General features: G+C 36.5%; 3 protein-coding genes and 3 long non-coding RNA genes across 7 annotated transcripts; 4 read left to right on the top strand and 2 right to left on the bottom strand.

Moving 5' to 3' along the window:
• Nucleotides 1-5,662: 5,662 nt before the first annotated feature.
• On the bottom strand, nucleotides 5,663-9,639 carry LOC127834509 (uncharacterized). Its single transcript, XR_008027969.1, has 4 exons — nucleotides 9,560-9,639; nucleotides 8,083-8,185; nucleotides 6,923-7,006; nucleotides 5,663-5,856 (listed from the first exon to the last, which is right to left on the bottom strand). It is a non-coding gene; the product is annotated as an uncharacterized LOC127834509 (long non-coding RNA).
• A 16,586-nt stretch (nucleotides 9,640-26,225) lies between these two features.
• LOC127834496 (protocadherin gamma-A3-like) lies at nucleotides 26,226-48,194 on the top strand. 2 transcript variants are annotated; one of them, XM_052360362.1, is made up of 11 exons: nucleotides 26,226-26,371; nucleotides 27,254-27,313; nucleotides 27,967-28,112; nucleotides 35,839-35,889; nucleotides 36,680-36,760; nucleotides 38,224-38,334; nucleotides 39,617-39,736; nucleotides 40,842-40,994; nucleotides 41,444-41,531; nucleotides 42,099-42,214; nucleotides 47,094-48,194. In XM_052360362.1, exons 1-11 carry the CDS (start codon nucleotides 26,290-26,292, stop codon nucleotides 48,057-48,059), a joined length of 1,974 nt encoding a protein of 657 aa, XP_052216322.1. In that variant the 5' UTR covers nucleotides 26,226-26,289; the 3' UTR covers nucleotides 48,060-48,194. The 2 variants fall into 2 exon arrangements, with proteins under 2 accessions (XP_052216322.1, XP_052216323.1); XM_052360363.1 differs by lacking the exons at nucleotides 26,226-26,371; nucleotides 27,254-27,313; nucleotides 27,967-28,112 and adding an exon at nucleotides 33,207-33,568.
• A 2,880-nt stretch (nucleotides 48,195-51,074) lies between these two features.
• LOC127834510 (uncharacterized) lies at nucleotides 51,075-56,660 on the top strand. The gene is made up of 5 exons (XR_008027970.1): nucleotides 51,075-51,145; nucleotides 52,541-53,130; nucleotides 54,037-54,124; nucleotides 54,330-54,522; nucleotides 55,389-56,660. It is a non-coding gene; the product is annotated as an uncharacterized LOC127834510 (long non-coding RNA).
• A 6,906-nt stretch (nucleotides 56,661-63,566) lies between these two features.
• LOC127834513 (uncharacterized) lies at nucleotides 63,567-65,210 on the top strand. Its single transcript, XR_008027973.1, has 3 exons — nucleotides 63,567-63,655; nucleotides 64,366-64,431; nucleotides 65,061-65,210. It is a non-coding gene; the product is annotated as an uncharacterized LOC127834513 (long non-coding RNA).
• A 1,419-nt stretch (nucleotides 65,211-66,629) lies between these two features.
• Nucleotides 66,630-115,368, top strand: LOC127834494 (uncharacterized). Its single transcript, XM_052360361.1, has 42 exons — nucleotides 66,630-66,712; nucleotides 67,068-67,250; nucleotides 68,244-68,359; nucleotides 69,376-69,538; nucleotides 72,195-72,331; nucleotides 73,233-73,413; nucleotides 74,004-74,128; nucleotides 75,168-75,299; nucleotides 76,494-76,676; nucleotides 78,302-78,485; nucleotides 79,014-79,156; nucleotides 80,011-80,182; nucleotides 80,708-80,838; nucleotides 81,745-81,928; nucleotides 82,781-82,929; nucleotides 84,124-84,295; nucleotides 84,823-84,950; nucleotides 86,812-86,995; nucleotides 87,515-87,663; nucleotides 88,291-88,462; nucleotides 89,144-89,271; nucleotides 89,675-89,858; nucleotides 90,685-90,833; nucleotides 91,675-91,852; nucleotides 92,237-92,376; nucleotides 93,946-94,048; nucleotides 95,070-95,153; nucleotides 96,388-96,521; nucleotides 97,091-97,244; nucleotides 97,606-97,733; nucleotides 98,282-98,444; nucleotides 98,957-99,133; nucleotides 100,780-100,935; nucleotides 101,625-101,750; nucleotides 105,049-105,234; nucleotides 106,034-106,227; nucleotides 109,042-109,287; nucleotides 110,697-110,862; nucleotides 111,539-111,640; nucleotides 112,865-113,090; nucleotides 114,278-114,493; nucleotides 115,042-115,368. Exons 1-42 carry the CDS (start codon nucleotides 66,661-66,663, stop codon nucleotides 115,091-115,093), a joined length of 6,432 nt encoding a protein of 2,143 aa, XP_052216321.1. The 5' UTR covers nucleotides 66,630-66,660; the 3' UTR covers nucleotides 115,094-115,368.
• Nucleotides 115,369-135,565: 20,197 nt separating this feature from the next.
• LOC127834499 (uncharacterized) lies at nucleotides 135,566-143,254 on the bottom strand. The gene is made up of 3 exons (XM_052360371.1): nucleotides 143,190-143,254; nucleotides 141,839-141,913; nucleotides 135,566-139,952 (listed from the first exon to the last, which is right to left on the bottom strand). Exons 2-3 carry the CDS (start codon nucleotides 141,908-141,910, stop codon nucleotides 138,633-138,635), a joined length of 1,392 nt encoding a protein of 463 aa, XP_052216331.1. The 5' UTR covers nucleotides 141,911-141,913; nucleotides 143,190-143,254; the 3' UTR covers nucleotides 135,566-138,632.
• Nucleotides 143,255-144,179: the final 925 nt, after the last annotated feature.

The following is a 144,179-nucleotide window of genomic DNA, read 5'->3' on the forward strand; positions in this document are numbered from 1 at the left end:
ATCAAGGTGGAAAGGCAAACAATGACAGAAAGAAATGTTTTAATGCGAAACCGGTCAGAGCGATTCGCAGCTATAAGACGAATCTCGACATTAAATGGTACATTTCACATGCATTGACAAAATTAAATACCATGACATAAACAGCGAACACAATTACCAATATTGTCGTCGATTTGATTTGTTTCCTTTCGTCAGTTGTGGGTGTTCGTGTTTCGGTTTTATTTTTCCATCTGCTTTTTTTTCAAAGGCAGAGAAACATTGACAAAACTAGAATATATCCGGTAACTGTGTCTAAAACGGATACGTTAACATTTACGTCGCCAATGTTTGTGGTTTCGGTTTTGTTATCCTCGCTAAATTAATTTATCCAACACTTACCCAGTTGTCTCAATGTACTGACCTGTTACTTCCACAATGACGGTGTACGGAGTCGGATTCTTGTTATACTTGTCTGTTGCCACAACCGAGAGTTGGAACGAGTTGATAGGGTACGAATGAAGATCCGCGTTCGTTACTATGTCTCCATCTAGAATTGCGCAATAAATTATGCTTGTACACAAGCTATCATTAATTAATTGAAGATTTATGCGGCAAATACCATCTGTTTTTAAGATATGAAAATGAAGATAGTTGTACGCAATATAATGAATATTACTACAATACATTTTTAAATTTTACCGAACCACAAAAAAGTAAAGAAAACAATTTAAGCAAACTTCAGTAGGCGGAGACTATAGAGTACCGCCGTTGTAATTGAAAATTCGTGTATACTTCAATAAATTACCTTTTTATGGACACTTTACATCGTAGATTTTTGATTTGGGAAAACAAAGATTAAATTGCGTCGCTGTGTTGAACGCATTTTTTTTTCAAATTCAAAAATTACAGAATTTATGTGCTAACGAAATAGTCATTTTTTATGACGAAATTGTGTGCTGACGAAAATTAATTGGTCAAACCACGAAATCATTAAAAAAAAAAAAAATTAAAATACTTTTACAGTGAATGGCTTTTTGTGATACATTATTCAGTGCATTTATGTTAACTCGTATTCCCCAAAAGCTTATTTTTGAATCGAACCACTTATTATGGTTATTAAATCTAAAGCACACTCTTAGATCAAACATGGGGCGTTTCCATAACAGGGCGGAAACCATATACACTTCATTACCGCGTAAATGATTCACTCCGCTTGAAATGTCTACTGAACAACCTACTCGGAGACATGATGAATGGACACGTGGCATTCGGGATACAGGACAGCATACTGTAGATGAAGTTATCGTTTTCCACGTCACTTCCGGTAGCGGTAAACACGGTGTCGGTAGCGCTGAAATCTTTTGCGACGAGGCTAAGTTTTGTAATAGGCGACCCTATGACGACAGGTAAAATCGTTTGAAGACAGCACTCAATAAAACAGTTTGAAGGTTCTTAAAGCAACTCAATGGCATCGTGATCCAAAATAAGTTTGATTCTATAAAACTAGTCCTCCGCACAGGCTAATCAAGGACGACACTTTCCGCTGTATTTGTATTTTCGTTTAAAGAACTTCAATTCCGGTGCCAGCGCAAAGTGTCGTCTCTTATAAAGCTGTGCGGACTGCACAGGCTTTTCCGGGAAAACACTTAACGCACATGCATTGAGACACGTTCTCCTAGAGCGAGGATCATTAAATACAATGTCTGTTAAACTATGTAAAACAGGAAATCTCATGGTAAAAATAAAAAATAGGGGAAATCTTATGTGTTTGATATGGAAAATTTCAGAAAGAATTTGTTATAAGAAATTCTAACATCTTTTGCTTGCACAAATATAAAATGTTAGTCATATAGGCAGATGGGATAATCACGTGACAAACATGATGGCGACGTTCATGCCGAGACATGTAGTTTACGATGTCGTATACTACGGAATCCGTTGAACAGTACAAATATTGTGCGTCGCCGTAACTGACGCGCAAAATATTGCTTATCGCTTCGTGTGTCTAGTGTTGCCCTGTGAACACGGCACACGAAGCGATGCACGATATTTTTCGCGACAGTCGCTTCGACGCACGATATTTTTCGCGACAGTCTCGGCAACGCACCATATTTTTCGCGACAGTCGCGGCGACGCACGATATTTTTCGCGACCGTCGCGGCGACGCACGATATATTTAACACGATATATTGCCTTTTGGACTACCTACACAAACGCGATATATCGTGTTAAATATATCGTGCGTCACCGAGACTGTCGCGCAAAATATCGTGTATCACTTCGTGTGGTTAGTGTCGCCTTTGATGAAAGAAGGGCGAGATTATAGATGGCTCTATCCGGATTCCGCACTATACCATTTATTACGTTTGTTAATTGTTAAAATGTCACTCACTTTCCAGCCATATCGGCAAGAAATGGATAAGCGTGTATAACGTATTAATATTCGCGCTATACATCGACTTTTCGCTGCGAAATGTCTTAGCGGGTCACACAATTACAGCTCCTGCTCTCTTGCTGATATGGTAGGAAAGTGAGCGGCATTTTAACAATTAATACAAGTATTAAAGGGTATAAAACGGCGAAAAATACCTGTCTCGGCATGGACGTCACCATCTTTTTTGTCACGTGATTACCATATCTTATAAGGCACACAAAGCTGTTAAAACGATTTTAATTAAAACAAACCGTAATACGTTATAGCGGGAGACTTAAGGAATTATATTAAATCAATGAATTTCATAAACACGTTTTTATTTTAACAAACACGTTTTTATTTATCTTTAACATAAATCATGTTTCGGCCATAGCTTTCATCAGTAGTATGATTCGAAGCATAAACACAAGAAGTGACGTCAACGTAATACAGTAAAGTAACGTCGTTTGGCAAACAAAAAGACATAATGCGCAATACAAAGATGGATCAAAGTTGATGCAATACTATATAAGTAATACTATAATTTATTTTAAAAGTATCTAAATAACGCTAAAGAATTCTCGCAAGGCGTCCTTAATCAAGCATATGTTGTTCGGCTTACTGCTAAGAATGTCGATCGTCGGCGCTTTGTTATCGTTAATATGGACGGTGAAAATCTTTTCCGCCCCTTTGACCCCCGCGGCGTCGCTGCACTGAATATGCAGGTTGTAGAAGGGGTTCGTGTCGTAGCTAAGCGACCGCCCCGCCACCGCCTCGCTGACGTAGTAGATCACCCATACTGAAAGAAATCGTGCAGTCGTAATGACGTCATAAATATGGGACATTCTCAAGAAAACATGTTTATTTATTGTATATTTTTACTGGCATGTCTTCAAAAGAATGTATGTTTTGTATTATCTGCAAACGCATGTTTGTTTTTGTATACGCAAGTTACTGATGCTTACATCAAATAAACTGTCCTATTCTGTTCTATAAAAATACTTCAATTTTGTCTTTTGGCGATTTTAATATTATACATACTGAAAATAGTGGATATGGCGTCATAAAAAGTTGTTTTAATAAGTAGAACTTGAATGACGTCACTAGATGCAAGAATATGATAATTACTGAAAGGTAATACTTATAACGTAAACTGACGACATAAATATACTGTTTATACTGAAATTATGTTCATCAATGTTTCTAAAGATAGAAGAAAAATGTAGGCCTATCCTGTATGTATAGATCGACGTGGCGTAATGGATATTGTGTCCGCCTAGCGACTGGGAGGTCATGGGTTCGAATACCACTGCGGAGTTACGCAGAAAACAAACTCAATAGCGTTTAAATAAGCCTGAGGTGGTTTATGCAGAAGAGCCAAAATAAATAGGTATATACTGTTTTATACCTTTTGTGGCGGGCTCGTATTTGACGTTAAACTCGTTATACGTCGATGACGTCTGAACGCAGTCAGCCGCGTCCTCGGTTAACGTCAACGTCGTGAGTTGCTGTTCCGCAGTCTGCCACTCGTCCAGAGTTGACGCCGTCGGCAAACTCGTTATCTTTGGACCCTTACATGATACAGAATACATTGGGTTTCGTTTTGGAAATTGACTTAACCCATTTATGCCTTGAGTCTTTTAAAAAGGCATTGGCAAACAGCGTAGACCCAGTTGAAACGCCGCATGATGCGGCGTCTCATCTGGGTCTGCGCTGTTTGCTGAAAGGAATTTATGTAAGAAATATTGTAAATATAGAAATAAATATACTCGACATCCCTTTTTTTGGAAATAAATTGATCCAATTTAGTAGGATGGGAGAGTCCACTAGGCATAAATGGGTTAATGTATTTGCTTGAATTGTCGTTCGTGCACAGGCACAGTCTAATCTGGGACGACACTTAATGCGCATGCATTTAAACCAATTTTATCAGAAAGACGCTCTCGTGAGGATGTATAAATCAACGTTAATCGCGACGTAAATATCAACTTTACTCACGACGTAAATATCAACGTTATTCAAGCGTAAATATCAACGCTACTCACGACGTAAATATCAAGATTTACTCAACACGTAAATATCAACGTTACTCAATACGTTAATATCAACGTTACTCACGACGTTTTGGACTTTGACGACGTAAGTATCCGTGGTTTAAAGAAGGCCGTCAGTGCACGTGACGTCAAGAATATACGTCGCCTTTGTCTCAAAGTCCAGAGCTCTAGCCGTCTTCACGATTTGGTTGCCTGAAAGACGTCTGTGCGTGAGCTTATATAGTCTCATTATGCGAAAACTGGACTTAATGCACGTGCTTAAGCGTCATCTCAGATCAGCCTATGCAGTTCCCACAGGCTACACAGGGACGACACTTTCCACCTGAACTGGATTTTTGCTAAAGAGGCTTCCTTTAAAAAAAAACAAATAAATACCATAAAAGCGCAATTCGTGAAATAATGATTTTTTGGGATACAAATGAGGAAATTGCGTCGGTCATTTTCCGATTTGTATGTGTTAAGTTCGTAAATGGGTCGACCCATGAAATCAAGGAAAATTAATACCCCACAAATAAAAATGATTTTACACTAATACGAGAGCTTATGTACTAACCAGTGACGGCGAATGGTCCCCCGTCAGCGCTCGTCATTGAGCAGGTGGCGTCAGACTTATCGAAAGTGACGAAATCCAACGTCTTTAACGTCAACGTTCCGCTAACGTCCTCAGCGACGTCACTGGAGCCCCCTGGGTTAGTGATCACCGGTGCCTACGGAAATATATCAACACGGGACTTAATGCATGTGCGCACAGGCTAATCAGGTACGACACTTTCCGCTTTTATGGAAGTTTCCGTTTGAAAGAAGTCTCCCATGAACACAAATTAAGCCCAAGCGTAAAGCGTTGTCCCAGATAAGCCTGTGCAGTCCGAACAGGCTAATCAGTGACGAAACTTTCTTCATAAGCTGGATTTTTTGTTCAAAGGAGACCTCTTTTAAACAAAACACTTTTAATGCGGAAAGTGATGTCCATAATTAGTTCGTGCGGACGAACATGCATTAAACCCCGTTTTTCTAGAGTGAGGTTCAAATAATTATTTGAGAGCGGCCGGGTTCAATTCATTGATTATAATGTATAAAATAGCATTTATTGACAAACATTATTACTTCTTTGAAATATAGTAATAACTAAGTTAAAACAATTACCAACGAAAAAATATTTAACATCTGACCTTACGTACAACTTACACCTAGCATATGACACATTGTAAAAGGCTTTAACATTTAACATTTACATTCCTTTGTGTCTGGAGCGATGGATAAGAGGCCCTTGACGTACCGTATTGATTATGTTCAAAATCAGCGTCTCTTTGACGGTGGACACGGAGTCGCCGCACGTGATCTCGACGTTCACGGCTCTGTAACTTCCTTCGAAATCGAATCCGCCTGGATTGTGGGCGTACACCAGGTACTCTGCATGAAGATGTAAATCTTGCTAAATTGGTCGTTGTCGGCTGAGGTCCTACCTAAAAGTACCCCGGGTACTCTTAAGTACTCTCGTAAGTTATTAAATATGCACAAACTATACTAAATAAACATACACACACACACACCTTTTTAATGTATCGGCTCTTTCCCGTATGATGAAACTTACGCTGGCAATCAAATCTAATTGACTTTAACATTGTTAAAGAAACTAGTTTTTACTTATCATCTGTAAAAAGCATAAAGTAGAAAAGAATATGAGTTGCATTCGGTGGATAGTGATTTTAATTCACACGTGATCACAGAAAAAAATTGTAATGATCAGTCGCCCGAGGGGTAACTTCCCAAATTTTAGGGTAGGGGTGTCCAACTGTGACTGCGAAATGTGACCCATTTTTACACCAGAACTCTGATAATGTAGACCCATTTTTACACCGGAACTCTGATAAAGTAGTCTCATTTTTACACCGGAACTGTGATAAAGTAGACCCATTTTTACACCGGAACTCTGATAAAGTAGACCCATTTCGATACAAGATTTTGAAAAAGCAGACCCATTTGTATACGATGCCATTGAGAAAGTGGACCAATTTTAATACAAGATTTTTGATAAACTGAGCCCATTTTAATACTAGAATTTGATAAAGTGGACACATTTCATACTAGAATCTTTATCTTAACATATTAATACAGAATACTTATTGAATTTGCCTTTATATGTTTATTAGTTTTCATATAATTTTGATACCTATTAACATACAAGAATGAAATTTATCAAACGCATTTTGATCCCGATATTTTCAAATATATATGCATTTATATACAAGCAAATTTATGATTTCAATACCCATATATATGCTTAGATGCTCAAAACAATACCCATATCTATAATTTTAGAACAATACACCCAATATTTTCGGCACACCCCTATATACCCCTAAATAGGAGGTTACCCCCCCCCCCTTCCAATCACTCATGGATTTAACTTGATATTCCACCAAATCCAACTAATACCATATATGTAATTAATGGCGTAAATAGTGACGTCACGTACGCGTATTTGGTGGTGTCACAGTACTTTGCTCTAAGGGTAGAATTCCCGCGGCAAGCGCAGTATCGCTCAAGTAACATGGTGAAACTTGAAATAAACAGAAAGAAGCTCTTTCAACATAGGTATACTCTTAAGTACCACAAGAACAAATCTGCCTTTGTGGCGTATTGATTTGTTGACAAAGTGTGAGTTTCTATTGACCAATGATCTTTTACACATATGCAACATTGTGTTACAACTTATTTTGACGAACATAATCCGAGAAAAATGAAATTGCAAATAAAAATAGCACACTTAGAACATTGATCGTATAAGGTTTGTTAACAAGGCATTGAGCAATTGTTCGAAATTGTCTTCTAAAACTTGTGAGCGATCGAGCGCCATATACATACAGAATAAAATAGTGGTATTTAATTTGCTATAGAATAAGAGGTGAGCGCAAGGTGCAAAATAACAAAAGTCATTATAAGTAAGTATTTGCTGATCAGCTACCAAATGCATTCAGCTTATTGGATGGTATCATTTTGTATTATTGTCCGTTTCAAGACAAATAAACAGTATGTGTCGTAAAGTATGTCGGGTTTACTACAATTTAAAGAATAGAAATCAACTCCTCTTTTTAAAAAATAAATGCTGGACAAAATGGACCACGCGGGCGCCTAATAATTATTTTACAAAATACGTTGTTCAATTTGATCAAATTTGTGTGGCCTTAAGATTGAATACAGATAAGTATATTCAGGGCGAAGTGGAAACCCTAAAATGCAAGCTGTGGCGTTGTGTAAACAATGACGTCATTATAATATATTATCGATATAAACCACAAGCTTTGTCGTCCTGTACATAATGACGTCATTATATGGATATAAACCACAAGATGTGGCGTTGTGTAAACAATGACGTCATTTTTTAGATATAAACTACAAGCTGTGACGTCGTGTAAACAATGACGTCATTATATAGCTACAAACCACATGCTGTGGCGTCGGGTAAACAATGACGTCATTATATAGATATTGATAGTTCTTTTTCCGGGCAAATCTTAAGATTCTTAAAAAAATCCGAGTTTATAACATATTACATATTTCGACAATGAATGGATCCATATTTCCACACCAGGCAAATGGTTTGTGAAATTAAACAGCCTACAAAGTAACTCATACCGCCTAGGTCCGATACTGTGAGAGTATATAGCAATGTTTTAGACGTCACTGACTCGGCTATTGACGGTAAAGTAACCGCAGGGAGGTTAACAAACACCGGAGGCTGAAAGAGAAATACACACTAATTATTTAAGGAAATGGGCCGGTTTGATTAGAAAACGGGGTGTTAATGGACCTTTTCAAGTTTTGATAAATTGACAAAATAAAAAAAAATGTTTCAGATTCGCAAAGTTTCGTTGTAGTTATGATATTTGTCAGGCAACAGTAAAACTGAACATTTACCATGCTCTAAAATTTCTATAATACGCATCTTTTGACGATTTAAAAACCTGAAAATTATAAAGCGTTCCAATGCGAAACGTTTGAATAATTTGGAGAGTTCTGTTGTTGTCGTTATATTCAGTGACACTACGAGGATTGGTCATAAATAATAAAATCATGCATTGTATTAGCACGGATGGCCGAGTGGTCTACGCGTTTGACATTTACTCCAGAGGTAAGTGGTTCGAGCCCAGCTGAGGGTTCTATTTTCTTTAATTTAATTCTTGTTTTTACTGGAGCTTTTTAGATCCAATGTTTACATTTATCAATATAAAGCATTTAATGATACCCGTTAATATCTGCTAAAATGTGTGAAAAGGCCCCTGTAAGGCATATGCGTGAAGTGTCGTCCCAGGGACGAGACCTTCTGCTTAAACTGTTTTTATGATAAGGAGAGGCTTCCTTTAAACATAACTAAAAACATTCGAACGGAAAGAGTCGTTCCTGACTCGCCTGTGCGAACTCTACAGGCAAACCTGGGACGATATTTTACGCAAATGCATTAAGACCCGTTTTCTCAGAAAAAGGCTCAGTTGGTTTTAAACGAACGAAATCATTAATTTCGAGATGTCCCGATGTGTTCCGATTTGTCCCGATGTATTCCGATGTGTTCCGATGTCTTTGTGTCCCAGTTTTTTTACAGTTTTTTCAAGCAATACATGCGCCGCTTTCAGAGACAGCCACTTAAAAAAAAATGTATAATACCTTATAATGCTCTTGTTATAAACAATGATAAACGTGCAAGAACTCAAAATAAAACCATATGTAACTACAATATAAAAAAAAGCATGTTTCATATGTAAAACAAGGTTTGTAGTACCATCTTAGGAACCTTACGAGTTATTTCCGTTTGTGTAACCTTTTGTCTAAACTATGTTAAAACTGAAAGAATTAAAAATCAAACTTATGTGTCCTTGAAATACCATCTAAGGTACTTGAGGTGTTTTATTCAGTATGTGTGGACAGACAGAACGACAGATCAATGTGGATCGACAGACCAAAGCCAAAATATAACCAAAATTGCGCGATAATTCCTGTTGTACTTTTTGAGATATAATATGAATTTTAAGCTTTGTCTCATATTAAGTTACCGTGAAAATACCTTAGGCCAATGGTGGGAGATTGGCAGGGCGTAGTTTCCTCTTTATTAGTATACCAAATATAATCCGTGTGTCGCCGGTTGATGAAAAGTGTGCAGCCAGTCCGGGAGTCGAACCCGGGACACCTCAATTGCAGGGCGAGTGCTCTCCTGACTGAGCTAAACAGGCCTCCACACATATTTCCACCAATCCCGCTTAAGTTCGGTACCGTGACATATGACAGACCTACATGCCAGACTGTTCTTCGTCTTGGACTACTTACGCTGTTTTCCAGCTCCACTGCGTAGTGATATCTCGTGCTAAAGACGTTACCGTCGTCGCAAATAATCGTGACGTTATGAACGGGCGTGACGTCATAGTTCAGGGACGCTGGCGGGCGTCCCTTGTACCAAATCTGGAACGCTAACAAGCGTGTGTTAACAAATATAGTATCATATTTTCATGCCCGCTTTATCGAAATAACATCCCCATTGAATGTTGAAAAAGCAAACACGCGCAGGATAGTGACACCATTTCGATTAATTTCTTTAGCAGTATTCAAAAGAAGATGGCTGGAAAAAAACATGAAAAAATGCGAATCCTTCGCATTACAAACGGGAAAAGCGAAAGTGCTTGAAAAAAATAATTATGTGAATTTTGACCTTTGACGTTTATTTTCAAATTTGACGTCAAGCATGTGTCATGTATGATTTATCATCAACCTTAAACACGTGAAATCGTCCGTTGAAGAAAATGCGTTTAATTCAGAAGAAAATGTGTTTTGGACTTGCATACCTGGTACAGTTCCGGCTCTGATCTCAAAATGCGTCGCTTCCGGTGTGGCAGGGTCCACTTTACAGGATATGGCGTCATCAGAATCTTTAAGGCTGAATGAGTTGAGTAGCAAGTCATTTAACCAAAGTTTGAATGAGTAAGTCATTTTGAAGGGACTGTCCAACAGATTTTGGCATGTTTTAAAGCTTGTCATTAACTGCTTAAAATGCTTTATATTTATAAATTTGAACTACACATCACCAGTAAAAAAAAAGAATACAAATTTTAAAAAGAAGAAAAAACGTTAACCTCCACAGTGCTCGAACCACTGACACCTTTCGTAGTTCCCCAAAATATCGATTCGCGTCGAACGACGCTTTTGACTGTTGGACAGTCCCTTTAAGGTCAACCACGATTCCGGTTTTCTACAGAACTACCTCATCAACGATGTTGACGTTGAACGTCCCAGTGATGACGTTGACGGGATTTCCGTCAGTACACCGTATCGTTAGCGCCAACGGCACCGCCTGGTCGTTGAAGTCGATGGCAGATTCCGTCACAGTGCTAGAGATCCAGACTTCAAATTCTAGGAATTAAACACCAAAAAATCATTTGCTTGAAATGCTTAACGCGCATACCGAGAGAAATTCCTCGAAAAAGAGACATAAAAACAATAAATACAGTTATCACACTTTTCACACAAACTTGAAAAAGAAATTAAAAAATGCTTATTAAATGCAAAAATTTCATTTGATTGTTCCAACTAAAACATCATTTTAAATCCAAATAATGATAGCAACAGGTGGTATTCACATTTAGTGATAGTATGTAAGCAACATAGACGTAATACAATAATTCTGACTTCCATTTAAAGTCGTCCCTGATTAACCTGTGCGGACTCTATATGCCAATCTGGGACGAAAATTAATGCACACGCGTTATTGTTCCTGCAATCAAAAAATAGTAATTCTCCATATTTTGTTTTCGATTTTAGATCGTAATGAACTCACGTCTCTAAAAAAAGCACACTTCTGTGACCGTTCTTACAACTCAACTGGACTTTCAAACACGATACTTTCGTAAATGTAAAATGGCTAACCGAAATCATGAGTCTTTGTGACAAATCTAGATAATACACCTAAATAAACTGATCACTAATGTTTCTTTTGTCTGCAGGTAACAGGGGCGTAGTGGATATGGTTCCAACCTAGCGACCGGGAGGTCATGGGTTCGATATCCACTGTGATAGCGATCTTGAGATCTCATCAAAAAATACACTATGTACTATTTCTACCCAAGAGAAGGACTCGATAGCGTACAATAAGCCATAGGTTTGCAATGCAATTAAGCCAATATAAATAGGTTTAAACTAAGCTAAACTGTGTACTTATGTTTCTAATGATTATTCACCTGGCTGAGAAACATTCACCGGTGACGTCACATTTCTGATCTCATACACGGTGGTGGATGGCGACGTCACAGAACACGCCGTATCCGGGTCTGTAGTCGTAAACTTCCCGAAATACGTCTTTTTGACAGTGACGTCAGAGACGTTAGGGGAACTTCCGGGAATCCCGGACAAACGTCGGCGGCTGCCAAAACAGAAGGACAATGAAAAAAATCAGTTTAACAGCCAGGCGTCATTTTTGGTTTTCGTTTGTTAAGTATAACCGCGCTTACGTAAATTTCTATTATTGATTGCACTTTTACCGTGATGACTGTTGGTTTACATTGGGTTTCTGCATAACAACATGAGCGGGAACATTTATAGTTAAGGGAACATTTGCCGGGATGATTTTTAGCATAGGTGCGTTTACGCACCTATGCTTATGGTATATACCACATTTCGAAAATCCACATCCATCGGTTGCCCTTTATGAAGCCTTACCTGATCAAAAATCAGACGAAATATCTATTTAATTTAGTATATGGTCATTCTTACAATATTTTTTTGGAAACGTTTTTCTAACGTTTTCTTCCAAGAATATTGCTGACACCGTTTTTAGTGAATTTTTCTAAGACCGTTTTATGTCAAAAAATCTTCTTATAACCTAAAACAAATTTCGTTCGTAAAACAATTCTATCTGCACTATAAATCTCAATCTCCTACGCAGTGGCCTCCCTTATACTAGAAGTTACTGACCGGGCAAAGCAAGGAAAGTAACTGCTGTGAGGAGTTTCTATAAAAATCTGCATTCAGAAATCTGCATTCAGAACTCAATATGTTGTGGACGTCTGCATCTAACGCTTACCACAAGTTTTACGACAAATTCTTGACGCAGACGAATAGGGTAGCGTCTATTTTCATTTGTGAAAAGAATAGAGAAAAGAATCGATACAGATCTGTCCGTGCTTAAATTTTGAAAGGCTTTGGTAATTATTTTTCATAAGCGTTTCAAACACTGATGTAAATGGAATGATTATCTATTTAAATAGTCGGTAATTGTTTGAAATTATTGATTTGAGAAATTCGCGAATGGCGATATCGAACTACATTATACCACGTCACGCCATTCTTCCCTGTATCTTGCACCTATGCTTTTAACGCCATCGGCGCTCTCGTTAGCATAGGTGCGTTTATGCACCTATGCTTATGGTATATACCACATTTCGAAAATCCACATCGATCGGTTACCCATTATGAAGCCTTACCTGATCAAAAATCAGACGAAATATCTATTTAATTTAGTATATGGTCATTCTTACAAAAAAAATTTGGAAACGTTTTTCTAACGTTTTCTTCCAAGAATATTGCTGACACCGTTTTTAGTGAATTTTTCTAAGACAGTTTTATGTCAAAAAATCTTCTTATAACCTAAAACAAATTTCGTTCGTAAAACAATTCTATCTGCACTATAAATCTCAATCTCCTACGCAGTGGCCTCCCTTATACTAGAAGTTACTAACCGGGCGAAGCAAGGGAAGTAACTGCTTTGAGGAGTTTCTATAAAAATCTGCATTCAGAAATCTGTATTCAGAACTCAATCTGTTGTGCACGTCTGCATCTAACGCTTACCACAAGTTTTACGACAAATTCTTGACGCAGACGAATAGGGTAGCGTCTATTTTCATTTGTGAAAAGATACAGATCTGTCCGTGCTTAAATTTTGAAAGGCTTGGGTAATTATTTTTCATAAGCGTTTCAAACACTGATGTAAATGGAAAGATTATCTGTTTAAATAGTCGGTAATTGTTTGAAATTATTGATTTGAGAAATTCACGGATGGCGATATCGAACTACATTATACCACGTGACGCCATTCTTCCCTGTATCTTGCACCTATGCTTTTAACGCCATCGGCGCTCTCGTTAGCATAGGTGCGTTTACGCACCTATGCTTATGGTATATACCACATTTCGAAAATCCACATCGATCGGTTACCCATTATGAAGCCTTACCTGATCAAAAATCAGACGAAATATCTATTTAATTTAGTATATGGTCATTCTTACAAAAAAAATTTGGAAACGTTTTTCTAACGTTTTCTTCCAAGAATATTGCTGACACCGTTTTTAGTGAATTTTTCTAAGACCGTTTTATGTCAAAAAATCTTCTTATAACCTAAAACAAATTTCGTTCGTAAAACAATTCTATCTGCACTATAAATCTCAATCTCCTACGCAGTGGCCTCCCTTATACTAGAAGTTACTAACCGGGCGAAGCAAGGGAAGTAACTGCTTTGAGGAGTTTCTATAAAAATCTGCCTTCAGAAATCTGTATTCAGAACTCAATCTGTTGTGCACGTCTGCATCTAACGCTTACCACAAGTTTTACGACAAATTCTTGACGCAGACGAATAGGGTAGCGTCTATTTTCATTTGTGAAAAGATACAGATCTGTCCGTGCTTAAATTTTGAAAGGCTTGGGTAATTATTTTTCATAAGCGTTTCAAACACTGATGTAAATGGAAAGATTATCTGTTTAAATAGTCGGTAATTGTTTGAAATTATTGATTTGAGAAATTCACGGATGGCGATATCGAACTACATTATACCACGTGACGCCATTCTTCCCTGTATCTTGCACCTTTGCTTTTAACGCCATCGGCGCTCTCGTTTTGTTTATTTGGTTCCAGTATAACTACGTTAACTTGAACATCTATTATTGAAGGCGCATTGGCCGGGATGACTGTTTGGTTTCCTTTGGTTTCGCTGTGACCACATTAACTTGAACATTTGCTTAATGCGTATATGCCGGGATGTTTATCGGTTTTCGGTTAAACCGGTTAATTTGCGAACGTTATACAACCTACCGTATCGATCACTGGTTGTGTGAACTTCGCAGTGACGTTATTGAAGCCATCTGAGCAGTCGACGTTGATGACGTAAGGTCCGTTCGCTGCTCTTAGCGTTACCCCCGCCTTTACGTTAATTGTAAACCCTGAAATCGTGCAAGCGCTGTTTTATATCGATATGAACTTCACTCTGGGATAACGGGGCTTAATGCATGTGCATAAAGTGTTGTCCTAGATAAGCCTGTGCAGTCAAAACAAGCTAATAAGGGACGATACTTTCCGCTTTTTTCTGAATTATTGTATATTGGAAGTCTCTTATTAGTAAAGAAAGGTTTAGGCAAAAAGGGCCTTCCCTGACTAATAGCCAGGCTAATCTAGCACGACACTTTTCGAACATGCATCCCTTTTTAACCAAACTGATGACTAACTAGTAACGAAAGTATTTTTTTTGAAAGTAAAATTTTCCCCGCTGGGTCTGACAGTATTTTTATGTCATGATGGCCTATGGGAATTAGCATTGTTAATAAAAATGAGATATGATAATAGAAAATAACTTCTCCATGTGAACTGGCTTAGCCAATGAAAACTGAGTATTATATACGAGGTAATATAAAACTCACACTGCAGAGACCTTTAAAGGTATTTATCCGTGACTCAATTAAGCCATGTTCTGGGAATACTAGGCAAAATGCATCTTCGTAAAATGTCGTCCCATATTGTCCTGTGCAGTTCACACATCCTAATCAGGGACGACACTTTCCGCTTAAGCTGAATTTTCGTGTAGAATCCACTTCATTTAAATGAAAACAATCTATAAACAATCAATAAAAGCGAAAATTGTCGTCCCTGATTAGAGTGGGTCCGCTCAGGGACGACATTGAACGCACATGCATTAAACCCAGTTTACCCAGAACGAGGTTCTAATTGTTATAGATTTTCCCAGTTTATTACTTGGTGCAACGCCGGCGCCCACTTCAAAAAGGGTGTTTTCCGGCGATCTTGCAGAGCACATAACGGCGTCGTCGCTATCGATGACGCTGAACGTGTGAAGGGTCTCGGTGGCGTGTTTGAGACCGTCGAAAATGTTAGTTCCGGTCGCAGGCAGTGCGGTGAATACCGGTGGCTGAAGTCAAATAAAATAATCATTACACATAATATAACGTCATCACTATCGAAGATTTTCTGTTACTAGTTACCATTCGGCACGGGTATTCGCTGAATTTTTAGCTAGACAAAATAACACGTCAAGTCAATAATTTTTATAAATAATCAAATACCACATGCCCAAAATATACAACATACATTTTAATAGAGTATAAATATATAAATATACACTAATTGTTCATTGCTGTAAAATTTCCTTAAAAGAATGTAATCAGTAATTATTAAAGTTCTTATTTTATTCGACAATTACAATAATAATAATAATTACCCGGTCTTCTCAGAGATAGGCTCGTATCTTTTATATAAATCGTTTTTTAACTCCCAAACCAACAAAATTAAAGGGCTGACCCCGACCACAGAAAAATACATGTTTCTTCCAATAGCAAATATAATTATAAAAGATTATAGAATCGGAATTAGTTATGCAGTGCCATTGTTTATATGAACATATATAACGATTTGCAGCAGTTCTTGAGAGTGTATTTTAAAACATCAGGGCTGGTCGTTTTTCAAAGAGTATTCAATATTATACAGAAGGTATAATGCTCCTCAAGCCATTCATGAGGGTTTCCATATCCTATAATAACATGAACAAAACTTACCGAGTCGACGATGTTGACGTTGAACGTCCCCGTGATGTCATTGACAACGTTTCCGTCTGTGCACTTGATTGTTAGCGGCAGCAGAACAGTCTGGTCATTGAAGTCGATAGACGCCTTGGTAATGGCGTTACTGATCCACACTTCGAACTCTGTAATACAATGGAACTAGATTTCAGCCCTCACGAATTAATATTTCAAAGTGGAAAATCTCGTCTCTGATGAGCGTACGCGGACTGCACAGGCTATTCTGAGACGACTCTGCACGTACTTGCATTAAGCCCCGTTTTCCAAGAACGAAGCTCGTATGAGTTACGTTTACTAAGACGTGTTAAATACTTACATATAAAAATAAGTTCAATACTTACAGCAACAGTTCAAATATTTATATGAACCGCACTCTGTGAAAATGGGGGTTTAGGCACGTGCGTAGAGTGTCGTCCCAGATTATCCTGCGCGGTCCTGTACAGGCTCATCAGGGACGAAACTTTTCGCCTTAGCAAAACAATTTGCCAAGAAGAGACTTTCTTGAAACGAAAAAATATCATAAAAGCGAAAAATGTCCTTCCTGATACATACTGTACAGGCGAATATGGGATGACACTTTACGCACATGCATTTAACCCCTTTTTCACAGAGCGCGGCTCATTTATTTTTGACTAAATTGTTACCCGGTTTCTGGGAATCGGTCGGTGACGCAATTTTTCTGATCTCATAGACTGTTGTCACAGGTGACGTCACAGAACACGTCGTATCCGGGTCCGTAGATGTGAACTTCCCCAATGACGTCGCAATCACTGTGTCGTCTGAGACGTCACGGGAATTTCCGGGAATTCCAGTCACAAATGTCGGTGGCTACACGGCATAAAAGAAATGAAGGATTTTTGTTGGATTTAGTGGAATATCGATTTTAATTCACGAGTGATCGAGCAGAAAATTCTATGATCACGAGTGAATTTATATCGATATTGCAGAGAAGCCTTCAAGTGTTCTTTTTATTTTATGCTTCCAAATGACTATTTTGGTATTGAAACTGGAGAATTACGCTAAAATAATGACGTCATGACACAAAAACAACAACGTAATTTCACATTAAAATTATCGATAATTTTCACTGTTAATTTTCACTGTTTTTAACAGAGCACTATCGATTTTAATTACCTGATTTTTCTCTATAAATCACTGGAAAGCATACAAAAAAGGCCCATAACGCAACACTCGAGTCTCGCTCGCTCGTTTAAATTAAGGCTCTTCTCAGCGAAAATCAAGTTTTGGGCGGAAATGTCGTCCCCGATTAGCCCGTGAGGACGGCACAGGCTTATCTGTGGCGACACTTTACGCACATGTATGAAATCACATTTTCCGAGAGCGCGTCTCAAATGTATCATTTCACAAATGTGTAATATTGTTTTTATCTCCCTTAAGCTTTTGAAAAAACTATCATCATAATTTACTTAGAGAAAAAATGTAAATATCTCTGAAGCGTTCTTATCTTAATGATCTTATCGATCGAATCAATGCGATAGCAGAGGGGTAATCACGTGATAGTCAAGATGGCGACGTCATTGCCGAGATAGGTATTTTTCGCCGTATTATAACCTTTATTGCTTGTAATTTTTTATTGTCGCTCACTTTCCAGCCATATAAGTAACAAAGTGTCTGGCGTTTATTTCGTATTTATATTCGCTTTATATCTCGACTGTAGTCGCAGCGAAATTTTGTAGCGGAATGAAAAATTACAGCTCCACTAAGAAAATCTTTGGGGAGTAAAGTCGAGATATATTAAGCGAGTTTTAATACCAAATAAACAATTTTTTGTATTGATTTGACTGGAAACTGAGCGTCATTTAAAAATAAACAAACGTATTAAAGGATATAAGAACCCAAAAAGTAATTGTGTCGGCATGGACGTTACCATCTTGGCTATCACGTGAATATCCTCGCTGGATAGTTTGGCTTAAAATAAATCATAGTTTCATTTTATTGAGACCTGCAAACAACTAGGTCCTGTTCTGTGCCCTTTACTTTTTCTGGGTTTTATTAACGGCACTCTTTTTTTCTTCATCTTAAGCCATTAATCTAAATGATCCGGCGTCTCATACTTCACATATATTACGTTATATTAAAACATATGTAGCAAAATGACTTGGGCATTGTAAAAAATAGGGTTTGGCTTTTAAAACACCTTGTCTATTCGTACCAATAAAAATTAATTCATTGAATGGTCAAATGCGGTTAAATTTAGACAATATCAAACCCTTCGTATTGTTACCTTTTTCTTTAACAAGAAGATGATTTTAATAAACTTCTAATCACCGGCGAATAGCAACTCGCTCTGAAGTCGTGTGTGGAACGAAAGATGTAAGCATTTTATAACTACTACAAGTCGCGACCCCAGCCTTTTCATCTAAAATTTAGCTCCACTCCTGACAGTGTTGCGCATAGAAAGATGGTACATTGTTATAACATGTATAAGAAATATTATATTTTATTTATGCTTAGCAATGTTAGATATTTATATTATATGTTTAAAGATTTAACGGAGAAAAAAAATCTTTTTTTAATTTTTCCAAGGGGGATAACTCCACTCACGTTCATCCGATTTTCAATTATTTTCAGTTTTGTAATTGTCATGGCATTCCATCATTATCTATACATAACATCGATGGATACTCTATGATGTTTTCGATACCACAACACCGTTACGTACCTTATCAAGTACGGGCTGTGTGAACGTTGAATTGGCGACGGTTACGGCATCTGTGCAATCAACGTTCACGACGTACGGACGAACAGCTGCAACTAACGTCACTCTGCTTTCACGCGGATATTGAACGCTGAAAAGGAAAGTCATTGGAATCGTTTTTTCTATTTTCATTATAGACGGATTTTTGTGAAATATTTAACATATAATAGACAGTTATGATAAATTTAGCGACTTGAACGATTCTGTGTTGGAAAGAGTTTGGCTTATATTTCAGTCGTAAGAAATGAAAACATTTTTTTGCATACTGACGAGGAACATCAAGTAACTTTACATCACTGAAAAAATAAATATAGAAAAACACAACGGCGGCTTTGATCGACGTTTCTGTTAATTAGCAATAACTGTTAAATCATTAAAAATTGTGGGACATGAAATTTCTTTGATTTTGTCGGTTAACCGACCCACGAATATAAGATTCTAGAGTCCAACTTTTTTTTCAAATTCACAAATTCGCTCACTTTTTTGTCCACAAAATTCACTATTATGTCCATTCTTGTTTAATAACTATCGAAATTTTTATGCCGACGAATAAAAATCATTTTACAGTATTCATAAAAATGTGTTAAAAGAAGTTTTAAGTGATAAACCACGCACCTGGGCTAGTTGCGGCTTCCACTTCAAAAAAGGTGGCTTCCGGCGCTTGTATGGAGCACGTGACAAGGTCGTCGCTGTCGGTCACACTGAACCGATGGAGTGTCGCCGCGGCCGCCTGCAAACCGTCGTTGATGGAACTTCCGGTAGAAGGTAGTAAAGTAATAACCGGGGGCTGTAGTAAAACAATCAAGTGTAATTTAATGGGCAAATACGTATATGCATAATTAAAGCATCCGCGTCAATTGTCGTCACATATTAGTCCGTGCAGTCCGCACTGACATATCAGAGATGATTACATTAATTCTCTTCTTAACAAAAATTATGTTTAGGCGGTAAGTGGAGTCCCTTTTTAGCCTGTGCGCACTGCACAGTCTAATCTGGGAAAAGACTTCACAAACAAGCATTAAGTCCAGTTTCCTAGAACGATGCATATAATAAATAGAAGGGAAAGTGGACATCCTTGTGAAATTCCTTTTTTTCGGCGTAAGCTGTATTAAGCCAGCTTTTCACCTCTCCTGACCTTTGTAAGTGTCCAATAAAATTCAAATAAAGTTTCCCGCGGCTAGGTACGAATGAATACACTTCATTTATTCCATTGGCTGATTTGAGTATACCACCAGAACATTGGAAACATATCCGCGTCTTTGTAACACTGTTTTACTGCATGAAACAATTTTATTTCTAATGAAAAGGCTAAATAGATAGAACAGTTTTACACTCAATTCTCGACATCAATACAGTTTGTGCGTGCACCTTTTATTTTCAGAGAATTACCAGCGCAACGCGTTTATACTTAAAGGCTATGTTCTCATATTTAGTACTTACTTCCTTATTCTTGTCAACATGTTAACATGTAAAAGTATAAAGAGCAGTGGAAGCGAGGCCTCACTTTGATACATTGCATTTCAACCCGCGAGGTATCGGGTCAATTCGCGGCCAGTGTATGAATGTCAGAGTTTATATACAGGTCATCACCGGAGTTCGCGGCCAGTAAAATAATAGTTATATAATAAATACGCTATCCGTGAACTAGGTGACCTGGACTTTTCTTTAGACCAGAAATATGTAGATTCTTAATGTGTTTTCAACAATACAATGATAAATATTATTTTTGATTAATTTAACAATAATTATTCCACCATATTGACCAATGTATTAAGCATGAGCGCTATGATTATCGATACTGTTTATAATCGAATCAAATAGCAATGCCCGACAAACCACTAAAACAGGTTTGTTCGAAGAACGCGCCTATAAATACGGATACTTCTCGTGTGGCCGGTTGACTCGTATGTTTTAATTTCACTTCCATTCTTCTTTTGGTTTTCTGTTTTGTATCTATAGGTTTATGATCAGCAAATTAGTAATAAAGGCAGAGGACAGAGTAAACCCCGTCCATTTCCGTGATTGAGCCCACGTGGCCGCTTCTAGTCGTAAACGGACATCACGAGATTCCCCAGGACCCCGAACACTAGACTGTCAAATTTTCGGAAAGTTCAGGTGGATATCCACACCTACGTCTACACCTGCTGAGTGTACATTGAACTATCAACGCCGTATATCTTTTTTAAAGATATTTCTTGTTTACGTTAAAATAGTTAGATATCTCATTGTTATTAATGTTAATATTTTGTTCCTGTTGTATATGTTGAGGGTTAAATGCGAAACTGCTTTATTTGCTGCACATTTCTATGTCATAGCCCTGTCACACCGGACTGGCGTCCTTACGGCGACCTAAGACTGTGTTTCTGGAAATTACTGATTGTCGTAGTAAGGACGCCAATTACTTTTTCTGTAAAAATGCTGTTTTTCGCCTTCCCGTCACACCAGGTTTATGGTGTTCTGCGCGTCCTCACGGCGTCCTTAATACGTCCTTTAAGACGCACTGGGGTCGCATTAGGAATGCCATAGTCGAAGTAGGGTCGCAAAAGACGCCGCAAGGACGCAATGAAGTCGCAGTTTGGACGACATAGTCGTTCTGAGGACGCAATAGACGTACAAAGGACGTACTAAAGTCGCAATAAGGTCGCCGTACGGTCGTTTTGCAGTCAATTATCATTTTCTGTAGGTTTTAGCGGCGACCACACGACGTCCATGGCGACCTTACAGCGACCCTACCACGTCCCTACTACGACTATTGCGTCGTTAACAGAACGCCGTAAAAACGCCGGACTTCGGCGACCACTTTGAACATGTTCAAAGTGGTCGCCGTGGGCTCGCGTCCCGAGCATTTTTTGACACCTCACTAAGTCCTCTTGCGTCCTTACTGCGTTCCTCCGGCGTCTATGGCGTCCTCACTGCGACTTGGGTCGCCGTAAGGACGCCGGTCCGGTGTGACGGGGGTATAAGATAGCATAGTTTTGCATTCAACCCTCAATATGTGAAGTGCAGACTATTCCAAGTAACAGATGAAGTCCAGATTTACTGAATACTTTTTGTGATTTACAAGGAAATATCTGTGATTTAAAAACGATAACTATTTTTTAAACAGTGAATATACAGTGATTTAGCGATAATTTTCAATATTGTAGTATTAAATTTATCAATTTATGTTTATAAATGGTTTAAAGATTCATTGAACACAGACTAATCTGAAAATTACTGGCCCATAATCTTCTATTTTTACAAAACAGAAATCCGTAAATTAATGTGTGCACGAAAAAATCATTTTTTGAAAAAAACATGAGTTTTCATGCCGACATAGATAAATGATTTTACAAATTCTATTACTCTGGATGGTCTGTTATGGCTGGTCTGTTATGGCTGGTTAGTGATATGGCTCAACGCGTCTCTTCAGTGATATTACATTATTTATGCACAGTGCTGTTTTCGTTTTGATTTGGATTTATTAGTTATTAAGTTAATTATTGAGATTGATTTCATTTCTGATTGATTGCTGTTATAAGAATGCCTGTGTATAGTTGAGAAATTAGCCTTGCTCAAGAAAAATGGAGCTTAATGGGATAAGTGTCATCCCAGATAAGCCTATCCAGTTCACACAGGCTTATCAGGAAAGACACTTTAAGCCTTTATGGCATTTTTTGTTTAATTTAAGTCTCCTTAAAGAAAAATCCATTTTAGGCGGAAAGTGTTGTCATTGATTAGCCTGTGTTAATATCACAGGCTTATCTAGGTCACACTTTACGCACATGCATTAAGCCCTGTTTTCCAATAAAGCAGTTCATATGTATTTTGAGTGTTGATTTATTGCAAATTGTGGAATGATGAACCTTGACCCGATCAGAAAACAAAGTTTTGGGTTTTATTGTATAACATGCTTACAGCAACATATATAAAACAACAAATTTATGATGCACCTTACATAAATTGCTGTATTTTCTTTATTTATTAGAACTTCAAATTTAATTTTCATTTACACTTTTCTATTAAACCTCACAACAAGGCTAGAACTTTTGGCATGGTTGGCCACCCTATTCTTTCAGGTCTGTTTGTTCAGACTACATATCAGTTTTCCTAGAAAATCTATAAACCCTCCTAGAAAATCTATGAACCCAACTAGAAAATCTATGAACCCCACTAGAAAATATATGAACTCAACTAGAAAATATATGAACCCACCTAGAAAATATATGCCCCAACTAGAAAATCTAGGACCCCAAGTAGAAACTTTTTGAATCCACCTAGGAAACCAACGAACCAAACTAAAAAATCTATGAAACCAACTAGAAACATATGAACCAACTAGAAAATCTATGAACCAAACTAGAAAATCTATAATTCCCAACTTGAAAATCTTTGAATCCACCCAGAAAATTTATGAACCCAACTAGAAAATCTATGAACCCAACTAGAAAATATATGAACCCACCTAGAAAATCTATGAACCAAACTAGAAAATCTACCAACCAAATAGAAAAAATGTGAACCCACCTAGAAAATCTATTAACCAAACAAAAAATGCTACAAACCCAACTAGAAAATCTATGAACCAAAATAGAAAATCTATGAACCCAAATAGAAAGTCTATGAACCAAAATGGAAAATCTTTGAATCCACCACTTGTTCTATGCAATTTGTTTAAGAATCACCTCATTACTTCAGCTTATCCTGTTACTTGTTTAAACGATGTACGCCTACTATGTCCACTTGGACTTTTGGCCTTCTATATGTCTTGTTTAATTAACTGTATTTGCCTTTGACATATTGACCAGATTTTAAAAATATTCACATTCGTTTCAAATATTCACATTCTTTGTAAGAATAGTTATATAAATATAAGTGTGTTTAGAAATTCAAAATTCATTTTAAATGTACATGTACATGAAAAGTGTGGTTTACACTATGTTATATTTGTTTGTGTATGCATGTTATTCTATATGGTGTATTGATGAATAAACAAATGTTTATGTTTGTTGTTGTAGTCGCTGGTAATAAATATGGTGTCCGCCTAGCGACCAGGAGGTCACAGGTTTGATCCCGACTGTGTGAGCGCTCTTAAGATCTCCCCCATAGACACCAAATACTGGTTCTAGTACCAGGAAACAGACTCGAGAGCGTTTCAAAAAAAGCCTCAGGCTTTCTATGCAATCGAGTTTAAATATATTGGTTTTAACTAATTTAGCATTAAAATACTCAACCAAAGGCCTGCTCAATACAAATACATGGCGTTGAAGACTTTCATCTGCCATTTATGACAATAATTTGTTAGTTAATCCCGGACAATATCTGATCAAAACGAGATAATCGGTTTTTGCTGAACCAAGACCAATTCAACACCGGATAACAAATGCTTAGACAATTTTAAGATTGATGTAAACAATCAAATAAAAACAACAAAATGACTCACGACAAATTATTTAATGTGACAAAGTGTTCGTTTTCCCAGACAAATACCACTACAGTCAGTTAAATAATAAATACATGTATATAAGTTGTGTGCATGGAATATATTTATTGTTGATGTTTCCATCCTTATTTGTTTCAGTACATTTACTTCAAGTCATTCTGAACCTTTTTTGATTTTTAAGATTTTTCTTATTTTGAAAATGGTCTCTAAGGTGTGAGTCTTCTGTGTTTGTTTCGTTTTGGTAACCACACACATATCGAGAACCCAATGTGTTCAATACCTACTACATTTTCAGTAAAAACTTATTATAACAACGGAATAATCGTTTAAACATGCAGGTTTGGGTACACTGATGTCTTATGCAGGCACCAATGAGTGAATTGATATTACATATATTGAATTATTGTGAAAATAAACTATAATGATATCGACTTTTAAAATACGTTCTTATATGATTACAACGCTTTTTGCCAACCAGTGGGCGGAGTCTAAACTTTGTGGGTGAGCGTGATATCACTCGTCAATATGATCAGGTTTCTTGAAACCTACCAAGCCAAGGAACTCTAAGATGTATGCACAGTTGAAAATATCGTATGGTTATTTAACACATGGATGTTTTAAGATATTTTATTAAACGTTTCCCAAGCGTTCAACTGAAGAATTAGAATAACAACCGGATCTCTCGTTCATTTGTCTCATTTTGTCTGCACGGCGAAGTTGTTATAAAATATAAAGAAGTGAAACTCCAGCTGCTGTAGCAGTATTGCATTCTTATTATACACAATTGCATGTTCCTTTATTAAAGGCAAGTGATCACTTGCCAAAACAGTACGGCACAATACGAAACAACGTACACGAAACAAAATACACACATAGTAGAATAAAGTTGGGGTCACCGCCATGGAACGGTCAATGCAAAGCACTGGGGTTTAAACCGGTTTTAGAGCGTTCAATCTCACACTTGGCCTAGCAATATTCAGGATACATATAAGTGTACATAAAATTTAACATCATAGCATTGCAATTCAAATTAAACAATAGTAAAGGGAATGTTAGTCAAATAACCTTACAAAAACCGTAAGTCAACGTTGCGCAAAATATAAGTTGTCTCCCTTTGATCTCGATTTTTTATAAAATTAAGGAAATGATGTTTTCATATCCAATTATTATTAACACAAAAAGAGACGATTTAAGCAGATGGAACGATTTAACTCATTAAGTTTGCGATTCATCTTTGGTAAATACAAAACGACAATTTGCCGTCATTTAGAAATTGCTCGAAATGTGTGGGCTTCATAGTCTGTGGACACGATTCTTTATTTATATGTCGTCTTGATCTTGCGAAACTTAAGCTACTCGTTAAGTAATAAATATACTCCGCCAATAAAGGAGACTCGCTCTCAGAAAACGTTCCTTGTTCGACTGTGCGCACTGCACAGACTAATAACGGACGACACTTAACACAGATGCATTAAACCCCGTTTTTCTGAGAGCGAATCTTATATAAATTGTGTATTAATTCCTGTTCATGCGAGACAAGTAAACTAGAAAATGTATTAAAATTGATCGCGCGTACACTTCGAATGCTGTTAACTTGCGTTCCGTATAAAACTTTCTGAACTACCAAAAGGCTTATCAGTTAGGAACCATTATTCAATGGCGGTGCATATTCAAGATTTTAGAGCAAACACGGCGGCAAATATTCCGTATTGGAAGTCTAGATAAGAATTAATTAATGGTGTATAAACAATCTCGTTTCACTGAGCAAAAATAAATATTTCAAACAAACTTAGCTACCTACATTTGAACCTTCGGATACTTCAAAGTTTGGACCATAATAATATTGTACTGTGTTCGTTGGCATAAAATGTCAAAGAGTGTTCGCTGTTGTTTTTCTGAATCGTTTGTTTTGATTGCGGTGGTTATATGCTGTATTAAATGTGCCACAGGTAATGTTGTTATTGGTTATAAAACCATTTAAGTCTCGTCCTGGTAAAACGGGGTTTAGTGCATTTGTGTAGACTGTTGTCCTATATTAGCCTATGCAGTCCGCACAGGCTAATCATTAGCGACACTTTAAGCCTTAACTGGATTTACGCTAACTTCATTTAAACTTACTTCATTTTAACGAAATATTCCATACAAGCGGCAAGTGTCTCCCCTGGTTAGCCTGTGCGGGTTGCACGTGCTAATGTAGGACGACACGTTCGCACATGCATTAAGCCCTGTTTTCACAGAGCACGGCTCATATATTGACATTTACCAAAATATTCGTAAGATGTGACACACGTATAATAATGACGATAACAGACATGTCCCAGTATGTTTGAACAAAAATGCCTCTATGTTTGAGATATGTTTGATGCAGAAATACCGATTTTCACACATTTTTTATTGATATTTGTATATCAATGTTGTTCATTTTGGACTGCATACGATTAAAATATTGTTTGACAACATTATGAAAGTAAAAGCGTATTAAAAATAAACCTTATAATAGTAATTCTTAATGAAACGCTTTTTAGTCACGATACTTGATACTTCATCGCATAACTACCTCGACATCCCGTTTTGGTTATTCGCATATATATATTTTGTGTTATCTAAATCCGTTATTCGCATAGATAGAACTATCAAAATGCACTGTCAAAACAGTTCGAAACTTTACTATGAAACTGTCTGTTGAAGCTCATAATAGTAATTTTACTGCAACGTCATCTATTGAACTAGCATTCAAGTAATAGATGATTCGTAAAATACAGTTTAAATATTAAATGTGCATGCACAATTAGTGCGGTAGTGCATTTAATAATTAGCCTGTCCATTTTCAGGACAAACAAGGAATAATGACGTCATGCATGACGTAACTGTCAAGGAAACAGAACCCGTAGGTGCGTATTCACAGTGTTCGGAACAAGTGTTTAGTATCTTATATAGCCTCGCTCTGGAAAAACGGGGCTTAATGAGTGTGCGTTAAGTGTCGTTCCAAATTAGCCTGCACAGTTCGCAGGCTTATCAGGGACGAAACTTTCCGCTTTTCTTTTCTTTTCGTTAAAGGGATTCTTAACGATATTCTAGTCAAGGGGAAAAGAATCGTCCCTGATTATTCTATGTGGAATGAACAGGCCAATCCGGGAGGACTCTTAACGCACAGGCTTTGAGCCCCGTTTTCCCAAAGCTCTTCACTTTCTTAGTAGATCTAAATTTGAAAATGTATACCGGTATATCATCATTTCAAATACCGGTTGTTTGAAAATTTAATGGGTGTGCTAAGGCTAAAGTAGTAAAAGCAACTTGTGTTAAGTTTCTACAATCGTAGAGGCAGATTTTGTCGATGAACTTTCAGATAAAAACCGTCGAAACAATGTTGGGCCATTTTAGTGAAATAGCTTCAGATTTATCGCGTGTTTTAGTGTTTAAATCCGTCACATTTACGTTTGTATATGCTGAACAGTTTTATCGAGTGCATTGGGATTCGCACATGGTCCTTAGAAGACTTTCTTACATGGTAAAATTTCTGATTCATTTTTATTGGTTGTTTCAGGTCACGTGATAGCCAATCTCACCGGAAGCGGAAATTGCAACGTGACGTCATACACACCAAGTCGTTCAGATCGATATTTCAGCATGATTGAAAGCGTGCTTGCACTGAAGGAAGAGTTGGATTTTGACGCGGACCTCGAAATGCAGGTATAACGCGTGACGCATTACGATGATGTCACTTTTTTTTTTTAATCGTCCTTATGATATTATACGATGACGTCACATTTTGCATCTCACGTCCGATTGATATGACGCTGATCAGGACACAATCTGTTTTCTGAGCAATATTCCAAAGACATCGGAACGACATCAAAATGAACTTAGCTGAATTCGATTAATCAGCCATAAAAATATAATAAAATATAATACATGTATGATTATAAGTGCTACCTAATTTACGGGCAAAAGCTTTTTAAGTTTTTTTGATAACCATGTATTTTTAATAAATATATGGACATGATTGTGTTCAAAATATTTTAATTGTTGCAATAATTAAGTAATGCATCAAAAAAATCAATCTTAAAACGAGTTACACGTTCCTAGCTTAAAGATCTAGCATCTTTTTTCTAGCCACAGGAATTTAAAGCTGGTTCGGTGGCTGTGGTATAGTGGATGGGGTGACTGCTAACTGGCTTTGTCACTGGGAGGTCTCTGTATTGATCCCTTAAGTGGGAGCATTATTTAGATAACCCTAAAGACATACTATGGCGTACCATTTGGGTTGAAAGTCAAAAAGACATACAATGTAAAAAGAGAAATGTAGGTCGAAATACAATAATTGAATGCCGACATACAAAAATAAAATACACTTCGAAGTATATATGTGTACGTCAAAGTACAATTTGTACTTCGACATACATGTTTGTAATTCGACGTACACATTTTCTGAACAGCCAATCAAAACACTTGTCTCTTGAGCCGCTTTTCTTTCAGATTTATTCATGATAATTGTTTAAAATCTCTTTTTTAATTTAGGACAAAATGAAAAAAAAAAATCAGAATGGCAAAAAAAGCACATAGAATTTTCAAGTATTTAATGCATTGAAATAGATGATTTACAAATTTGAAGAAATTCAATTGTTACCCTTTTTAAATTAAAATTATTCAGCATATTGTGAGTATTTATTGATCATGCGGGGCGGAGTATCACGACCGTCCAGCGCATTACTGTGTAGGAAATTCTCAACGGTAACCAAACAGTTACCAAATATTCACGGGATAAATAATTTATATAACCTTCCCGTTGGTCGTATTTTGTGATAACCATAACTTGCATAAATCAGAGGTTAATTCCGCCACGCCAGGTCAATAAGTACGCACAATATCTTTAGTTAGCGGTCGATAGTCGCAAAATTTGGTAAAAATTATAATATTAATAATGTTTAATAAATACGCACAATATCTATGAGTAAGCGGTCGATAGTCGCATAATTTGGTATAAATAATAATAATAATAATGTTCAATGTCAAATATCTCTAAAAGCAACAGATGTAAGGTGTCTTCTGATTGGCTAACACTCAAGGGTCGGTGAAAATTGTACGTCGAAGTACATTTCTCGTACTACCTAGTAGGTCTTGTAGACTTTCGACGTCATGGTACGTCATATAGACACTTAGTACTGGTCCTACCCAGGAAACAGTTTGTTTCATCAAATGTCTCAATTCACTTTGACAGCTTGTTAAAGCAGTTGCATTAAGCATACAGTACACTGATTTAACATAATCAAAATCATGTAATGTGTCAAATCAATTTTGATTGACAAATTTGACAGGATTTTTTTAATCCAATAAGTTTTAGACTGTCAAATAACACACACTACTTATTAAAAGCCATACCAGGAGCATTCGTCTGTATGTTGGGAAACTTTAACACCGCGCATTGTCTTCTTATTTATTATCAATGTATTATTTTGTGTAACAGCATAACAACATTCTTGTTTCGCAAATAAAATATTAATAAATACAGGTATCTTGCAGGTTTCTAATTTTCTTTCGCAAACTATTGTTGAATAGTTTAAATTTTGTCGCCACTAAAAAACTAGCCATTTTGTAGCAATTCTTAAATCACAGTTTAAACAGCATACACTTTGCTCTATAGTTATAATTGAATGCAAATATTAGAATGCATCATGTTATATCATCCCTATTTTTTTATTTAAACATTCAAATAACACATAAAACAGTACATATATAACAAGAGGGTCAAGATGGCCCTAGTTCGCTCACCTGAGAGGAGTCGGTCATTCAATCTGTACCAAATGTCAAACTTGACCTAGATATTGTCCAGACAAACATCCTGGTCAAGTTTCATCATTATTTCATCTGCGAGTCATGATCAATGTACCTATGAAGTTTCATGATCCTAGGCGTAAGCATTCTTGAGTTATCATCCGGAAACCATTTTTCTAAGTTGAGTCACCGTGACCTTGACAGCATTGAGTGAATACGTTTTTTGGCACTGTGACCTTGACTTTTGACCTAATGACCTGAAAATCAATAGGGGTCATCTTAGAGTCATGATCAATGTACCTATGAAGTTTCATAATCATAGGCATAAGCGTTCTTGAGTTATCATCTGGAAACCATTTTACTATTTCGGGTCACCTTGACATTTGACCTAGTGACTTGAAAATCAATAGGGGTCATCTGCGAGTCATGATCAATGTACCTATGAAGTTTCATGATCCTAGGCCTAAGCGTTCTTGAGTTATCATCCGTAAACCATTTTACTATTTCGGGTTATCGTGACCTTGACCGTTGACCTAGTGACCTGAAAATCGATAGGGGTTATCTGCGAGTCATGATCAATGTATCTATGAAGTTTCATGATCCTAGGCATAAGCGTTCTTGAGTTATCATCCGGAAACCATTTTTATGCTTTGGGTCACCGTGACCTTGACCTTTGACCTAGTGACCTGAAAATCAATAGGGGTCATCTGCGAGTCATGATCAATGTATCTATGAAGTTTCATGATCCTAGGCATTAGCGTGCTTGAGTTATCATCAGGAAACCATTTTACTATTTCGGGTCATCGTGACCTTGACATTTGACCTAGTGACCTGAAATCAATTGGGGTCATCTGCGAGTCATGATAAATGTACTTATGAAGTTTCATGATCCTTGGCATAAGCGCTCTTGAGTTATAATCCGGAAACCATATGGTGGTCGGACGGACCGACTTGAGCAAAACAATATACCCCCTCTTCTTCGAAAAGGGGGGAGGGGGCATAATGAGAAAACTGCCCCCCTCCCATAAGCCATGTTATTCAACTGACCGGACCCATTTTTGAACTCAACTCTCGTATCAAGGAAACAAATGTTCTGAGCAAATTTCATGAAAATGATGCCAAAAATGTGACTTCTACTGTGTTCACATGTTTTCACTATATACATATAGAGAAAAATGCCCCGCCCACTGGCGGCCATGTTTTTTCACCGATCCCGACCATTTTCAAACTCGTCCGAGATATCAATAAAACCAATGTTTTGACCAACTTTCATGATGATTGGGCAAAATTTGTGATTTCTAGAGTGTTTACAAGGCTTCTCTATAGCCAAAACGGGAAAACTGCCACTATATACATATAGATAAAAATGCCCCGCCCACTGGCGGCAGGGCCCTCAATCTGTCAAATCCACGGCCGAAATTCAGCCGCACCCCCCCCCCCTGAAAAGTATACTTTTTTCCCCTTGTTGGGGGGAAAAATTCCCCCTAAAAAAAAATAATAAACAAAAATTTATTTTTTTATTTTTTATAGATAGATGTATCTCATGATTATTATATTTCAATTCTATTTTAATTTAATCTTGTCAAACATACTAAATTATGAAAAAAAGCAATGAATATAGTGCAAACATGTACAAATGTTATAATTAGAGAGTAAGTAAAAAATCCCCCCCCCCCCCAAAAAAAAGGGAAAAGCCGCGAAAATTCCCCCTGCTATGGGTAGCGACCCGCTTCCCCTAAAATGGATTGAGGGTCCTGGGCGGCCATGTTTTTTCACCGATCTCGACCATTTTCGAACTCGTCCGAGACATCAATTGAACCAATGTTTTGACCAGCTTTCATGATGAGTGGGCAAAAATTGTGACTTCTAGAGTGTTATCAAGGTTTCTCTATAGCCAAATAAGGAAAACTGCCCCGCCCACTGGCGGCCATGTTTTTCAACGGATCGGAACCACTTTTGAACTCAACCAAGATATTATTAAGACAAACATTTTGACAAAGTTACATGAAGATTGAGCATGAAATGTGACTTCTACAGTGTTTAAAATATTTTTCTTTTTTTGACCTAGTGACCTAGTTTTTGACCCGGCACAACCCAGTTTCAAACTCGGCCGACATTTCATTGGGACAAAGCTTCTGACCAAGTTTCATGAAGATGGGACAAGAAATGAATGTGGCTATAGAGTGTTTACGAGCAAATGTTTACGGACGGACGGACATACGACGGACAAAGACCGGTAAGAAAAGCTCACCTGAGCAATCAGGTGAGCTAAAAAGGTATGTGGTATTGTGTGGAGATACAAAACACTTCACATCATTTATAGGCTTATCAAGTAATAGTTACAAAATAAGTAATACTAAAACACTGTCATCAAACTACAGTACAACAATATTTACGTATATGAAATTACAAAGTGGTGTTATTTTATTACCTTTTACAAAATTAACAATGCTGGTTTTGTACTAGCCATAAAACATTTATCATGGATTAACGAGTAAAAAACAATTTATTAATTACACAATAGAAAATAAATCGTATTAATTGCATTATGCATTTACTAAACAAGCTATTTGCTACTGTTTAGAATTACACTATCTTACTAAAAATGATCACAACAGTAATTGCTTTTACATACTTGTGGTAATTTTTGTATTACTAGTTTGACATTTATCCTACAGCTAAATGATTTTATAGAACAAATACGACTCATAAAGAAAAGATAAGGTTTTCACCACAGTTATTTTTAGATCAGGTTTCTTCCACGCTTATTTTTAGAACATTACGTAGGGACTAGTTTTTTTTGTCCTTTCACCCCCATTGTGTACACACCGGTCTTACTGACAATAACGTAGTGACGTCACCATCTATGTATAGAATGCTTTCACCCCTAAATGCGTCATTTAGGTCATTGGGTACGCAGTCGTTTAACGAGTTTACGAGTGTGTGTGTGTTTACGATGGATTACTAGATCTATAATATTATGAATGTGAAAAACACAGTGTTTGGATATAAAACTGGAATGAAATTGGTGAGACTGCATTTTCGATTTAGTTAAAATGTCGAATGTACTTGAATAACGCGATGTTTTGTTGAACAATTGATGGATTAAATTTAAGAAAAGTGTCAGTGAATTGTTCTTTAACTTTTCGAAGGAAATCGATGTCGAATTAAATGGTAATTTCTTTGATGGTTTAGTTGTTCCTTTGTCAGTCGATCAAAGAATGTCTATCCACAAAGAATTGCCTGCTTATGTCCAGTGCTTTAAAATGAAAAAGATGGATGGCGATGAAGAAATTTGTCTAGAATTTTAACTCGTCATGAAGCAAATTAAACATTACGAAAATAAACATGGACGTGGTTATTATACAACTTCGGTGAGTAGAACAATATTTTTGTGTAAGTAAGTATAAATTGTGTAAAAAGAAGAGTTGTTTAAAGACTAAAATTTACAATATCGGCGGGAATCAATGCTGAATCATGCTTTACGTAGCCACGGTATGTGTCTACACATTTTGTAAATTTGTTTTTTTTACAGTGGTGAAACAAGAATTGTAGTTTGAACACAACCGTCTGTGTTCTACTTGAGTGTGTTACATTTGGAACGCTGATAAAATTTGAATCGAGACGTGTAGCGATATTTTGTCTCGTTACTTTTCTTTTGCGTGGAATTCTTAAGGACTATTTCGATTTCCGTAAACAGGAAAGATCACAATAAATATTACTACGCAATGTAAGATTCAGTTAATTTAATGTGTTTTTGCTTTTATTTTAGGAATAAATTAAATAAAACAATATTGTAGGATAAAAGAATACTATGTTAGTGTGATTGTGTACTTAAATTTATCCCACTCGTGTCAGAAAGGTTTACATGGCTCGACAAGCCTCGACATGTAAACCTTTCTTCACTCGTGGGATAATTTTAAGTACACAATCACACTAACATTGTATTCTCTATTTATTGGCAGACACTTGTCGATATACAGACTAAATCTGCATGGGAACTTTCATATTTTTTCAGCATAATTGCCTTCAAATTGTTAATTGAACAACCCTTTGGCAGTGTTTGCACATCTGATCTTATTATACCATAGCTGATTTTTGTTTATAGATAGAAAGATATAGACTTTTCAAAGTTCTATAAAAGTTCACACATGTTCCATCCAAGTAAACCAACAGAACCAATAAAGATCACCAAAGATAATAACTGTGTGTATAGCTTGGAAATTTTGATAGTTCAGGAATCCCTCCTTTGTTGATTTCTGTAAACCAAAACTGTCAGTTTTGCTGGATAGAATGGCTTGTGTGATGCCCAGCTCTTGCCTTGACAGAACAGTTTCTAAAACGGAAAACCAACAAAAATCTTAAAATTTGATCAATAATGCAGACAATTTATAAATGTATTGTTTTTTGATGATTTAGAATCTGGAAGATTTTTTACGTGAGATTGTGGTACGAAAATCCAACGGTATCGGTTTTTGTGGTTTTATGCCTAGACTTATTATATTGATATGTAACCTTTCGGGATATCGGTAAAGTGCGAGCAGACGAGGTGTAAATACGTTAAATATTAAAGCTAAAAGACTAAAAAGTTAGATCGGAATATCTTTAAATTTTGTGAATAAATGTGTTTTTGATGGATAACAACGAAAACTTACCAGAATATTGCTCATGATCACACGTACAACTTCTTTCTGAGAGCGAATGGAAAATGCGTCACGAATTCTGAAATACCGCGAGAATACTGAAAGAATAGAGATGCCAACTATAATGTTTAAAACAAATAATTTTTTAACAAGCGTTTGTGATTTGTCAGGATAATAATAATAATAAGATATCGAAAAGATCAAAGCAAATAAATTCGACAGAAATCTGAGATTCGGCAATATATTTAAGTCGAGTTATGGTCACGTAAATTGTGTTTGGTAAAGACTGTCACTATATGTAGTGAACCAGTCTTCGGCTTACTCACTGAAGATGAGTATTCAGGGGAGATAATTGAGTAATGACTTAATTCTGGAACGGTTGCGAAGAAAAAATAAATAATGCGAGAATATTTAGTGCGATTCGCTACACAATTATGATGTCATTGATATAATTTTTCCTGAGGTATGTATTTACATTTGATTTAGCATATGTCAAAGTGTTTTTTTTTAAATAGCATCGCGAAAATATATGTCGCGTGGCATTTTTTTTTGAGACACATCCACATGTGGTATTCTTATGTAATTTTATGTCTTAATTGCCCGTATTATAAAATAATATAAATAAGTTTAGATTAAGATGTATGCTACATGTTGTTAGTTGTAGTTCCTAGTTCTAAAGTTATTGCGCGAAAAAAACGGATACTGACGTTTTTTAAAGAAAACTATGTTTTCCAATTGAATTTGAGCCGCGCTCTGTGAAAATAGGGCTTAATGCATGCATGTGCACACATGCTATTAGGGACGACATTTGCCGCTTTTATAGTATTTTTATTTAGATTATATTTATTTGTATATTATCTTAATATACTAAACGTCATAAGATTGACATGTGCGGCTTAACGCACATGCATTAAATCCCGTTTTCCAAGATCGTGACTATTTTATTTACGAGCTATAACCAAAATAATAATATAATTTGTATACAATCGTTTTCTTTCCAGCTGGGAACTACGAATATCACTTTGAAAATCACATGCGACCAAAGCAGCCACGTAAGTTAGTACCGGTTGGTTAAACGAGCATCGTTTTATAACGTGAAACTTCTGCATGTTTGTTTGTTGTTTGTGTAGACTCACGACCGATGCAATCAATGATAAACAAACAAAATGCAAGTCAAATTATTTACGCTGGTAAACAAGGGAGCGTAATGCCGTATGTTTGTAACAATTTGCAGGCGCGATTGTCTCCCTTAGAAAATCAAGGGAGTGTATGATTATGTGCAAGCGCAGCTGTTTCACTTTGTCGCATAACATTATTTAACACTTAATTGTAATTTATAACAAAAGGTGTTTGAACCTTTAAACGTGTTTCAGAATGCATTTTTAATATTTAAACTGCTATTAATACGTACATGTAATAAAAAAAACTTATATTTCTAAGATACGCCCGTGAATTAAGTCATATTATAAACACAACGCCTTATCAGGTTATGTTACCACGACGAGCACACATATTTTACTTTATATGCTTAATTTCGCAAACATTTGTAACGCGTACATTTAGAAATATCATGACTCATATTATCACCACCTTTTTCAAACAAGACTTGAATACAAATGAGCCTGTGCAGACCGCACATGCTGAGTTAAAATGACACTTTCCGTCTCTTCTTAGCGAAATTCTATTTCGGCGGAAAGTTTTATCGATGATAAGTCTGTGCGGACTGCACAGGTTTATACGGGACAACAAATCACTCGCAAATATTAAGCCTAGCGTTCCCAAACATTGCTTTAATTATTTAATTCCACGTATATATAAATATTGCCTTGTCTCCGTTTTCAGACGCTACATGTATCAGTTGTACCTATCAACGAATTTCCGCCGTACTTCTTCGCTCGTCCATATAACATAACCATCCCTGAGGTAAAATGTCGCATTTAGCTTAAACCTTTTTATTTAAGTTCGATTTTATCGAGAGTGCAAGATCACGTGACTTTGTGGGATTCCCAATTAAACGTTAAAGGATGTGTAAACACCGGTCAGTGGTGCTCGCTTTGTCATTGTCGTCTCGGGTACTACTTACATGTACCCCGGGTACTCTTAAGTATACTAACATGTACCCCGGGTACGGTAAATATACTATAACGTACCCGGGAATTTTAACGCTTAATCGGTCGTTGTCGGCTTTAAAAAAAATTAATTATGGTCTCAGTTTATGTCAATTGTCTGTTTAATGGCCTCTATAATATCGAAACTCCTACTTAAAAAGCATGTTAATGCAGTTGTTTTTTTAAAGAGATGTTTGTTTAAGATAAACAATATCGTTTTACGGTAATCAGTAGCGCGATTTACGACATCGGATTTCGGCGTTAATACAACTCGGGTACAGTCTTATATCGACCGGGTCCGTTTAAGTATATTTAACGTACCCGGGGTACATGTAAGTAGTACCCGAGCCGACAATGACCATTTGAGCGTCAGTAGTCCTTTTTTTTCAAATAATTTTTGAAAACGATTTTTCTTTAGCAATTCAACTAGTGCATAAAAGACCAGATTTTTATGCTGCTTATGACAATGTAAAATGCATCGGAATTACTTTATTTAATAAGCATGTGTTCTTGTTAAAACATTATGTGTTCTGCATTCATGCATTCACTGCATCTTGTGCGACGACAAGTACTTGGTGTCTTCTGGGGAGGCCTAAAGAACGCCCCCACAGTGGGGATCGAACCAGCGACCTTCCTGATTCTATGAGTACGCTATACCCACTTAGCCACGGCGACATCTATAAACTTATTAAAACCTACCCTTCTCGGGTAATTATATCAGAGATACAAGTGCTTGATTGAACTGGATAATATTTCGGTTATAGAGATAACTGAATAAACTGAGAGACATTAACTGATTTTGTATTTATCAGCGTGGACATAAGTTTAATTTTACATAAGTTTCTTGTATGATCGTATTGCAAATTTTAAGTAAATATATAATTTTTCTGTAAAATCATTTGCACCTCGCTCTGGGAAAGGGGATTTAATGCATGTACATAAACTGTCGTCCCAGATAAGCACAGGCTTATCATCTTCCGCTTTTATGATATTTTGATATTATGAAAGTCTCTTCTTAGCAGAAGTCTACTTTAAGCGGAAATAGTCGTCCCTGATTAGCCTGTGCGGACTGCACATGATTATCTGGAAAGACACTTTACGCACATGAATTAAACCCCTTTTTCACAGAGCGCGGAAAAATAATGCCTTACGAACAATAATGCCTTTACGAAAAATAATGCCTTACGAAAAATAATGTAATACGATTATTAATGTAATACGAATAATACGGATTTTACAGTAATTAATGTGATCTTTATCCCATATTTTCTACGCCAGAATAACCAAATCGGCGCCGCTGTGTTTGAAGTGAAGTCCAAGATGAGAGATTTTGATATACCCGCGGATGCCATAAAAGAATTCCGACTGGACCAGTATCTTATTTTGCAGGTGTGGCACAAATGTACGCGATTGTGTCTTGTGCGTGAGTGATTGCGTATATGCGTTTGGATGTTAGATTTTGGGATATGGCTGTGTACTTTTTAATCATTACTAATCAAAAACAATTAATGGCATAGTTTTATTTGCACATGTAAAAGCGTCTCTGAATTTGGTTGCGCTTCCGTGTTTACGTTCGCGTGTTAGTGTTTATGGTTTAGTGTTTAGTGCATTTACAAAGGGTCGCGAGTTTGTTTGTATGTGATTGCGTGTATGTGAAAATGATTGCATATCCGTGTATATGAACGTGTGTCATTGTTTATGTTTGCGTATTTAGCGTTAAAGATGGTTTTGTGTGAGTGCGTGTATGTTTATATGATTGCGTGTTAGTGCAGGGTTCGACACTAAGGCACGTCCGACAGACATTGTCTAGTAAGATCGGTGGTCGGGCTAGTAAAACTGCGGGCTAGCTTGTCCGACTGGTCGTACATAAAAAATCAATACTGATTTATATATATATAACTATAACTAACTGCTGTGAAAACCTTTATTTTTAATGTGTAAAATTACTCTCGTATCCGTTATTTACATTAAAACAAAACTAGTCTAATAAATGCGGAGCATTCACATGATTCATCAGTATTTTTAGACGCAAAATAGAGCTTCCTGCAGAAATTGCTGGTTTCCATTGGTCAAGTTGTCATGAATATTAATGATTTTCTGCAGTGTCGTAAAACTGTAGAGCATGATTTTACGACTTATATCGAAAATCGGTATCGTCAATGTAAACATTTTTGCGTAGCAGACAAGAGAATGTTATTAAAAGAATGGCTTTGTTCAAGTTCGGATTTTTGTCCGACAAATCAGTTAATAAAAAAGAATCCCACACTCAAACTGACACGAAACGTAAATATGAAGAAACATGAAAACGTCAATTTTATCCTAGATGGAAAATCGAGTCAGTTCCCATGGCTTGAATTTGACGAAGAAAAGCAAAAAAAAAAGTTTTATTTTATTGTTTTACTCTATGCATTAAAAAAATCTGGTGTTCACTGATTATTTACTGATAAATCCTGATTAAACAGTTACATAACACAATTGTGTTAATTTGCTATGATAATGTCATTTATGGTCTAGTAGACATCAGGTTTGGGCTAGTACATTTTAAGAGGAGCTGGTCCGACGGTCTTACTCTAAAAAAAGTTAATGTCGAACCCTGTAGTGTCTTTGATTGCTTGTTAATTGCGACGGTTGACGACGAAATTTATATCAAAACAATATGCTGAATTTGCAGTACGATGGGCGGCGATATTTTGCGATCAACAGCTCGACGGGCGTGATTGCGAGCCGTAATACGATTGACTACGACACAATGGGTAGAACCAAGTTCTTGATGCTGAAAATCGTCGCCGTGGTATGTATCTCATCGTTAGTAAACGTATACACATTGACACTTGCATGCATTGTTCTTTATTTGTATGAAGTTGTGCATGCTGAATTTAGATCTAAGTTAATTCTGATTATGAGAGATAAAGCAAGATATAGGATACATATAGATCTAGAAGATAAAGGAAACATCTCGTCCTAGAAAATCTCAATACCTCTAGAATATATATCTTCACTAGTGTATTCAGTCCTGCCAGTTTTTAAAAATCCGTTTGATGTTGTTAAATAAGCCTGTTTTGGACACAGCGAACATTTTTCTGTCATAAACGCGACATCAGTAAGAGTAACACACAATGTGGACATTTTTAAGCTGAATGGGTCAAGTTCCCTTCACCACCCCCGGGTACTACTTCCTCGTACCCTGGGTACTTTGAAGTATACTTCACCGTACACCGATTTTCAAATGATACTTTTGGGTACCCCGGTATATTTACAGGTACCCAATCTTTCATAACCTAATAAAACATGATAAGATACAACATTTACTGTAGATTTATATTAGTTGAGAGGATTTCATTCGGGTAGATTTTGACACTAATATATTTAGAGCTATATATAAAATGATCAATCTACTTACGTTATTTATAGTGTGTATATCGTTATGCCACCTATTTTCAGGATGTCCTTTCGATTTCACATCGTAAAATTGTATTACTGAATATACTAAAAATATGAAAATATGAAAACTTTTTTTCAGGTAATGAAGTATACCAGTTGTGATATTTTAATCAATTTAAACTGAAAATTGTAAACAAAATCTATATTTTAGAACGTTTTTTCGTCAATCTCTGGCGCGCGGCCGACTCGGGTAGGTTGAAGTATATCGGGGTACTCAAAAGCACTATTTGAGTATTGGGTTACGGTGAAGTATACTTCAAAGTACCCGGGGTACGGGGAAGCAGTACCCGTGGGGAACTTGACCCATTCAGCCATTTTTAATATTGAGTAAATGTAAACAACAATTCGTTTTAAAAACTAAAAGTAAATGTAGCTCAAGATTTGCATATATAATATTTTAGTCGAACGATTGTCTGTATTTTGAAGGACATTTATAGATTGTCTGTATTTTACAGGACGTTGATGGTCAAGAAGAATTCACAACGTTGAATATCACCATTATGGATGTGGACGACCTCCCACCGCGTTTCTTGCGAAAACAGTGTGATGACGTCACCACAACATGTGACGTCACCATTTACACAGCAGAGATTGATCGTCATTTTCAGGTACCCGGTTGAGTAGACTGAAAAAAAAAACATGTATACTATTTAAATACTAAACAACAGTGTTTTTTTCACGTGCGTTAGACGAAATGACTTGAGCAAGAACAATTTACTTATAATATTAACTAAAAGTTTAATGTATAAACAATAGGTTTGTGTGATGGTTGTCAGTGTAACTTTTTGGCATTAAATGTTATGTGCTCATGATGTTGTCCACATATTCGGATATTTCTGTTAAATGCTAATCTAATTGCAATTATCTATATAAAACCAAATCTTTATAAATAAACTTAATTATTGCATAGATCTTTGATTGAAATATTCTGCATCCAGGATTTAGACCTCGTCATTGGTAGTTAATTAACATCGATTATCTATTTAAAAAATAGCAAGATTATCATGTTATAATTATGTTAAATGTTCGGAAAGTGTATTTCTGTTGAATATTGTAGGGCTCGCTGGATGTCCGACCCGTTCACGTGTCTGCACGAGACGGTGACGTAGGTCTTAATTATGACGTCACATATACCATAGAACCAGGTCACGCGACAATTCCTTGTTTTCTTTCTTTAATCAAAACCACGCGCGTCTTCTTCTTAATAATATTTTTTATTATTTGATACAACAGACGTGAGTATAATTGGTGGAAAGTCACAATAATGTCAAAAATATTAGGTTTGAAAAATGAAATGAAATAACCCTATTCGTTGATTCTCAATAAATCTAATCAAACTATGCAAATTTTGCTTTAATGTCCTGACTAGATTTACGTACTGCAAAATCATTATTAGTCGTGTGACATTAATTTTCGTTGGTTTCGTTGAATGACCGATCCACGAATTTAACACAAACACATCGGGAAAATGACCGCCGCAAATTTATCTTCTTTTTCAAAAATCAGATATCAACAAATATAAGTGTCCGAAAAAAAAAATTGGGTGAAAAACCACGAAATGTCATTCGGACGCATATAAATGATTTTACAGTATTTGTTACTAATACATCTTCTGTTTCCCATGTGTATTTACATGCTTTACAAATAACTTTTGTTTAGTTTTTAAATCATCAGTGTTTTTATTAATATCTTACCTTTTTTTTTTGCTTCAGATGATGGAGTTGTCGATATCAACAACTTCACAGGAGTGTTAACCGTCACGTCAGCGTTTGAGAACGTCAAGAATATGACGTCAGGCGAGATCCTTACGTTGACGTTCAATATTATGGTAACTGTCTCTTAACGTCAGCTATCTTCACAATTAAACGTTTATTGTGTGTGTTCAGTCTGTGATTTTTCTTACAGGGACTTGTTTACAGTTTGATAAAATGACGATTTTCAAAATAATGTTCAAAGATTAAAAAAGAATGTATACGTTATGTTTAAACAAGCAAATTTTTACTCCCGACTAAAAAATATCTTTATATCAGATATATATCTAGATGTATCAACATATTATTTTTAAACGAATAATCATCATTCAAAAAATGGTAAAATAATGATAGGTTATTAGACCTGTGAAACTTATTGAATATATTCATATGGAAGGGTATTTAGGTAACAATTACATCCTTCTTTGTGACTGTGTCATGATTCTTGATGGTACTTTCAATTTGTATGTAGACACCATTTCATGCTTGATGACACTTACATCTTGCCTGATGTCCAATGTCTATTTACATTCTGCTTAATGGTATCATCCATGTGTACAGATGCAACATTCTTGTTCATTAATTGCATGCTGCATGTGTATGTTGGTTTGTGCAGAGAGACTTGTGCAATAGGCGCAGTGCATAATGAAATCAAATATTGATGCGTTGAATAAATTAACGCGATGGCAAGATGTGAGTTTCACTCAGGCACAAATCAACATACAATCATGCTTGATACAATGATGTCAATTGACAGTCGTTCCGAAATGCTACGGACGACTACGAAAATTTACGGCGTATAACGGAAATTTTATGTTATAGGAGAAGTTGCGCCCCTTTGTAAGATAGTTGCTACTGAAACGAAATTAACCGCGTGTTTGCAGACGTAACTTTTTTTGGTTAATGACTAACCATAATTTTTGTACAGTAATTTACCTTCAATAACCAAAGAAATTCTATGGATATAGTTCAATATATGCTACTAATGCATGTATGCAGAGCTCCAGATAAGACGCTTAAAGTCGTTAAAAAATGATTTAAATATAGTAAAAAAGTAGACTTAAATTCTGTGCGTACGGTTACACATTGAAAAAATAAAATAAGAATTCAAAATTTGTGATCATGCGTAAAACTCAATATCAATGCATATAATGTAAACATTTTATCAATGAGTTCCCACTTGTCTAGGCCCGCATTACAAGTATGAAATCAACAGCACTTTAACGTTATTATGAATAACAGACCATCTTTTAAACAGTCGAAAAACCGAACGATTTCCATTATCTGGTCCCTTTATCGCAAGAAGTCTGCTGTAACCCGGCAATTGTCATGAGCTTTTCAGACTAAAAAACATAAATGCGGATGTGCCAAAAATTGTACTTACCTGAAAAAGGGAAAAATAATAGACTTTAAGGCTGGATTTTTTTATAGAGTGTAAACCAAGATTTTGCTGAAAAAGTTATCTGGAACTCTGCATGTATGTTGAGAGGAAATCAATTACATAATTTCAAATTTACTAGAGTACTTTTATATTGCACCACATAAAATGCTATAAAACTATAATATTGAAGTACACATATAAACTTTATTATAGATGGGTATGTATTTCGTGCCAATATCTTTCACATATGAAAGAGCTGTTGGTCATGCTGCTTTAAGTACATATAGATGCATGACACAATTTAGATTAAGCAAAATAAAACACTAGGTATTTGCCAAGATTCATAAAAGTCAAATATATACGAGCAGTAAGAGCGTAATCGTGCGCAGCGAGACTTACTCATGTAGAATTGAAACTTTTATTGCTTTCTTTCGAAATAATTTCATGTGTCCGATCTAAAATGCAATATGTGTTTTTTTTTATTTCGGATTAATGCTCCGTTTTAGATACATAATTAATGAATGACTCAATATTTTTTAAAATTAACACCGGATTAATGTTCACCGACATGTTTTCATACAGAGAGGATATAAATTTTATAGAGCTTAACAAAAAAAACATTAAGCCCTGTTCTCCCGGCGCACACGCTGTACACACAGGTGGTTAGCGTGTGGCTATGATAATAATTAGTGAAAACATCTTTTTGAATGATAAATAATCATATTATAACGAAAAATCAACTTTTCTATAAAAAAAATCACCATCGTTTTATATATAACAAGGTATCCAACTCAAAATCATCCGAAAACGGGGTGCATTGTTTTAAACAGCATATATATATATTTGATAGTGAATTATTTTTTTTTAGAAAAGTTGATTTTTCGTTAAAATATGATTATTTATCATTCCAAAAGTGTTTTCACTAATTATTATCATAGCCACACGCTAACCACCTATGGCTGGACATACACCTTTAAAAAACTCTATACAAATTTAAGTACTTATGCACTTAATTGATTGCAAACAATGACGGTTGAAATCCGTGCGTGGGAATTTTTCTGGTTACCAAGAGCGACGTCAACGTTCATGATAGACCTGTTTATATGACATTTTTTTATTTATTTTTTCCAACTTGATTGAAAATTATGTTTTATGATATTTTAATACATGTAGTAGAAGTAGTTGTTTTCTCAACGAGGAGTACAATAGTTGTACTCAATGCCCCACATAATTATTTGGTAAATAGGGTTTTCACCCATCGATTTCGAAAAATAGGGTGATTTCATTCTTGAAATAGGGTGAAATGATTTATAAAATAGCATATCTTAAAATCATTGCTGCTTAACTTTTGTTGAAGCTGCACACTTGTATTGATTTAATAAAACTGTTAACTATTATAATTAACTGAAGTTTCATAACATCTTTAATCCTTGAAACTGTCCTTATTATAAACTTTAAACTTGAAAAAAATCGATAACACGAATTATACTGCACTTATTGGCTCTTGCTTTCTTGGTTCGAAAAAGTTTGCAATCGACTGATATTTTGGCGCAACAATCGCGGACGTCTTTCAACCTCTCTTAAACATTTTGATTTCGCATCCTAATAGAAACTGAAAGTACAGACGCTTTACAAATACATGCACAATGAGCGACGAATTATGTCAGATTGAAAACGCATGTATGTCTTCGTCAATTATATGGTCAGACTCTTTATTTAACTGTGAAATCTAGTCCGCAGAGCGTTTTAACAATTTTGACTGCTCCGTTATCCGTGCGCTTGCTGAATGAAAGCGTCGCCGTGTTACGATAATAATTCCAAAGTTAAGAGATAATGCCGACTAGGGCTGGGCCACACTTCCAACACATCAGCCCCGTTATGTCCTGAATAAATTACATGTATAATTTCTTGAGTGCCAATTGCATCTTACACATATCAAAAACATTCACGGCAGTCAATTCATTTGTGTAGGCCTACTTGGTCTTCATGGCAACAATAAACGTATTTAGTTTAATGGTGATTATATAAGAAAGTGAACTAATTCAGCTTATTCAGTTTACTAGTCAAAATGATTCGGATGTTTTCGCTTTTTTCCGAAAAGTAATTTATTCAACATACGGAAAATAAACTGTTGTCATAATTTAGTAACTTGCATTCTGCTTAGTTGCATTCTGCTTAGTAGTGCTTACTGCCTGTTGCTAATTGCTGTTGTTAATGACGCTTAGTGGCAAAACCGATTATGACTGGTTTCAGGAACAATGATAACACAAACATTGGATAGTCACCAAGCATGTTGCAACAATCATCAAGTATAACCGATAGAGAACAAGCATGTTGGAACTGTCATGAGGCATGTTAGAACAAACATCACGCATAATATAAATATTCATCATGAATGATGTAATGTTGCAGCAATCATCAAGTATAAACGAATAGACAACAAGCATGTTGGAATTGTCATAATACATATTAGAATAAGCATCAGTCATAATGTAAATATTCACCACGAATGATGTAATTTTTACCTAAATACCCTTCCATATATTCATGACAACATATAAACAAAACGCTTCCCAGTAAACAGACGCATTTATTGCATCTAGTATGCTATTTTCAATAAAAGCGCCTGTTTGAATCGATTATTGTACATTCGGATACTTTTCTGGGTAACGGCTTTTATCGTTATAAAACAATTGCATAGTGCACTACTTCTCAACTGTCCAATATGGAACAAATACAGACTTATTGGATCCAATACCGGAATATATTGGACGGTCAAGTGGTACATATGAAGAATGCCCATTGGATGAATTTATTTGATATAGAATAATATAAAAATTATCAATTAATGGTACAAAACATTTAATGTGATCATCTGACTTGCGATATTGGTGTTTCATGTGAGCAATATGCTCTACGTGTCGCAGTCCGCACGGGCTAATCAGGGATGACACTTGTTACCTAGACTGAATTTTAGTTTGATGAGAATTTATTGAAACGATAATCCCATAAGAGCCGAGTCGCCCTTGAATAGCCGGTGCGGACTGCGCAGTCATTAAACCCCGTTTTCCCAGAGCGCGGCTCAATTATGTACTTTGTCTTATAACGTCATCAATGCAAACTTTATTGCAATATGAAATTAAGATAATCTTCGTAATTCAGATGTTAGAACTTCAGAGGAATTAGTGGTGTCTAAATTGAGTTGAAGCTATTTTTTATTTATTCTGCGCCCATATATATTCCGCCACTATAGTCTCCATTATCCTGTATATCCGACTCCTCCTCCTCCACCGACTCCGACTCCTCCTCCCCTCCTCCTCCTCCTCCGACTTCTCCTCCTCCTCCTCCTCCTCCACCGACTCCGACTCCTCCTCCCTCTCCTCCTCCTCCCACTTCTCCTCCGACTCAGCATCATCATCATCATCATAATCATCATCATCATCATAATCATCATCATCATTATAATTAGCATCATTAGCATCATTAGCAATCGAGGCAGTATACCAGTAGTTGATGTAGCAGTAGTAATATATCTAATGTGATTTTGCTCTAATTTATTAACTTGTGCATTTCAGGCAACGGAATCGTCCAAGCGGAAGAGGAACGCCAGCGTCCCTTTGACGTTACGTGTTTTCCACGAGTTTCCCATGTCGCCGCCGACTTTCCCATCGACAACGGCCCCAGCGAAGGAAAATGGCGACAACGATAATTCGTTGATTTTGGTTATTGAAATTACCGTACCATGCGTTGTCGTTGTTGTCGTCTGCGTTTGTCTTATCGTGTTTCTCGTACGACATAGACTAGCCAAAGCGTCGCAAACGAAGTACGCGATAAAAGAGGTCGAGAAATCTCGGTCGCTTCATCGGCGGTCCATCAGCATGTTATCGTCAACGCCAATAAATCCGTACGATCTGGCGAGAGCTTACCCGAAGTTATCCATCGACGTCATCAGCGAAGAAACGGAGAAACCGCTGAATGACGACTATTCCAAGTTGCGTTATTCGTTGAACGACTACGCTGACGTCACTGATACTTTGACGCCGACGCCGAGTAGCTCAGGAATGGTCGCGTCTCAAGAAATATCTTCGGAAAACGGCGGTGGAGGTGACGTCACGGAATCCACGACGACGTCGTTGGGTCAGCTTTATTCTGTGGTAGACAAACGAAAGCAGCGTGAGAAAATAATCGGAGCTATGTGCGCTAACGCTGCTGACGTCGTTGACTCAACCACGGCTGGTGTCGTTGATTGTGACGTCACTGGTTATGAAGATGTGGGCGTCGGGCGTTACATTGTGGATGGCGTCAACGCTTTCGTAGAGCGTGACGGCACTTGTAATGTCGTTACGGACGTCGAGAGTGGCGTCGCGGACGACTTCAATAATGACGTTGAGAGTGACGTCAACAATGAAGACGTCGCTGATGACGTCAACAATGTCGATGCGATGTCTGAAGAACATAACGTTGGTAAAGAAAGTATGACGTGGCACGAAGCTAGTAATTACAATCACGACTTCGGTGACGATGGCAATGACTTGTATTAAAAGCCAATTCGTATATGTAAATAAAGTAGAACAATTAAGTTTTAAATAATGAATAAATGTGAGAAAAACATATATAAGCATGTACTATTTCATAGTTAATTATTTAACATTGTTTTATTAAATAGATAGATAGTACTTTGATGAGCTATGGGCGTGTCTGATTATTATTATTACTAGTATTATTATTATTAATTAATCTTCTCAAAAATCTCTTGGTCCCAAAATATGCTTGAGAGTAAGGTGTTGAGATAATAATTTGTATTCCGAGATGCATGCAAGTATGTTAAAGGGGCCTTTTCACAGATTTTGGCATTTTTTAACTTATTCATTAAATGCTTTATATCGATAAATGTAAACATTGGATCGTAAAAGCTCCAGTAAAAAATCAAGAATAAAATTTAAAAAAGGAAAAGAACATTGCCCGGATCAGGTTTCGAACCAGTGACCCCTGGAGTCCTGCCAGAGTCCTGAAGTAAAAAAGCTTTAGCCTACTGAGCTATCCCGCCGAGTACACATATTTGACGTATTTTATACCTTATATAAGCAATCTTCGTAGTTTCACAAAATTTAACGACAAAAACAGAACTCTCCAAATTATTCAATCGTTTCGTGTTGCAACGCTTTATAATTTTTAGGTTTTTAAATCGTCAAAAGATGCATATAATGGCTATATTAGACCATGGTAAATGTTCAGTATTACTGTTTCCTCACAAATATCATAACTAAAACGAAAATTTGCGAATCTGAAACAACTATTTTCAATTTTGTCAATTTACCAAAGCGTGAAAAGATCCCTTTAACGAAAAGTTTCTGACAAATATCAGTATTAAACAAATAAAACATTTCGACGCGTTACAGTTACAGAACAGTTGATGCACTGATAAATTCGTTATTATTTACCATAGTAAAGCGATACTGAAATCAGCTGTTTCATTTATTTCATGCGCAACTTTCGAGATTTTATGTTTTGAATTTTTGCCCATGCTGTAACAGATTTGGATTTCGTAATGGTGAGGTAAGATTGTTAAAATAAAAGTTAAGAAGAACATGTGTCGAAAAATGCGAAATAAGCCAGATATTTAATTCTGAAATTGAAAACGGCTGTACAGCCGAATTCGCCAGCATGTTTACCATACATGAACGATGTGCATCTAAACTTAGTTTAACGGTTTATTTGAATTCCTGCAACGACATCTATTCATACGACACACGAACACTATCTCCGATCCCAATACAAAGACGAATGCTTCGGTTATTGTAGGAAAATATGTTCGTCATTATCGGCTCGGGGCGCTAATTTGTCTTTGCTGCATTCATGAAATTCGGCTTTAATGTATAATTTTTCTTGCCTATTTTGTGTTATTGTAACATATTTTATCAATATATTACAATTAAACACATATAAAAAATCGTATATACCCGCTTTAATAACAATAATAAAAATTAAATAACTATGATGATGATGATGATGATGATGGTGATGATAATGATGATGATAGTGATGATAATAATAAGTATTATTCTTATAATAATAATAATAGTAATGATAATAATAATAATTTTAAATAAATTATTATAATAATTATTATTATTATGTTTATTAGTATGATTGTTATTATACTATTATTATTATTATTATTATTTTTATTACGGCTACTGATTTGTTTATTTTCACGATGAATCTATTAACATAACTTTATCGCGAGTTTTCTGTTTCCGCTATAGCTTCTACTACTACTATTTCTTCTTCTACTACCACTACTACTTTTTCTTCAATCGTGTTAAATTTACTGTCTACTTTTTCTTTTGAAACGTTAACACAAATAGTTTAAAACAACCTTCTATATGGATTTCAAAATATCGATCTCAATCCAATAAAGTCAATTAAAAAACGGTAAATATTTTCTTACGACGCAAGTGCATAATTCTTTATCATGAATAGATCCGTCTTTTCATCCGATTTTGGCAGTAATTAAACCACAATAAAGCTTGTCGTAAGCTCTGACGTATTTCGAAATATATAGGCAATATCTGAAATCTTGTTTAAAGTATAAATTATGGGGGCGTACATCACTGATTGCAAACTCGTGCACTCTCGATATAATGAGGTGGGCGTTAGTGGGCATGTTAATTTCGACTATTTGGTTCGTATGTCACTTGCGCATGTTAAGTTTTAGGCAACTAATTATATTTACTGTCTGATACCATATTGCGTGTATAAATCTTACATAAGAGTCGCGCTCTGCGAAAACGAGGCTTAATGCATGTGCGTATAGTATCGTCTCAGATTAACCTGGTATGACTGCACAGGCTATTCACGGACGAAACTTCACGCTTTAACGGTATTTTTCGTTTTAAGGAAATCTTTTCTAAGCGAATATTCAGTTAAGGCGGAAAGTGTCGCTTCTGATTAGCATGTGCGGCTAGCTTGACGTACATGCTTTTAACCCCATTTTCGCACAGAGTGTATTATATTTACTGTCTGATAATATACTGGCTGTATAGAACTTACATAATCTTTCCCGTTTCAGCTGGCTAACGCAATGGTCTAAGCACTAGTATATACGTATTTATTACTTTTTTTCTGTACATATATCTTTCTTTTATAAATTGACATACTCTGAGAACACGCGTGCATGTTTCAGCTCCGTAATTGCGCCTATTCCGTTCTGTAGTCCTGTCATAGTATTTGCACCGAAATGTCACGCATTAGTCACACAACTTTGCTGTTGTCGCCATTGTACACTTTTCAGGAAACAATGAAATACCGTAAAAGCATTAGTACTCGTAAGGTATTAAGTTTCGTTAATTGACCGATCATCCACGCATTTATTAAAAATAAATCGAAAATGAACGACGCAGTTCCCTAATGTGTTTTTTTCTCTCAGAACAAACAGCAATCAGAAATCAATGAATTTATGTGTCCATGAAAAATGCGAAATATCACGCCTACAAATATACTAGTAAACGATTTTACAGTACACGTAAAACATAAGTGTGGCGTAGTGCAACACAATATAATAATGGGACAAGTTTGTTCCAATTTCGGTGATCACTTAAAACGGACTTAGATTCCATTCAACAGCGTGTGTATTTCAAATTTTGACGCTCTCTTTTGCTCAATAGGCATTTGTTATCATACAAAAGGTGCTCGCAATAATTGGAAAATGTTCTTCAATATGGACAAATCGTGATAGAATGACGATAGAAATTCGAATTAAGATACGTAAAGCTTTTCAATATAATTACGAAATGTATGGGCATGTATTTATTTTAAACGGACCTTTTCACGTTTTGGTAAATTGTCAAAATTGAAAAAAATTATATCAGACTTGCACAGTTTTGTTGTAGTATTGATATATGCGATTCAACCGTAATACTGAACATTTACCATGCTCCAAAATATCAATTATACATGTATATCGTTTGATGATTAAAAAACCTGAAAATTATAAAGAATTACACACGCGAAACGATTTAACAATTTGGAGAGTTCTGTTGTTATCGTTAGATTTTGTGATATTACGAGGATTGCATATATATAGTATTAAAAATGTCGAAGACTATGTTAGGAAAGATGGTCGTGTGGTTTTAGCACTAGACTTGTACTCCAAGGTTTGAGCCCAGTTGTGGGTTTCTAATTTTTCTATCTTTAATTTTTATATTGTTTATACTTTAGCTTTTAACTTAAAAAGTATAATAGAGCTTTTTAGTTTACATTTATCAACTTAAAGCATTTAATGACAGACTTCAGATCATGCCAAAATCTGTAAAAAAAAAGGTCTCTTTAATGAATGAAAAGGCATGTAAGCTATTTTCATGCAGACACTCACCAATGCAGTAAAGCTAATTTCAATAAAAACACATTCCATAAATTCCTAGAATAGTTGTATATATTGCGGACAATATCAAACAACGTTCACCCTTTGTTGAAGACAAGAATGGCTTATCTGCTATCTTAACGCATTTGATGATAAGACCCTCTGGCACGAATGTCGGAACTTCGAACGCAATATGAAAAACAAAAGCGAAGTAACAGTAGGATGCATATAGCTTCACCACAACTATGGATATATAGCAATAACAATTGTACTATAACTGCGACAGATGTTAGTTTAATATCGTAGTCACGTGATCTACGAAGGCGACATATGTCGACTGATTCTATATGACCCACATTTATTATATCACATAGGTCAGGCACGCCTATTTTAAAAATTAAATAAAATGTCAACATGTTTGAAATGGCAGCACGGCATATTAATAGCTTATATTGTTCATTATTTAGTGTTGTATTGCCAATGATAATATAATAAAACTAACTATTTTTGTAGACTAATGGTTTTCAAAGCGCAATGTCATGGAACATTTACTCTATAACGATATTTTGCTGTGTTCATTTAAATTTAATTAAAATATGTTTATCCGCTTTCTTCAAAGACATTTTTGGAATACTTATATAAGCGTTATTTATCTTTCAGATATCTACAATTCTCTCAAGATATGATAGAACGACATTCAAGAACACGAAAGTAAACACTACTTATTTGCGAGTAACTTCATTGTCTGAGGTAACAAAAATGTCAAAAGCAAGTAACTCCGGAGTTGAGAAAAGCACAAACAGGTTGAATGTTGAAGTACAAAGAGTATCCTCTTTTAAGACAGTAAAACGTCCAGTTATTAAGAAGAGAAATGCAGACAAAGGTTTCAAACTATTTTCCGGATCTAGTAAACCAAAACATAATGGATTGACTTTAGACGTTTTGCAATCATTGACGCCATTTAAAAATGGCGTCGATTTAGTGACGCAAGAATCACGTGATCTGTTGCTGAACTGCATAAAACTACACCCAAGTGTTCATGAAGTATTTTTTCCGGAAGTGACGAAAGATCTCCGAATAACCGACGAAGATTTACGAGGATTTCCGATTCACAGCCTAGCAGTTGCAGTCATATGCGAGGCCATTTCAAAAGGAGATGATCCGTACAAGGTTTTACTGTATGATCGAAAAGAATAACTTGGAAAATGTGCTGACTGAACTGTACACTAGTGTACATTGGAAGAAATTTGGTAAATATTGATTTATGCCATTGGTTATTAACAAAAAAGTATCTACAGAATAAATATAATAAGGACAATGCTCTAAATAAATGATGTCATTTCACAAACCTTCAGTCGGATATCGTTGACCCTCTATTTCATGTTGAGTGTAAAGAAAAAGTAAATGAAAAAGTAAAACATAACTAAAATAGATATTGTATTTAACTTTTTTTGCACTGTTTTGATAATTGAAGATGCATTAAGTTCAGGAGAATGATATACCGATTAAATTTTAATATACACATTAAATAGTTAATTGGTCGATTACCTTTCTATGGCCATTCCTCTCCTGCCTCTGATTCCAGCAGGGCAGTTATTACTTACTGGTGATCGATTGGTCATTGTCGGCTCGGGTATTACTTACATGTACCCCGGGTACGGTAAATATACTTTATCGTACCCGGTCGATATTAGACTCTACCCGAGTTGTATGTTCGTCCAAAGTCCGCTGTCGTAAAATTCGCTACCGTTTATCTTAAACAAACTTATCTTTAAAAAAAACTGCATCAACAGGCTTTTTGACTATGAGTTTTGATAATATAGAGGCCATTTAACAGAAAATTGACATAAATGTGAGTATAATTAATGTAAAAAAATAGCCGACAACGACCGATTTAGCGTTAAATTTCCCGGGTACCTTTTAGTACATTTACCGTACCCGGGGTACATGTAAGTATACTTAAGAGTACCCGGGGAACATGTAAGTAGTACCCGAGCCGACAATGACCAATCGAGCCTTACTGGCATCACTAAGTATTCTAGCATTGGAAAACCAGGTATTCGAGGAAAAGAGTGAGCTGAACGCCGTAAAATTACTACTGTCGAAACCTCGAAAGTCCGACCGGACTTGTTATTTGTTGTTGTTGTTTTCTCCAGGGTTCTCCATGTACTGCGCTCTGTACCCGTCCGTAGTGAGAGACGCACGGACGAACATCAGTTTGCAAGACTTCATTGACGATGATGGGTAAGCTCGTTCTCTGTCTTTTTAAATAATGTTTAATTATTTAAGTTCGTTGGCAAGAAATTTCGTGGTTAAATAAACAACTTTTTCATGGACACAAAATTTCGTGGATTTCATACGTTGGAATAGCAAGAAATATGCCTCGAATGTTTGTCGTTTTGTCGACCATGTGGGAATTTATTTTAAAAAAACGACGGACTACTTTCAGGCCGGAGTGGGCGGAGCGTATTATTGAGCGCATGACGGAGCCCTCTTGGACGATGGGATGGGTGCATAAAATGTGCGCGGTCATGTGACAGAGGAGGAATACAACACGGCGATGAACACACTGTTCGTGAAATTGCACATGTTGGACCCGCAGTCTGTCGTTCCGACCTTTCATCTGCTGAATCACATTCGAGGTACTTGCTGGAAATAATTACATATACACATATTTAGGTGTTGTCCTTATTTGCATATCTATAGGTACATGTTGGCAACATATCTATAGATACATAGTTGTGTTAATAACATATCCACAGGTACGCTGTGGTGTTAATTATATATGAGCCGCGCTCTGCGAAAATGGGGTTTATGCATGTGGGTCCCAGATTAGCCTGGGCAGTTCGCACAGGCTAACCAGGGGAGAAACTTCCGTTAAAACTTGATTTTTGCTAAGAAAAGACTTTCGTGAGACAAAAAATGTCATAAAAGCGGAAAGTGTCGTCCCTGATTAGCCTGTGCGGACTGCAAAGGCGAATCTGAGACGACACTTTACGCATATGCATTAAACCCCTTTTTCACAGAGCACGGCCCATATCCATAGAAACGTATTGGCATAAACTATTTATCAGCATATACTCACATTCAAACATTGGTGCAAATAAAGTATAGACAAAATAGACAGGTTTCCCGTTTGTTTGACGATGATAAATCATTTTCCGTATTCATTGGTTTTAACTATCGAATAACTTAATGGCGCTATGTGTTTGCGCTGTTCTACAACAGTCTCCTTTTTGTATCGAGTTATGAATACATTGTTTGATTGATGACGTGTTACGTTGCTTTTGGCCGAAATAAGGTACATGTATATAATAAATATAATAGTTTATGATTGTGACAGCGGGACTGTCGCACAACCAACTCAAGAGACACAACCCACCGAAACATGCAATAGCTTACTGATTAAATAAATTAAATTTAGTAATACAACTTTCGCATGGTGTACAAAGTGACTTCATAAAATAACGTATATTTTGTAAGCAAAGTGTTTCTGTCTTCATTTCAGCTCTCCCGGAATGCAACCTAGAGCTGGCCATCCGGGACTACCTCGGAGGCCCACTGGACGCTGCGGCACTCAGTGCGCATGCGCGGACGACCGTAACAAAGGAGGCCATGCCTAGCGTATCGCGCATGAGCCTCGACAAAAAGTTTTTTACGGCATTGACGTCGAGGAGTTTATAATGACGGAAGCGCGTAAGGTCGGCGTCCGGAACGGGCGACGTCCCGACAATAAAAGAACTAGTGACCTCCAGGATGGATGCAGCGTCATGTAATCTCGTGATCACATTTGGCGGTTTCCGGCTCACGTCGAAAAAATGCGCACGCATCCAGATGTCGCATCCGGAAAAAGCTCGCATACCCTATGGAATAAGCATCAATTGTTCTTCTGTGACAACGAAATTAACAAACGCATGCGTTAGTTGTGACGATGTTACAAATACGTTTCATTGATTCGGACCTTCTATCTATTGACGTCGAGGTCTGGACGGATTTATACAATTACACATGTGTTTAGATTTTGTGTGAGAAAATCTCCAGTTTTCTTCCGTCTTGAATGTAATATTGTTTATTCGACTTATTTTGTACCCAAATCATCATGTTTGTCTTCTGTGAATGTTTTAATTGTTAAGCGTACATTTTTGGTGTGAACAAATGCGAATAATGCGGTATCGATGTATAAGTTATGCTATTCACACATTTTTGAATGTATGACAAGTATTGATAAAACAGTTCGCGTGTTATACGTAACGATTTAATATCATACATCAATGACAAGCGTTATTTACACGTGTTCGCTTGAACGCTTGTTAATTATGGTAGATCTAATAAGTCACAGGCTTATCAGAGACGACATGTTCCGCCCAAACTGGATTCTCGCTAAGAAGAGACTTTCCTTAAACGAAAAATACCATAAAAGCGGAGACTGTCGTCCCTGATTAGCATGTGAACATGCATTAAACCCAGTTTTCCCAAAACGCTGCTCTTATAATTCTTGTAATCGCATAATGCTCAAAGTTGTGCCTTTGTTATTATTATTAATGGTTGCTAACTATGTTAATATTTGAATATATAATTTAATATGTTGTATATGTAAATATTTGTATATATGTAACATAAAATAACACGTAAATATGTTTGAATATGTTATATATAAAACAAAAAGTTGTTGCGATGAATTCATATTTTATTTACGTTCAAAATTAAAATAAAAAAGCTAATATTTATATAAAATATTTTAACAAAACTGAATTGGAACAAAAGATTGTTCTTGTTTTTATTCCAAATCGCCCGAAACAGCGTCTACGTTAAATGTTACTCTGTATAGTTTTACCTCTAAACAAATCCAGCTTTTCTTGGTCAAGGAGAGGGCGCGGTTTTCCCACTACTGTTCTCCTCATGTTGGCCAGCTTGTGCAGGGTAAAACCTGGTATTCAAGTCAATACATCAGGTAGTCTTCCTTTTGCTCCCTTTTTTGGCAGGCGATGCGATGATGCACATTCTTTCCAAAGGATCTTCTGATCAATGTAAATTTCACGGTCACCATGGGGTATAACCTTTAAATTTAAAATATAAATGTTCTCATTTAATATGGGGGGAAAAATCTGTTCATTAATGACAAAAAATAGGTATTAATAACATTTAAGATGACAATAACCATAAAATACAGCCATAATAATTCAAATGGTGCTGTTTTTTGCATTACATTTACTCATCCATTTACATTTCCCAGTTACAATACATAAATATGATAATGATCATAATTAATTCAATAAACTAAATAAAAAAGGGATGCAGAATTGAAAATACAAACCTGTTACAACAGACTGTTGTTCAGTATTCCAAAAATACAGGCAGTTGTTGAACTAGCCCATATCACTTTATATGTCTTTAACCACCCACTTTGAATCTCCTTTGCAACAAACTTATTGTTGATTTACACATTGTAGTAAATACACATTTTATTTCATCACACAATACTTCATGCTAAATGTATTTCAAGACATTTTACACTAGAATAATAAGTATGAATGTTGTTCACTTTATACATGTACCTAAAATCTAGCTTAGTCAGTTGCTGATTCTGCTTGTTTTCAAAAAAGAACTTCCTATCTGTGGTTCTCAATTAGATGGTACCTGAACCAATCAAAAGTATATCAACACCCCTTTGTTAGGCTTAGATGGAGGACTGATAGGGACTGGCTAATCTCTTATCTGATTCAATGCTGTGTCTAAGCCAAAAATTACATAATTTGAGAAATACTGATAAGGCAGTCATTTCAACACCAAAATATTTATTAAATAATACACAGCACCCTTAACACATTACCGGTATATTTAATTGTGGATATTTAAATATAACATGCTGAATGGTGTTAGCAAATAATAAGAATATTATAAATATTATTTTAATTGCCTTTTCAATGTATGTTTATAGTCATTGTGGTAGACATTGATTGTATTGGAGTATAAATATCAGTATAAGAAAGTTCAAATACTTATTTTTTATGTTGAGGAAATATAATTGATACTTTTAAGCCCACATAATATTTATGACACTTTCAATATTTTTAATTAGTCACCCACAGTCTGATTTAGGTGGAAATTTTTAGAAATGTTTGAGATTAAAACGAAAGCAATGTTATATGCATTGAAATTGTATTATAAAGTATATTAACATTAAACAGGTTCATATGCACAACCAGTAACCGCTTTGAATTCAATCTGCACCTTATATTATAACAGGTTACTGAGGTATATGTCTATGTTTATTCATTTGATGCAAATAAATTGTTAGAGCCTGCAACAATTTTGTTTCTTGTTCAATTTCTTGTTCAATTTCTGGTGGAAATTTTTAGAAATGTTTGAGATTAAAACGAAAGCAATGTTATATGCATTGAAATTGTATTATAAAGTATATTAACATTAAACATAAAATATGGGAAAAGAACTGTGTAGTGCCGTATGCATACCATTCCAAACTCTGTCAACAGCTTCTAGGAATAACAGGTGATCATTTCCTAGATCAGCTAGTTTCGGAACCAACCAGAATCACAGCCTCGTCATCAAACATACTAGACCTTTTCTTCACGAATAATAGTTCCCTGATTATCACAACCAAAGTCATCCCTGGAATCTCCGACCATGAGGCAGTCTATGTGGAAGCGAGTCTACGGCCCCACAAACTACCTCCAACAAAGAGGACAGTCTTTGTATACAACAAGGCTGACTATGATGGCCTCAGAACTGAACTGAGGCTACTAAATGAAGACTTGTCCAGATCTCCCAGTGAATCAGTCGAAGTGTTATGGACTTATTTCAAGAATAAATTAACAGCCTTGATGAATAAGTTCATTCCTGCAAAAGTGCTTAAAGACAGCTACAAGCAAAAACCCTGGATAGACCGCGAAGTACGAGCCTCTATGAGGAAGAAGGGCGAAACTGTACACAAAGATGAAGAAAACAGGAAAAGAGAAAGACATCAGTAAATATAGACTTTGTAAAAGAGCAACTCAGAAGTTAGAGAGAGAAACATACCAGAAATACGTTAATAACTTGATAGAAGTAGATGATCCAGACAGCACCAAACCTTCAAAACAGAAGAGATTCTGGAGTTTCATTAAATCCTTAAGGAAGGACAACACAGGCATCTCACCATTGAAGGATAACTGGAGGCTCTTTGATGCTGCACGTGACAAGGCAAACATTCTTAACCGTCAATACGAGTCGGTCTTCACAGACGAAACAGGAGGCGAGGTCCCAAACCTGCAGGTACGCCCTACCCAGACATGGATGAGATCAATATCCAGGAGGAAGGCATCTTGAAGCTTCTCAAGAACCTTAACCCCAGGAAAGCTTCAGGTCCTGACAATTTATCGGCAAGGACACTGAAGGATTGTGCTGAAGACTTAGCCCCAATCATAACCCTAATTCTTCAACGCTCCATCAGCGAAGGAAGGGTACCACATGACTGGAGACAAGCCAACGTCACCGCCATCTACAAGAAAGGAGCTAGGCAAGATCCTGCCAATTACCGTCCGGTGTCCCTAACCAGCTTATGTTGTAAGTTGCTTGAGCACGTTATCTTCAGTCAGACACTCAAGCACCTAGACAAGCATGCCATTCTTCACGACTGCCAGCACGGTTTCCGAGCTAGGAGAAGTTGCGAGACACAACTTCTAACCCTCACCCACGAGCTTGTAGAATCATTTGACAAGCGGATTCAAACAGACTTAATCATACTTGACTTTAGCAAGGCGTTTGACCGCGTGCCACACCAGCGTCTTCTCAAGAAAGTAAACCATTACGGTATAAGAGGAAACACCTTAGCTTGGATATCGTCCTTCTTACACGAAAGGACACAAAGAGTTGTAGTCAACGGGCAACATTCAGAAGAGGACCCAGTAGTCAGTGGTGTCCCTCAGGGTTCGGTATTAGGACCTCTATTGTTCCTAATCTGCATCAATGACCTACCTGAGGGGCTGCTGTCAAGAGTTCGCCTTTTCGCCGATGACTGCATTCTTTACCGCCAGATCAAAACTGACCTTGATCGTCAGCTTCTCCAAGCGGACCTGGATGCACTAGCCAGATGGGAAGCCACCTGGGGTATGGACTTCCACCCACAGAAGTGCAGTGTGCTTCGAGTAACAAGGGCTACATCCAACCTTATACCATCTGAATACATACTGAAAGGCATCAAACTATCGATCGACAAAACAACTAAATACCTAGGTGTGGATCTTGACTCAGAAATGTCTTGGAGGCATCACTATGACCGAGTTACCAAGAAAGCAAATAACATGCTCGGTTTCCTGCGGCGGAATCTGAGAAACACCTCTCAACAAACCAAGACAAACGCCTACATCGCACTAGTTCGCTCCAGCGTAAAGAACTGCTGAACGGTATGGAGTCCACACTATGGAACTCACAAGTATCAGCTCGAGATGGTACAACGTCGTGCAGCGCGCTTTATTACAAACAGATTCCACAATACAAGCAGTTTTGATAGTATGCTGGAAGAGCTAAACTGGGAAACCCTCGAAACACGCCGCACAAAACATCAACTTACAATGCTCTACCGCATAGTCAGCAAGCTGGTTGACATTGATGCCAACAAGTACCTGACACCACGAAGGAAGATGCCTAGACACCCGCACGGTTCCGGCTTCTTACCAGTCACTCCTATATCTGACACCTTCAAATACAGCTTTTTCCCACGTAGTATACCACTTTGGAACGATCTACCAGCATCCGTTGCTGAGGCCCCCTCTCTGGCATCCTTCAAGGGTGGGATTTCCAGCCTAACCTTCTAAGGGGACACCCTCCCAGTTACGAATTAGGCATTCAAATGACGGACTAGAGCTTTGTTGGCGGGGCCTTGTGCCCTGGTACCGTCACGGAAGCTAAACAGGTCTTACCCTGATGGATGTGAAAAGTAACTAGGGGGCAATACTATACTGTCTAACTTTTATCTAGCTTTGTTCTACCTTTACTATTGTAGCTTTGCTCATTACTTTTATATTTTCTTGCCTTGCGCACCGTCAAAGAAATGTCAATCCATGACAGTTTGGTGATACCATGTAGATGTAGATGTAGATGACTTCTGTATGGAGATTATTCTAGCATAGCAACTAAGTTTTACCCTACGCTCGGTTTATAGAAACGCCCTTACGCATTCAGAAAAACAAACGTAACTTTATACGTACGTAATTTTTCGTCCGTAAAGTTACGCATTGTACCAGAAACGGCCCCCTGAAGTCTATCTTTAGTTGTGTAAACTATATCAAAATATTTAAAGCTGCAGCCTAATGATGGTTACTTATAAATTTAATTAAAACCATCGATTTGGTCAAGACAAAGTATAAGGGTATGCTGGATTCGCAATATTCGTGTGTGTGTATGTCTGTTTTACTTCCTGTCCTTGCCCGTCCGTCTTTCTGTCTGTCTGTCTGTCTGTCTGTCTGTGTGTCCGTAGACAAACAATTTGCCGATTATAATGCCTACACTTTTTAAGGTACACCAATAAAAATATGCATGCACTTTACCTTATATGAAAAAATGCGCATGTGCAATTCTGCATCAGGCTTCGTTAAAACGTGTTCGAAAGTTATGCCCCATGCCCTTCGAACATTGAATTACTGTAACATGAATATTGTACCCCACTTGCTACATATCGTACGGACGGACGAAAACAGACAGGAAGAAAAACATACGCGACTAATTTACCTTGGTAAGCTGGTTTACCAGTTCTAACTACACTGATGTCCTACTTGATTTGGAGGTATGGGAAGAATTTCCCGAGAACCCACCCCGGGAGAAAGTTTCGTCCCTACTATGACGGGCTAGCTTAGTTGGTAGTGTTTGGCAATAAATCTGAGGAATGCGGGTCCGATCCTCGGTCCGGTCACATTACTTTTGCGCGGGCTGGTTATTCAAACCTTTCTACGGCCATTCTTCCCATATCTCTGATTCAAATAAGGCAGCTGTTAATTTAAAACCATTTTTTAGCTCGATCGCATTAAAAGTCTTAGGCTTATTTGAAAAGCTCTTGAGTCCGTTGCCTGGGCCTAGCCAGTACTTGCTGTCTATGGGTGAGAACAACGCTCAAACAGTGGGGATCAAACCCGTGACCTCCCGGTCGCTAGACGGACACAATATCCTTTACGACACAGCGATCTTTTCACGACACGGCAGTTGTTACTGGCAAATGTATGTGCAGTTAGAACTGCTAAACCAACAAACCAAGGAACGTGAGAGTTTTTAAAGTGAACGCCTTGACATGAGTGTAATGTCGTGGAACACATTGTAAAATCTAACACAAACAAAAAACAAACCAACACAACTGTTACATGCTCGGTTTGATAATTAGTCCAGCAAAATATATGACCCGCGCTCTGTGAAAAGGGGATTTAATGCATTTCCGAAAAGTGCCGTCCCAGATTAGCCTGTGCATTACACACAGGCTAATCAGGGTCGACACTCTACGCCTAAACGAGAGTTTTGCTAATAATAGACTTTCTTTAAACGAAAAATATAATAAAATCGGAGAGTGTCGCCCCTGATTAGCCTGTGCGAACTGCACAGGCTGATCTGGGACGACACTTTACGCTCATTCATTAAACCACTTTTCACGGAGCACGGCCCATATATATAAGTGTATAAATCATATTGACATATTTAATTCAATTTTATTTTATTTCACTGATCAAATAAGTAATTAAAATAGGTAAACACCATTTATGACTGTTATGTACGTATTGAAACCATCTTTTCACAGCATTGATGAATGGTTGTTTATGTTTAATGTTTACGATGATTTCAATGTCTGGTCGTGTCATTTATAAATATGTATTGATGCTTCTTCTTTTGAATGGATCAGAGATTATCCTAATCAGTTTAACCATTAATACACTTTCTATTGCAGTTATTGATTTACCGCTTTGAGTGTTAGAATTCTCCACATTGCTTTTATGCAGCATCTATTTGAAAATGAATCAGGTTTTATTCTATCAAATATGAGCGATTTTTAAAATGAAAGGTTTAAAGACGTGTGTCAAACGTAGAAAAGGAGAAATTAACATTTTCATGGATGATAGAATGATGGCGGCTTTGATTATTGATTGATTTTAATTAAATTACAATATGATTTAAATACACCGCTGTATAAGACGTAATAATATGAACGTTCAACATTAAATAACGCGTTTTAGTAAAGAGTCGTGTTGATAAAAGTTACCTTTCATTTCGCGAATACTCATCTACGTTTATTTTTTTAAAGTCATCGACGTCTAATGATATAATCTGATTTGCTACATGCGTTGCAATAGCTTAAAGAAGTAAAGAAGCTTTATATCAAGAAAAGATACAGGACTTTCAATTAATTTACCTTTATCAAGTGATAAACAACGTTTCCATTAAATGGAATCATTTCATATTCGATAAACAGTAATAAGGCTACGAGGGAAAAATACATTTTAAGTGAGGACTGGACTTAAAGATTTTTTAACAAGTTTATAGGAACCGAGACATGTCGGTTTTGGAAAGGAAAAGGTTTTTCGGCAGTGTTTTCATTCTGACGACAATATTATGTGCATGCAGTAAGTATGCATTGATATTATGACGTCAATTGTCACCATTATCATCAACAACATCACCTTAACAACAATATAGTAACTGTATCAGTACCAACCCCATCATCTTACCAAACTACTACTACTACTACTACTACTACTACTACTACTACTACTACTACTTCTGCTATTACTATTAGGAAAAGTTTGTATTTAATGTAAAAAGTTTTTATGTGAATTTTTAAAACAAATATTAGTGATGATGATGACGATAACGATAACGATAACGATAACGATGACGATGACGATGACGATGATGATGATGATGATGATGATGATGATGATGATGATGATGATGATGATGATGATGATTATGATTATGATGATGATGACGGAGATGATGATGATGATGATGATGATGATGATGATGATGATGATGATGATGATGGTGATGATGATGATGATGATGATAATGATGACGATGATGATGATGATGGTGGTGGTGGTGATGATGATGATGATGATATTATGATAATGATGATGATGATGATGATGATGATGATGATGATGATGATGATGATGATGATGATGATGATGATGATGATGATGATGATGATGATGATGATGATGATGATGATGATGATGATGATGATGATGATGATGATGATGATGATGATGATGATGATGATGATGGTGACGATGACGACGACGGCGACGACGATGATGATAATGATGATGCTGCTGCTGATGATGATGGTCAATATCATTTTTTACTAAAACGTCAATTAGTAAGTTGCTGTTGTTCCTGTAACTAAGTGACTACTTCTGTACAACAACACCTTTTGATACAACTTTCATTATTTGTTAATCAAAGCGCTGCGAGATTTCAAAGTGCTAAGTTTTTTTCATTCACAGAAGGATGTGGCGACATCGGGACATCTAACCCCGGAGCGCACATTGCCAATATTGGAACTGGTACCGGTAGGTCGTTTATAGCCGTTTTATCGTTATTGTTATTAATGCAAACACAAAAAATGAACTCAAGTTATTGATAACAAACACGTAATTGGTCATTGATAACAAACACGTAAACGGTCATTGATAACAAACACGTAAACGGTCATTGATAACAAACACGTAAACGGTCATTGATAACAACAAACACGTTAACAGTCATTGATAAACAAAACGTAAACAGTCATTGATAACAACCACGTCAACGGTCATTGATAACAAACACGTAAACGGTCATTGATAGCAAACACGTCAACGGTCATTGATAACAAACACGTAAACAGTCATTGATAACCAACACGTAAACGGTCATTGATAGCAAACACGTAAACAGTCATTGATAACAAACACGTAAACGGTAATTGATAACAAACACGTAAACAGTCATTGATAACAAACACGTAAACAGTCATTGATAACAAACACGTAAACGGTCATTGATATCAAACACGTAAACGGTCATTGATTACAAACACGTAAACGGTCATTGATAACAAACACGTACACGGTCATTGATAAGAAACACGTAAACGGTCATTGATAACAAACACGTAAATTAACACATAATTGTTTATCTTAGCACTCTCCGCTTTTAGGGCTGACGTTTTTTATTGGGTCTTCCAAGTCGCCTTGCTGCGGAACGCTCAACAACTGGAAATTCTATGTGACGTCAATTGGGGACGTCACGATGCATCTATGGCGGCCGACATCGACACCAAGTTACGAACTTATTGCGCAACAAACATTTACAGGTAACGAAGATCCGACACACTAAAATAAATTTTATTTAACAAGTTTCACACTAAAATACAAGCTTATTCTAGGAATCTTATTTTAAAAAAATCCGATTATCCAAACTTTGAAGTTAAAGAGGGAATAATGACATTCGGGGTTTCGATTATTTTGTTTTATTTAGATTTTTTCACGAATAGAACAAGTAAATCTACACTGTTATACACCTACGCCTAACAAATGTATGTTATAAATTAAAACAATCAGTTGCCACAAGTTTAGTTACCGATATTCTGATTACATAAACGGCTCGGCAAAATATTGAACATCAGACATGTATATTGAGTGTTTGTCAGAAGAGAACGAAGAACGTTCACATGATTTTCTTAATAATATTTCGGTCCTAATTATGTATTTAAAACGAACAAATTATCTTATTCTCAGCAATAACATAAAAATAAATTAAGAACATCCACATGATTTTCTTTATAGTGTGTCGTATGGAACGCCTTGACTGTCTTATAATACCAAAACTTGTGATATTACGTCAATCTAACTGTGCATGAATGCCTGTAACCATTATATATATAATAGAACAAGTTTTGGTATTATAAGACAGTGTAGGCGTTCCATAGTGTCGTTCTTTATTTTGTATGTTAAATGTACAAATTCGCTTTTTTTCAGCCGCCGTCGGACTAAACACTCCTTTGTCGACGGGTACAGTAGAAGTTGAAATCGATGACGTCATAGGGTGGTATGTGTGACATCACTCCATGTTCATGGCCGTTTTCGATTTAAGATTGTTATATTTATATACGATATATAATACAGTTTATACGTGTGTGAATTAATGAACAATATTCACTTCTTACACTTTCGGTTTATAGAAATCATAGTAGCCGATGGTCTGTCCTTCCGCAAATGTTAATGTTGCTATCGCATTCTATACATAGATGGTGTCGTTACTACGTTATTGTCACCTCCTATACCAAGACGCATCACATTCCCCTGGTTTGGGGATTTATGCTTCCGTCAAAGTAGTTCTGCGAAGGAATGAACATCTTAATAATGACAGAAAATTCGTTTTTATTGTGTTTAAAACGGAATGTTGTTTAAAGAACTGTCATTTAATTATGTTTAAATGCGATTTTGAATCTATTTTAAGAATGATAGCGATTATCAGAAGCACGATTACCTGACTTACTTTCGCTTTCACTTTTAACTCTTAAAAGAAGTGCTACCCACAATTCCTTTCGCGTTAGTACACAGGTCAGTAAGACCGGTGTGTACGCAATATTGCTATCGCGGTAAAAAGCGAATATTGTTACCTGTTGACTGCCTTTGTTTTTGTTACGCAGGTACACGTCCGGTACAGAGCTCATTCCTTCCGGCGTCGCAGCGGGTTCGAGCACTCAGAGCCAGGTGCTGGCGGCCCCGGTCGTTGGGACGGAAGTTCCCTGGGCGATGACGCCGGATACCGCCAATACCTACGCCGCCGGAGCGGTTGTGACTGCCAGTAAGTAGCGGTTGTCCGTTTCTGTCGCCGGCGACGGGATTCTCACATACATCGTTTGAAAAAAGGACACGTCTATCAACATTTGGTTTGGTCGTCTCTCACTGTGTCCTTTTTTTTAATGTTGTTTTGGCCATTGATGTGATTTATGTGGTTGTTTTGTTTGGTGTGATTGAGTGATTCATATGATTTGATGTGATTGACGTTATCGATATAATCAATACGATTGCTGCGAGTCTGAGTATGTCTTAAAGAAGAAAAACAAAGAAGAAACCAATGAAACAAAACCGAAAATAATTTGTATTATCAGTTAATAGTTATGTAATGAGCTCGCATTTATTTCATTATGCGTATTCAGATGAGGATCCAGTAATCGTGGACGATAGCGTCACGATCAGCGACACTAAGACGTCACAATCGATATTCACTATTGACGTCACGGATGCGGACACAACCGACCTCGTGGCGGTTACTTCCGGTTTCAGCGTCACGAAGACTGCCGGAAGTTCCCTTTTCTCGGTGGTTAAGACTGCCACGGGATGTAAGTCTTGAAACGATTATTTTCAGTAAGGAAAAATATAATCAGCCTATTGGAGATATGAGTTGGTTTTCGAATATTGTAAACTCATTATTATTCGTGGGACAATAATTTGCTTGATTTCGTGGGACACGAATTTTCTTGATTTTTTGGAACACGAATTTTCTTGATTTCACGGGACATTAATTTTCTTGATTTCGTAGGATATGAATTTTCTTGATTTCGTTGGACATGAATTTTCTTGATTTCATTGGACATGAATTTTATTGAATCGTGGGACACGAATTTCCTTGATTTCGTGGGACACGAATTTTCTTGATTTCGTAGGACAGTAATTTTTTTGATTTCGTAGGACATGAATTTTCTTGATTTCGTATGACATTGAATTGTTTGATTTAGTACGACACGAATTTTATTGATTTCTTGGGATACGAATTTTCTTGATTTCGTGGGACATGAATTTTCTTGATTTCGTGGGACATGAATTTTCTTGATTTCGTGGGACACGAATTTTATTGATTTCGTGGGACATGAATTTTTTTGATTTCGTGGCTGATCGATCCAAACATTATCATCCATTATTTTGCCAACCCTTGATGAATTTTTAAATAACGAATCTAAATGATGTGTCGCATTCAAAAACTTGGCTGCTATCTTAAAGGATAAGGTCACACTTAGACATCAAAATGCAGAAAAGGTTAATATCACACGTTTGGGTTAAAATAATTTGGGGGGGGGGGGGCATTTGTAACTTACAGTGACAGCACTTGAACATTACAGTGACTTGGCTTGTTCAGCAGTTTTTCATTTCTTTAGGCGTAGAAACTATTTTCTGTACATAGTTGTCTACAGTCGTCCTTCAGTACTTAGTGTTCATAGTACATGTATAGGTACGAGTTAAAAAAATAATCTAGGCGACACTGTCAAGTAACAAAACCCTGGTTATCTCCATACCTTATCCTTTAACAATATATCATTTCAAATTCATATTTTCAGATGATATTCGCAGCGGCGCCTCCTTGAGCGCCGGAATTTATCCCCTGACTATCACCGCCACCGACCGCTGCGGCGACACCGCCACCGGAACGATAACAGTCACCGTCACGAATACCGTAAGTGTTACGTCATCAACGATGACGTCAAGGACAGGGTGTCGTTAGAGAAAGCGTGACGTCGTAACAAATTGACTCGTTATTTTATATTAATTTGAGTTAAAACCGAGAATCTACTTTTTGAAGAAAGTAAACACTTTCGCTCGTGTTCACTGTTGTTCTGTGAAATGACATCGTTTAGACGTCATGACGTGATAATTTAAGAAAAATCTCTAGTCAAACCTTTTTAATTAAAAATATATTTGAGTGAGTGAATATATATTTTTTTGCCATCACAAGTGGATGAAAATAAAGTATTGTCTTCTTATTTAATTCGCTATAACAGTTTGTTAACAGGTTTAAACTTTCGTGGGAACAATACATCTGTCATTTTTATCATAAAAACAGTGAAAGAATTCACTTATTGTCTCAATATATCTTTTTCTGTTTGAAATTAGTAATTACCAGTTTTAAATTACCTATATTTTTCTGTAAACCACAAGAAAATATAAACACATATTTTGGATCAAATTAAAATCCATGAATTCAAAATTTATTACAATTCAAAGATTTCATATTATGAGTACAGGTACACCCAATGTAAGTATTTGGGTGCTTGGCAAATGTGAACGATTCTTTAATTAGAAAATTGACTATACTCATATAAATATATTTATTTAATTAATTGCCCTTTAGATTTTATAAGTATCAGGTATCTTCTACTTAGCATTTTGTAAGCTTCATAAGAATTCTAGAAATAAAGCAATTTAAAGATTATATAAATTATCGTTTGTGGTGTAGTATATATCATAGATCCACTTACCGAGCGATTTTTTTCTTAATTAACCCATTTATGCCTAGCGTCTAGAAAAAGGCCAGGGTCTGCGCTTTTTGCTTAAAGGAATTTCCTTACGAAATATTCTAAATATAGAAATAAATATACTAGACATCCCTAATTTTGGAAATAAATTGATCTTATTTAGAAGGATGGGAGAGTTCACTAGGCATAAATTGGTTAATTGACCTCTCCTCTCTAGGCCCCGGTCTTTGTTCCGGTTTCTCTTCAAACCATTCACCCGACCCCGATCAGTGACGTAACGACTACGGCTAGGTCTCTCTATACATTTGACGTCACGGACACGAATCCAATAACGTGCACAGTCGATAACACCAAGTTTGAAATCAAAACGGTTGGATCAGGTTCGTATTATTTACAAATATAAATAACTTACACCGGAGTTTCGTTTCGAAAATGCCTTAAAGCGAAACATTCCATAAAGGCGGAAAGCGTCGTCCCTAATGAGCCTGTGGGATTTTATTATATACCTGCTTTATGTCCCCCCCCCCCCCCCCCCCCACCAAACAAAAAGTTGTATCAATCGGTGAAATACAACTGCACAGAAATAATTCCAGTATAATTATGCTACCCGCTAGTTTTCATTTCCGTATGACCATACTAGCCGGACTACTTTTAATGACGTCATTTTGAATGCATAAAATTATAAGAGCATTCTTGGTTAATTATGAAAGCTGAAACTAAATTTTTTAACTTAAATGATTCAAAGTTGTATATAATAAAATAAATATTACGCAAATCAATTGTTACAAGTGTTTGTATCAGTCTCGTGACTTGCGCTATTGTCATCACACAAGCCACTCGACTGATACAAGCACATGGAACAATTGACTATACTCCATATACATTTAACGAACAGAACTTTATTTCTATTTTTCGAAAACAAGGCTCATAATTATTATAAACTAGTCCTCTGACCAACAATAAACAAACTCTTTGGATTTTTCATATTGATACTTTCGTTTGTTGTTATTATTATTATTATTTTAAAATTTAGGCTTATGGTGGACGAACCAGTTATCGAACACCTAAGAAATTACGTTAAATTACGTTAAAAATGAAACACTTAAAATGACAAAAACAGTTTGTTTTAACAAATGACTAACAGTTCAATCATTGAATGATTTATCTGTAAAGTTTTCCAGCAAACTACCTTCAAGAATTCATAACAACGATTCCCTGGTTATTGTCACCTTTAGCAGACAAAACAAAATGGGGGCCGATATAAACATGACCTATTAAATGACACTTAAATACTACTCCAGTATATACAAAGTCACATGACTATCACGTGATCCGGACTCGTCGAAAAAATCTGCGTCTGCTGCAATCAAAATTGCAAACGGAAATATGCTCTTTGGTGTGTAAATGCACATTTTGATAAATGCATTTAAAAAGTAATAGCAAAAAGCACATCAAACGGTGTAAATAACAATAAATGCATCCCTTTAACCTGTTTTCGGCGCGTTTGTTTCAAGCTAAGTAGGCAAGTAGGTCATGGACTTCATGTGCGACCATTTGTTTATCAATATGACATCATGCGCACTTTTGGGCGTGTGTATACAGAACCAAAACAAAACGTCCGATAATAGGTGTTGTTCGATAACAGGTACTTACACGATACTATTTTAAAACTTTTTAAAAAACTTTTTTTGAAAACTTATTTGTACAGAAAGTACATGCATACATATTTGTATATTTTTTATTGAATTATATATATATATATATATATATATATATATATATATATATATATATATATATATATATTCTTTTTTGTTTAATATTTGTTAAATATTTATATATATATTATTTTTTATATCATTATTTTTTTATTACATTACTTTGATTTTATTCAATAATTTATATTTTTCGGCGTAAGCTGAATAAGCCAGCTTTTCACCCTGACTTGACCTTTGTAAGTGTCCAATAATACTCAAATAAAATTTCCCGCGGCTAGGTACGAATGAATACACTTCATTTATTCCATTGGCTGATTTGAGTATAACACCAGAACATTGGAAACATATCCGCGTCTTTGTAACACTGTTTTACTGCATGAAACAATTTTATCTCTAATGAAAAGGCCCAATAGATAGAACAGTTTTACAATCAATTTTCGACATAAATACAGTTTGTGCGTTCACCTTTTATTTTCAGAGAATTACCAGCGCAAAAGCGTTTAACTAAAGGCTATGTTGTCATATTTAGTACTTACTTGCATTGCATTTCAACCCGCGAGGTTTCGGGTCAATACGCGGTCATTTTGTGAAAGTCAGAGTTTATATACAGTTCATCACCGGAGTTCGCAAAAGGGGTTGCGATCATTGTGTCTTACTGACAATAACGTAGTGACTGTAATGCATTGCATTCCAATCCGCAAGGTATCAAGGTCAGTTTGCGGTCAGTTGCAGAAATCTTTATATAAACGCCGTCTCGTAAACTTTGTGCACTTGAAGTCTGTTTTGATCAGAAAGATACTAAATAAAGATATTCGGCGATATTAGTGTGGTATGTCAATCATCGATTTTTAATATGGTTTCAAAATTTGCATGATAAGGACCAATTTTGATAAAATTAATTAGAAATATTTATCCATTTAGACCAGTTTATTAAGCATGACAACAATAATTCGCTATACTATAATTATGCAATTAAATAAGATTCGAGTATTGCCGGCTGACCTATATGCACTCGTTTATTTTCATGTTTCTTGTGTTTTTCTATTCTGTAAATATAGATATCTGAGTAATAATATCACATAAAGCAAAATAAGCCACGAAATCTGGCGCAACGCCCCGTAATTGATTTGCTTATGATGTAGCTAACAACTGCGCAGAAAAAAGGCATCCGCTACTTTTTATCTCATAGAGATAACTTTTGATCGTTCATAAACATCGACCAAAATCAACGCCGTATATCTTTTTTAAAGATATTTCTTGTTATTTTTTGCAGTCTTATTGTCAAGTAGTTTAAGTTTGCGATTACTTTTTACTGCAGCCTACGAACTTTGGCTGAAGGCGGGGTCAGCGAGTACGCTGAATCATGACGTCACCGCTGAAGAATCCATGACGATCACGTGCAGTGACGGGACGGACCAAATCACCAGCAGTTACAAGGTGGACATTTCGGACGCGGTATGTGTAGATTTAAGCCGAGCTCTGGGAAAACGGGGCTTATGCAAGTTCGTAAAGTGTCGTCTGAGATTAGCCTGTGCTGTCCGCTTGTACGACATTTTTCTTTTAAAAAAGTCTCCTGCTATTAACAAATCCTGTTAAAGCGGAAAGTGTCGTCCCTGATCAGCCTCTGCAGACTAGACAGATAAATCTGGGACGACACTTAACGCACATGCATTAAGCCCCGTTTAACCCCAGCGCGGCTCATTTTTTTTATCAAATTCACCGGTATTCTCTCCTACATGAGCACCGCAATCGGAAGACTGCATGGATGCAGTGTTTCGGAGTAGCTCGGTATGTCGGTCCGTTGATGTGTCCGGAAAGCAGCGTCCAATACATCCCTAAGCTATGGACGGTTGCATTAATTCAAGGCAATGACAGATATATGAAGTATTTCAAATTGTGGATCGCCAAAGCGTTGCGGGCGTCGGTGTGGGGTGGGGGGAGGCAGCGTGAGGATTGCAAGATACAGGCGACGTTCGATTCCAGGCATAGAAGTTGTGTATTTTAGTTCCCGTTGTGAAGAACCCAGTAGACTGAAGAAAAACGTTTGTTTTAAGATAACATGGCCTGATATTTTTTGGACAACATTGAAAAAACATGTTCATATATTTGACGATTTTCCAAAGTTGTGTCGGTAATTCCCAAAATAAAAGAATAATCGATATAACTGAGCGAAAACACTATGGACATAGATATATGCTATATATTCCGTTTTGTTATGGCTTAGACTTAGATATTATATATCTATATCATGGGATACATTACACAAGTTTTGTATCTCTCTGAACCAAAACATGATTCTTAATATATGGCATTTGCTTTACTTTCAAATTGAAATAAAAGTTAATGTTCATTAAAGGTCCCCGTTCTAACCAATTTTGCCGGTACTTCCGGTCCGCTGGGAGACCTATCGCCAGTGGGCACTTCTGTTCACCAGTTCACCGTCACCGACCAGGATGACGCCATTTCCTGTTCCATCAACGCGCCGGAGAGCGCAAAGTTTGGCATCACTAAGGTGGATACCGCTACCGGAGCTCAACGTAAGTTTGGTGACGTCATTACGCGAATGTGTAGACGTCGTTACGTAAGTTTTTTGACGGTAATACGTACACAGAACAAATTCCACTTAATTTCTACGTTTAGTGTTGTAATTTAAATGATGATGATGATAATTGTGATAGTGCTGCAGTCATTTAAATGATGATGATGATTGTAATAGTGGTGTTGTTGATGATGAAGAGTAGGAATATAATGATCAGGATACTGCTGCTGCTTATGATGATGATGTTATGGTGATGATGATGATGATGATAATGATGATGATGATGATGATGATGATGATGTGATGATGATGATGATGATGATGATGATGGTGATGATGATGATGATGATGATGATGATGATGATGATGATGATGATGATGATGATGATGATGATGATGATGATGATGATGATGATGACGATGACGATGATGATGATGAGGAGGAGGAGGAGGAGGAGGAGGAGGAGGAGGAGGAGGAGGAGGAGGAGGAGGAATTTTCGATAATGCGAGTGTTCGAAGATGGTAAAATGGTTTAAATATCGGTGACACCTTTGACTAAGCCATCATAGTGAGGTGCTTTTTTGACAGGGTTCGACGTCATTACGATTGCCACGCTTGATTACGACTCTGCTACGAGTTACACGATCACCGTCACGTGTACTGACGCTATCAACCCTGTGACGTCATCAAGGACCATCAACTTAGCCGATGACGTAAGCATAGTTAAAATCAATATCTTAAAACGATTTAAGTATTTGTTAAAACGTGTTTTTCGAATAAGTCAAAACGTTTATTGTCAAGCAAATACTGTTTGCTGAAGTCGAGGTGAACGTTTAACGTATAAAACTATTGACAACATACATATGTCTGCATTGGCGTAACTTTTCCCAATATACATTATAGCACTCATTCCGTTGTATTTGGTATTCCACCGCTTTTCTTTGAACCTATACGTCGGTCGGTCGCAATCGTGATGTATCAATGATCTCCGTCAACCTTCGTAAGATAGATCACAACAATCGTGATACATCGACTATTTCCGGAATTCTCCGTAAGATTGATTATGCAACAAATCGTCTCCTGAACCAGACTGTGTAGATCGGCATTTTCGTTTCCCTTCGTTATCAAGAGACCGTTTTGACTTACGACCATCTGAATTGGTGTGCTGGCTACTTGGAAAGAGCAGACGACGCCTTTTACGTTTCTGGTCAAAAGGTCACATGTCAAAGTCATAGTGCTTGTAAGATGAATTTCGTAATAGCAGCAGAGCTAAAGAATGCTTCGATCTCGGATAATCTAAGTTCAAGGTCCCGGCACACGGGCAACATCTGCAACATGTAAAATCAGTTAATTTCTGCAAGATATATAGATAACGCTTCGGCTAACGATATCCCAAACAAGTGTGTTGGTTATTCTTAAAGAAAGGAAGTGGTCAAAAATGTTGAGGTTAATTAACTGGACAGGCGTGTTTTTTGACATACAAAATGTCGTATATATTTGTTCGCTGTCAATATGGAGAGAAGGGATACGCCTGTCGATTTGATTCTGAAGAAATCAAAGATCACTAAGGCGTTTGATATTGAAAAACAAAATTTACATACTGATGCATTGGCTGTACGTCGGGGATATGAATATTTTTCGAACATCATTTTTCACTTGTATAGCACTCTTCTGTGGTCGTTATGACTACAAGCAGGTCATGATGTTTCCAGATTCATGAAAATACCTCATTTAACTTACACACTGCTTCAGAAACCCGTTTTCTCCGGACTTCCGGCTACGTTGTCGCCGGCACGTAACGACGGCTTTCAGACGGCGACGTCACTTCGCACGTTCAGCGTCACGGACGCCAACGACCAGAGTATTATCACGTGCTCTATACAGGTTAGTAACTTCGGGCTGTTTCGGGAATTTACGGTACTTTTCCGTCTATTACCGTTTTGTTTAAAGTTTTAATATGACACCAACGACCAAAGTGTGATCATTTGCTAGATAAAGGTAAGTAACTTCGGGCTGTTTCGGGAATTCCCGGTACTTCTCCGTCTATTTCCGTTTTGTTTAAAGTTTTAAATGACGCTAACGACCAAAGTGTGATCTTTCGCTCAATATAGGATAGTTACTAGTAGAACTGATCTATAAAAAATCTACATTGTTGTTTCGGGAATTCCAGGTACTAATCTTCTATGTCCGTGTTGTTTACAATTTTGTTTTAAGGCTTGTTTCGTTTTGTTCAAAGTTTTGTTTTTGAAATTGCCGTTACTTTTCCGTCTATTTCCGTTTTGTTAAGCGTTTTGTTAAAATATTCAGTAATGCCCGGTACTTCCAAATCCATTTCCGTTTTGTTTAAAGTTTGGACATCCCTGTCCTTTCATGTCCATAGCCGTTTGTTTAAAGTTCAGTTACCCATGGTAGCTGTTTTCGATACACACTTTACCTGTATTACAAACAGCTATTTCTATTTATACTTAACATATGTACTACCTGTGAAACAAAATAGAGGGATTAAACTCTTTTATGTGTAAACAAGCGTTTGAAAAGCATAACACAAATAATAAACTTGTTAGTTTTCGTATATAATCGATTTTTATCACCCCATGCTCGCAAAAATATAAACCAGTATTTCACGAGTGGCGCAGTCCTAAATGCAAATTACAATTGAGTCGCCCGGAATACCGGGCTTAACTCATGTAAGTAAAGCGTCGTTCTAGATTAGCCGATGCAGTTCGCACAGGCTTATCGGGTACAACACTTTGAACCGAGACCGTAGTTTCGTTAAGAAGAGACTTCCCTTAAACGAGCAAATTCCATTAAAGATGAAATTGTTGTTCGACCTGCACATGCAAATCTGGGACGACAATTTACGCACATGCTTTACGTCCAGTTTTCCCAGAACGAGGATCAATTCATCTTTTCACTCGTAAAATAAAATGGACTAATCAGGGACGACACTTTCCTCTGTTATGATATTTTTTCGTTTAAAGAAAGTCTCTTCTAAGCAAAAGTCAAGTTTAGGCGGAAAGTGTCGTCCCTGTTTTGCCTGCGCGGACTGCACACAAATAACCTCTACTTATCCTGCAGTCGCCGATGGACAGCTTCTTCAACCTGGTTCCCGGCACGGCGCCGACATTTGCGATCTGGGTCAAAGCCGGCGTGACGTTGGACGCAGCGTCATCACCTCTCCTCGTAAACGTCCAGTGCGTTGACGACAGATCGCCGGCGAATACCATTACCGAAACGTTCACTTTTCCCTTACTTGACAAGGTATTGTGAAATTGTGTAAATTCGTCGGCAAGATATTTCGCAATCGTGATACGTCGGCTTTCTCCGGACTCCTCCGTAAGATAGGCAGATTTAAGCAATAAATCGTCTGCTGATCCAGAGTGGAAATTTCGTGTTTGTTTTTTACTACTTAAAGGGATCTTTTCACGGTTTGGTAAATTGACAAAATTGAAAAAAGTTATTTCATATTCGCAAATTTCCGTTTTAGTTATGATAGTTGTGAGGTAACAGTATTACTGAACCTTTACCATAGTCCAATATAGCCATTACATGTATCTTTTGACGATTTGAAAACCTAAAAATTATAAAGCGTTGCAACGCGAAACGATTGAATAATTTGGAGAGTTCTGTTGTTGTCGTTTACATTTACGAAACTACGAAGATTACTTATATAATGTATAAAATACTTACACTGTGTATACCCGGCATAATTGCCGAGAGGGCTTATTCGTTTTTACTTCAGACTAATTCCAGGACTCCGGGGGTCACTGGTTCGAGCCCTGGTACCAGCTACTTATTTTTCTTTTTTTAATTTTATTCTTGTTTTTTACTGGAGCTTTTAAGATCCAATGTTAACATTTATCAATATAAAGCATTAAATGACAAACTTCAAAATATGCCAAAATCTTTGAAAAGGTCACTTAAATACTTACTTTCACAGTTGCTTAACTTGATAAGGTACTATAAAAATCGTTATATTCGTAACAATAAAATTTCGTGGTTTAAAAAAATGAATTTCTCCTTGACACTTAAATTCGTTGATTTCTGATTTTGGATAAGAGAAAAACAAAAGTGCCTCGATCATTTTTCTATTTTTGTGTTTCTATTTAATTCGCGGATGATCAACGAAAAAAATACAAAAAATGATCTTACGGTATATAATGGTTACACAAAATATAGCTTATCCCCATCTGTGACTTCTTCGTGATATTGTGATATTTTCAAAATGTGTGATTTTTCATAGTTTTCATAGCATTAATTATTTTAAGCAAACGAAGTGTTACGCATTTAAATGTGTTATCACATTAAAAACAAACACAAATAAGCCTCTCGGAAAACGTCGCTTAATGCATGTTCGTTCCAGTTAAGCCTTTGCAGTCCGAACGGGCTAATCAGGACGATCTTATCCACTTTTAAGGAATTTTTTGTTTAAAGTGCGTCTCTTCTAAAATCCACTTAAGCCGGTAATTAATAAATGTCTTAAGGTATTTTTATATAGATTTTCTTCTTTCTTAAGATAAATATATAGTAACAATCGATGGACGCGACTCGTTTTGAAAATTGACTGCAAAAAATGGTAGAAACCAACTGGATGATGATGATGATGATGATGATGATGATGATGATGATGATGATGATGATGATGATGATGATGATGATAATGATGATGACGACAATGATTATTATTATTATAATTATGATGATGATGATGATGTTGATGATGATGATGATGATGATGATGATGATGATGATGATGATGATGATGATGATGATGATGATAATAATAATTGTAATAATAATAATAATAATAATAATAATAATAATAATAATAATTATAATAATAATAATTATAATAATAATAATAAATGAGTATATTTACTATTCAGCCTCCGACGTTCGTTTCGGGAATTCCCGCAACATCTCCGTCTATTTCCGACTCGACCGTCATCGCGACGTCACTTGGTGTATTCACCGTTACCGACCCCGACACGACGTGCAGTATTACGTCACCGGTGACGTCAGTGTATGAGATCAGACCCTTGACGTCACCGGCAGATCCTCAAAAGCCGGGTATGTTTCTTCCAAATACAGCTTGGCATAATACAACTTGTCCGGGCGGAAGATGTATATTTCATAATGAATTTTATTATTATAATAACTACAAAAATAATCCGTCTTTGCAGGTTTTCGAATCCAATGAACTTAATGAGCCCATTCTAACGCGTTTCCGATGAAATCCACGGGCTTTTAACAACCACAGCGTTGTGTCTACTCGCTGTACTAGTACTAGGCGTTTGTCCCACGTTTGTGATGATGGGCGTTACAAACGCTATATTATTTTATTGATTTTGATAGATAATTATCCATAAACGAATATATATTTTAAAGATTGTTCCAAATCACGAGTGCTCTTTTGCTCGTGTGAGTAAAATGCATGCATTCTGTCGTTGAATCAATGATACATTTTTTGAAAAAAGCCTTTTGCCAAACTGTAAACAAGACCATATAATTATGCATAAATTATGAACAATCTTTATCAGAAACCCATATCAACTCAAAAGCAATCTTTGTTTTACATCAACAAATGTTTTATTCAAGAGTTTCAAGTGTGGATCAGTTCCGCCGTTACTCAAGCGTCTATAGACTTCAATGACCAGGCGGTTCCGTTGCCGTTGACGATCACGTGTACGGACGGAAACACCGCCATCACGGGAACGTTCGGCGTCAACATTGTCGACGAGGTTTGTATTTTATCATATGAGTCGCGTTCTCAAGCTTAATGCATCTGCGTAAAGTGTCATTCCAGATTAGCCTGAGCAGTTCTCACAGGCTAATCAGGGACGACACTTTCCGCCTAAACTTGATTTACGGTAAGGAGGGACTTCCTTGAAACTAAAACTACCATACAAGCGGAAAGGGTCGTCCCTGATTAGCCTGTGCGGACTGCACAAGCTAATCTTGGACGACACTTTACGCACATGCATTATGCCCAGTTTTCTCAGAACATGACTCATTTATTATCAGATGAAAAGCGATGGTGTAACAACGGAAAATCGATGGTATAACAACGATAGTATAAACTTGAGCTCTTTACTATCGCTATTTTTGGATCTAACACGGATTTTTTTAAAGTGGAGAATCTGTTTTTGTCAACTACGGAAGAACAAAATTGTCAAAAAAATGCTCTATTTGATTATTTTTTATGGAAAAATGTAGGAAAAATAGGATAATTAGACCCTTGCACTACCATGATTCTTAGCCCCGAATGAATCTCTATCCAAAACTCACATTATATTCTCTTTTTAAGTCCGCGCTCTGAAAAATCGAGGCTTAATGCATCTGTGTAAATTGTCGTCCCATAATGATATTTGCCAGTGCAGTCTGCACATGCTACACAGGGACGACTCTTTCCGTTTTTTGTGTGTGGACTTTTACGTTGAAAGGAAGTCTCTTCCTCGCGAAAATCTACATATTGCGGAAAAGGTCAACCCTGATAAGCCTGTGCGGACTGCACTTTAGGCACATTCATTAACAGGGTGCACAGTCAACGGGGTTTGCCGGGTTTAACACACGTTTTTTTTCTTGGCGATTTTAGCCGCCGGTGATATCAGCACTTCCGGCGAGCGGAACGGCTATCAACGACGGTCTACAGACGACCGCCGCAATTCTACACACGTTCAGCGTGACAGACAGCGATGACGCCGTAACGTGCTCCGTGAGAACGCCGCAAAACGCCCGTTTTGAAGTGGTAGCCGCCACTAGCCCAGGTTGCCTTTCGTCGAATTTTAATGTTACAAAAGTGGCTGAACTGAAATTAATTTTATTTTATGTAAAACACATTTGAAATGAATTATAACTCAATACCGCATTGTCTTGTGTTACGAGTATAAGTTTATATCTCGTTTTTTGGAATAATTTTCTCGTTTTTTCTAGATTGTATCCAATTTTCTTCAACTATTCATGAGCCGCGCTCTGGGAAAACGGGGCTTAATACATGTGCGTAAATTGTCTACCTTGATTAGCCTGTGCAGTCCGCATAGGTTAATCAGCCACGACACTTTCCGCTTAAAATAAATGTTTGAAAAATACCATAAAAGCCCCGTTTTTTTTCAGAGCGCGGGTCATATTTCTACACGTTAGTTTCTAAAGTATATCATGCCACTTGTTACTTTCTTCTTCCGCTAGAGCAAGAATCTCTTTTTCTCCATTAGTCAGTAGACAAACAAATTTTCACAGTTACTTATTTCGGCGGGTTATTTTTTAACCGACCGATGCCTTATTAATGTTTTCAGCGTTCAATATCCGCGTTAAAGCGGGGGCGACTTTATCGGCCGCCGATGGACCTCACGTCATAAACGTGGATTGTACAGATAGCGTCAACACCGTCAGTTCGACGTTCACACAGCCAGCCTGTATTAATACGGTAGGCGCTTTCATTTTGCACCCCCCCCCCCACCTACCCCGCAAACGAAGTCTCTATGTTAGTCGGGTCGGCTATTGGGGTTTCGTCTGGGTTTTCTGGCCCCCAACCACAGACAACAGACCACACCAGGATTAAAAAAATCTTTAAGTAAACACTTAATAGCAGGAAATTGCAGATATAATTCAAAAGTCGCACCAACTTTCGTGAGTGGAAAGGCACGCCGAGACTCACTCAGAGTCCACACACAATGCAGCCTACGACGCGGAAGGATATCATAAACCTAGAGATAAACACATGCACTCATTTTGTTTGACGCCCGTTTGGTCACTCCGCATACAGTGCAGTTTATTTGTTGAACTACTTCCACGTTTCTCAAGAGCCAAAATTAAAACATGATAAATTTCATCACCATAAAGAGCAGAAATGAAGGAACTATTTTGTTCATCCCTAGTGATCCAGGCATTATTTTCCCTTGAACAGTGCTCACATAGTGGTTTGGGATAATAATTTAACGTGCTTGGAAAAGTTAAAGGTTCATAAGAGAAAATAACACGCAATTCGTTATGTTAAATAGGCCAATTTTCTAATGCCCTGTTATTAAAAACATTAAAACACCGAAATGTATATACATAATTTTATATATCTATATTGTTTGTTGACGTTGTATACAGATCTATGCTTCTATGAAATGCTATGATTTTAATGTGATAATGTGTTCATGTGAATTCGTGTATTAAGCTTTTAAGTTTACATTTACAAGTGTACTGGAACCTATTTCACTTGAGCCGCCGACTTTTGTCGAGAAATACTCGTATATACCGTAGCGTTCTATCATGTATAAAGGCGTTCTATAACGCAATAAGGTATTAACTTTATGTTTACCACTGCATTGGTATTTCAATTCAGCCGCCGACTTTTGTCTCCGGCATGCCTGGAAGTTCAGCCAGCATCTCTGACGCCACTGTCGCCCCGACGCTGCTCGGAAAGTTCACAACTACAGACCCTGATACCACGTGCTCTGTGACGTTACCTGTAGCCTCTGCGTATGAGGTCAGAAAAGTGACGTCACCGGTGAATCCTCAACAACCGGGTAGAGAAATAAACGATATCATTAAGTGTAGTGTGAATGCATACACTTTTAACGCTAAGAAACCACCACACCACTAGGTGGCATTTAGTAATGCTTGATTGGTCATTGTCGGTTCAGGTACTTATTAAAAGTAACCGGGTACTCTTAAGTATGCTACAAGGTACCCGTGGTACCGAAACTATATTTTCAGTACACAGGGGTATGGCCGAGTGCCTTTCAGCATATTGTCCGTACCAGGGGTAAATTGTAGTTTACTTAAAAGTACTTAAGAGTACACGGGGCGCTTCTAAGTTGTACCTGAACCGACAAACCTATTGAGCTATAAAAATAGCATCGTCCACCCGTCCATTCATTCATCTTTTATTCGCGCTTGATTGACATTAGTCTGTGATGTATAAAAACTTATCTCACCCATAACTGCATTGATAGTAAAGGAATGATAAGTTATACATAGAAAGAGGCATTTTAGTAATATACTTTTATTCTTGCAATACTTTAAAATTATATAGACATTCGTGACATTTCACTGACTTTATATAATCTGTAAAAAAATTCCGAATGTCCCAAGCTTGGTTGAATAGCTGTTGCAACTGAGTCTTTTCAAATTTCCTAGTAAACGGTCATCTGATCTGACAGTGCCTTCTTTTGTCATGTCTAAATGTACAGTATGACGTCATATATATGTACAATATGACGTCATTTGTGTACAATATGACGACAAACTTTATTTAGTATGAGTCATGTTAACGTCATCTATATGAATAGTGTGGGTCATCTTAACGATATTTTTTGGTACATTATGAGTCAACGTCATGTGGGTGTATAGTATGACGTCATATATTTGTTTAACAGAGTTCGAAGTGTGGATCAAAAGCACCGTAACTCAGACGTCTATCGACTTCAATAACCAGGCTGTTCCGTTGCCGTTAACGATAAGATGTACTGACGGCAACGTCGCCAGTGATATCACGGGAACGTTTAACGTCAATATTGTCGACGAGGTTTGTATGAAACAGTTTTAAAAAGCTATGTTGCAAATGTATATCTATTTATGCATACCTTGCTATACCAACACTATAAAAACAACAACAACAACACTGTCAGGAGCACTACGTAATAAAACATAAATGGATTTTAAACTAACCTAACAGACGTGACGTGTCAAGGTCAAAGGTCAAGGACACAATTCATGTTTTTGAAAATATAATTAAGTTGATCTAGATCTAATGTAGGTTTGTAAAAGGAGCAATTTCGGAAACATTTTGTAGCACAGTATCAGCGGCATGCATTAAGAAATGAAAAGTAAAAGACATGAATTAATAGGTATGAAATTCTGTTCAGATTTGTAATGGACTTCTTGACAGATTTTCGTACTAACGAAAAATATAATTAAATTAAATAAGTAACAAAACTATAAGATCTGGAACTGTTTTTAAAACATAAACACAAGGAAAAGATATAATAAGATCGTGCCGTGAGGATCGAACATAAAGGAAAAAACTGACTCTGTACTTCTGAACCACGAATACTTGTGAAACTATAACGTAGTTTAAACCATATGTCGGTGAAACATTGTTTTGCTTCGACTAAAAGCGATATAAACGCTTTGTAATTTTTGTATCAATAAACAAACATATACTTTAACTATTTTAATCAAGTTGGGAGATATATCTTGCCTGTTTGAATATTATGTAAACAAATTTTTTGAATCAATGTTTTTTTTAATTTTTTAATTTTTTGATTTTATTTTTAAATCTTCATTTCGCCACTTTGAAAAAATCATTTAATAAATCTATATGAACAATAACCATATCATCTTTCAAAATCATCAACAAATGTCATGACTATCAAACAATCGTCATTTTGTCAGAAGATATATTTTAACGGAAAAAAAATGGAATTTCTCAAGGATGTCCACTTTCCCTTCTATTTATTATATGCATCGTTCTGGGAAACTGGACTTAATGCTTGTTTGTGAAGTCTTTTCCCAGATTAGACTGTGCAGTGCGCACAGGCTAAAAAGGTACGCCACTAACCGCCTAAACATAAATTTTGTTAAGAAGAGAATTAATGTAATCATCGCTGATATGTCAGTGCGGACTGCACGGGCTAATATGTGACGACAATTGACGCGGATGCTTTAATTATGCATATACGTATTGCCCATTAAATTACACTTGATTGTTTTACTACAGCCCCCGGTTATTACTTTACTACCTTCTACCGGAAGTTCCATCAACGACGGTTTGCAGGCGGCCGCGGCGACTCTCCATACGTTCAGCGTGACCGACAGCGACGACCTTGTCACTTGCTCCATACAAGCGCCGGAAGCCACCTTTTTTGAAGTGGTAGCCGCAACTAGCCCAGGTGCGTGATTTATCACATAAAACCCCTTTTAATACATTTTTATGAATAAGTTAAATGATTTTTATTCGTCGGCATAAAAATTTCAATAGTTATAAAACAAGAATGGACATAATAGTGAATTTTGTGGACAAAAAAGTGAGTGAATTTGTGAATTTGAAAAATAAAGTTGGACTCTAGAATCTTATATTCGTGGGTCGGTTAACCGACAAAATCAAAGAAATTTCATGTCCCACAATTTGTAATGATTAAACATTAATTGCTAATAAACAGAAACGTCGATCAAAGCCGCCGTTGTGTTTTTCTATAATTATTTTTTTCAGTGATGTAAAGTTACTTGATGTTCCTCGTCAGTATGCAAAAATATGTTTTCATTTCTTACGACTGAAATAAAAGCCAAACACTTTCCAACACAGCATCGTTCAAGTCGCTAAATTTATCATAACTGTCTATTATATGTTAAATATTTCACAAAATTCCGTCTATAATAAAAATGGAAAAAAAACGATTCCAATGACTTTCCTTTTCAGCGTTCAATATCCGCGTGAAAGCAGGAGTGACGTTAGTTGCAGCTGTTAGTCCTTACGTCGTGAACGTTGATTGCACAGATGCCGTAACCGTCGTCAATTCAACGTTCACACAGCCCGTACTTGATAAGGTACGTAACGGTGTTGTGGTATCGAAAACATCATAGAGTATCCATCGATGTTATGTATAAATTATGATGGAATAACATGACAATAACAAAACTGAAAAGATTTGAAAATCGGATGAACTTGAGTGGAGTTATCCCCCTTGGAAAAATTAAAAAAAGATTTTTTTTTCTCCGTTGAATCTTCAAACATACATGTATAATATAAATGTCTTACATTGCTAAGCATAAATAAAATATAATATTTCTTATACATGTTATGACAATGTACAATCTTTCTATGCGCAACACTGTCAGGAGTGGAGCTAAATTTTAGATGAAAAGGCTGGGATCGCGACTTGTAGTAGTTATTAAGTGCTTACATCTTTCGTTCCACACACGACTTCAGAGCGAGTTGCTATTCGCCGGTCATTAGAAGTTTATTAAAATCATCTTCTTGTTAAAGAAAAAGGTTACAATACGGAGGGTTTGATTTTGTCTAAATTTAACCGCATTTGACCATTCAATGGATTAATTTTTATTGGTATGAATAGACAAGGTGTTTTAAAAGCCAAACCCTATTTTTTATAATGCCCAAGTCATTTTGCTACACATGTTTTAATATAACGTAATATATGTGAAGTATGAGACGCCGGATCATTTAGATTAATGGCTTAAGTTTGAAGAAAAAAAGAGTGCCGTTAATAAAACCCAGAAAAAGTAAAGGGCACAGAACAGGACCTAGTTGTTCGCAGGTTTCAATAAAATGAAACTATGATTTATTTTAAGCCAACCTATCCAGCGAGGATATTCACGTGATAGCCAAGATGTTAACGTCCATGCCGAGACAGTTACTTTTTGGGGTCTTATACCCTTTAATACGTTTGTTTATTTTTAAATGACGCCCAGTTTCCAGTCAAATCAATACAAAAAATTGTTTATTTCGTATTAAAACTCGCTTAATATATCTCGACTTTACTCCCCGAAGATTTTCTTAGTGGAGCTGTAATTTTTCATTCCGCTACGAAATTTCGCAGCGACTACAGTCGAGATATAAAGCGAATATAAATACGAAATAAACGCCAGACACTTTGTTGCTTATATGGCTGGAAAGTGAGCGACATTAATAAAAATACAAGCAATAAAGTGTATAAAACGGCGAAAATACCTATCTCGGCAATGACGTCGCCATCTTGACTATCACGTGATTACCCCTCTGCTATCGCATTGATTCGATCGATAAGATCATTAAGATAAGAACGTTTCAGAGATATTTACATTTTTTCTCTAAGTAAATTATGATGATAGTTTTTTCAAAAGCTTAAGGGAGATAAAAACAATATTACACATTTGTGAAATGATACATTTGAGACGCGCTCTCGGAAGATGTGATTTCATACATGTGCGCAAAGTGTCGCCACAGATAAGCCTGTGCCGTCCTCACGGGCTAATCGGGGACGACATTTCCGCCCAAAACTTGATTTTCGCTGAGAAGAGCCTTAATTTAAACGAGCGAGCGAGACTCGAGTGTTGCGTTATGGGCTTTTATTGTATGCTTTCCAGTGGTTTATAGAGAAAAATCAGGTAATTAAAATAGATAGTGCTTTGTTAAAACAGTAAAAATCAACAGTGAAAATTATCGATAATTTTACTGTGAAATTACGTTGTTGTTTTTGTGTCATGACGTCATTTTTTTAGCGTAATTCTCCAGTTTCAATACCAAAATAGTCATTTGGAAGCATAAAATAAAAAGAACACTTGAAGGCTTCGCTGCAATATCGATTTATATTCACTCGTGATCATAGAATTTTCTGCTCGATCACTCGTGAATTAAAATCGATATTTCACTAAATCCAACAAATATCCTTCATTTTTGTATGCCGTGTAGCCACCGACATTTGTGACTGGAATTCCCGGAAATTCCCCTGACGTCTCAGACGACACCGTGATTGCGACGTCATTGGGGAAGTTCACAACTACGGACCCGGATACGACGTGTTCTGTGACGTCACCCGTGACAACAGTCTATGAGATCAGAAAAATTGCGTCACCGACCGATCCCCAGAAACCGGGTAACAATTTAGTCAAAAATAAATAAGCCGCGCTCTGTGAAAAAAGGGGTTAAATGCATGTGCGTAAAGTGTCTTCCCATATTTGCCTGTGCAGTATGTATCAGGAAGGACACTTTTCGCTTTTATGATATTTTTTGTTTCAAGAAAGTCTCTTCTTGGCAAATTGTTTTGTTAAGACGAAAAGTTTCGTCCCTGATGAGCCTGTACAGGACCGCGCAGGATAATCTGGGACGACACTCTACGCACATGCCTAAACCCCCATTTTCACAGAGTGCGGTGTATATAAATATTTGAACTGTTGCTTTAAGTATTTAACTTATTTTTATTTGTAAGTATTTAACACGTCTTAGTAAACGTAACTCGTACGAGCCTCGTTCTTGGAAAACGGGGCTTAATGCATGTACGTACAGAGTCGTCTCAGAATAGCCTGTGCAGTCCGCGTACGCTCATCAGAGACGAGATTTTCCGCTTTGAAATATTAATTCGTGAGGGCTGAAATCTAGTTCCATTGTATTACAGAGTTCGAAGTGTGGATCAGTAACGCCGTTACCCAGGCGTCTATCGACTTCAATGACCAGGCTGTTCCGCTGCCGCTAACAATCAAGTGCACAGACGGAAACGTTGTCAATGACATCACGGGGACGTTTAACGTCAACATCGTCGACTCGGTAAGTTTCGTTCATGTTATTATAGGATATGGAAACCCTCATGAATGGCTTGAGGAGCATTATACCTTTGTATAATATTGAATACTCTTTGAAAAACGACCAGCCCTGATGTTTTAAAATACACTCTCAAGAACTGCTGCAAATCGTTATATATGTTCATATAAACTGCATAACTAATTCCGATTCTATAATATTGTATAATTATATTTGCTGTTGGAAGAAACATGTATTTTTCTGTGGTCGAAGGTCAGCCCTTTAATGTTGTTGGTTTGGGAGTTAAAAAACGTTTTGTATGAAAGATACGAGCCTATCTCTGAGAAGACCGGGTAATTATTATTATTATTGTAATTGTCGAATAAAATAAGAACGTTAATAATTACTGATTACATTCTTTTAAGGAAATTTAACAGCAATGAACAATTAGTGTATATTTATACTATATTAAAATGTATGTTGTATATTTTGGGCATGTGGTATTTGATTATTTATAAAAATTATTGACTTGACGTGTTATTTTGTCTAGCTAAAAATTCAGCGAATACCCGTGCCGAATGGTAACTAGTTACAAAAAATCTTCGATAGTGATGACGTTATATTCTGTGTAATGATTATATTATTTGACTTCAGCCACCGGTATTCACCGCACTGCCTGCGACCGGAACAAACATTTTCGACGGTCTCAAACCCGCCACCGAGACCCTTCACACGTTCAGCGTCATCGATAGCGACGACGCCGTTATGTGCTCTGCAAGATCGCCGGAAAACGCCCTTTTTGAAGTGGGCGCCGGCGTTGCACCAAGTAATAAACTGGGAAAATCTATAACAATTAGAACCTCGTTCTGGGTAAACTGCGTTTAATGCATGTGCGTTCAATGTCGTCCCTGATTAGGATGTGTGAACTGCACAGGACAATATGGGACGACATTTTACGAAGATGCATTTTGCCTAGTATTCCCAGAACATGGCTAAATTGAGTCACGGATAAATACCTTTCAAGGTCTCTGCAGTGTGAGTTTTATATTACCTCGTATATAATACTCAGTTTTCATTGGCTAAGCCAGTTCACATGGAGACGTTATTTTCTATTATCATACCTCATTTTTATTCACAATGCTAATTCCCATAGGCCATCATGAAATAGAAATACTGTCAGACCCAGCGGTGAAAAATTTACTTTCAAAAAAATACTTTCGTTACTAGTTAGTCATCAGTTTGGTTAAAAAGGGATGCATGTTCGAAAAGTGTCGTACTAGATTAGCCTGGCTATTAGTCAGGGAAGGCCCTTTTTGCCTAAACCTTTCTTTACTAATAAGAGACTTCCAATATACAATAATTCAGAAAAAACGGAAAGTATCGTCCCTTATTAGCTTGTTTTGACTGCACAGGCTTATCTAGGACGACACTTTATGCACATGCATTAAGCCCCGTTATCCCAGAGTGAAGTTCATATCGATATAAAACAGCGCTTGCACGATTTCAGGGTTTACAATTAACGTAAAGGCGGGGGTAACGCTAAGAGCAGCGAACGGACCTTACGTCATCAACGTCGACTGCTCAGATGGCGTCAATAACGTCACTGTGAAGTTCACACAACCAGTGATCGATACGGTAGGTTGTTTAACGTTCGCAAATTAACCGGTTTAACCGAAAACCGATAAACATCCCGGCATATACGCATTAAGCAAATGTTCAAGTTAATGTTGTCACAGCGAAACCAAAGGAAACCAAACAGTCATCCCGGCCAATGCGCCTTCAATAATAGATGTTCAAGTTAACGTAGTTATACTGGAACCAAATAAACAAAAAAATCATCCCGGCAAATGTTCCCTCAACAATAAATGTTCCCGCTCATGTTGTTATGCAGAAACCCAATGTAAACCAAAAGTCATCACGGTAAAAGTGCAATCAATAATAGAAATTTACGTAAACGCGGTTATACTTAACAAACGAAAACCAAAAATGACACCTGGCTGTTAAACTGATTTTTTTCATTGTCCTTCTGTTTTGGCAGCCGCCGACGTTTGTATCCGGGATCCCCGGAAGTTCCCCTAACGTCTCTGACGTCACTGTCACACAGACGTTACTCGGGAAGTTTACGACTACAGACCCGGATACGGCGTGTTCTGTGACGTCACCATCCACCACCGTGTATGAGATTAGAAATGTGACGTCACCGGTGAATGTTTCTCAGCCAGGTGAATAATCATTAGAAACATAAGTACACAGTTTAGCTTAGTTTAAACCTATTTATATTGGCTTAATTGCATTGCAAACCTATGACTTATTGATACGCTCTCGAGTCCTTTTCTTGGGTAGAAATAGTTCATAGTGTATTTTGGGAAGATCTCAAGATCGCTATCACAGTGGGGATCGAACCCACGACCTCCCGGTCGCTAGGTTGGAACCATATTCACTACGCCCCTGTTACCTGCAGACAAAAGAAACATTAGTGATCAGTTTATTTAGGTTTATTATCTAGATTTGTCACAAAGACTCATGATTTCGGTTAGCCATTTTACATTTACGAAAGTATCGTGTTTGAAAGTCCAGTTGAGTTGTAAGAACGGTCACAGAAGTGTGCTTTTTTAGAGACGTGAGTTCATTACCATCTAAAATCGAAAACAAAATATGGAGAATTACTATTTTTTTGATTGCAGGAACAATAACGCGTGTGCATAAATTTTCGTCCCAGATTGGCATATAGAGTCCGCACAGGTTAATCAGGGACGACTTTCATGGAAGTCAGAATTATTGTATTACGTCTATGTTGCTTACATACTATCACTAAATGTGAATACCACATGTTGCTATCATTATTTGTATTTAAAACGATGTTTTTAGTTGAAACAATCAAATTAAATTTTTGCATTTAATAAGCATTTTTTAATTTAATTTTCAAGTTTGTGTGAAAAGTGTGATAACTGTATTTATTGTTTTTATGTCTCTTTTTTTTCGAGGAATTTCTCTCGGTATGCGCGTTAAGCATTTCAAGCAAATGATTTTTTGGTGTTTAATTCCTAGAATTTGAAGTCTGGATCTCTAGCACTGTGACGGAATCTGCTATCGACTTCAACGACCAGGCGGTGCCGTTGGCGCTAACGATACGGTGTACTGACGGCAATCCCGTCAACGTCATCACTGGGACGTTCAACGTCAACATCGTTGATGAGGTAGGTCTGTAGAAAACCGGAATCGTGGTTGACCTTAAAGGGACTGTCCAACAGTCAAAAGCGTCGTTCGATGCCAATCGATATTTTGGGGGACTACGAGAATTGCTTATATAGCTAAAAAATACCCCAGCATTAGTCGTGAGCGTGGATGGTCGAGTGGTAAAGTCGGGAGACATTTTACTCCAAAACTCCCATTCTATACATAAATGGTGACGTCACTACGTTATTGTTATTGTCAGTAAGACCGGTGTGACACAATGCCAAAACTCCATGACTCTAGGGGTCAGTGGTTAACGTTTTTTCTTCTTTTTAAAATTTGTATTCTTATTTTTTACTGGTGATTTGTAGTTCAAATGTTTAAATTTATCAATATAAAGCATTTTAAGCAGTTAATGACAAGCTTGAATACATGCCAAAATCTGTTGGACAGTCCCTTCAAAATGACTTACTCATTCAGACTTTGGTTTAATGACGGTTTTCAAAATAATTGTTATAGATTCACAAAAGAATATATACGATGTGTTTAACAGAGAAAAATAACAATAATGACTAAAATAAAAAATATCGTTTTATTTATGGATAATCTGCTCGTGTAATCGGAAAAAATAATGAAATCTTTTGTAACGATTTTTACTCGATAATGCGCCGAATATGTTGTGAACCAATTAAGCGTTTCACTTCTCATATTCTTCTCATATTTTCTTAAGCATGCGTAACAAATAGGTAACGCTTCATCTTTTGGTTCCAAAAGTCCCTTTATTGAATCTCGGGGAAAGCAATAAACGGTTAAACATTTTGCAATTGTAAATGACAATTTATTTTAAAATCCATTTCATTGTAGGACCCAGTTCTGACGTCATTTCCGATGACGTCATATCAGTTCCTGGAAGACACTTCCGTCCCCGCCCTGCAACTCAACTCATTCAGCCTTGAAGATTCTGATGACGCCATATCCTGTAAAGTGGACCCTGCCACACCGGAAGCGACGCATTTTGAGATCAGAGCCGGAACTGTACCAGGTATGCAAGTCCAAAACACATTTTCTTCTGAATTAAACGCATTTTCTTCAACGGACGATTTCACGTGTTTAAGGTTGATGATAAAACATACATGACACATGCTTCACGCCAAATTTGAAAATAAACGTCAAAGGTCAAAATTCACATATTTATTTTTTCAAGCACTTTCGCTGATCCCGTTTGTAATGCGATGGATTCGCATTTTTTTCATGTTTTTTTCCAGCCATCTTATTTTGAACACTGCTAAAGAAATTAATCGAGATGGTGTCACTATCCTGTGCGTGTTTGCTTTTTCAACATTCAATGGGGATGTTATTTCGATAAAGCGGGCATGAAAATATGATACTATATTTGTTAACACACGCTTGTTTTTCTTTCTTTTAGCGTTCCAGATTTGGTACAAGGGACGCCCGCCAGCGTCCCTGAACTATGACGTCACGCCCGTTCATAACGTCACGATTATTTGCGACGACGGTAACGTCTTTAGCGCGAGATATCACTACGCAGTGGAGCTGGAAAACAGCGTAAGTAGTCCAAGACGAAGAACAGTCTGGCATTTAGGTCTGTCATATGTCACGGTACCGAACTTAAGCGGGATTGATGGAAAGAGGTGTGGCGGCCCGTTTTGCTAAGTCGGGAGAGCACTCGCCCTGCAATTGAGGTGTCCCGGGTTCGACTCCCGGACTGGCTGCACACTTTTCATTAACCGGCGACACACTGATTATATTTGGTATACTTATAAAGAGGAAACTACGCCCTGCCAATCTCCCATCATTGGCCTAAGGTATTTTCACGGTAACTTAATATGAGACAAAGCTTAAAATTCATATTATAACTCAAAAAGTACAACAGGAATTATCGAGTTATATTTTGGCTTTGGTCTGTCGATCCACATTGATCTGTCGTTCTGTCTGTCCACACATACTGAAAAAAAACACCTCAAGTACCTTAGATGGTATTTCAAGGACACATACGTTTGATTTTTAATTCTTTCAGATTTAACATAGTTTAGACAAAAGGTTACACAAACGGAAATAACTCGTTAAGTTCCTAAGATGGTACTACAAACCTTGTTTTACATATGAAACATGCGTTTTTTTTTATATTTTAGTTACATATGGTTTTATTTTGAGTTCTTACACGTTTATCATTGTTTATATCAAGAGCATTATAAGGTATTATACAATTTTTTTTTTGAAAGTGGCTGTCTCTGAAAGCGGCTCATGTATTGCTTGAAAAAACTGTAAAAAAAACTAGGACACAAAGACATCGGAACACATCGGAATACATCGGGACAAATCGGAACACATCGGGACATCTCGAAATCAATGATTTCGTTCGTTTAAAACCACTGAGAAAACGGGTCTTAATGCATTTGCGTAAAGTATCGTCCCAGGTTTGCCTGTAAAGTTCGCAAAGGCGAGTCAAGAACGACTCTTTCCGTTCGAATGTTTTTATTTATGTTTAAAGGAAGCCTCTCCTTATCATAAAAACAGTTTAAGCAGAAGGTCTCGTCCCTGGGACGACACTTCACGCACATGCCTTACAGGGGCCTTTTCACAAATTTTAACAGATATTGACGGGTATCATTAAGTGCTTTATATTGATAAATGTAAACATTGGATCTAAAAAGCTCCAATAAAAACAAGAATTAAATTAAAGAAAATAGAACCCTCAGCTGGGCTCGAACCACTTACCTCTGGAGTAAATGTCAAACGCGTAGACCACTCGGCCATCCGTGCTAATACAATGCATGATTTTATTATTTATATACCCAATCCTCGTAGTGTTACTGAATATATCGACAACAACAGAACTCTCCAAATTATTCAAACGTTTCGCGTTGGAACGCTATATTATTTTCAGGTTTTTAAATCGTCAAAAGATGCGTATTATGGAAATTTTAGAGCATGGTAAATGTTCAGTTTTACTGTTTCCTGACAAATATCATAACTACAACGAAACTTTGCGAATCTGAAACATTTTTTTTTTATTTTGTCAATTTATCAAAACTTGAAAAGGTCCATTAAAACCCCGTTTTCTAATCAAACCGGCCCATTTCATTAAATAATTAGTGTGTGTTTCTCTTTCAGCCTCCGGTGTTTGTTAACCTCCCTGCGGTTACTTTACCGTCAATAGCCGAGTCAGTGACGTCTAAAACATTGCTATATACTCTCACAGTATCGGACCTAGGCGGTATGAGTTACTTTGTAGGCTGTTTAATTTTACAAACCATTTGCCTGGTGTGGAAATATGGATCCATTCATTGTCGAAATATGTAATATGTTATAAACTCGGATTTTTTAAGAATCGTAAGATTTGCCCGGAAAAAGAACTATTAATATCTATATAATGACGTCATTGTTTACCCGACGCCACAGCTTGTAGTTTATATATAGAATGACGTCATTGTTTACACAACGCCACAGCTTGTGGTTTATATCTATATAATGACGTCATTATGTACAGGACGACAAAGCTTGTGGTTTAGATCGATAATATATTATAATGACGTCATTGTTTACACAACGCCACAGCTTGCAGTTAAGGGTTTCCAACTCGCCCTGAATATACTTATCTCTATTCAATCTTAAGGCCACACAAATTTGATCAAATTGAACATCGTATTTTGTAAAATAATTATTAGGCGCCCGCGTGGTCCATTTTGTCCCGCGTTCATTTTTTAAAAAGAGGAGTTGATTTCTATTCTTTAAATTGTAGTAAACCCCACATACTTTACGACACATACTGTTTATTTGTCTTGAAACGGACAATAATACAAAATGATACCATCCAATAAGCTGAATGCATTTGGTAGCTGATCAGCAAATACTTACCTTATGACTTTTGTTATTTTGCACCTTGCGCTCACCTCTTATTCTATAGCTAATTAAATACCACTATTTTATTCTGTATGTATATGGCGCTTGATCGCTCACAAGTTTTAGAAGACAATTTCGAACAATTGCTCAATGTCTTGTTAACAAACCTTATACGTTCAATGTTCTAAATGTGCTATTTTTATTTGCAATTTCATTTTCCTCGGATTATGTTCGTCAAAATAAGTTGTAACACAATGTTGTATATGTGTAAAAGATCATTGGTCAATAGAAACTCACACTTTGTCAACAAATCAATACGCCACAAAGGCGGATTTGTTCTTGTGGTACTTAAGAGTATACCTATGTTGAAAGAGCTTCTTTTTGTTTATTTCAAGTTCCACCATGTTACTTGAGCGATACTGCGCTTGCCGCGGGAATTCTACCCTTAGAGCAAAGTACTGTGACACCACCAAATACGCGTACGTGACGTCACCATTTACGTCATTAATTACATATAGGGTATTAGTTGGATTTGGTGGAATATCAAGTTAAATCTATGAGTGATTGGAAGGGGGGGGGGGGGGGGGGTAACCTCCTATTTAGGGGTATATAGGGGTGTGCCGAAAATATTGGGTGTATTGTTCGACTAAAATTATAGATATTGGTATTGTTTATAGCATCTAAGCATAGATATGGGTATTGAAGTCATAAATTTGCTTGTATATAAATGCATATTTATTTGAAAATATCAGGATCAAAATGCGTTTGATAAATTTCATTCTTGTATGTTAATAGGTATCAAAATTATATGAAAACTAATAAACATATAAAAGCAAATTTAATAAGTATTCTGTATTAATATGTAAATATAAAAATTCTAGTATGAAATGTGTCCACTTTATCAAATTCTAGTATTAAAATGGGCTCAGTTTATCAAACATCTTGTATTGAAATGGGTCCACTTTCTCAATGGCATCGTATACAAATGGGTCTGCTTTTTCAAAATCTTGTATCGAAATGGGTCTACTTTATCAGAGTTCCGGTGTAAAAATGGGTCTACTTTATCACAGTTCCGGTGTAAAAATGGGTCTACTTTATCACAGTTTCGATGTAAAAATGGGTCTACATTATCAGAGTTCTGGTGTAAAAATGGGTCTACTTTATCAGAGTTCTGGTGTAAAAATGGATCTACTTTATCAGAGTTCTGGTGTAAAAATGGGTCTACTTTAACACAGTTCCGGTGTAAAAATGGGTCTACTTTATCAGAGTTCCGGTGTAAAAATGGGTCGACATTATCAGAGTTCTGGTGTAAAAATGGATCACATTTCGCAGTCTCAGTGGGACACCCCTACCCTAAAATTTGGGAAGTTACCCCTCGGGCGACTGATCATTACAATTGTTTTTGTGATCACGTGTGAATTACAATCACTATCCACCGAATACAACTCATATTCTTTTCTACTTTATGCTTTTTACAGATGATAAGTAAGAACTAGTTTCTTTAACAATGTTAAAGTCAATTAGATTTGATTGCCAGCGTAAGTTTCATCATACGGGAAAGAGCCGATACATTAAAAAAGTGTGTGTATGTTTATTTAGTATAGTTTGTGCATATTTAATAACTTACGAGAGTACTTAAGAGTACCCGGGGTACTTTTAAGTAGGACCTCAGCCGACAACGACCAATTTAGCAAGATTTACATCTTCATGCAGAGTACCTGGTGTACGCCCACAATCCAGGCGGATTCGATTTCGAAGGAAGTTCCGGAGCCGTGAACGTCGAGATCACGTGCGGCGACTCTGTGTCCACCGTCAAAGAGACGCTGATTGTGAACATAATCAATACGGTACGTCAAGGGCCTCTTATCCATCGCTCCAGACACAAAGGAATGTAAATGTTAAATGTTAAAGCCTTTTACAATGTGTCATATGCTAGGTGTAAGTTGTACGTAAGGTCAGATGTTAAATGTTTTTTCGTTGGTAAATATTTTAACTGAGTTATGACTTTATTTCAAAGAAGTAATAATGTTTGTCAATAAATGCTATTTTATACATTATAATCAATGCATTGAACGCGGCTGCTCTCAAATAATTGTTTGAACCTCACTCTAGAAAAACGGGGTTTAATTCATGTTCGTCGGCACGAACTAATTATGGACATCACTTTCCGCATTAAAAGTGTTTTGTTTAAAAGAGGTCTCCTCTGAACAAAAAATCCAGCTTATGAAGAAAGTTTCGTCACTGATTAGCCTGTTCGGACTGCACAGGCTTATCTGGGACAACGCTTTACGCTTGGGCTTAATTTGTGTTCATGGGAGACTTCTTTCAAACGGAAACTTCCATAAAAGCGGAAAGTGTCGTACCTGATTAGCCTGTGCGCACATGCATTAAGCCCCGTTTTGATATATTTCCGTAGGCACCGGTGATCACTAACCCAGGGGGCTCCAGTGACGTCGCTGAGGACGTTAGCGGAACGTTGACGTTAAAGACGTTGGATTTTGTCACTTTCGATAAGTCTGACGCCACCTGCTCAATGACGAGCGCTGACGGGGGACCATTCGCCGTCACTGGTTAGTACATAATCTCTCGTATTAGTGTAAAATCATTTTTATTTGTGGGGTATTAATTTTCCTTGATTTCATGGGTCGACCCATTTACGAATTTAACACATACAAATCAGAAAATGACCGACGCAATTTCCTCATTTTTTTCCCAACAAATCATAATTCCACGAATTGCGCTTTTATGGTATTTATTTGTTTTGTTTAAAGGAAGCCTCTTTAGCAAAAATCCAGTTCAGGTGGAAAGTGTCGTCCCTGATTAGCCTGTGGGAACTGCATAGGCTGATCTGAGATGACGCTTTAGCACGTGCATTAAGTCCAGTTTTCGCAGAATGAGACTTATATAAGCTCACGCACAGACGTCTTTCAGGCAACCAAATCGTGAAGACGGCTGGAGCTCTGGACTTTGAGACAAAGGCGACGTATAATCTTGACGTCACGTGCACTGACGGCCTTCTTCAAACCACGGATACTTACGTCGTCAAAGTCCAAAACGTCGTGAGTAACGTTGATATTAACGTATTGAGTAACGTTGATATTTACGTGTTGAGTAAATCTTGATATTTACGTCGTGAGTAGCGTTGATATTTACGTCGTGAATAACGTTGATATTTACGTCGTGAGTAACGTTGATATTTACGTCGCGATGAACGTTTATTTGTACATCCTCACGAGAGCGTCTTTCTGATAAAATTGGTTTAGATGCATGCGCATTAAGTGTCGTCCCAGATTAGACTGTGCCTGTGCACGAACGACACTTCAAGCAAATACATTAACCCATTTATGCCTAGTGGACTCTCCCATCCTTCTAAATTGGATCAATTTATTTCCAAAAATAGGGATGTCGAGTATATTTATTTCTATATTTAGAATATTTCTTACAGAAATTCCTTTAAGCAAACAGCGCAGACCAAGATGAGACGCCGCATCATGCAGCGTCTCAACTGGATCTACGCTGTTTGCCAATGCCTTTTTTAAAGACTCAAGGCATAAATGGGTTAAGTCAAGTTCCAAAACGAAACCCAATGTATGCTGTATCATTTAAGGGTCCAAAGATAACGAGTTTGCCGACGGCGTCAACTCTGGACGAATGGCAGACTGCGGAAAAGCAACTCACGACGTTGACGTTAACGGAAGACGCGGCTGACTGCGTTCAGACGTCACCGACGTATAACGAGTTTAACGTCAAATACGAGCCCGCCACAAAAGGTATAAAACAGTATATACCTATTTATTTTGGCTCTACTGCATAAAACACCTCAGTCTTATTTAAACGCTATTGAGTTTGTTTTCTGCGTAACTTGGTGTCTCTGGGACTGGGGATCAAAAGAAAGCTTCCGCAGTGGTATTCGAACCCATGACCTCCCAGTCGCTAGGCGGACACAATATCCATTACGCCACGTCGATCTATACATACAGGATAGGCCTACATTTTTCTTCAATCTTTAGAAACATTGATGAACATAATTTCAGTATAAACAGTATATTTATGTCGTCAGTTTACGTTATAAGTATTACCTATTTTTTTAGAACAGAATAGGACAGTTTATTTGATGTAAGCATCAGTAACTTGCATGTACAAAAACAAACATGCGTTTGCAGATAATACAAAACATGCATTCTTTTGAAAACATGCCAGTAAAAATATACAATAAATAAACATGTTTTCTTGAGAATGTCCCATATTTATGACGTCATTACGACTGCACGATTTCTTTCAGTATGGGTGATCTACTACGTCAGCGAGGCGGTGGCGGGGCGGTCGCTTAGCTACGACACGAACCCCTTCTACAACCTGCACATTCAGTGCAGCGACGCCGCGGGGGTCAAAGGGGCGGAGAAGATTTTCACCGTCCATATTAACGATAACAAAGCGCCGACGATCGACAACCTTAGCAGTAAGCCGAACAACATATGCTGGATTAAGGACGCCTTGCGAGAATTCTTTAGCGTTATTTAGATACTTTTAAAATAAATTATAGTATTACTTATATAGTATTGCACCAACTTTGATCCATCTTTGTATTGCGCATTATGTCTTTTTGTTTGCCAAACGACGTTACTTTACTGTATTACGTTGACGTCACTTCTTGTGTTTATGCTTCGAATCATACTACCGATGAAAGCTATGGCCGAAACATAATTTATGTTAAAGATAAAACAAACGTGTTTGTTAAAATAAAAACGTGTTTATGAAATTTATTGATTTAATAGAATTCCTTAAGTCTCCCGCTAAAACGTCTTACGGTTTGTTTAAATTAAAATCGTTTAAACAGCTTTGTGTGCCTTATAAGATATGGTAATCACGTGACAAAAAAGATGGTGACGTCCATGCCGAGACAGGTATTTTTCGCCGTTTTATACCCTTTAATACTTGTGTTAATTGTTAAAATGCTGCTCACTTTCCTACCATATCAGCAAGAGAGCTGGAGCTGTAATTTTGTGACCCGCTAAGACATTTCGCAGCGTAAAGTCGATGTATAGCGCGAATATTAATACGTTATACACGCTTATCCATTTCTTGCCGATATGGCTGGAAAGTGAGGGACATTTAACAATTAACAAACGTAATAAATGGTATACTACGGAATCCGGATAGTGCCATCTATAATCTCGCCCTTCTTTCATCAAAGGCGACACTAGACACACGAAGTGATACACGATATTTTGCGCGACAGTTTCGGTGACGCACGATAAATTTAACACGATATATCGCGTTTGTGTAGGTAGTCCAAAAGGCAATATATCGCGTTAAATATATCGTGCGTCGCCGCGACTGTCGCGAAAAATATGGTGCGTCACCGCGACTGTCGCGAAAAATATGGTGCGTTGCCGAGACTGTCGCGAAAAATATCGTGCCTCGCCGCGACTGTCGCGAAAAATATCGTGCATCGCTTCGTGTGCCGTGTTCAAAGGGCGACACTAGACACACGAAGCGATACGCGATATTTTGCGCGTCAGTCACGGCGACGCACAATATTTGTACTGTTCAACGGATTCCGTAGTATACGACATCGTAAACTACATGTCTCGGCATGAACGTCGCCATCATGTTTGTCACGTGATTATCCCGTCTGCCTATATGACTAACATTTTATATTTGTGCAAGCAAAAGATGTTAGAATTTCTTATAACAAAGTCTTTCAGAAATTTTCCATATCAAACACATAAGATTTCCCCAATGAGCTTTTTTTATTTTTACCATGAGATTTCCTGTTTTACATAGTTTTACAGACATTGTATTTAATGATCCTCGCTCTAGGAGAACGTGTCTAAATGCATGTGCGTTTAGTGTTTTCCCGGGAAAGCCTGTGCAGTCTGCACAGCTTTATAAGGGACGACACTTTGCGCTGGCACCGGATTTGAAGTTCTTTAAACGAAAAACACAATAACAGCGGAAAGTGTCGTCCTTGATTAGCCTGTGTGGAGGACTAGTTTTATAGAATCAACCTTATTTTGGATCACGATGCCATTGACTTGCTTTAAGAATCTTCAAACTGTTTTATTGAGTGCTGTCTTCAAACGATTTTACCTTTTGTCATAGGGTCGCCTATTACAAAACTTAGCCTCGTCGCAAAAGACTTCAGCGCTACCGACACCGTGTTTACCGCTACCGGAAGTGACGTGGAAAACGATAACGTCATCTACAGTATGCTGTCCTGTACCCCGAATGCCACGTGTCCATTCATCATGTCTCCGAGTAGGTTGCTCAGTAGACATTTCAAGCGGAGTGAATCATTTACGCGGTAATGAAGTGTATAAGGTTTCCGCCCTGTTATGGAAACGCCCCATGTTTGGTATAAGAGAGTGCTTTAGATTTAATAACCATAATAAGTGGTTCGATTCAAAAATAAGCTTTTGGGGAATACGAGTTAATATAAATGCACTGAATAATGTACCACAAAAAGCCATTCACTGTAAAAGTATTTTAAATTCTATTATTTTTTTAATGATTTCGTGGGTTGACCAATTTATTTTCGTCAGCACACAATTTCGTCATAAAAAATGACTATTTCGTTAGCACATAAATTCTGTAATTTTTTTATTTTGAAAAAATGCGTTCAACACAGCGACGCAATTTAATCTTTTTTCCCAAATCCAAAATCAACGATGTAAAGTGTCCATAAAAAGGTAATTTATTGAAGTATACGCGAATTTTCAATTACGACGGCGGTACTCTATAGTCTCCGCCTACTGAAGTTTGCTTAAATTGTTTTCTTTACTTTGTTGTGGTTCGGTAAAATTTGAAAATATATTGTAGTAATATTCATTATGTTGCGTACAACTATCTTCATTTTCATATCTTAAAAACAGATGGTATTTGCCGCATAAATCTTCAATTAATTAATGATAGCTTGTGTACAAGCATAATTTATTGCGCAATTCTAGATGGAGACATAGTAACGAACGCGGATCTTCATTCGTACCCTAACAACTCGTTCCAACTCTCGGTTGTGGCAACAGACAAGTATAACAAGAATCCGACTCCGTACACCGTCATTGTGGAAATAACAGGTCAGTACATTGAGACAACTGGGTAAGTGTTGGATAAATTAATTTAGCGAGGATAACAAAACCGAAACCACAAACATTGGCGACGTAAATGTTAACGTATCCGTTTTAGACACAGTTACCGGATATATTCTAGTTTTGTCAATGTTTCTCTGCCTTTGAAAAAAAAGCAGATGGAAAAATAAAACCAAAACACGAACAACCACAACTGACGAAAGGAAACAAATCAAATCGACGACAATATTTGTAATTGTGTTCGCTGTTTATGTCATGGTATTTAATTTTGTCAATGCATGTGAAATGTACCATTTAATGTCGAGATTCGTCTTATAGCTACGAATCGCTCCGACCGGTTTCGCATTAAAATATTTCTTTCTGTCATTGTTTGGCTTTCCACCTTGATTATTGGAGGGGAGGTAACTGTGATTAAGTTACAAGGAATGATTTTGAAATCAGGATTGATAAGGCGCTTGATTTAAACAAGAACGTCATCATGCTTGGGGACATAAATGAAGACCAATTTAAACACAATGCTCGCCTCTCTCAATCAGTATCCCTGTATAGCATGCACAACGTTATCTCTCAAGCGACAATATTTGATCCGATATTAATCTCGGATACCATTTCATGCTTGAACAGTGAAGTAATAGTTATCCCTCAAACTGTTAGTGACCATCATGCTACTGCAATTCATGTTACAATTCCTTTTATAAACAGCAAACCGATTCAACGAAACATTTGGTTGTATAAATATGCCGATTTCGATCGACTAAACAATCTTATTACATGTACAAACTGGGAATTTATCCATGATTCTTATGTATATGAAGTAACTGTTATGTCTACGAACAAACTTATCGAACTGATGAAACTTTGCATTCCAAATAAACTTGTCACAGTGCGCCCTCATGACAAACCATGGTATGATTCTTCTATTAGAACAATGGCTCGTAAACGAGATAGACAAAAACACATATCCATAGACAATCCTACTTCTGCTAACTGGAATAAATATAAACAACTTTGAAATAAGGTTAATAACATGATAAAAACATGCGAAAGAACAGTTTTATTCTAACCTAGAAACATCTCTTGATGAACTAAATACTTCAAATCCAAAACAATATTGGAAAACACTAAAGCAACTAATAAAAACAAATTCTCACCCGAATTCGATACCACCTTTACAGTCAACGGACTCTGACGGCAATCTTATTGTACATTTGTCAGATACTGACAAGTCAAACTGTTTAAACAGATACTTTGCCTCCATTGCGTCGTTCAATGACTCAGCCGGTGTTCTTCCACAATTCTCAGATATCTCTAACACAAAATTATATAACCTGCTTATATCAGAATCGGAAATTATAGATGTTATTAAATGCTTAATAACCAATAAAGCCGTCGGTGGTGACCTTATAAGTCATATTGTCATTAAGAAAACGTGTAATTATATTGCTTAGCCTTTTTGTATCCTCTTTAACAAATCACTAAACGAAAGTACATATCCGCCCAATGGAAAGAAGCGAGTGTAATGCCTCTATTTAAAAAGGGGGAACCGAATAATCCTTCCAACTACCGTCCTATCTCATTGTTAAGTTGCGTAGGCAAGCTGATGGAGAGGATAGTTTATAAACATTTATACAACCACCTTCTTGCTAACAAACTTATATACTCCAACCAGTCGGGCTTCTTAAAAGGTCACTCCACAGTCGCTCAATTAATCAACATTTTTGATCGAATAACGAAAGGTATTGATGAAAAGAAACTCACATGCATGGTTTTCTGTGATATTTCTTAAGCGTTCGACCGCGTCTGGCACACAGGACTACTCTTCAAACTTAAACAAAATGGATTTGATGGTATTTTACTTAATTGGATAAAAAGATATCTAGGGAGTCGCACTCAAAAAGTCGTGGTTGGTGCATCAATATCTCAAACGTTAGAGCGTAATGCCGGTGTTCCACAGGGATCTGTTCTAGGCCCATTATTTTTTCTTGTTTACGTAAACGACATAGTCAAGCACCTTCAATGTACTTCGCGCCTTTTTGCCGATGACACTTCCCTCTCATGTACTACCTCAAATATATATAACATCGAAATTGTTCTGAACCATGACATACAAGTTATAAGTAACTGGGCAAAACAATGGCTTGTAGATTTTAATCACAAAAAACGTGGCTATGTTGTTTTCATCACACCATGCTGTTCCCCAACCACATGTTTTTATTTAATAATTTACCGGTCAATTTTGAAGAAAACCACAAACACACTCAGCTCAAACAATAAATGGCACGAGCATATCACTAATATAGTAAAATCGTCATCAAAAATACTTGGAATTATGCGAAAAATGTTGTTGTAGCACATAGTTATGTTTATTCTCCTGGACAGGACTTCACTATCTCAAGGTTGTACTGTATGTTTTATTTCCAATGCTTTACAGACCATGATTTTCTTTCGTATTTTACTTGCGCACCTGTATTTTGCTTTCTTAAGACAAATGCTATCTTGACCATGTAAAATATAGCTTTACACAATCACGCTATCGTCACGAATATATGCAATGTAAAAAACAAAACAGGGAAAGAACACCAATAATGTTGTTAGAACTTTAGGCCCTACCCTTTTTTCAAAACAGTTGTATTTCTATGTATGTTCTGTAGTTGTGTAACTATTTTGGAAATAAAATATGTTTAAATTAACAAGATAACAGGCAATTGTATTTGTCTCCCCTGCTTAAATGTTTTTGTTCACTCGGTCACTTCTTGATTTGGTGTTAAAGAGAATTAGAGAGTCCCCGTTGTGTAGTGGATATGGTGTCCGCCTAACGACCGGATGGTCATGAGTTCGAGTTGTGGGAGCGTTCTTTCGATCTTCCCCAGAGACACCAAGTACTGGTTTTGAGTCCTAGGATACGGACTCGGACTCTAGAGCCTTTCAATAAGCCTTAGGCTTTCGATGCAATCGAGCTAAAATAAATAGGTTTAAACTACAAAGATTTATAATGCTGACATGGCACTGTAAGATGCTTAATCTGTATCATTACATTTGTTTCAAAAGAATCATTTTGGCACTGCTCTTAGAATCCACAAAGTATGCATCAATCAATCCTTTCTAGCAATACTTAAAAGTTATTTACCAAAGCGAAAACTATTTTTGAAGGAAAAAAAATGAAAGCAGTACCGGCTTCGTTTATTTTCATTTTAAACGCTTTATGGATTTTCCCTGGAAATATTTCCGTAGATGAAAATCTGTTTTGCGTGTGTGCGTTTTCATATTTAAACTGTTTTTAATCCAGATATAAACACTGTGCCAAAGCTGACGAACGTTCCAAAAATCGACGTTTTAGCCGTCTACGAAAACAACGCCGCCGGTGACGTTATATATGACATAAATCACGAGGACCCGGATGTTGGTGACGTCATAAAGTACTTTTGCAACTTCATCGACGGTGGCGCAGATTATTTCACATGCGATTCTGCAAGTACGGCGTTTACATGTTTTCCCGTGTGTGTTTTTTTGGTAAATTGGAAAAAAATCAAAATCATTTAATTAAAATAGGATATGCGCTTTGTTAAAACTGAAATTTAAAAATAAAATGACAGTGATATGTACATGTACTTCTTTTAGCGCACTTGATAAACACCTTTAACAACACGTTAACTTTTTGGGTCAAGTTATGTATGTAAATGAGATGTTACGCATGTAATCTATGTTTAAGAAAGCGTACTATTCATTGTAAAATAATAGATATACTCAAATAGTATTCTAATATTATGAGTCGTTGAAGTTTTGACAAGGGCGGGTATTTTTCATTATTTCACATTTCTCCCCGACTGGTTCCAGCGATAGCAACTTAAAGTTAAAGCATTGAATATCAAGAAATGTTGTTCCCTCGAGTTTTTAATATACGATCGTTAGATCGTAAGCAGTATTAGCTTATTTTTGTTCTGTAAAATAATTAATATTCATTTGACATTTTTTTTACAAACTGATCGGAAAATGAGCGACGCAAATTCGTGTTTGTCTCCAAAATGAAAAATACACGAATTTACGTGCCCACGAAACAGGCATTTTTGAAAACCACTGAATGTCATGCCGGCAAATATAAACGATTGTGAAGTATTCTACAGTTTATGTGCAAACAATATTTTACCTCACAAAAAGACCCTAGTTTGGAGACTTATACAAATAAAACCGCTTATAAATCGCGTTGATATTAATAACGTATATCGGCTCGCATACAGTCTTTTAAGGCTCTCAGCGCTTTGATTTCTTTTCAGCGGGCGAAATTCGCGCAAAGTCCGTGATTAATTTCGAAAAGGTCAACAAACTCTCGTACGAGGTCGTGATTCACGCCTACGACGGCTACGGCAATTCCACGACCGAGACTTTGACGCTGCTCATCAGTGACGTCAACGAGAAACCGGAATTCACAACAACGACTGGGACGATCACGAAAAACGACGAAGGCGGGGTAAGGAGCTACTCGCAGCGTGCAAATGCGTCGGGTGTAGAAATGTCACGCTTGCTTTATGTCTTGGGTTGTCACGTGATGTGTGTGCGTCCGTTCGTGTTTTGATTGTGTCACTAATAAGAGTGTCAATTACACGTGCGTCCCTTTTGAAAATGCCTTGTGTGGGTTATTAATTGACCACTCAGAGGCGTCGGAGCTGGGGCGTCAGGGGCGGCGGCCGCCGCCCCAATATTTTCTGCAAAAATGAAATTTCGGCAAAGACCTTTTTCATTTTTTCATTTCAATACCCGTATATTTGGAAATATCTTTACCACGAAGCAAGGTAATCACGCTTTCGCGGTTACGACAAGTGTATTGTTGATTGTCATCACCCGCCCGCGGTAGTGTACTTGTCAATTATGTTGTTAATTGATCGGTCTCTGTTATAACGAAAATCCCTTTATTCTTGAGTAATTAAACCTGGGAATCTTAAATTGACGGTATGATCTACGCCTTTGCTTCTTTTTAATAATATAAAGGAAAGAGTGACATAAAACAAATGTGCCGATAGCCAATAGTCCTTAATTTTCACAAAATTAAAGATACCTCAAGATACCTGAATTAAATGTAATAACTCAAAGTAAATCGATAATTCTAAAAAAACTTATTTAATGTTTTTTACCACTTTTATGTGTCATTTCAATGTGTCTACTCCAAACCAACCAACGAATTTTAAATTTCAAAAACGGAATTTCGAGCAAAAATGCCGAAGAACGTTCTTTCAACCCACATGATCCTTATTGTTGTACCACCTGCTACAAAGTACAAACTGCAACATATAGAGATCACTTCTCCATCGTCTGTCAATCTGTCGCAACTTTTGTAATTCAGAATATGCCTGCAATAGACGTGTATAAGATCAGGTAGTAGGCATAAAAACGCACCAGAATGCGCCATTTGATGCTAAAATTTGAAAAAAAATCCCTGACCCCCACCAACGGGAGGTCAATACCCCCTCCCATACCCACCCCCTCCGCCGCCCCAATGTCAAATTGCCTCCGACGCCCCTGCCACTCGCCAGCTGTCAAACTCACGTTATAATCAATCAGATTTCGTTTATTGCGGCCACATGGTCCGTCAAACAAAGACTTACTGTCGGAGTAATGGAATAAGCGTTTTATGAAAACACAACTTAGTGGGAGGAGCGATCGCTTATTTGGCGACTGGTCAATTGGCATAAATGCATCGTTTGTGATTAATTTCTGTATAGAAGTGCCGCATGTGAATGTGTAATGTTTACATGTGTGCAATGTAAATCGTCACGTTAACGTGATTGCATTGTGAATATGTCACGTTTACATGTGTGAATTTTGAATATTTTAAGTTTTTATGATTAAAGTGTGAATACGTTACGTTTACATGTGTTAACTGTAAGTATGTCACATTTACATGTGTAAACTGTGAGTATGTCAGGTTTACATGTGTTAAGTGTGAATACACTAACATCTGTGACCTGTGAATATGTCACGTTAACATGTGTGAAATGTGAAAATGTAACGTTTACATGTGTGACCTATGAAAAGGTCACGTTTACACGTTTGAAATTTGAATATATCGCCTTCTAAATATAGATCTTTCTGATGTTTTTTTTAAATATTATTGCAACATAAAAATCAATTATACGTATGTGTAACGTGTGACAAAACGTACATGCAAATTGATTTCGAAGTTTGATTTTGTCATGGTTGAATGACTCCCGTTTTTTTATAGCTCGTATTAATATGTTGCTTTTAAGACGCTCATTGTAGACATAAATTAAAGCGTGTTTTTTTAATAAATAGTTTTCGTTTTATTGTTGAGTATCGGTCAGGAAAAACAATTTGAGTCGCGTTCTAAGAAAACTGGGCATAATGCATGTGCGTAAAGTGTCATCCAAGATTAGCTTGTGCAGTCCGCACAGGCTTATCAGGAACGACACTATCCGTCTTAATTGGATTTTTGCTAAGAAGAGACATTTAAACGAAAAATGTCATACAAGCGGAAAGTGACGTCCTTGATTAGCCTGTGCGGACTGCACAGGCTCACCTGGGATGACACTTTACGCACATGCATTAAGCCCAGTTTTCTCAGAACGCTGCTCATTTGGTGTTCGGATTTGTATGAATGAAACCACGAGGCTTTAGCTACGCATTAGAACGGTGTAGAATTGTTCATCGATCGCTAAATAATGATAATCCGATAATTACTAATACTTGGTTTTAAAAATATTTGACTTTATATTCGTACAATCTGAATAAGTACCATTATTCACAAAACTTTACTGTGCTGAGTAAGGCTAACAGCTTGATAAATGTACACATCGATGAACATATATTATCACAAATTTAAAAATTAGTCGATATTTGGATTTTTTATTTTAACTAAGCACATGTTTAACAATGAATTAATATGAATATTTTTGGTAAAGGTTTACGACGGTTAAGCTTAACTAACATTCAATCGGTCATTTTCGGCTAACTTACTATTTAAATGGACCCAGGGTACTCTTAAGTTAACTACAATGTACTTAGGGTACGGCTATGATACTAAAAAGTATTACGAAGTATGACCGGGTGTCTATAAGCGTATTTGCCGTACTCGGGGTACATTGTAGTATACTTACGAGTACCCGGTGTGCTTTCAAGTAATACCTGAGCCGACAACGACCAATTTATCTTAAATGACAGTTAACGTTGTAAACAACTTGAGCTCTAGTCTGGTTCCCAGTTTCTATTTTAAACAAATTGTATACAAAGGGGCAGGTAATCCAGACTACTTGAGCTCTTCAATTTGTAGCCCGGGGAGCAGATCAGCTGTCCGGACTTTAAGAACGACATCGAGGACGAAGATGTGGGCGACGTCCACACGTACAAGATGTCGTGCCCCCGGGGCCTTGGCGTCTTCGTCATGGATCCCCTCACCGGATGCGTTACCATGACCAAGGAGTGGGACCTGGACGCGGCCAACAAGCGTCTGGGGGAGGAGAATATTGTGTGCATCGTGACGGCCACCGACCGCCGTGGACTGACGACCACCGCCACGGTAAGTCTGTGCACCGTCACGGCCAGCGACCGCCGGGGTCTGGAGACCACCTCAACGGTAAGTCTCTGCACCGTGACGGCCACCGACCGCCGAAGTCTGGTGACCACCGCCACGATAAGTCTGTGCACCGTCACGGCCACCGACCGCCGGGGACTGGAGACCACAGCCACGGTTAGTCTGTGCACCGTCACGGCCACCGGCCGCCGGGGACTGGAGACCACCGCCACGGTAAGTCTGTGCACCGTCACGGCCACCGACCGCCGGGGACTGGAGACCTCCGCCACGGTAAGTCTGTGCACCGTCACGGCCACCGACCGCCGGGGACTGTAGACCACCGCCACGGTGAGTCTGACGTAGACGATGACGGTCATCGTAATATTGGTGCCTTTCTCTGAATTAGACAATACACATGGATGTGAGCGAACTATAATAATCTTAGTGTCTTTCTTATTTCTTTAATGGATTTAGATAAAATTGATGTAAATAATTACGTATATGTTGCCGTAAGCGATTACATTTTAAATGAAGTTTTCGATGACTCACATGATGACGTAGGCAATGACGTATATTATGAACTTATAGAATAATGTAGGCGATGAAAGGCTGATGAAAAAGGCAAAACGAAGGGGATGCCCTTGTCTATAATTCGAAATGGCAAATAATAATGAAGAAGTCCCCGGTGTTTATACTCGATGTCATGTACTGATTCTTAATACCACCGACGCGATGAGTTCGAGTAATACCACGGTGTAGACTATAAATATGACTGAAATACGTCACACATTATTTAAAAAAAATGTGATGGCGTCAATTCAGCAGGCTGGGGACGAACGATTAGGCAAGTGTGCAAAAGTTATGACGTCATGAAGGAAACTTTTTGTTAAATGCGTCAACATTGCATATGAGTGACTATGGGACTGACGTAGGTTAAGTCGTCATCTACAAATTAAAAGTGGAATGTTGACGTGGTTGATAAAGTAAAATTTTAGAATTAAGTGAAATTAAAAGCGCTTTTTGTGACAAACATCTAGTTTATCAACCTCCGCACAGAGATTTGACTGAAACCAGCATAGCCGGATCAAATCACTGACTTCATAACCAACACGTGATGATAGCCTAACCACGTGGTACAATAATTATAATTTTTTATAATTTCGGTATTTTTTTTAATTATTAACCTAAACTTATATACTATTTAAAAATAATAAAATTATCTTACTTTTCATAATATAATACTTAAACAAACAAATATAATCCTACACCTTTTAGTAGGATTTTCATGTGATGGACGATATGGTATGTCAGGAACGACAACTCTGCGTAGAGATTGCTAGTTTATTTCATGAGGCCATAATTAGATTACTTTCAAACAATTATACTTTATGGTTAAGCTTTTTTCTTAATTTTAGTTCAATATAAAGATCAAGGAAGAGGACGACAACAAACCCTTCCTGTCGCAGACCTCCTACGTGTACTGCGCGACCGTGGGTTCCACTTCCGGTACGCTGGGTCAGGTGACCTCAACCGACAATGACGTACTCGACGCGCATAAGACCAAGAAATATGAGTTTGTCGGTACGAGCTAGTTAGTTATTTAGATTGCTATTATTCGTGTTCTGAGAAAACTGTGCATAATGCATGTGCGTAAAGTGTCGTCCCAGATTAGCCTGTGCAGTCCGCACAGGCTAATCAGGGACGACACTTTCCGCCTTTTATGACATTTTTCGTTTCAATGAAGTCTGTTCTTAACAAAAATCCAATTAAGCCGGAAAGTGCCGTCCTTTATTAGCCTGTGCGGACTGCACAGGCTAATATGGGACGACACTTTACGCACATACATTAAGCCCAGTTTTTTTCAAAACAAGACACATTTAGTTATTTAGATTGCTATTATTAAAAAGTCATATTTTTCACATCTGAGATTTACGAGCTATTTAATTTTTATTAAATTCTGTAGATTGACATACAAAAAAATATTTTTCACACATATTTGAATTGTGAGCTACTAAACTTTTTAGATTCATATTTTTCATAAATAATATTTTTCGCATATTGTTTAAGAAACCAAGAAATACTAGTTTGTAGTTTGTATTGACGAGCCATTAAGCACCGTAAAATCAAAATATTCACAAATGAAACATTATATTGTTCACACGTATTTGGTATACATTGTAATTCTTATTAGTATACATGTACTCTGACCCCTATTAGTAGTTTATAGATTTCTGTTTGTATCATTGTTTGTTCACAGGAAGTGGACCCTTCTACGCATCCGGGACCGGAAGTCTGACGTACGGAGATTTGAGCTCTTACGCAAAAGGCACTAAATTTGAAACCACCCTCAGGGTAACAGGTGTGTGTGCTGTAATTAGGCACGTTTTTCAGAAACAATCATAACGCCACATGTTTATGTGAGCCGTGCTCTGTGAAAAAGGGGTTTAATGCATTTGCGTAAAGTGTCGTCCCAGATTTGCCTGTGCAGTTCGCACAGGCTAATCAGGGACGACATTTTCCGCCTAAACTAGATTTTTGCTAAGGAGAGACTTTCTTTAAACATAAAATATCATAAAAGCGGAAAGTATTGTTTAATACTGCACAGGCTAATCTGGGATGACACTTTACGCACATGCATTAAATCATCTTTTCATAGAGCACGGCCCATGTATTACATAAGCCTCGCTCTGGGGAAACGGGACTTATTTCATGTCAATCCTGTGTAGACTGCAGGGTTTTTTTTTCTATGTAAAAAAGGTCGTAAAACAGTCCCGATCGCAAATCAAACGGACCCGATCCCAAACCGAAATAATACAAAAAATCATATTCCCCAAATGTTTTTAAGAAAGAAGTCTCTTATGACTTATGCTTATTAGACGCTATATCTCAACTTTATTTTAAAACAGCCTACAAAATAAAATATATAACTTCAATTAAGTACTTTTTGTCGATAAAGAATTCCCAAATTTGCCACTTCAATCGATTACAAAAATCCCAATTTGACAAGACTCATTTTCCCCAAACGGCTAGATAAACTCCTGCAGACTGAAATTGTCGTTCCTGACAAGCCCGGCGAACTGCACAGGTTAATTTAAGACCACATTTTAAGAACACGCATTAAGCTCCCTTTTCCCACAGTGCCGGTCATTCATTATATTCATGTATGCACATAAATTATATTTGTGTGAGTGTTTTCTGAACATGTAACGACATTCTAAATATACAAATAATTCAATTACTCTATGAGGAGTAATATCCAAACAAACCATCGAAGTTGAGAGTATTTTGCCTACAACTTAGGCGTCAAAAGTCGTTGTTTCCACTGACCCGAACGCTCCTATTTGTTCGCGCCGATAGCTCTTTGTTTTATTATGCGAATGACCTTGTATACAACAGGCTCGTTCTGGAAAAAAATGGTTTGAACGCATCTGCGTTAAGTGTGGTCCCAGATTAGTCTGTGGAAAATCTATTTAGGGACGACACTTTTTGGACTGCACAGGCGAATCTAGGACGACACTACGTGCATGTATTAAGCCCTGTTTTCCAAGAACGAGGCTCAGTTTCTTTACTTCCTCTGTGCCAGATTCCGCCGGTCACTACGACGAATCCCCTGTCACCATTTTCATCTGCGACCCACCGCCACCAGCGCCATCAAATCCCAACAGCGCTAGTGGCGCATCGTCGGCGTCGGCAACTTCCGGCGGCATAGATAACTTCCTGTATTGGCTGATTCCGGCGCTGCTCCTTCTGGCGCTTATGGCGGGGCTTGCCGTGTATCTCATCCGGCGATGCATCCAAGGCGGCCGATGGTGACATCATTTGAGTCGCATTCTGAGAAAACTAGACAAAATGCATGTGCGTAAAGTGTCGTCCCAGATTAGCCTGTGCAGTCTGTACAGGCTAATCAAGGACGACACTTTCCGCTTTTATGAATATTTTCTGATTAAAGAAATTCTCTTATTAGCAAAAATCTACTTAAGGAAAGTGCCGCCCCTGATTATCCTGTGCGGACTGCACAGACTAATCTGGGACGACACTTAACGCACATGCATTATGTCCCGTTTTCTCAGAATGCGACTCATTTTAAAAGCCTCGATATTGCTATCCCTGTTAAATCCCAACTCGGAGACAGACAGATAGACATGTCTACATTTTATTCAGACTTATAGAACAGTACATACCTTCATACCTAAATATATATATATATATATATATATATATATATATTATTTTCTGGTGCGTAAATAGGTACAACAACATATAATTATTTAACCTGCAATAGTCATTTTAGAATATAAATCCAAATAAACAGATTCGATAACATGAACACTTAATTTGTAACAAGACAGAATATACATTTATTCAACAATACTATTAAGGATCGTATTGCTTATAACAAAAGGTTCTTTGGCATATATGCATACAAGTATGCGTTTTCCACATCTCTAGTAATGGCTCTACCCAGGAACGGGACTCTATAGTGTCTCAGTAAGCGTTCAATGCAATAGAGCTTATCTAAAGGTTTAAATTAAATTGTCTCGAGTCGGCAACGTAGGCATGCTTTCACTAAACGTATTAAATAACGTTATCATTTACCATTACCATTACATGTACCCAGTAAAATTGTATTACCGAATATATTGAAAATATGAAAACTTAACAACTTTTTTCAAGTAATGTAATATACCAGTCGTGATATTGTAATCAATATGAACTAATAATTGTAAAAAATACGGTATTTTATGACTTTTCTGTTTTCGTCATTCGTGGATGACGGTCCCTTTAAAGCCTAGACTGGGTTTTCATTTAGAAGAGACTTCTTTTAACACAAACATAAATAAAAGCGGAAAACGTCGTCCCTGATTCGGCTATGCGGACTGTACAGGCTAATCTGGGGCGACACTTCACCGACATGAATGAAGTCCCTTTAAAATAAAATAACTTTATTCTTATTATTTTGAAAAGTATAACTCGGCGTTTGCTTTTTTCCGCTCAGCGGTTCGTGTTACCAGTCGCGCACCGTGAAGACGATCCGACCGCTTCAAGACCCAGCAAGGGGCCAGACCCGCGTGATCACCGCCAGGGAGGTCGACGAGCGTCAGGCGGTCTACCGCAAGCCCCCCACCCCTTCAACATCAACGCCTCCGCCACCACCACCACCGCCACCGACAGATAAAGGGACAATCGCTCCGTGCGAGCTTCCTATCGTCCAGTAAGTTTTGTTCTTACTTAAAAATAATTAAGCATCTGGCATACATTTTTCTTTTATTTCATGGCCAGACCGATTTACGATTTTAACACAAACACATCGGAAAATGGAAGGCGTAAAGTCCTCTATTTTTCCAAAATAAGAAATTAACGAATGTATGTGTCAACGAAAATATCCTTCTTTTGAAAAACAACAACAACAAAATTTTAAGCTCGCGAAAAAATATGATCTTACAGTATATGGGTGATATTCATTTGTACTGATACAACTTAATTAGTCCCAGCAACATACATTTTGTGCAAACATCTCTGTACGTTCTTTATTACCTTATTTTTCGTACTAAACGCCCCGCATATGGTACCCTCCCCCTAAAAAAACAACAACAACAACTACAACAACACACAAATAAAAGTTTTTACCAAACGTCAAAATAAAAATCCTTGTTTAGTAGTCTTACTGACGATTGGTCTGCATTTTATGAAAAAAAATGTTATTTTAAGTATCAACTAATTGTCAAACGTTTATTAATAGTAACGTTTGTCTATTTTTAGCTACCACGCACGTGATGTGGGGAATCTAGGTGCTATGTACCCGAAGTATTGAGATCAGTAAACAGCGATCTCCGTGACTCTTCGTGAATCTTCGGAATGTTATCTTCAGACTATTTAAGAGAAAATTAACTTTTCGAAAATCATCGGAATATTTCAAAACAAAACTAAACAATTTCAAGCCAATCAAACCGGATCGTTTTGCGTGTAATTTCCAATGTTTAAAAATATACTTTGGGTTTATTGAACGCTTATGTCGAATACAAGTATACACAAGACTTGCTTAATATTTGTAAATGACATCGTTACAAAATATAATTTACTTGATGAGTTTCTTCTTGCTTTAGATCCGTACTCTTAAGAATGATGTATATTGATTTGATGTTGTTTTACATGAGTGAATTGTTAAAGTATGTGCATCATAATGCTGTTTAAACATTAAAAAACTGTAATTTTGCAATTTGTTTTACGCGCAAAAAAGCACAAAGAGCTCATCGTAGTCTTGGTGAATTATTACATATCCCTAAAAAAACACCTTTAATACAGCAAACCGCTGTGAAATACTTATTTTTACTCTCTTACTCGTAGGTAATCGAATTTTTGAAAAAAAGTTATTAAATTTGCTAACAAATAATGTTTTGAATTGTCTTAACTTACCATACGTGCAAGAACAAACTGGACTACAAAATACTGCATTACATGGTTTTCGAGCCCGGGACCTCTGGCAGCAAAATATAATGCGCTATAATTGTGCCACGCAGGCGTTCGTTTTTATGAACGTACTTTAACCCAGTTATGCCTAGCGTCTAGAAAAAAGGCCTTTGCAAACAGCGTTAACCCAAATTGGACGCCGCATGATGCGGCGTCTCATCAGGCTCTGCGCTGTTTGCTTAAAGGAATTTCTGTAAGAAATAGTATAAATATAGAAATAAATATACTAGACATCCCTAATTTTGGAAATAAATTGATCCAATTTAGAAGGATGGGAGAGTCCACTAGGCATAAATGGCTTAACGAACATTAAAGCTATACTAGTACGCAATTCATTTATACAAGAACAATTAGAAAAGCGTTACAGACGCTTTATTATTTCACCAATTTCGAATGATGAATAACCGTTAATGAACCAATATTATAAACGTTTTCCCAGTCAGGATTATTATTTCGCTTCAAAATAAACACTATGCATTTAATACTTTTTAAAATATATGATATTGATTTTGAAAATCGTCATTTTACTTAATTGTGCTCAAGTTCTTTTAAGAGTTTGCAAATCAAGATAGAACCCGCTAACGGAGTTAATGAAGGAATGGCTTTTAATCCTTGCGGTAACTTAATCTTCAATGGTACTGCTAGGTTATGGTACGGAATTTAGCACAGATTATGGACGTGGACGATTTAAAAGATTGTTTACGCAGTTGAATTAAAAGGACAAACAAGAAAACAATAATGAGTACTGCCAACATTTGACGTATTACATCGCGATGTTCTTCTTTTGAACATAAAAGAATGTCTGCGACAATATGTGGATATAATTCATTTTAGATTTATTCAATTTATGAAATTAATCTTGTCGGACTGAACATTTCATATTTTGACTTAAGTAGAATCAATGGCGTAATGAACGACAGTCGAAGTTAAAGTTCCTCACTTGATTTTAAGAGCAGCTTCGCCTATTATACTACCTGTGAATTTCAAATTTTAGTAATGAGTACTGCTTTCCCCTCGTCAACAGATTTATTAAACTTGTATATTGGGGCTTTAAATGGATCTTTTCACGTTTTGGTAAATAGACAACATATATAACAAACAATTGTTTCAGATTCGTAAATTTTCGTTGTAGTTATGATATTTTTTAGGAAACAGTAATACTGAGCATTTACCATACTATAAAATATCCATTATATGCATCTTTTGACGAGTTAAAACCTGCAAATTATAAAGCGTTGCAACGCGAAACGATTGAATTCTTTGGAGTGTTGTGTTGTTGTCGTTATATTTTGTGATACTACGAGGATTGCTTATATAAAGTATATCAAAGCGCTGAAGGCACTGAAGATGTTCGCTATTGCATAATTTAACACGCAATTCATTTTTCAAAATCAATCGCAAGTTTGAAATGAACACACGCCATTCAACTTAAAAAAGTGTGTGTCATAGCGCACGGGTCGAGTTTTGTGTGCACTTTTTATCATCCTTATTATTTCATAGAAATAACTAAGACAAAATAAAAACAGCATGCTTTTTTGGAAGTTCTGAAAGCAAAGAAAGTATGATGAAAATGGTAATGAGAACTTAATATAAAGAAAATTTGCAGTCACCATCATATTAAAGGAATATTTTTTCTAATATCAAATGACTATCTCACCAAGAATATAAATTCATAATGAAAGTTCCGTGTACAAAACTTTTGATTTTTGACACCATATACAAATTCAAAATATACAATAATCTTCGTATCTTGTATATGGAGGAATAAAAGTATATAAACATTGCTGTTTATGCTTTACTTGTTACCCGAGCAGTTCACACGGTGTCAACAACGCTAACATAAACATAGGTATAGAGCACTAATGCGCTTTTAGGCGAAGCTGTTTCAGTTTTCATCTTAGTGACTTTAACATAACGCCAACAGACACGCATGAATATTTTCGAATATTTAATAAGCTGATTCGAGATACAACCTCTGAATTTTTGCTACATCACTGCGTATGTGCTCAATTCAAAGGATGTAGCACTGTTCAGTGTAAGAAATTCCGGACTACTCTCTGTATGCTCAAACGACACAAATTGTGGCCCTGTTACAATTACGCGTTACAATCCATCTCGCAGAATTTCAATTTCGCCTCCAAGATGAGAAAACAATCATTAGCGAAATAGTATAGTGTCACGATAAGAGAAAATCGTTTAATTATCATACCACAATGTTTGCCGTACTTGGTCAGCACTTCTGGAAATCATTCCTTAATGCGTCGATAGGCTGCCATTATTAACAAGTTTGCTATTTTGAATTCAATTTTGTATCAAAAAGCATTGTTTTTAAATGTGGGATTTTCAATTCGCAATGAGATTTGTAATGACCCTCGTCATGCGAAAATGGGTCTTATTCCATATGCGCCCTTCATATAAATAGCCCACTCAGCTATCCCTCCTTCTGGTAAGGAGAAACATAACATATTGAGTGATTTTAAAGCGAACAGCGTCGCCTATGGCCTGACTGCGCAAGAGCACATGTTGGGTTTAACAAACGCTTGCCGAAACGCATAAGACCCATTTTCGCATGACGGCGCTATTGACGTGTGATTTAAATGTGACGAAAGAAAACTGCGTTTAAATCAAATATACACATACGATATATTTCGATAATGAAGAAAGATACTCATAACAAGGCATATGAGGACACATATGAAGTGCTCTCCCGTAGTATATTTTTTATTTACTCACACTAATGTGTGGTTTGACAATGCTAACACACATTTCATGCGGTGAATATGCAGCTTACAAGTGAAAAACACAACACAATAGTTTAACTTTTGTTTAATTGTATTCAATTATTTAGAAAAGTAAATTGCTAACTTTATTTCAAAGTCGGCGTATACGCCGACTACATTTTTAAAAGACATGTATTGTTATAAATATATTTAATATAATATATTTAGTTGTTTTCGGTTTTAGCGATTATAAAGCATTTTCGAGGTTGCCTATAGTATGCCTGAGTAATTGATGAACTCATATCCAACTGTCAATGTATTGAGAACTGTGAATATAAACAAGCTAACCCTTCTACTAAGCTTCTACTATTGCGTTGCTAGCACCCGTAAATACAAAAGATCGCCGCTATGTGTTGAGAACCAAGAACGCTTTCCAGAAATACCCGATGTAGTAGCTTCAACGAGGTTATGAAACAGGTCATTCGTATTATTATTATAACAGTCTGTAACTTTTTCGGCGTAAGCTGCATAAGCCAGCTTTTCACCTTAGCCCGACCTTTGTAAGTGTCCAATAAAATTCCAATAAAATTTCCCGCGGCTAGGTACGAATGAATACACTTCATTTATTCCATTGGCTGATTTGAGTATACCACCAGAACATTGGAAACATATCCGCGTCTTTGTAACACTGTTTTACTGTATGAAACAATTTTATCTCGAATGAAAATGCTTAATAGATAGAACAGTTTTACACTCAATTCTCGACATCAATACAGTTTGTGCGTACACCTTTTATTTTCAGAGTATTACCAGCGCAAGAGCGTTTATACTTAAAAGGCTATGTTCTCATATTTAGTACTTACTTCCTTATTCCTGTCAACATGTTAACATGTAAAAGTATAAAGAGCAATGGAAGCGAGGCCTCACTTTAAAGCATTGCATTTCAACCCGCGAGGTATATCGGGTCAATTCGCGGACATTCAGAGTTTATATACAGGTCATCACCGGAGTTGGCGGCCAGTAAAATAATCGTTATATAATAAAGACGCTATCCGTGAACTAGGTGACCTGGAATTTTCTTTAGACCAGAAATATGTTAAATGAAGATATTCAGCAATATAATTATGGTATGTAAATAATAGATTCTTAATGTGTTTTCAACAATACAATGATAAATATTATTGTTGATAAATTTAACAATAATTATTCGTCCATATTGCCTAATGTACTAAAGTGATATTATGAGCATGTAACAGTTTACAGGTGTCTATTGCAACCGTTGATTATTTTTGATGTTTCTACTTCATATACACTTATATTAATTAATGCAGCATCATCATACTAAAACAATATACCAGAAAGAGAAAAATAATGCATTTGAATATCAACCGTACTTTCGTTTGACAACTGATCATGCGTTTACGAGTTGAACCTAAATTTAGTTTTAGTGCAGATTTGTTCATACGACACAAAGACACGAAATTGTTTTACGGATCATTTCAGCTTAGAGGACTGGGTGGGTCACGTAAGAATATCGAATATAAAATATATTTTTATAAACAACTGGTAGCAAGGTGAGTTGCAGATAATTAATCAGTAACCACATTTTAACTAACTATTTTGACCTGTTAATTCTTTTCAGCTCAATTCAACAGTGCAAAATGCCCATAATATCACTTTAAGCATTAGCACGATGATAATTGATACTGTTAATAATCGAATCAAATAGCAATGCCCGACAAACCACTAAAACAGGTTTGTTCGAAGAACGCGCCTATAAATACGGATACTTCTCGTGTGGCCGGTTGACTCATATGTTTAAATTTCACTTCCATTCTTCTTTTGGTTTTCTGTTTTGTATCTATAGGTTTATGACCAGCAATATGTTATAATGTAAAATAAGCCGCGAAAACTCCCCGTAACATCCCGTACTGCGTGTGATGCAGCTAAGAACTGCACAGAAAAAGACATTCGCTATACTTGATCTCATTCATTAAACTACTTACGCCGTATATCTTTTTTAAAGATATTTCTTGTTACCACTTCGCTTACTCAGCCAGGTAGTGTCTGATACCGTTAGAAAACCAGCATGAATTGCCCTGAACAAATTGATAATGACCACAGACCACAGAGGCATGATTCCTAGGTAATTAATTACCCTCTCACTGGGCTCTATTCCAGATGTTAATATCAGTGGTCAGTGATAAAAGCTATATGAACTGTTAAATATATTTATTTCACAATAGGATTATTGTGCATGTTTTTAACAATTAACACAGAATATGTTATTTAAATGGGAACTTCCTATCAAAACAAGATTACATAATAATACACTTTATATAATCATATTAAAGATATTTTAACACTTTTACACATATCAAATGGATACTCTATGAAACCAATAAAGAAATAATTTCAATTATAAGTTTCTGGAGATAGAAATCAGAATCAGAATAACCTTCAAAATCAAGATTTACCTTTCTTGTTTGCAGAGTACATTTATCAAGATTTAATCATTTTCAGGCTTTATGTATTTAAACGATGTCAGAAAATTGAAAATAAAACGATAATTGAATAATACACAATATTAATGAAACGAAATTCTCACACTCGTACATATATAAATTTGATACATTTTCTTATTTCTAAATTGTTTACAGTACATTAGCCTTCTGTTGAATAATATGTTTATAAAATTAATACATGTAAACGGCAATACCCAATATGTACAGTAAAGTCAGTATTAACGTTTATATGCTCTTGACAGCATTCAATAAAAAATCACCTAACAAGTGATGAAAATGTAGTATGAGAAAACTCCCACAGACGCTCAATTAGTGATAGACGTAGTTGGCACAATGAAACAAAATTCACAATGCTTAGTTTGCGCGGTAATCAAACTGTGATACATTTCCATTATTCTAAATTTCTTCTATGTTCTACTATGTTAAAAATAACATAAAAATAGTATACTGCAGAACAGAACAGAACAGAACAGTTTATTTAGTAAATCAAGGCCCCCGGCCCATAATACATAGCATAATGATATAATACAATACAATTTAAGAGTTGTGTCAATGATATATAACACAATAACATCAAAATTAATTATACAGTTTAAAAAAGTGTGTATTTTCAAATTTCAAAAGGCGAATAGCAGGCTTGTCGGAACTTCTAAGACATAAGACCCGTTTTTGCAATACGCGGCTCAGTTTCAAAAGCACGTCCAATAACATGACGACAGTATTTTTATAAATGAAAAAAGAAAAGTCTTGATAACAATTACAAAGATTATGAAAAATGAGAAAACAAGTTGGAACTCGGAACTTCTAAGACATAAGACCCGTTTTCGCAATACGCGGCTCAGTTTAAAAGCACGTCCAATAACATGACAACAGTATTCGTACTAGAGCTTTGTCACAGACGTGACGTCACCCAGTACTGTTATAGTACTGTTATAGAATGTTTAGTAATAGAATATATATATACAAGCAAATGGCAAGACCAATATATAACACACTATTATTTGAAGTTGGAATAAGACATCAATTTCGGAATAAATAAAGTTTTTTCAACAGTGCATAATATGCAGCTTTACAAGTTGTATTTATTTAGTTTAACAAATTATAATTAAAATATAAATATAAACTTGCATAATAACATAATTACATCATTTTAATTGATTTTACTTCAAAACCGGATTTTTAATTGATTTTTTTTATTTCACTTTGTTTCTTTAAAATTTGTGCTATTCACCGCCTTGGTGTGGACGTAAGTATGCGTTTCCGCCGTTTTCCACTTTGAGGTGTATTGTCTAAGAGTCTTTTATTTCGGGCTGGTGGAGCAATGAATTCAGGCAGGTCTGTCAGAGTTTGAAAACTTGACTTGGGTCCAAAGTCATATTCAATTTCACCAGCTGAGCTTTTTCTGAGACAGGGACTTTGTATGATGCAATTTCATTGTCGATAACAGATGGAAAATGTACTTTCTCAGCTACTATTTGCACTCGACTCAATTTCTGAGCTGTATCATATCTCTCCTTTTTTTCCTTGATCACCTCCAATGATTGCTTATGCCAGTTCTGGCTACACTCTTTTAAAGACAAGATTGACTGGAACTGTGCATACTTCAGACGTAAAATATCTTCAAAAGACAAGTCATGATACACTGTAGCAATGGATTTTGAAAAATGGTTTTCAAACCAACATACTTTTTACCATTCTTGTGTTGTAAAATGAACCTTATGCTCTACAATTAATGTTTTTATATTGTCTTCATTTATACGTAAAGTTTCAAAAAGAATGTCTGCATCGTGGAACCTTGTTTTTGAAACAAGCTTATACAGTTCAAACGACGATAGGCAGTCTTCTTTTTCTTCACTACTGTCACACAATACTTCTTTCTGAATTTGAAGCGCTAGTTTTTTGCAAGCCTGTGATGTATCGATATGCGCAAAACAATATTGTAGAACAGAAATAACAGGTATAGCATCCTTTCCATTTATGGCAGTTATTCCTCCTGTGTACTTTTGTAGAGAGCGTTTTAAATTAAATCTTCGTAATCTTTTCTCAGTCTTTGTTAAAACAGAAAACAAATCCTCGAAATATATGAAACTCTCAAATGAACTTGAGCCAGGAACTTGTTCTCTTACTATCTTAAATGTTTTTGAAAATTTCATTATCAACCAGTATAGAGCACCTGAAAAAACAAACAAATTAATCAACTTTAAAGTATATAATTTCTCCTAAATCAGCAAACATTATAGAAGTGCAGTTGCTGTATTTTTCAATATACACTGGTAACTAAACTGGTAACTCATTGTCGGCTCGGGTACTACTTACATGTACCCCTGGTACTCTTTAGTATACTTACATGTACATGTGTACCCCAGGCACGGTAAATATACTTAAACATAACTGGTCGATATAAGACTGTACCCGAGTTGTATTCCCGCACAAAATCCGATGTCGTAAAGCGTGCTTAGACCATTGTACCGTGAAACGATATTGCTTATCTTAAACAAACTTTTCTTTAAAAAAAAACTGCATCAAAATGCTTTTTGATTATAGATTTTAATAATATACAGAGGCCATTTAACAGAAAATTAACAGAAATGTAAAAATAATTAATTTAAATTAATAGCTGAAAACGACCGATTTTGTGTTAAAATATCGGGTACATTTATGTATATTGACCGTACCCGGGGAACATGTAAATATACTTAATGGTACCCGGGGTACATGTAAGTAGTACCCGAGCCGACAATGAACAATCGAGCGTAAATAAAACAACTCCCAACATGTGCAGCTAAAACCCATAATTAATATCTTGGTTTGGGCACATTTTGCGCGAACCTACCATATATCCCGTGAAAATGTCTTAATTTCGTGAGTTTTAATTATACCAATTTTTTTATTATATTTTAACACCACAAAAAGGAATTAAATTAAAACAGAGAATTGCATTAATAAACAAAAACAATTTTTCAAACGAAATTTAAAAGATTAAAAAGTTAATTTACTATTAGTGTAATCTTCCCGACATATCTTCAGATATAAGTATAGTATACACCAATGACACCAAAATATCACAAAGTTTTGAAAACAAACTAATACATGTGTTGTATCTAATTATACTGCCTCACTGTACCACAGCCCAATGGAAGCTCACACAACTGCCACATTGTTTAGAAAGGGGCTTTTCAGTAAGGTCAGAAACACATGTGCATGCTGGCAGATAGAGGGATTCTTATCTTGGATCATAAATTTTTGGTCAGTTAGCCTGTCCATGGCAAATGATAACAATTAGGCATCACACTGTGCTAGAATCCAGAGAATTCTCTGAGAAGGTGGTAAAAAGTTACAGACTGATAAATTATTTGTTATATTCGGGTTAAGCGATTATGATTTTTTTAGTCTATCGTATCGCTGAAGTTATTGTTGGACTTATGTTCAACGTTTTATAAATTGAGAATATAAATAAGCGTCAACTTTTTCCCAAATCTCTCAATTTACGACCTGTACTACGTCATTGAGTTGTATGTGAGAGCGTAACCTATTGCGTTGTTATCGCCCGTAAACTTTCCTTTGTTTATCGACAGGCGCATCTATTAATAGCCTCATATCATGAATGCCAAAACACCCGCGAAAAAGAACCACGTGACCAAATAGGACGCTAAACGATAATACCATGCGACTACGACTTTAATTATGTAAGAACGCTCCGCAATTCCTCTGAAGCCGGGGCCTTGTGATTGCTTTTACGTAAAGAATTGACCTCTAACTGAAGTAAGCAAAGGAAACGCAGCACCTAATTGACCCATTCCTTCTATGTGCGAAGGCAGATTAAATTTTACTAATGTATGGTTTGCCTATTATAACACACATTATAATGCGGTAAATATGCGACTAAAAGTAAAAAACACTATAATTAAACTTTTGTTTTTAATTGAGTTATTTAGAAACCAAAATTCCAAACCTTATTTCAAAACAGCAAGACTACATTTTTTGGAGAATATTCTTGTTATATTTAAATGTTTTTTTAACAGTTTCAGCGATAATGAATCATTTTTATGTTGTCTATCGTATCCCGGTAATAATTGTTGAACTCGTGGTCAACGTGTTATTAATTGAGACCTGTGAATATAAACAAGCGTAACCTTATACTAGTGCGTAATTCTCACCCGGACTCCCCTTTGTTTATCGCCAGCCTCAGATTTATGAATGAGATGAGCGAAAATACTACGTCACGCAGACGCAGCAGAAAGTGGACTATTTTAATCATTCATAAACAATCTCCTCCGCGACACGTGCAATACGATCATTGTTTTTTTTATTCTTTTCTATAAAACACCATTCGAAACTATTGCATTTAACACGATATTAATATAATGTTTCCATTTGTGAATAAACATAATTGGAGAACTCAAACCTCTTGCATAAATTATACAACTCTTTCTTCGCGCGTAGTGTAAGCGGGAATTGGGCTAATCATACCCAGGCCGTATCGACCTGAATTTTACATCAAGCACATTAGACGGTCGCTAAAGCGACCATCTAAAAATACATCACTCATTGTATAAGCACGGATGGGCGAGTGGTCTAAACGATAGACTTTTATTCCTGTGGTCAGTGGTTCGAACCCAGTTGATGGTTGCTTTTTTCTTTTTTAAATTTTATTCTTTTTTTTATACTGGAGCTTTTTAGATTCAATGTTTACATTTAGCAATATAAAGCATTTAATAACAAACTTCAATACCTTCCAAAATCTGTGAAAAGTCGCTTTAAGCCAGCCTAATACTGTAGTTTCATTAATCTTTGTTTATGTATTTGACTTAATTCTAAATAGACGTATTTATAAATAATCTCTATTCATTTTTGAGCATATTATTTGAAGGGCGGGATTATATCGTTATCAAATAAAGAAATCGAGACCTTATGCATGTTTTGACGTTTGACTTTTATAATTCGAGTTGTAACATGCGATGTAATAGACCAATCGTGATACATCGGCTATCTCCGGACTCCTCCGTAACATAGGAATAAATCGTCTGCTGATCCAGAATGGGTATCAGACGAGTCTAATATGGCGTATGAAAAGGCGAGGCTTGGCGAGGCTTGTAGTGGACAAGAACAATAAATTCTCTACCGATGGAGTTTCTGTTAAAAAATAGTAAACTTTTTAGATATAAGCAGCGCTTTGTGAAAAGGGGGTTTAATTCACAGTCTAATCAAGGACGACACTTTCCGCCGAACCTGGATTTCTCCTGTATGTTAGACCTGCTTTACTACTTCCGTCCTCGTTTAAGTGAAATCTCCTAGCAGAGCTGTCGGCCCGTGATCCCACGTGAAAATTTACCAAATGGATTTTTTCTATGATAATATTGTTATCAACCAATTATATAAATAATATGGGATACATCACCTGGCCCGATTTTGTCCAATAATCCTATGTTATGTATACATTGCGTACAATTTAACTGGATTACGTAAAGCTTTTGAGTACAGAAGCTAATTGGGACCAGTTACAATTAAAAAATAAAATGATGTAAAGTTGTAATCACGCGAAAAAAATGCGTTTCTGTACGTAATAACGCAAACAAACGCATTAAAACGCTAATAATCGTTTAATAAAGTATAATAAATACGTTAGAACGTAAAACATGGCTTAATAACGAGAAATAAAGGAATAATAATTCAATATCAAGGCGCATTCATAAGGGTTTGTACGACTTTCACCTTGCACGATTAAATCTTAATTGCAAGTGGAACTGAGAGGCTTTCGTACTTGAGATCTAAACCCCGCAGTGGTTTTGAGTTAAAAATATGACACGTTTAAAATGACGATTATAGCGAAAATAACATATATACTAGTTCGTGCAGGACACTGTTTAATTAAAGTTATTATACTTTTCAATAGTGATACGAACAAATGAAATACATGAACTCGACTTAAGCCAGTTATTCGATAATCATATTATTTAGAAATCGGATCAAGACGCCTTTACAATTAAGTTGGTTCGGTTTGAAAACTATTGCACATCCGTTTTCATGAACACGATCTTATTCCACATTTCAGGATTTTCCGTTTCGCCCTTTTTGACTCATTTATGCCTAGTGGACTCTCCCATCCTTCTAAACTGGATCAGTATATTTTCAAAATTAGGGATGTCTTGTGTATTTATTTCTATATTTAGAATATTTCTTACAGAAATTCCTTTAAGCAAACAGCGCAGACCCTGATGAGACGCCGCATCATGCTGCATTTCATCTGGGTCTACGCTGTTTGCCAAAGCCTTTTTTCTAGACGCTATTCATAAATGGGTTAATATTTGCCATCAAAATACGACAAATAAAACGCACGCGACTCTGTTGTACTAATGATGTGTTTGTGGCACATACCACACACGATGCTGTCATAACGTAATATTTCCACCTGTTGGTATAGCTTTCGTATCAATAAAGGTAACATATATAGATTTTTCGTCGAGGAGAATACATATTTGATATAATTAATTTATTTTCCAAAAAATAAACGTGCAGACCAATTCATACGTCGACGTTTAAAATCACGTAAAAACATCTTAATTATATATTTCTTCGCATAATTCAAATTCTCGACACATGTATATAAAGCCAGCCACATAATAAATTTAGATTTCAGGTAGAGATCAGCGTGTTTTTGTGTAAGTTATGCATATTGAATTACACTGGATAATATGGTTGTTAAAAATAAGTATTGATAGTCGTCTTCCTTGTATATGACTCGCGTTTTGTGGAATCTGGGTTAAATGCATGTGCGGAATATTTCCTCCCAGAATAGCCATTTCAGTCCGCGCATGCTAACCAAGGACGACACTTTCCCCTTGTATGGTATTTCTTGTGTAAAGGAAGTCAAGGACGACACTTTCCCCTTGTATGGTATTTCTTGTGAAAAGGAAGTCAAGGATGACACTTTCCCCTTGTATGGTATTTCTTGTGTAAAGGAAGTCAAGGACGACACTTTCCCCTTGTATGGTATTTCTTGTGAAAAGGAAGTCAAGGACGACACTTTCCCCTTGTATGGTATTTCTTGTGTAAAGGAAGTCAAGGACGACACTTTCCCCTTGTATGGTATTTCTTGTGTAAAGGAAGTCAAGGACGACACTTTCCCCTTGTATGGTATTTCTTGTGTAAAGGAAGTCAAGGACGACACTTTCCCCTTGTATGGTATTTCTTGTGTAAAGGAAGTCAAGGACGACACTTTCCCCTTGTATGGTATTTCTTGTGTAAAGGAAGTCAAGGACGACACTTTCCCCTTGTATGGTATTTCTTGTGAAAAGGAAGTCAAGGACGACACTTTCCCCTTGTATGGTATTTCTTGTGTAAAGGAAGTCAAGGACGACACTTTCCCCTTGTATGGTATTTCTTGTGTAAAGGAAGTCAAGGACGACACTTTCCCCTTGTATGGTATTTCTTGTGTAAAGGAAGTCAAGGACGACACTTTCCCCTTGTATGGTATTAAAGTCAAGGACGACACTTTTCCCTTGTATGGTATTTCTTGTGTAAAGGAAGTCAAGGACGACACTTTCCCCTTGTATGGTATTTCTTGTGTAAAGGAAGTCTATTCTCAAAAAACTTTCGCTTATGTATTGAGTTTGTATTAATTAAGGCGTTTAGACATATTTTAATGAAAGCTTTAGTTTATTTGATCCATATAATACACTTAACTGGAATTGCTTGCAAAGAAGTATGATATTCAATAACTAAATTCATTTATGTCTTAACAGTAACATATTGTCATGAATCATGATTTTGAAGATTATATGCAAATATAGATAGGCCTACAAAAGTCTTCTTTTAAAATATTGAATCAAGCAATTATGCCCTCTTCAACTGTTAGTTGGTTGGGATTGTTTCGCACTAAACGGAACTGGTGTTGTTGGTGGAATCCAATGCCTACAGAAAAAGGAAAATTAAGAACACGTTTCGGGAAATTACTATATTAAAAAATAAGACAACCGTTCATATGCTCAATCTGTAGTTATCTGTTAGGAATTAAAATCTAACACGTGTTTAATGGCACTTAAAGTGTAGGAACATCACAGAAATAAATCGATTTGAATCTAGAAACAATGTTGGCTCATACTTGCGAATGTTCAATATGGAACATAGACTAATCGATCAATAAACAAAGTTTATTGATAAATCTGTGCATAGCGTGCCCTCTTGTGTCATGTTTATACATTAAGGATGCCCATAAGATGGAACCGGATAAAACTGTCAACTCATTAAAAATGTATCTGGCAGTGAAACCTGTTCTTTGATCTTGAGAATTATGTAACTTGCAGGAAGATGAAGCAAAATGCACCAGACATAGGCTGCATTATCAGAAATAATGGTTTCTTAAGGAAATAATAGCAACAAAAATTTGATGGCTGGAGTGTGAATTGATATACCTGGTAACGAGTATTATAATTATTATAATTTTATAACAGTAATAAAATAGCTATCAATAAACATAAAATATATTTATAAAGGATATTTGCTATCATGCTCATTTTTGCATATTAGTATATTAGGGTCTTTCAGTCGATCGGTTTGTCATTATGTTGGGCAGTTTGTCCACATAACACAAGCCTAGTACTTTTGTGCAGCACACTTCGACAATATTTTCCAAACGATTGAAAACCTCCCATATAGCAGGGGTGGCGAAATCTCAAAAAACTATACTTGTCCACGGACAACAATTTAGGAAATTTAACTTGTCCGTTGCTGAACTACACTTGTCCGTTAAACTTAATGTTTATATAAATTATAAACGCATTTATTGTTATACCTACACATGTACCATTCTAATCAGATAAAATAGTGGCCAGTTTCTTAGAAAACTGATGATGGCAACGGTGTAATCCTTGTGGAAATTGTGCATTTCATGCGTAATATTGTCAAAACATTTTTTCATCACGTTAAGCGTTTTAACAAAGACTCGTTGAATTAATTACACACAACTGTAAACGTTTTGTTTTATTCTCAAATGAGCATAAGTAAATGTGTAATACGACAAACACTTCTGAATTTTAATGACAGCCATTTCCATATGCAACGTAACTATCCGGCAATTCTCGAATGTGTATGAAATAACATGAGAAAAAAATGATGCTAGAATTTAGCCAACATTTTGTATGGGAAGGTATAAAACCCGGAAATGTCCGGAAAACCCGGAATTCTTTTAGGTAAAACCCGGAAAAGGTAAAAATGGTTATAAATGCATTATTATTCGATATGAATTATAATGGTACCGTTGGAAAGAAGAGCCTCCAAAGCTTCTAACGATGTAAACATAGTGTATGGCAGGGTCGGGGTCGGTCTGTAAATTGCGGTCAAAGTCCGTCTACTTTTAGGGTTTTTTTTCGCACACAAAAAAATGCCTCATGGAAAACCCGGAAAAGGTAAAAGTGGTTTTATTATAATGGTACCTTTGTAAAGAGGATCCTGACAAGTGCCTACGAATGATTTTGATTTATATTTTATATTGAGGGTAAATAGTATATATGATGGCTTTTGTTGTCGTGAGAGAAATAAGGAAAAGACAGCGGGTGGTTTGACTATTTTCCCTCATGATCTTATTTCTGGAGTTAACTTAATATTTTATTAAAAACATGCGACGTTGTTTTTGTTTCATTTCATTGTGCCTTAGAAAGTTACAGTTATGTTGCTCTGGTGAACATACAACCATTGAGTAGTTGAATAGTTTAATCAAATTAAGCGTATTCTCTTTTATTGCAGTTTGATTGAAATTGTCATGCAATTAGGTTAATTAGTGTTTTGCTTTTGAAGGTTTTTTTTTCTTTTGGCAAAGTGTAATGTTTCGGCGCCCTTAAACCGGGTTTAAACCTCAGGCTATGCGTTGCTTTGCATTGGCCATGTTAATGCGGTGACCCCAGTGTGTGTCGTGTTTTTTGTCTTGTGTCTAATTAAATTGCAATTGGCCATCTGCCTAAAATGACCGGCCTTGTTTTGACGATACAATAATTTCCTGCATATGCAACTTGATATTAAAGTTATTTATATTTGACATTGGACTCGAATCTGTTAGTTCATCCATAATACACAATTATTAAGCAGCGTACATTCATCAGCATAATTCGCTTAACGTAATATGAAGCGATGTATCTTATTAGAATTTTCAAAACCCTATTGTGCATGTTTCCAAAATAATCGTACATTATGATAGTATGACGATATTTTGTACAATCCTGACAGACGCGTTAACTAATCATATTTGCGTAAATTACTTGTATTGCCCTCTTTTCGTTATTATTGATGAAAACACGGAGCTTCATATCACGTTCGGTTATCTCTAGCGCCACCTCTGTTTGGAGTTGTATTATTTATTGAGTCAACTATACTTCCAAGATGGTACTTGTAACCGATAGTAAAAATGAAGATAAGTAAGTTTATATGTCTTCGACGATATCACAAGTCCCTTAAATGTAACATGTGGAAAACAGCAATTAAGATTAAAGAAACCTCAGCTAATGTAATTTACGTCATGCACAACACGTGTAAAACATTGCCCAATTACCGGAGTCTTTGTGCCGATGTCGTTTGAACCGATAACGAACACAACAACCTGTAATGATGGTTTAATGTACAATGAACAGGATTTGATGTGAATAAAAGATAATATATCCTTTTTCCGTATATACAAGAGAAATTGAAAAACATAAGTTTCAGTCTCGTGAAAATGTGACATTTTATGTCGTGGGGACAAAGCAGGATGAAGATCCTTATCGCGCATGCATACCACCGCTTTAGTTTTACATGAAATTGGTGGGGTTGTCACAGGGGAGGGGCGGAGGCGGGCACAAATCTTGACCAAAGCGTGACCAAACGATCGTTATTTGGGCATTCATAACGTTGAATATAAGTGACAAGAGTGTGGTGCTTTATGAAAATTTCGGTTTGGGGGACTCAAAAAATGTATTTGAAAATCTTAACAAGTATTATCAAAGAATGGAATCCGGATAGTGCCATTAATAATCTCGTCCTCCTTTCATTATGGGCGATAGAACAAGTAATATCAAGAAACATGATGGTTATAATGACGTTTCTATGGTGTGTGTTTTTCAATAACAAATATGTGTCACTATGAGTTGTGTATTGGCTGCAGCGAATCTACCGTGTATCTCATTTATGGAGAAGATCCTATCAGCAGCTAGTCCAGTGTTGACCAATTCAAAATGAATTAACTAATAAGGATCTTGTGTATTCATTTTTGATACAGTGTATTCATGGCTCAAATCTCATTATTGCTGGTATGACACACCGTTCTTTGTACGACTAAACAATGCAAATGAAAATAAATCCAGAAACAGAAACTTAAGTGAAATGGCGAGTTGATACGGATTAAACATTATATAGTTCAATATAAGTATTTACAACTATACACAATCGATCTTTAAAAAAATAACATGTTTTTTTTTAATTCCGTAGTATTGTTCTGATATTCTAGATGTGTTTAGAAGATCATCATATTTGCCAAACATTTACAGGGATATTTTTATGATATAATAGAATAACATTATCACTTACAAGCGGGTTTTTAAATTGCCTCGATCAAAATTACATTCTCAACCTTATTCAACATATAAATTATTGTATTCTTTACTAATTAGGAAACATACATGCATTCCTAAATGAAAACTTTATTTTTAATATACATTCTGTTTTTGACGGTAATAGCCGTTTTTACTGCGACAGTGAATTGTTAGCATGAATTAGCTTTTCACATAAGTATATAGCCTCTGTATGGGGGAATTAGGTAGAGTCCGACAGATTCCTGTAAAATTGAGGTTAATAGAGGCATATATTACAAGGGCCATAACTTCCCAAATAATAGGCAATATATAACTTCCGGCATTAACGTACAACTGCATGTCTCCCTGAAGAATGTCCATGAGTATAAATGAAAATCCATTGACATAATAAGAGGAGATGCGTTCACAAGAAATTATTCTTATACTAAGTATATTAAAAAAATAATCCAAGGGTCATTATTTCAGTTTAACGGAAAGAGATATTTAAATTTCCGAATAAATGACGGGAGAGCTTATGTCCGCCCCTATGAAATTGACGGGAGGGTTTTTATCCGGATGCCTTATATCCCTAATATATGCATGTAAAGTTATAATGTCGAAAGAAAAGCGTGTTGCACGAAAATCGACTTTAAATACTGCAAACTAAATTTCAGGGTCGGCAAGAAAAAAACGTAGGGTCGGGTTACCGGAAACAATTTTACGCTTTAAAACTGTACCTTTAAAACATAAAATGTCATAATTTGGTAGGGAAATCAAAGAACTTATACCAACCTACAGCGCACATCTGATATTGAAAAAATACTTTTGCATATTTTAGGAACGTCATAAATTTTCCTTCACAACGATATTATTTTAATTCAAGTCGGTAGAAAATATTGCTTTTATAATTACTTTTATCTTTTCCGAATTTTACGCAAAACATAATTAGGCATTACAAATCATAAAACTTTACCAACTTTGGACGCTAACAAGAGTGCTAATTTGATATTGTAAAACATTATTGTTGCATGTTTTAAAACCTTAGAGGGCCTCTCTACTAGGATACCATTATAATTAATATGGAAAAAAATAATATAGCTTTTATAATCACTTAAACATAGGTTTTCCTTAAATGTCGGTATCTCTGTTTTTTTGTATTATATATTGTGAAATGCGCATTTTCAGCTGATTCGTTTGATATAATTATCATTACGCTATGTTAAAAAATTAAAATTTAATTAAGAAAACATGTACATCACATGCGCAATTTTCTGGATGGGCGGACTTTTTGACGTTACGTCATAGCATATTTTGATAATAACATGAATATAATATTGACACATCATTTAAATGTTATTAACCTATACAATTACAACTATTAATGTAACACTTGATCAATATCAAATTTCGTATTTTGCATGGTTTGTTTTTGAATACACGTTTAAAAACAACAAATAAATGAAGTTGTAAATAAAATTAGTTTAACACAATACAAACACATACCATATCTCCAGGTTAATTTCAAAACTGTGTTGACTGCCATTACTACGAAAGTACAAGTTTTTAAATGAAATAACGAAATAAATCCTGAACTTCTTCCATTTAGCTTTTGTGTTGACATTTTTATTATCTTATATTTATTCAAACCAAGTTATACATGAACAGAACATTCGTCTTTAAATACTTATTGTATGTATACGCTGCCCTGTATCTTTTGGAGCAACAGTATTTAAAAGTATTTTATTAAAATAATAGACTTGCAAAACAAGCATAGTTGTTGATAACCTGTCATCAGGCTAACGGAGTTCACATTTTGCAAATGCATTTTGTGTTTTGACCTTTTTGGTCAGTCATCCTGGTTATTCACAATATCATGAGGCGTTTATGACACAATGGTTGCATTATATCAAACCAATCAGAACAGTAGTATTATGTTATAACGTATTGGGTTGTTGGTTAGATGGTTAACACGTACTACAGTATTTTTAAAATGGTATCAACGCCATTGATAAGAAATGAAGCATTAGGAAGACTAGCAAGCACTGATTAACAAAGTATAAAAATGAAGTGTCTTGAAACATTACACGTGTTTATATTTGCGTACACAACCGGATTTATAAGCGGGATATTGTGAGTAAAACGCCGAAATATATTGCTGACATAATTATTTTGTTTACCACATATCTCCGCTCAATATTTACGCCATTGCTTTCGGATTGGCCATACGCGTCCAATTGTGTCGTATCATATGATCAATTGTTCAAGTTATCTTCTTTGTGAGGGAAAACTATTTTTTTCCTGTTTACGTGTTATTTGGGGTTTTATCTCAATATAATCTTTCGGTCTTTACATCCATGTCAGTTGGATTTGAATGAATTTTCTTCCTGTCCAATTGTGTCGTATCATATGATCAATTGTTCAAGTTTTCTTCTTTGTCAGGGAAAACTATATTTTCCTGTTTACGTGTTATTTGGTGTTTTATCTGAACATAATATTCCGGTCTTTACATCCATGTCAGTTGAATTTGAATGAATTTTCTTCCTGTCTTTTTTAGTTTCGGGTTTGAATTATAAAATTGGAAAACCAATCAAGCACACGCGAGTAAGTTGTACTTCAGGAAGTAGTGTGATTTTTCTTTAAATGTATAATATTGCTTCATAAGCTCACCTGAAAATACGTCATGATGTTATAAGTCAGTCGTAATTGTATGTGGTGAGTTCTACCATTCAACTCGGTTAAAACCACAGCGGTGTTTTAAAACAGTATATCAATATATAATTTTCATTTTTGCAGATGAAATAAGCCAGGAAATGTAATGTTCAAATTATACATTATATATATGTTTTTATACATAATGACTATTTTACCGTCTTTGTCCAACTTTAATATAAATTGTAGTTGATTCAAACGGAACACTTCACCCAATCTACTATGGATGTCAACAAATATCCGAATATCCGAATATTCGGTCCCGGACCGAATATTCGGATACTGTTTTCCGAATCGAATATTCGGAAGAAAAAAATATAAAATCGAGTAATTTCAAAGACTTTGTATTCGTAAAATTTGCTTTAAACATTGTCAGAAAAGTCGTTCCTCGTTTTATAATGTTTATTCCGGTAGGCGCGATAATGCGTCGCTATGGTGATGACAGTATACCGGTCATAAATCCCGCCTAACAAAGCCAGACACTTTGTGTCGAAATTATGATAGGTGCAAATCGCGTCGGCAATCAAAACACCGACCTGCACTTGATCCAATGAACTCGAATTACATTTGAAATTATCAAAGATTAAATGAGTAAAGGAAAAGCCAACTGTGTGTAAAAAACAAATAAGACCGTATGGCAATTAAAACACCGACCCGTCTTGATCTTCTAACTCGAATTACATTTAAAATGATCAAAGATTAAATGAGTAAAAAAAGAGCCGACTTGGTGTGAAAAACAAAACAGATCTTATGGTTATAATCACGTTGTCCAATCAAAAAAGCTTTTAGAAAATAATTTACTCAACCTCTAATGAGTATTTGCGAATCGTATGGTCCAAACATTAATTAATTACTCAATATTCAATCAGGTCTTATACTTTAAGAAATGTTTTTGGTATTTTACCCTCATTTAATTGAAAATATTATAATTGCTACACGCATAAAGTAAATATCTGTCCAAGCAAAATGCCACCTACGCCTTCCGCTGCTTGGAAGTATTTCACGACATCATCCGATAAGAAGTCGCCGATCCAAGTGTCTTTCAAACGTAGCAAATTTAAAAGACTGACTGCTTAGTCTGTTAACAGGTTCATAGTGTGTTGTGGCTATGTACATTATTCGTTTAAGTTCAGCTTTAATTATATTTAGATCTTACTGTTTTGTCATGTAATTATTTTGTCGTCATGTAATATTATGTTTCTCGTTCTATTGTTGATGTACGATATTAATAGTTTAAAAACAGTTTTTGTCATTCAATTTTAACAATAAAATGCAAAGACCTATAGAATACATTCATGTATTCTATAGGTCTTTGTAAAAAGTAATCAACACAATCAGCTTCGAATTTGCGACGGCAACGCTGTGTCAATATTTAGTCACTTCCGGCGAACTTCCGGTAAAAACGAAAGTAGAATTCATGGAGTAATGGTACGGTAAACAAAGTTGACTTTTTTCCAACAGATGTTGACCGAATATCCGAATATTCGTTCGGAAGGGTGGCCGAATATTCGAATACCGAAATCGGCATTCGTTGCCATCCCTACAATCTACGGAACTGTACGTAATCCAACTCGGCTTTCGGCTTTTCACGTCCCAACGTCCCGACGTTTGTGAGTCTAAAAATTTAGTTAGGTAGGAGCGATGTGACACACTCTGGGTTTTCCGGGTTTTATACCTCCCCTTTGGTATTAATAATGCATTTTAAAATTTAAGACGAACGTTCAACATTTAGGTACGGAATGAACGAGCAAACCAGTCGGTACACAGACGGGCCGAATGTTGAAAATGCGGCATGCTAGCCTCCTGGTCTCTTATCATGCTTATAGAATAAGCGAGACCACTGTGCAGGAGAGTGCCCATATTTTAGTTTGATTGCTCCGCAAATAGCACTGACAATGTTATCGGGTGTCAACATCCGGTTTTGTAAAACTTAATAACGGCTTAAATACAATCTATTTTTTTGTATTTCTCAACCCGACTGGTTGTCCACGGACAACTTAATTGAAAAAATTCAGTTGCCCGGACAAGCAAATGTACGACTCGGACATTTGATTTCGCCACCCCTGTATAGATGTAAGATGTATATGTATTACAATTCCCAATATAATTTTAATATTGATGGACATGACAGCGGTTTCATCCCGTATTACGACACTGACCGACAGTTTTGAAATTGTTTGACACTGGCTAGGTTTTATTCGGTATTTAAGCAGCGACATTTGTGCTAGAAACGATGGGTGCTTGTCGCTTGATTGATTGGGCTGTCGAAGACTCCTCAAGTACATCCGTGTTCAAATATGGAATCCGGAGTTGTATGTATAGATCCCTGCGTTTAATTTTGATCTGCCGATATCGGATCGCATACTGTAGCAGGTACCGAAACCGATGCCTCCTTGGCAATAACACGGTCCAAACCAGAGACGTAGATACTACGTCTCTGTCCAAACTGACATTGAATATTTCTCAGTGTCGTCTCGGCTGCAGACTAGTTCACTTTTGTGTGTGGCATTTTGTGCGCACATCGATATAGTAATGTTTGCATACATCTACCCACTGGATCACGGCAGCTCGTGTGTAGTTTATTGATTGGTTATCAAAATGTGACTCTCAGCTCCGTGCAGATGTAAATGTTGGCGTTCCATGAACGGTACCTATTCCAGCCAGGCTAGCCTGTTCGCCTCTATACATCAGACTGACTAGCCTGTTCGCCTCTATATCGCTGGTCCAGCCAGGCTAGCCTGTTCGCCTCTATATATCGTCCACAATCCAGTAACATGAACACGGTTCTAATCTTAAAACAGCTTTGCCGGATACACGATGTTTACTATTGAGCGCGGTTCCCGGCTTCTCAAGTCTTTAAATCTCGGTCATAACCGTCATCGGGCCTCTTGGATATCTCGCGGGATGTCAATTGCGAAACTGGTAATTTGGAGGCGTCAGACATCTACCGTTATGTGCTGACTTCCCCAAAATCGCGATGGTTGATTAGGATCCAACAACTTTTTATGTTTAAAAAGAGATATTATATACTCTCTTTAAGGAAGACTGATTGTGCATACTAAAGTATTTTATATTAATTACTTGCTACGGCTGATCGTTTACATTAACTACTGCATTATTTAGACGAACCAGTTCCTTACTACACGCCACTATTTTATTTTCAAGCACGGCCGAAAAAAAGCGCCATCACTTCTGAAGTTCAAGGCGGATACATATTATTAACAACGCTGCCTTTCATAAAAACTCGGCGGAAGATCCATCTCACTATTCCACTCATTTGTCCTTGTATCTCCTGCAGGATGATATTCGAGACAAAACACCACTATCTTTTCATTCATACGTTGCACGTATCTTACCATCTCAGTTCCATCCTTTTAAAGCACTTCAATTCATTATTACTTTAACATTCTATAGCGAATATCCGTCAGATCATTTACAGCACAGCCTTCTTCGATCATCCGTAGTTTAATCTCCATCATTATCTCTATCAAACGTCTCTGTATCTCCTGTAGTATAGCATCAGACTTATCCAACACTCCGTTCACATATCTGTTAAAATATTCCATATTAAGCATCTCCAGCTCCATCCTTTTCATGCTGTACCACAACATCGGCTCTGGGGACGCGACAACAGCCCTCCGTATCTTTGGCAATCCGAGGATTACCCACGGACCTTCTGCCATCATGTCCGTGATAACTTCTACCCAATGACTTTGCTGCCTGTACGTCAAACCACTGGCTGCCATTAAATTCCTTTCTGGAATCATGTAATATGACAGTTGTTTTGTGACAATAGCAGTCCTAAGTGCTCTCAGTCCGTCATGCAGCCAGTGAAGGAAACTCTGAGCATAAAACTTATTTTGTGGGTTACGCTCAGCTTGCCATAATACTATATTTTTCATCACGTATGATGTTATTTCTTTCTTAGAAGGCCTTAACACATCTTTGACGATCATTTTGAGCATAACGTACACTTTCGCTTGTGTGTCATTAAGGTTGTTCACTAGTTCTGACTCTCCGGTGTTAAAACCAATCCTCCATTCCATGTGCTTGAATTCACTTTCCTTAAAACCCACCGCTGTTACATTAGCTCCTAACGATACGACTTTCTGAACTAAGACCGGTGACGGCCAATGACGGGGTCTGGAAGCCCATCTCTGTAAGATGCTGGGGCAATGACAGCGTAGTGCGCACACATTGTCAGAGTGAAACTCACGTCCTATTGACGTCGGTAGCGACGGCCCCGCTGGTTTATGGTACACCACTGATTTTGTGTGTGGAACTGCCGACATTTCATTAAGAAACAAACTACTACTTAATAGAATGTCTCCTTGTCCATTATCACACAAAGCATTGTGGATTATTTTGAAATGTTTACGCGCTTGTCTCTCTAACAACAGTCTACAGTGTCCTGAATATGCATGTGTATCCATCCTGTACACTCCTATGCCGTTAGGTATGGTGTGAAGATGTATACCAGCTTCCACACAGATGATACCTTCCAAAACGAGTATATCATCACGGTCGCTTTCAAAATAGCAGGTAAGCCCCTCTGCCTTGCTTCCAGCTGTGATCACAGTTACATCACTTGATCGTGCATTCATCAAGCTATCCTGCTCTTTGTACTTCTCAACCCTCCACCGTCTTATCTGCTCGCCGTATCCCAGCCGAGTCATTATACTGGAGATCTCCACAGACACACTTTCGAAGTAATTCTAAAAACAAAACAGTTCACTCATAGAGTCAGTTTATGACGCACAATACTATTTTATTTGTTACGATACACACATCAAAATACTCTCTCCGGAAGTTGATTGAAATATTGTTTCAGATAAATTTTCAGTTTTGTTTATTTATAAGTACAGTGAAATGCATTCTGATATACGATGTTACTGAATTACATAAAAAAAAATGCAAATACAAATCAATGAAAACAGTATTTTTACTTATTTGTAAGTCATGTGTTGTATTTAATAACAATATAATTAACATTAACGCCACACACCTTGAAATGCCACACACCTTGAAATGAAATACATATGAATCAATACATATAGATTCAATTTGAAAGTGTGCAAAATTGTCATTAAATCTATAGCCTAGTTAGCAAGTGATTTATTATTTTTCAAACGGTTACGCTTTTAAAACCGAAAGTAGGATTTCTATACGTATACGTCCATTTCGACAAACGCGATTATTTTTAAGTTTTTAAGCGCAAAAAGACGGATTTCTACCTTGTAACCACCATATATATTCTAATTGGCATAAATAAAATATATTTCTGTTTTGTACCTAAATTTACTATGCCAAATAAGTTGTGTGGCTTTTTCATAAGTAGTATTGATAAACACATAGACGCACAATTTGACGTATGGAAAAATAATCAACATTCATAAAATGACATTTGTATGCTTAAAAAGTAATATATTTGTAGCATTGATACTCATAATAGATATATCGGCATTTTAATAGGTTAAAAGTAACGTATTTTGAAGTAAGGATAATACATATACATATTATTACATTTTTATCCGTTAACAGTAATATAGGTGTAGTATGGATACGCAAATACATATATTGGCATTTATACGTTAACAGAAATCATTTGTAGTATGTTCACTATAAATAAATATAATTGCATGTTTCTACTTTAATAGTTATTTTTATTTTGTAATTAAAGTGTAATCGTCTTAATTATTATATGGAAATACTTTTTTGATAGAAATGTATGTAATTCACAAAATCTTACATAAAATAAATATCATGAGAAAATTTAAATAAATCTACAAAGGAAATTATGCCTCGAACACACTTTAAAGGCGCAGAGTTACCATAAACAATTGCAATAAAAAGAGGCTATCAGCAGATATTAACGTGCTAACAGTTATGTCATGCTGTTCATGGACCGAAATTAGCGAAATATAATAGGGATTTCAATAATTATACCTGTGGAAATTCTAACGCACTTGCATGTACCTAAATCAGGCTGTTACGACATTTACATGTTTGTATGAGATATAAGTTAAGTATAAACAAACATAAGATGTTCTTACGAGTGAAACATTTTAAACGTGTACGAAGCTTTTATGTCGGGTGGTTTATTAAAAGTCAACTGATTTTTAACTTCGGTAACTCTACAAATGGAAATATCTTCATCTTAAGTCCTCGCACTAGTACCGAAAAGTTTTAATATATTAATTTCATATTAACAAAAAAAAACTCTTCTTAAATGTTATCATTGAATTTTTATAGTGAAAAAACATGTACATGTATTCCCAAACATTTTCAAAATGTGCGAATTTAGCCCGTTTCTCAAATATATTTTCGGATGTTGCGTGTGATTTTAGTGTTTTCTGCATGTGCAATTTGAGTCTCTTTCACGTTCGTATAGAAACAATGTGGTAGTCCACATATTTATTTATTAATATCCAATTACCGGTATTTGAAAAATAATGAAGTGTATGATAAGTGTTAACACGTGTTCATTTGACACGGCCACTAAAATGAATTTATTACAAATGGCGGCAATTTTGCAGTGTCAAATTATGTCGCAAATAGACCCTTCGGCTGTCTTTAATGCAAAAATTATGTGCAGACTTGCCTGAGACTGATGATTGTGTCTGAGATTGCTTTCAGATTCTAACTCTGTAGACCCGATTCCTCCTTCCGCCATTTCCTGAAAGTAAATCGGAATTTTGATTGGAGAATATGGTATTCCATATGTTCAATAAAAGTCAAAATACACGTTAATATTTTGTTTTGATTGAAATTAAATGTTTAATCGGTGTTTACAATAGGATGACCACGCAAACAACTCAACCAAAATGTTCGAATAAATCTACAAATTATTATGTTGCATACCATATCATGAAGCAGTCTTATGTACGTAATGTACCTATCTGAATATTTCAACGCGTTAGAGTTTCATATTCCCAAGGTTCACAGAAAAGGAACGATATTTCACCACACGGGTTTAGAGTCAAGACAGTATAGATATGGTACATGTAGTATCTATAAACCTGTTGGTAAAAACAACAACAGTGGTTCTTCTTATATACGAACACAAAAATAGAGGTACCACTTATAGACGAAATAATAGTATGTATGAGTAAAGCCAAATCAAGACTGATTGCCAAACTAAGCCAAATCAATGCTGATTTCAAAACTAAGCGGGTATTCCCCGCTGTGATATTATTTGACTATTTTTAGAAACACACGTTTGAACTTGCATTCACACACGAGTCTCGGTCTGTGAAAACCAGACTTAATGCATGTGCGTTAAGTGTGCAGAAACTAATCAGAGACGAAACTTTCAGCCTTAACCAGATGTTCGTCAAGGAAAGACCTCCGTAAACAAAATATAATTAAAAATTCCATAACAGCGGAAAGTGTCTTCCCTGATATTGCCGTGCGGACTGCACAGGCTAATCGGTGACGATACTTGACGCACATGCATTAAACCCTGTTTTCAAAGAGCGCCTCATATGAAGTAACAGGACAAAGATACCATATCACCCTCGACTAAATAAAACTGATAATAAATCACAAGCAGGTATGCATGTTGAAGGTAAGTTAGTTTTTAACAATTTTTAAACATGTCTTGCACTTTCGATTTCAAAATCCATTCTGAGTTATAAATTCGATGTGTTAACAATGTTCATGTTCAATTATAAATTATTTTTACAGCAACGCCGCATTGAATTTGACAAAATGTTACGTTTCACCTAAAACAACTGACACAAGCAAACAAACATTAAAAGTTCAGTTTTACAATTTACATGTTTAGCAAAAGTCTGCACTTTCGATTTCAAGGTTATAACAAAGAAATTGTAAGAAGTAAATTATTCGATGTGTTGTCAATTTACGTTCGCAGTAATAATTGATATTTGCTTATATGAAAGAGTTTTATCAATACTTTAATAAACTTTGGAGATGAGAATCAATCTACTTACGGAACAATACGAATGGAAGTTCCCCCTGTATGTAAACTCCGCTTAACAACTTCCGTCCTCGTATAAGTGAAATCTCCTAGCAGAGTTGTCGGCCCGTGATCCCACGTGAAAATTTACAAAATTGATTTTTTCTATGAGAATATTTTTATCAACCAATTATATAAATAATAAGGCATAAATCACATGGCCCAATTTTTGTTCCATGTATACAATGCGTACAGTTTAATTGGAATAACTGAAGCTCTTGAGTACGGAAGCCTATTAGGACCAGTTAAAATTATAATAAAATGATGCAAAGTTCTTATCACGCGAAAAAGGCGTGTATACGCAAATAAACACGTAATCATGCAAACAAACGAATTAAAACGCTAATAATCGTTAAAAAACGTTTAATAAATGCGTAAGAACGTAAAACATGGCTTAATAACGAGAAATAAAGGATTAATAATTCAATATCAAGGCGCATTTATAAGCGTTTGTTCCACTTTCACCTTGCACGATTAAATCCAAATTGTACGTGGTACGTAGAGGCTTTCGTATTTGCAAAATACCTCGCAGTGGTTTTAATTTAAAAATATGACACGTTTTAGATGAAGATTATATGCGATAAAAAACATAAGTACTAGTTTGTGGAGGACACTGTTCAATTAAAGTTAATATACGTTTCAATAAAGATACGAACAAATGAAATACTCGACTTAAGCAAGTTATTCGATAATCATATTATTCAGAAATCGGATCAAGACGCCTTTACACTTAAGTTGGTTCGGGTTGAAAACTATTGCGCATCCTTTTTCATGAACAGGATCTTATTCTTTATTTCAGGTTTTTCCGTTTTCGCCCATTTTAATATTTGCCATCAAAATACGGCAAATAAAACGCACGCGACTCTGTTGTACTAATGATGTGTTTGTTGCACATACACACACAAGGTTATTATGACGTAATATGTCTGCCTGTTGGTATAGCTTCCGTATTAATAAAGGTAAT

This window comes from Dreissena polymorpha, chromosome 6 (assembly GCF_020536995.1).
Source record: "Dreissena polymorpha isolate Duluth1 chromosome 6, UMN_Dpol_1.0, whole genome shotgun sequence".
NCBI classification, from domain to species: Eukaryota; Metazoa; Mollusca; class Bivalvia; order Myida; family Dreissenidae; genus Dreissena; species Dreissena polymorpha.

Bases quoted from the DNA above. Each gene is read 5' to 3' on its own strand.
- LOC127834496 (XM_052360362.1), top strand. From the start codon at position 26,290: ATGTCAAAGAGTGTTCGCTGTTGTTTTTCTGAATCGTTTGTTTTGATT. The intron at 28,113-35,838 runs GTATAACGCGTG...TTTTCTTTCCAG, and splicing joins ACGCGGACCTCGAAATGCAG to CTGGGAACTACGAATATCAC. The intron at 41,532-42,098 runs GTCACGCGACAA...TTTTTGCTTCAG, and splicing joins CACATATACCATAGAACCAG to ATGATGGAGTTGTCGATATC.
- LOC127834494 (XM_052360361.1), top strand. From the start codon at position 66,661: ATGACGCCGGATACCGCCAATACCTACGCCGCCGGAGCGGTTGTGACT. The intron at 80,183-80,707 runs GTTGCCTTTCGT...TAATGTTTTCAG, and splicing joins GGTAGCCGCCACTAGCCCAG to CGTTCAATATCCGCGTTAAA. The intron at 81,929-82,780 runs GTAGAGAAATAA...TTTGTTTAACAG, and splicing joins GGTGAATCCTCAACAACCGG to AGTTCGAAGTGTGGATCAAA.
- LOC127834499 (XM_052360371.1), bottom strand. From the start codon at position 141,910: ATGGCGGAAGGAGGAATCGGGTCTACAGAGTTAGAATCTGAAAGCAAT. The intron at 139,953-141,838 runs GCAAGTCTGCAC...TTTTGTTTTTAG, and splicing joins GACACAATCATCAGTCTCAG to AATTACTTCGAAAGTGTGTC.